Source organism: Dermacentor variabilis, chromosome 6, assembly GCF_050947875.1.
Source record: "Dermacentor variabilis isolate Ectoservices chromosome 6, ASM5094787v1, whole genome shotgun sequence".
Taxonomy (NCBI): domain Eukaryota; kingdom Metazoa; phylum Arthropoda; class Arachnida; order Ixodida; family Ixodidae; genus Dermacentor; species Dermacentor variabilis.
In genome coordinates, this window is record NC_134573.1 from 189,437,695 (window position 1) to 189,581,873 (window position 144,179).

A 144,179-nucleotide genomic window follows, 5' to 3' on the forward strand; every position below is an offset into this window, starting at 1 on the left:
GGGTGTAGGCGAGCCGTATGTCATCATCATCATCATCAGCCTAGTTACGCCCTCTGCAGGGCAAAGGCCTCTCCCATACTTCTCCAACTACCCCGGTCATGTACTAATTGTGGCCATGTTGTTCCTGCAAACGTCTTAATTTCATCCGCCCACCTAACTTTCTGCCGCCCCCTGCTACGCTTCCCTTCCCTTGGAATCCAGTCCGTAACCCTTAATGACCATCGGTTATCTTCCCTCCTCATTACATGTCCTGCCCATGCCCACTTCCTTTTCTTGATTTCAACTAAGATGTCGTTTACCCGCGTTTGTTGCCTCACCCAATCTGCTCTTTTCTTATCCCTTAACGTTACACCCATCATTCTTCTTTCCATAGCTCGTTGCGTCGTCCTCAATTTCAGCAGAACCCTTTTCGTAAGCCTCCAGGTTTCTGCCCCATATGTGAGTACTGGTAACACACAGCTGTTATACACTTTCCCTTTGAGGGATAGTGGCAACCTGCTGTTCATGATTTGAGAATGCCTGCCAAACGCACCCCAGCCCATTCTTATTCTTCTGGTTATTTCAGTCTCATGATCCGGATCCGTGGTCACTACCTGCCCTAAGTAGATGTATTCCCTTACCACTTCCAGTGCTTCGCTACCTATCGTAAACTGCTGTTCTCTTCCGAGACTGTTAAACAATACTTTAGTTTTCTGCACATTAATTTTCAGATCCACCCTTCTGCTTTGCCTCTCCAGGTCAGTGAGCATGCATTGCAATTGGTCTCCTGAGTTACTAAGCAAGGCAATATCATCAGCGAATCGCAAGTTGCTAAGGTATTCTCCATCAACTTTTATCCCCAATTCTTCCCACTCCAGGCCTCTGAATACCTCCTGTAAACATGCTGTGAATAGCATTGGAGATATCGTATCTCCCTGTCTGACGCCTTTCTTTATAGGGATTTTGTTGCTTTCTTTGTGGAGGACTACGGTGGCTGTGGAGCTGCTATAGATATCTTCCAGTATTTTTAAATATGGCTCATCTACACCCTGATTCCGTAATGCCTCCATGACTGCTGAGGTTTCGACTGAATCAAACGCTTTCTCGTAATCAATGAAAGCCATATATAAGGGTTGGTTATATTCCGCACATTTCTCTATCACTTAATTGACAGTGTGAATATGGTCTATTGTTGAGTAGCCTTTACGGAATCCTGCCTGGTCCTTTGGTTGACAGAAGTCTAAGGTGTTCCTGATTCTATTTGCGATTACCTTAGTAAATACTGTGTAGGCACGGACAGTAAGCTGATCGGTCTATAATTTTTCAAGTCTTTGGCGTCCCCTTTCTTATGGATTACGATTATGTTAGCGTTCTTCCAAGATTCCGGTACGCTCGAGGTTATGAGGCATTGCGTATACAGGGTGGCCAGTTTCTCTAGAACAATCTGACCACCATCCTTCAACAAATCTGCTGTTACCTGATCCTCCCCAGCTGCCTTCCCCCTTTGCATAGCTCCTAAGGCTTTCTTTACTTCTTCTGGCGTTACCTGTGGGATTTCGAATTCCTCTAGGCTATTCTGTCTTCCACTATCGTCGTGGGTGCCACTGGTACTGTATAAATCTCTATAGAACTCCTCAGCCACTTGAACTATCTCATCCATATTAGTAACGATATTGCCGGCTTTGTCTCTTAACGCACACATCTGATTCTTGCCTATTCCTAGTTTCTTCTTCGCTGTTTTTAGGCTTCCTCCGTTCCTGAGAGCCTGTTCAATTCGATCCATATTATAGTTTCTGATGTCCGCTGTCTTACGCTTGTTGATTAACTTAGAAAGCTCTGCCAGTTCTATTCTAGCTGTAGGGTTAGAGGCTTTCATACATTGGCGTTTTTTGATCAGATCTTTCGTCTCCTGCGATAGCTTACTGGTTTCCTGTATAACGGCGTTACCACCGACTTCTATTGCGCACTCCTTAATGATGCCCATGAGATTGTCGTTCATTGCTGCAACACTAAGGTCCTCTTCCTGAGTTACAGCCGAGTACCTGTTCTGTAGCTTGATCTGGAATTCCTCTAGTTTCCCTCTTACCGCTAACTCATTGATTGGCTTCTTGTGTACCAGTTTCTTCCGTTCCCTCCTCAAGTCTAGGCTAATTCGAGTTCTTACCATTCTATGGTCACTGCAGCGTACCTTGCCGAGCACGTCTACATCTTGTATGATGCCAGGGTTCGCGCAGAGTATGAAGTCTATTTCATTTCTAGTCTCACCATTCGGGCTCCTCCACGTCCACTTTCGACTAACCCGCTTGCGGAAAAAGGTGCTCATTATCCGCATATTATTCTGTTCTGCAAACTCCACTAATAATTCTCCTCTGCTATTCCTAGAGCCTATGCCATATTCCCCCACTTACTTGTCTCCAGCCTGCTTCTTGCCTACCCTGGCATTGAAGTCGCCCATCAGTATATTGTATTTTGTTTTGACTTTACCCATCGCCGATTCCACGTCTTCATAAAAGCTTTCGACTTCCTGGTCATCATGACTGCATGTAGGGGCATAGACTTGTACCACCTTCAATTTGTACCTCTTATTAAGCTTCACAACAAGACCTGCCACCCGCTCGTTAATGCTATAGAATTCCTGTATGTTACCAGCTATTTCCTTATTAATCAGGAATCCGACTCCTAGTTCTCGTCTCTCTGCTAAGCCCCGGTAACACAGTACATGCCCGCTTTTTAGCACTGTATATGCTTCTTTTGTCCTCCTAACCTCACTGAGCCCTATTATATCCCATTTACTACCCTCTAATTCCTCCAATAACACTGCTAGACTCGCCTCACTAGATAGCGTTCTAACGTTAAACGTTGCCAGGTTCAGATTCCATTGGCGGCCTGTCCGGAGCCGTATGTACAAATACTTAAAGATATGTATAGCGGCTCCACAGCCACCGTTGTGCTCCATAAAGAAAGCAACAAAATCTCAATAAAGAAAGGCGTCAGGCAGGGAGATACAATCTCTCTCATGCTATTCACAGCGTGTTTACAGGAGGTATTCAGAGACCTGGATTGGGAAGAATTGGGGATAAGAACTAATGGAGAATACCTTAGTAACTTGCGATTCGCTGATGATATGGCTTTGATTAGTAACTCAGGGAACCAATTGCAATGCATGCGCAATGACGAGGAGAGGCAAAGCAGAAGGGTGGGTCTAAAAATTAATCTGCAGAAAACTAAAGTAATCTTTAACAGTCTCGGAAGAGAACAGCAGTTTACGATAGGTAGCGAGGCACTAGAAGTGGTAAGGGAATGCATCTACTTAGGACAGGCAGTGACCGCGGATCCGGATCGCGAGACTAAAATAATCAGAAGAATAAGAATGGGCTGGGGTGCATTTGGCAGGCATTCTCAGATGATGAACAGCAGGTTACCATTATCCCTCAAGAGAAAAGTGTATAACAGCTGTCTTACCACTGCTCACGCACGGGAGGAGAAACCTGGCGGCTTACGAAAAGGGTTCTGCTCAAATTGAGGACGACGCGACGAGCTATGGAAAAAAGGATCGTGGGTGTAACTTTCAGGGATAATAGAGCAGATTGGGTGAGGGGACAAACGCGGGTCAGTGACCTCTTAGTTTAAATCAAGAAAAAGAAATGGGGGGCATGGGCAGGACATGTAATAAGGAGAGAAGATAACCGATTGTCATTAAGGGTTACGGACTGGATACCAAGGGAAGGGAAGCGTAGCAGGGGGCGGCAGAAAGTTAGGTGGGCGGATGAGATTAAGAAGTTTGCAGGGACAACATGGCCACAATTAGTGGCCATGTTGACCGGGGTAGTTGGAGACCAGGGTAGTTGGAGACCCGGGGTAGTTGGAGAAGTATGGGAGAGGCCTTTGCCCAGCAGTGGGCGTAACCAGGCTGATGATGATGATGATGATTTTGCTAAATGCTCATTTTCTGCCTCTTAAGGGCGTCATACGAAGCGCGTACTTTGTTTGCCCAAGGTCGTGGCAGAATGGTAGTAGTAGCAGCGGCAGTGGTCGTGGTGGCGTCTGTTGTTTTCCCAGTGTCGTGGGACAACTCAACGTAGTTGTAGCAGTAGTAGTTAGTAGATTAAGAATAGTTGCTCGGGCCGTACGCCACGTAGTGCGGAAGGCAGCGTTGCCAATTATTTCTCGATTGTGTCGCTAAACTGAGGCAGTGAAGTCGCAAAAGTTCCGCTAAAATATGCCCCGAAATCGCTATAATTTTCTCTAAACTGCCTAGTGAATTTTGTATAACAGGCGATTTCGAGGGGAACAGCATCAAATAAGGGCTAACATTTCATAACGCATCTACCGAAACATTTCTCATTCGTCTAATAGTATCCGCGCAAATGAGAAATAAACAGAGAACTTACTAGGGTGTAGAGAACTTTTACTTTACTGGTGTACTTAATAAATAGTTCATGATGACGGCTGACACCCTTCGTTTACCTGCAGATTTTAGGATGTGCAAATCCAGCGCGGTTCAAAAGAAAGCGGGACACAGTTTTCCTTTCGCACGGACGCAGTTGGTTCGCATCACATCTGCAAGTTTCTAGTTTTCGGCGCCCGAGACAGAACTATATTATGTGACATTATCTTTAACGACGCAATTACAATTGCCTCGCCTTTATACAGGTAAACTTCTATACGTTACCACACCTTGATTCACCTGAAAGCTTTGCGCAGTACACATTTATCCGAAAGGCGTCAGAAACGGTTGCATTGCATTCGAATTCGTGGAAATGAGCCCAGCCGTTCCGTTATGCACGCATTTTTTATGGAATTGATCAGTACTGTTACAAATCTGCTGAGTTCTAAACCTCCTTATAAATGTTATTGTAATAAGTTGTGGCATCTAGCAAAGGGGAGCGCAGAAGTGGTACGGAAAGAAAATGATAGTACAGGAGAGCGGCAAGAAAGCTGTGGTAACTTAATTTACTGCTACCCTTGGAAACGGTCAGCAATCGGGCCAACAACCGCGCAGCGTTCAGACCTATTGTAATGGGCGTTATAAGCAGTTTTTAAGAAAGTATACCTTGTGAGCGTGCACGTTTTCATTGGCGCAATTTACCGCAGCGTATGGCCTCCGTGTGCTTAGATTGTTTCTCCGTGTGCTTAGAATGCTTCTTAATGCAACTAAGTGTGTCTTTCTCCCCATAACGCGCAAAAAAGTCCCCTTAGACTACACTTACAATTTAGCTGCATCACCTTTACTGAAAGTAACATGCTATAAATATTTAGGCTTAACATTAATGAGTGACTTATCATGGAACTTGCACATAAATAGCATCTGCTCTGCCGCTTTCCGGAAACTATGCCTTCTGCGCCACAAACTCAAGTCTGCTCCGTCTAGTGTTAAACTACTCTCTTACTTTTCCTTAATTAGGCCAAAACTTGAGTATGCCTCCATAGTTTGGGACCCTCACACAAAAATTAACATTAAGAACCTAGAAAGAATTCAAAGAAAAGCAGTACGATTTATTTACAGTAAATTTAAGGCTACTGACTCCCCCACTGCATTACTAACCGATAACGGTATTGAACTACTACAAATTTGAAGAAAGAAAAGTCGGCTAGAGTTTCTTTCAAACTTAATTAATCATAGGATTGCCTTAGACACCGCAAAATACGTATCCCCCTTGACAAGCAGACCCACTCGGCACCACTACCCTCATTCTCTAACACCTATTTTCGCAAGGACTGACACTTTCCGGTACTCTTTTTTTCCACAAACAATAGATGACTGGAATAAACTAACTGAAGCATACCCCCAGCGCCCGTGAGCTGTATATAAATTGTGTAAATCTTGTTATTTCGTGTATTATTATAGTTATATTGTAATCAAGTTAAAATTTTTCTTAATCGTCTACCTTGCGACCAAACAATTTGTGTGAAAAACGTGTTACACACTTGCTTCATCTTGTTCTTCTATGTATATCATCTTTGTTTTTTGCTCACCCTGCTTGGACTTCTTGTCCTCAGTATTGTATAAATAAATAAATAAATAAATAAATAAATAAATAAATAAATAAATTCCGATACACCCGTGTGCTTAGATTTAGATGCACGTTAAAGAACCTCAGGTGGTCCAAATTTCCGGGGACTCCCACTACGACGTGCCTAATAATCACATCGTGGTTTTGGCACGTGAAACCCCCATAATTTTTTTTCTTATTTCGCCCTGCAAGGGGCGGGGAAACGACGGGCCATCATGTATTGAGTCCAAGGCTGCAACCCGTAGGCTCGCACTGGAGTCGATGGGCTCGCCGAGTGGCGCGACGTTCACCTGCGCTCTCTCTGCGCACACGAAGTGGCTGCACGACGGACGTGCAGTTTGGGAGGGGCGCCTCGCTGTTAACCTTCACTGGCAACTCAAAAGTGCTTGGCTTAAGGAGTCGTGCATCTGAGACCCGGCCGTTGACTCTAACAAAACAAAGAAACTGTTATCGCGTACGTATCTTTTAAACGCTACCATTTCGTATGGTTTGCTATAGGGAACGAGACTATCTCACTTCTTAGTGACCTTGTTTCCACCGTATAGGAGCTCAATGTTCTAGATAATGAGCGCCCGGGTGGGGTTATGCTAGGAAGAATTATCGCAATCTGCGATATAACTTCCTACACGTTGCATGGGCTTGCTGCACAGGTGAAGCCGAGCCTACGTGACGAAGCAAACTATTTAGTGACGATCACACTCGAGAGCATCAGCGCACCTTCAGGTGACGTCATTTTCATGTGCACCGAGATGCAGGAATCTTGACGTTTCTGGATTTGTCGGCGTTATGCGTAACATCGCACAGATTCAGGCGGAAGTGAATCTATTCGAGAGAGGGGGCGAAAAAGGAAATACAGGGAGGCCAACCGAGCCCGGCTGGCTGCCCTGTGTACTGCCGCGAGTGGGGAGAGACAGGAAGGCAGGTGAACTCGCATACAGTCGCAAGTGACGCTCCCGCGTTGGTATCGCGCGTAATGGAGGTTGCAGATTCTCCTGCCGACCAAGAGCTTTCGAGGCCACCGAAAGCGAGGGCGACCGCTGGGGCAAGGTGTTTTTTCGTCCACTCTCATTTCCTCTTGGCTTATCATTTCTATACACTTCAGTTAAAAACTACGAATAAATTCGCCTTGGCTTCATTATCTGTTGGCCTCATTGGTTGGGATTAACGAAAATAGGGCCCCTTGGTTTTCACCTCGTTTACTGCGCCCTGAGGAGGCCGCTTTCAGTCGTGCGTGCCCTGCTTGCGCGAGCCATAATTCTCGGCCCAAAGCACTTGTATAGCTTTACCCGCACCAAACCGGCCCGGCGGCTCAAAGCTGGACCCGAGCCCGGCCTGAGCACGAAAAAAAATTTACCGACCCGACCCGGCCGGGCCCGACCCCAGATCAGGGCCGACCGAGACCCGAAAGTGCCGCCGAAAGAAAGGTATTTCAAATAGTAATAATCGATGTGTTTTTGGCGCATGCTTCACTAACAAGTACATTAGCTTTCAGTACTTTATTTTACAAAAGGGCCTCATTTTGGAGAAAGATGACCAGACATACAGGGTATACGAGTAACGTTTATTCAGCTGCGGCATCCAGTGCTTGTTTTCCTGCAAATACCGTCGGTAGCTTTCTTTCTTTTCGTTCTTTCTTTCGTCCGCGACGGAAAGCGTAAGCACGGAAACACTTGCAAGCATATTAGAGAGTTTTAGTTTAGTGGACGCAAGCGACTCGCGTACGCGCAAGAACCAGGGGCGGCGGTACTGCGCATGCGCAGTGCCGTCGCTTGCGTCCACTGAACTAAAGCTCCCGATCTCGCTACACGCCCGCGGGAACGTGCGCACGCAGCCACACACGCGCGCGCGAGTGAGCATCTGTTTACCGCTGTCCGTGATTGGCGTTCACTGAAATTCATCAAGATGTAATCGTTTACTTCTTATTTTATTTTCATGCGATCTCATGCTCCAAGCAATCAAATTGCGCAGAGAGCTTATTTGCAATATACCACGTTAGTGCAGCCCCGTATTATGCTTGCGTGCCATTTCTCTCTCTCTCTGTTTCCCCTTTCATAATGGTGTGTACCTTCCAAACCTGATCATACCGTTGAACGGTGGCTATTGGAGTGCGCGGCCAGGACCGACAGGAGGTGAATGGACAGGTATTTTGGCGTTCATTTCGAAGGAGTTAGATGACAACGGCGACGCTCAGCTTCTCGATGCTACACACCGATTTGGCGCTTATGGTTGGAGGCAAGGGGAGGACATCCCCTTCTACGGAAACCGTAACTGTTTCGTTCAAGCCAGAGATCTGGCTAAGGGAATATACTGTGGCCCACGCCTTGTTTAACTGCGCTATGTTCCTGTACGCCACAAGACTGTTGCGGGCCCGGGTTTTCGGGTAGGCGCGTGCAGTGCCCTCGTCTGCGCGCGCATCGCGCGAAGCTTGAGCTTCGCCTCGCATGCCCGCCATGGTTGGGGGGCGACTCTGCGCTTTCTCGTAATTCGCTTTCGTGCATTTACTACGCAAGGCGCGGAGACGTCTTCCCTCGAGGACGAACGCACACTGTCAATCACTGCCACCTCATTCACGGCGACCACGCATGCACCATGCGGCCCAAGCAGCGTTCTATAGCGCGGTTAGGACGTTTGTGCACAGCTTCCTCTTGATCTATTGACGTATGATTGACGTGCGCGACGCAGCGAGAACGTCAAGTGTAAAGAACAAGCAGCCGCCACGGTAGCTGCTCTACAATGGCAGGCTCCATTTAACGTTAATGTATTGCGCTTCCGATCCACGACGAACAAGGAGCCGCCGAATTTTTCACTGTATATGCGCGTGTTAACGTTTCTATAAAGAAAAGTAGTGAAGGAAATTAAAAATCATGCAGGCCCAAGCTTCATGCAAATACTGCAGGAGAGGGAGAGATTAAGAAGGCCATGCAATGCGGTTAAGTGTTGACAGGTTTAGTTGGCTATGTCCTACACAAGAAGAGGAAAGGGAGAAATACACAAAGGAAGAAGGCGAGTCAGCGTGCGCGCACGGCCAGGTCAATGTTCGCTCCTGTTTGGTTATATTCGCTCGTGTGGCCCAGTTGCCTCTCAGAAGCGTATTAGTGCAATTTGCTGGCCTTGTCTACATATAAGAGTTACTCGGCCAAGGTCCCTGCTGGATCTGCTTCCTACACCGGTCTATTGTCTAAGCGGCGAGGCCGACAATATTGTTGAACGCCGAAGCATGGGCAGTGGAAAACAATGTGCGCTCTATAGTTTCTAGACATCCAGAAAAAGAATGACATGCGGCGATTGTTTCCCTTCCGATGAGGAATATGCAAGCGTTCGTGAATGTAACGTCGAACCCCACGTGGCGGCCCACCGCTAAGGTTGTTTCGGGACGGGAGAGTCCGAGTGGCAACTGGAAGTGCAAGAACTGCAGTGGCGCGTTGGTGGAATCCGGGGAACCTCATCGTCCAAATGTGACGCGCTGTAGACGAGCGAGCAATTGCGTGCCGTGCTGCATCGGTTCTCAACGCGCCCCGATCTTGGTGAGCTGCGCCGCATAGTTGCCGGCAATTGTGCAGTGACTCGACGGCCACTGAAATACGTTCTTGAAAGCTTGATGGTGGGCATGACTAATTACGTACACTATCTGCTCGTAAGAGCAATGAAGCAAGGGAGTTTGCAGGGCGGCCCTGGAGCACATAGTGGATGGCACCTTGAAGAGCCGCAATCTATGCTGCTGTCGATGTCATAACATGCAAAAAATTTAGCTGTATGGACACGGAGCTCGATGGGACAACCACAGCTCCGGTAGAGCTCTTGAAACTGGTAGAACCGTCAGCGTATATAATCTGTAGGTTTGCAGTGAAAGCAGACTCATTTAATTAAGAGAAAAAGAGTCAGCTGCGTCGGAGCTATAGTGGTGACGTCTTTGCGTTCGTGGTTGACGAGCTGCGGTGACTGGAGTATACAACAAAGGCGTATATAGCCCGCGGTCTCGGCCGCGCTAGCAAGCCATGCGGAGCCGCGAGAGGTGTCGCATATGCGCTTCTGATAGGTGTGGCATGTACACGTGGTCACCGGGGGCTTCTGCGTATCATCAATTCCTGATTATATTGCGCTTATTGCACTTTACTAAATGCTACATCAATTGTTCCAGCTGCCTAAGCACTTCGCGGGCCAGGACGTCTCAAGCGTGTGTCGCCGATCTCCGAGCGGCGGTGTGCGCGGGGCGCCTCACATCCCGCGCTACATTCTGCTGCAAGCACTGCTCGCGCTCTTCGTGCACGCCAAGTGGAAGAATGCGTGAAATGCGGGAGACAAGAAAATTCCTGCGATGTTCTCCTCTCGTTGCGGTCAGCAACTCGCCATGTCCGAAAATACACGCTCGGGGTCGTTCTCGCCTGTTTCCGGGGGAGTTCGCCAATTGTTCTGCGCCGTCCGTTGACGGCGGCCTTTTAATGCGCGCCGCCCGCCTCGTCTGCAGCCGGCCGTTTCCTGGTCTTTATTCGCTCCGCGCGTTTCACTCCCTTTCGGATTTCTTTTTTCGCGGGTCCTCGTCGATGAATATTGCGGCGTTTGCAGCGAAACGGGGAACCTGTTCCGGACACTGCGCGCCGACGCTTTGTCCGTGTACAAGGCGTCAGCCAGTCCTCAAACGAGCGTTACACCGGACCACCGTCATAAAATCTCCGTGCGGACAAATAGACGGGGCGGTAAACACCGATAGGGCGGAAGCGGGAATGATTGCAACCGTTTGCGCCGAAATGATGTAAAGAAAGAAATGCACGGAACAAAAGAGCGTGCGGGATTCGCCTGCGATGAACGAACCACGAAATGCCGGCTCCGCGCGGATCGTGCTACACAAAGGCCTCCAGCGACGCTCGGGTACTTGGCGCAGAAAGTGACGCAGGGGACAAGCGAGCGTGCAAGAAGCGAGACGCCATTACGTAATGAAAACGGTAGCGGGCCGTCTTGACAGCTGGTGGAACGCGTCGGCACTGCGTTGTGACTGCGTACGCAAGGCACCATTCTTTCCAGCAGTAAAAGAAGGAATAGGAGTTACATAAAAAAAAACGGTAGCAATCATAAACAGGCAGGAAAGACGCTGGACTTGTTTGCTGAAGCAGAGCAGCCGTGGGTATGAAAGAAGGCAGGAAAAAAAGAAAGGATCTACTACGCGTGCATGTCAACCCAAACTTTGACTGAAGTACCCCGCCTTCTTCGTCAAGACACCAAATTGGTAATGCCGATGCAAGTATTCCCTAGCTCTCTTTTGTATGCAGAGGACTTCACAGGTTAATTCTTCTCGTTTTCAGGTTTGTTGTGGCCGAGGACACGTGCAGCGTTACAAAGTTGAGAACGTTCACAACTTGGGGGTAATGACCGACCAGATGCGCTTGTTTCGCAACCACCTTTGAATTACATCATGCTCCCTCAGTCTGTCGCTCAAGCACCTCCCATTCTTACCGATATAACACTTGCCACACGATAGCCTGTAAGTATAAACCAACTCTCTATAAAGCACATAGCGTGCTTCTTGACATAAGCCGGTATTCTTTCCTGCCATTCGTCTTTTTTTTTCTGTCAAAGAAAAACAAAAAGAACGAGAGAAAGCCACATTTCGCTGCGACCTTCTTCAGACGGCGCGTGGGTCACAAGCACTCGAGAGGTCGTTGACGAGACTGACGTCACCTGCCGTGGCGGAATGCTCGCACAACGACCTCCGCGACTATTTCGTGTGCAGAGGTTGCTGGGCGCTCCAGTTGACTAATTGCCGCCTACACGGCCACCTGAAACTCGCTAGGATTGCTGTGAGCAACCGAACAAACTATTCACACTGATTCGTCGTTTCACCAGTTTGGCCCGAATCGCATACTTATGTATTTCTCACTTGCAACAGATGTACGCTGTACTCAAAAGTATACATACGTCAGGAAAACGTACTTTTTTCTTCTATACCTGCTAAGTGAAATTGAGTAATGGGTCTCAAGTTGACGCACGAGATACCAAAGAGAGGTGTTTGCGGAAATTTTTAATAGCGAGGGCAAAAATCAACGAACTGTTGAAAGCTTCTTTTTCATGCTGGCTCTCAATGTTCTTTTCGCAATAGCCAAATATCGAAAACAAAATTCAGTGAAACCAAACATGAATTTAACAACACTGTAAGTGAACATTGAAAGCAGATATCCCAATACCACGAACTTGACTTATTATACGGCGTCAATAGTGGACATAATATTGTAAAGAGGACCTTTAAAATTCCGCTATAAATTTGTGCACAGTGAGAAAAATCAGCGGATCTGTGGGGCTAATTGTTCTTTAAACTATATAAAGCACAACGGCGTTAGAAAAGGCAGGGTGAAATTATTAGTTTAATTGAAATGCATAATTAATGCGGAAAAGGGGAACGAAAGTGCACGGAAAGATAACTTGCCGGCAACTGGGAGCGGCAGCTGTGTGAAAAGTATTTTTCGAAAACGGGAGCAGAAGCTCTGCAAAAAAAAAAAAAGAAAAGAAAAGAAGAAAACGTTGTATCGTTGCGCTCTGTGCTCCTTGTGCGCGGCTTTTAGATCCAACCAGCAAAAGCGCCGAGTAAACCCGGCCCGAGGCTGGGTGCATGTTGTCGGGATGGACTGCGTTCGTGTTTCTGTCGCTATAGCGCATCGACGGGCTCGCGTCGAGCGGCTTTCTTGTTATCACTTCGTTGTCGATGTCTCCTCTATATTTGCATACTTCATTTGCATACCACTATCGCGTCCAATAGTCGTGCCGGTCGTGCCACTTTGCAGTCGGAATTGCCTCCGAAAAACGATTCTATCGCAAAAAATTTATTCATACACTGATAATTGCGCCGGCATGCTATCTGAAGAGACTGAAAGTTATGTGCACAGCGGAGCGTGTGAATTTTGGTACACATAAGCTATACGTGCGAGGGCCTTCAGGCACATTCAAGCTGTATGCCGCAGCTTCGCCCCTACAATCTTCTTGAACAAAAAAAAAATTAACCGACGATTACGATACTTCTTAATGCGAAATTTGAGCACAGTAGTATACGTGTTTTCATTTCGCGATATACTGGCTGGCGCGGACCATCCGTCTCTTGCGGCACGTCGCAAACGGAGCGAAGTGTGGCGCGACTGTCTGGCTAATAGTGACGCGCGGACGCCATTCACGGCAGCCGCCGCAGACAGGCCTCGCACATGCAGCGCTTTTGTTTCCATACAAACGACGCGCGCTACTCCAGCGCCATCTCATAGCCATCGTCGCCGCAAAAGCCGTCTTGCGCGGCGATGCACGACTTTTCTTCTCATGCTTTCACCACTCCACTTTCCTCCTCGCGCTTTCTTCGCTACCGCTGTCTTTCACCCGCGCTCCGCGTTCGCTCTTTCATCCTTTTGCTGCGCTCGGTTACGTAACCGAGCGACGACGCCGGCGCTCAGAGCCGGAACTGGCGCCCAAGAGCTGCGCTCTAAAACATTCTGTAAAGCAACGCGATAAGCGCATTGTGCGCGACCACACGAGGACACCATTCATAAGTAGTCGTTCCCAACGACGATGTTCATCTGCGGCTCGGAGGAGTGTATGTTCGCTAGGGGCACTGATCGGTTTTTTGGTGCCTGCGAAGTTCTCCACTTTTTTCGTCGTTGCCACCCTATAGCAGCACACGCACGCAGAGGATTTAGCCCGAAAGCCCTGTATGCTGGCCCGAGTCCGTGCAATGTTTGCGCTGCGACCACTGCGGCGGATGAACTCAATAACTGGAGGTTGCACTGTCTACATGAATCGCTTGTTTTCAGCAGTACTCGTTGCAGCTCTGTCCCCATATGATGTTATAAATGAAGTGTCATTTCATTTCTCCTCGGATTTCAAGCGCCCTGACTCTTAATTGCTACATACCCACGTCATCGTCGCATACGATGTTGTGCTGTTGCTAGACTGCTTATCGAAAACCTTGTGAATAAATCCAATACACTTAATAATAGTTGTGAAGGTGCAGTCATTTAGCACGGTTAGATGTCAACAAAATTATTGATCCAAATCTGCACCAAAAAAAAGTGGTCAGCTACAGAAATTACCCACCAAAAAAATTTTGTGGCACTTCATGCGTAAATATACACTCAGTAAAAAATAAAGAAAAAGTGAATTTTCGAGTGCAAAGAAGCAGAAAAAAGTACGCCGAATTTTCTACACTAATCCCGGAAAACGCTGAACCCTATCTCTAAACATCATGCTCCTATTTAACAACGACGTTGAAGATAATACGGGAATGGCCGCGAACAGTACACACTCAATTATATTTATTGTTGACTCACGTAGTTGGAAATCTTGTCAGTGCGGCCAACGCTTAGATGGCTGCGAGATATCGCGTATGCGCCGCACGCGGAACGAAATATTCCGTTGGCAGAAAGAGAATCCAGCAACCGATGCGGACGCGCTAACCGCGTTTCGCGTGCGCTTCTGAAATGTCGCTCCAGTTCCTGCAGCTCATCGCACGAGCTTAGCTCGGCGACGACTGCAACGGCGGTCGCTGGATTTGCTGCACTCGAGAAAGAACGGACGACTGCGAGCAATTACAGAGAACACATTTGCAGGGCGCGCCGCGTAACAGCCTCTGGGACAATGCACGCCAAGCGCAGAAGCGCCATGAAAAGAAGGCGCTACGAAAAGCCAGCGCGATATCACGCAGTCGACAGCTGGGTGGCCAGGGATGGTCCTCCTGCTTCTAAATGCACGCACAGCTCGCCTCGGTGGGTCACGTGACGTCCACAATAAGTGCCGGGAGGAAAACATCGCTGTTCCAGTTTCTCAGCGGAGCGCGGGAAACCTCGTTGACACCATGTCGGTCCACGGGGAAGCAAGGGGAACGTCCGCTTGTGTTAGCAAGCAGCCTACCCTTCTTCGCTTTATTTTTCTATTTCACACCTGTAATTTCAAAGCTGCAGGTCTCTGTAGGCTCCGTGACGCATAATACCGCGGAGGTCGCGCGGGACCCGACAAATTTATGAGGAATCTCGTAACTGGCGGCCTATGAACACGTTCTGCGCGGAAGTGAGTGACTGAGAGAGGCCGCGCTCTAATTGCGCTCCTTAAAAGGCGAGCGTTCGTTCGGTGACGCCGGACGGGGTTACAACAACTCGCAATGCTCGACCCGCGCTGAAGTCTTTCGACAAATTACGCAACGGCGCCGTGCTGGCTCTGGTGAGAATGAGGTTGTCTTCCGGTAGATGACGCTGCCTCCGCCGCATACGAGCCGAACGGAGCGCCGCGCGTGATGCTTTTCGGCCTCCCTTTTGGTCCGGAGTAATCGCGTGACGCAATTAGAAGCAACAGTCGCATAACTTCGCATGCTACAAAGGGCGTCGCTATGCGTAATGTATAGGGAAATGTCCTCTACATGTTTGCTGAAGGTGCACTATACGTTACAGAGGACTACCGAGTCCACGGTATAGGCTAAGCTTCCGCATTGCAAATCGGCCAACATTTATGCCTCGATCGTAAGGCAGGTTTGGTATAAGACGCGAAAAGACTCGATGTCACTGCCACCTCGAAATCCGTGATGTCATAAATTTCGTCAGCGCCCGTTGGATTCAGGTTGGTATACTATTTCGAAACGGGTTACCCAACGAGCGAATCGCAAATTCCATATGTGGATTATATAATTTCGTGCGCGCTTACTGGAGTTTCTAATCATTGCGTTTTTTTAAATGGAGATAAGAATAACCTAGCTAACTACAGGCATATATCAATATTGCCGATATTTTCTAAAATAATAGAAAATATTCTTGATTCCCAATTAGCATAATTCGTTAACAAACACGACCTATTACGTGACTCACAGTACAGCTTTCGGAAAAATCGATCCACCGAACTTCTTCGCCAGAGAGTTTATTCTGAGTAGCATCAAAAATAAACCATTCGTGCTTGTTGTCTTTGTACATTTCAACACGGCTTTCGATTCTCTGAATAGAAATTTTCCACTACAAAAGCTAGAATTATGTGGTATACGCGGTGTGGCCTTAGAAATGTTTGACACGTATTTAATCAAAATAAATAATATGTATGCATAGACAACTTTATTTCGACAGTTGAATCAAACTTTCTCGGTGTTCCCCAAGGCAGCACTTTACGATCTTTTTTTTTTTCACTTTATACATAAATGAAATTGCACACATACATTCTTCAGCAAACTTTATCGTTTATGCTGGTAATACTAGTCTATTTTTGCTCATGGAGATACAAATCAGTTAGTTCAAATACAGAATGATATATTACAGAAGTTATATGATTGGGCTTGCTCGAATGGATTAGAAATTGATGCAGAAAGAACACTAAGGTAGTTAGTTATCTTCGAGCAAAATGAAAACATATGCATCTAACTTCTCTCTATCTTAAACTAACTTTATTCGAATTGTCGATCACGTAGAAACGCTGGGTGTCATATTCTCTGATAACAGGCTATGGGACCCGCATGTAGAACACGTATATATAGCGAAAAAACAGCACGCATACTTAGTGATTTTATTGCACCAATTACCTACTTCTGTTGAAGGCAACACTGATTACTTACCATTGGTTTCTTTTTCTATCTTAGGCTCATTACTTTTTTCAATTATAGGGCAGCACCACGCAACGAAGCATTCATAAGCTTGCTAGACTTCGAAATAGGCTTTTTAAGATTGTTGATTAACGTCGTCTCAGCCTTCTTTAATTATATACAACAAACATATAAATTAACAGGTCTGTAAAATCTTTATAGATCACCGCATTTACAATGCGATAAAAGAATATTTTAAGCAAAGAATAATTATTTATAAACTACCCAACCTAAAGCTCACTGAGCATAAGTATGACTCACGGCACCATAACCTTTGGTTAGTGTTTGGATCACGCACAACTTGTGGCAACCAGATAATGTGCACGTTGTTCCTGAAATCTGTAATTATCTCTATGGCAGTGATGTAAGCATATAAAATATAAAGTCAAACAGATGTCACAATATGTCTTTTTATAATTTTAATGTTTATTTCTGTCATGTGGGTGTGATTTGTCAAATGAGTTCAATTCTGTGTCTTGTATATGCCTGCTTGTTCTTTAAACTTTTACAGCGAAGCAATTAAAGGATACTTTCCCCACTATCCTGTCCGCGTGTAGAAACAAATCCCCAAGATAGTGCCATGCCTGACCGGCTAGCGGCGGAGGTGCAGTTCGCCATTAAGGGGCCCACATATACACAGCTTCGCTGTTCATCCTTCTTCACAGAGTGGAAGGGCACTCAGACTTTTATGCGAAGCATACTAGCCGCACAACCACGCTCTTCCTTGCTGCGCCGCGCGCGGCCGCGTAGCTACCATGTGACGTCATAACAGCTGCAAAAGCGGAGGCTCAACTCGTGCGCTCGCTTGCGGCCGCGTAGCTACATAGCCGGGTCTCAGCTCGTGCGCTCGCCTGCATGAGTTGTTTCTTCGTCTAGCCGAACCAACTATAGCCAAGCAACAGCAGCTCACCAGGCTAAACAGTGGTTCAACAACTAAAATAAAGGCTAGTATGCTTCGCATCCTGGGCTTAACCTTAGCTAAGCCACAGCCATTTTTTGTCCGGTGTTTCTACATTATTGTTACTTCATGATGCCTAATGAATAAATATTGTACCCTGCTAAATTCGTGTCTAGTAATAATGATGTTCGTTTATTATTGTAGCAAGTTCGGTATTTCATGTTTGATTTTCTTCAATATAAGGTGTCACTGCTTTGCAGCCCTTTGTAGGTAGTGGGATCTGGTGAAGCTGCTTCAGAGCATCTGCAACTGCCACCATACTTCATGTACAACACGGAAATAAAGATTCAATTCAATAACACCGGCGCAAACGCAGCCTTCAGTTCTGCGTTAAAAAATCAAGCCGGTTATTGCAAAGGTCTAGTGTTTCCAAAATTAGATCATTCACGAGCTTATATCCCGCGTGCGAGGGCGGACAGCGAGAGCCTGCTTAAGGCACCAGGAAATGGCAAAGGCGGCGAACAAGACGTGGAAGCGGTTAGCCGGGAGCACCGCCATTTGCTCAAGTATGCTCGAGGCGTGTTTCGGACCCGGCTCGGCGAAGCATTACTCAAGGACAGAACTCCTGCCACTCATCAAAGAATCGAAGAACTACACGAAAGCGAACACAACCAGGAGAGATTCTGTGAAGGCCCGCCTGCATCGCGATTTACTCTTCGGCTCCATCCGGGCTCTGGCTGTTGCACTCTTTCGTATCCATTCACTGCAGCGAAGCAGGCGTTTGCTCTGTGCGGCCATCCCTGTCGTGGTCGTCAGGCCACTCTTACCCTGTGCGGCACAGAAACACCAAGCTTTGTCCACCATTGCCACTGCAAATTAAGTTCATGCCCGGCCTGCGGCAATGCGCAATTGGGATCCGCACACGCACACCGTTGCGGAGGATGCAGCAGGCCGGTGCCGTCGCGGATGAGGATGACATCATTTTCTTTTATTTGAGTGATGCCCTCCGTACCAAAGGTATTATGGAGGGGAAGCACAATATACGAATCCATTGTCATTGTGCGCACCGCAAATAAGCTCTTCCGAAAATGTGTGCGTTCGCTTCGACAATTCCTCCTGCGGTCGGAGAAAACGAATTAAGAGTCGAAGGAAGCACTCGAGTCTCACTGACCTATTTCTTTCTTCCTTAGAATCCACGTCTGACATTGCGAAAAACATCGATCCGTCGCGGCACTTGATGACATTACCGTTTTCTCTCTCGCACTCAATCACGCGGCGGGAGGATTGGGTATAAGAACACTTCAAAGCTCGTGCATCGGCTGGCCAAAATTATGCAAGACGCCGGGTAACAACTGCGGTTGTACACATACGGATAAGGCATATCATCGGGTTCAGGCATATCATCGGGTTCATGCACACCCCCACACACTTATTACAGCGAAGCTGTTTGTGGATAGTGCTCCGTGCATTTCTCGTGTCCGTCAACAAATCTGGGTGAGCAAAAACTATCATCAGCAATGGCTCGTGCCACTGCCTGTGCGTTCGTCGTCCTTGCCTTCTTCCACAGCTGGCTCCGTTGCCGCTCATCATGCTAGCGTTCCCATACTGCCCCTCGCTCTGCGAAAGCGTTGACGTCACTGGCCCACTGCCAGTCAGTGCTGTGATTTCAGGCTCAAATTCTTTGCCTCAATATATCGCTCGCGCCTTCGTCGTCGTATTCTTCCACTGCTGGCTGCGGTACCGCTAATCTTGCTAGCGCTCGCATTATTATAAAGCCTGGTGGGGGACTCAACATAGCAAAGGTTGGCGCTGCTGTGGTTGCCGACGCCGGCTTCGGCCCGGCACAACAACACTCGGACACGCTATGCCTCAACAACAAACAGAATATCTTAGCGGCAAGCACTCCGCTCAGAGAAAATGCTAACCGCTACGTGCGAGTAAAGCAAATTTGCATCCAAGGCGTTACCCACGAGATCAGCACCTACGAAGCGGCACCACAGTCCACTTTCAAGGGAGTCATCCGCGGAGTCCCCGTGCAAGACGGGCCGATGGACATCGACTCGAAAATCGTCAATGACAGAAATCCACTGGCATTGGCCGCCAAACGCATAGGCACCACCACCGCAGTAATCGTGGCATTCGACGGCCATCGAGTGCCCAATTTCGGGCGCTACGGATCGGTTCTCATGCACTGCACGCTATACCGCAGGCAGGTCGATATATGTTACGCCTGCGGTCGGCTCGACCACCGTGCGGACGTGTGCCCAAACCCCCGGGACGTTATCTGCCGAGGCTGTGGTGCCCCAAACCCCACTCGGGAGCACTACTGTGCACCCAAATGTAAGCTATGCGGTGGCCCCTATCTCACCGTCGACAAAGCCTGCAAGGAACGCTACCACATTCCATACGTGGTGCGACGACGGCGATAGGAGAGAGCACGTTTGACGAGGAACGGCGGCAACTGTACTACAATGCCCAAGTCCGCCATCGCTACCACCGAAGACGACTACCCGCACCTCCCTGGAGGTGGCCGGGCCGCTGAGGACAACCGATCCCGGAGCCACTCCAGGCGTGCATCTACATCCCGTAACCGACCCCGGGCCCGCTCCCGTGGTGCGCCGCGCGGCGCATCTCGAGACAACTCCGTTTCTCACTCCAAGTCCGGGCCCGGGTCCCGTTCTGGCTCCCGTTCTGGATCCCGCTCCTGGCCCTCCTGTCAACGATTTTCAAGCTCGCCGGCACCACCAACGAGCAACATGACACGAGACATCCTCACCTGGACGGACGTCGTCCGGGGAAGAAGAAACGACACCACATCACAGGTAGGGTCGGGCTCATTCCCAGAGCACGTTACAGACACTAACACATCCGAGACATCCGAGATAGCGTTACTGAAACGCGAAAACGCCACTATGAAAGAGAATCCTCAGACTTACGACGGCGATTGCCGAACCACAAAGCGACAGGAGCGCACGCGCAGCCATGTTGCCCGCCGCCGAGAACGCCGCCAAGGCAGTAGCCCCGTCACCACCGCCGCAACCTGTTAGCGCTGCTAGCGCCGACGCCCAAGAAGCGCGCCCAAGAAGCGCGCCGTTGCTCGCGCCCTATCAGAACTGAAACCCGAGTTAGAAGAGATTAAAAGTACGCTGTCGGCAATTAAAGAGAGCCTCCGCTTTCTCGGAGAGAATATGGTCTGCGTACACTCCACCTTCATGGCTCACGGTAATCGGTTGGGGACAGTAGAACATTATTTCGAAAACGTCGTAGCCCCCGCCATTGCCGCTGGTAAGCCGGTCTCGCCACAACACCCCATGGCCAATCCACCCGCACACGCAGCCCCCTTCCAACCGTCAGGCGCCCGGGATGACCCCCACAAGCATCAAGATGGCCAGGCGAGATGAAGCGTTCCGCATCTGGCAGTGGAACTGCAGGATTTTCACTGCGCGGAAACCCTCCCTGCAGCAATACCTACGCAGCCACGACGCCAAGCCCCACGTAATCCTACTGCAAGAAACTCTAACACACAGCGCCACGTCCATCGGTTACCGGTGGTTACCAGGCCTCGCGGGAAGACCTGGTACCGCCACGCTGGTCTCTAAAAAGCTCACCTGCCTCGCGCATGGCCTCGGCACATCCGAGGTGGACAACGTCATGACGGAGATTCCCCCAAGCGACGCGTCCCGACAAAGTGTGTACATCCTCAACGTGTACAGCAGCCCCAGACAAAAGAGTCAACGTTTCCGACGCCTATTCCAGAGAGCCATCGGTTTTGCAGGTTCAAACCCGCTCGTGATAGCTGGTGACTATAACGCTGCGCATCGCACCTGGAGTTGCGTATATGACACTCCCAAGGGCACCGCGCTGTGGCAGCATGCGAACGAGCTGGATCTCACCCTAGTGACAGACAAGACGTTCCCTACCCGCATCGGCACGTCCACGCACAGAGACACCACCCCGGATCTCTGCTTCGTGAAGAACACAGCCGATGCCCGCTGGTCCAATCTTGCGGAGGATCTTCGCAGCGACCATCTCATACTGGCCGTGCACTTACCCAGTATCGTCAGGAAGCCCAAGTCCTACACGTGGGTCGACTGGGACCTCTTTCGCAAGACTCGCGCCTCCCGACTCCCTCACGACACTGCCCCGAACCTCGAGACGTGGATGGCTCAGCTCAAGGCCGACGTCGGTAAGGCCACAAAAACATTCAGCACGGATATGCCAACCGAGAAGATGGACAGCCGCCTCGCCCACTTGCTCGAGGCCAAACAGTCTCTACTGACACGATGGAAGAGCCAGCGTCTCAACCGCAAGCTTCGCAAACGCATTGCTGAACTGAACAAGACTATAATAGAACACTGTAGCACCCTATCCAAACAGCAATGGGACGAGGTGCGTAACTCGGTCGACGGACAGATCCGCAACGGGAAGACGTGGAACCTCCTCAAACACCTGCTCGACGAGACCAACACCCGCACGAACCAGCGCCACTCGCTCACCAAAGTCCTTCACCAGGCCAAAGGCACCACTTCGCCGGATGACGTCGTCAAGATCCTTGTGCATAAGTACCTGCCGATACCCACAGGTCCGCCGACCCTACATCCCGATTACACAGGTACCGTCGAAGAGGTACGCCGGGCTCTCCACGAACTAAACGGCCGTTCCGCCCCGGGCCCCGATGGCATAACCAACAAGCTCCTGCGAAACTTTGACGACCCCTCGGTCGTGTACCTCACGGGCGCCATAAATGACGTGTGGGGGCGGGGCGAGTTACCTGACGGCTGGAAACTCGCCCAGACGATCGATTCCGAAACCGGGCAAGGCGCCTGGCGTCGATAACCTTCGCCCCATCTCGCTCACGTCGTGCGTGGGTAAGGTGGCCGAGCATGTCGTACTCAACAGAGTCGGCCGGTATCTCGAAGACCAGGACTGTTTTACACACCACATGATCGGCTTCCGACCCGAGCTCTCGACGCAGGATACGATGCTTCTCCTGAAACACCAGATCATAGACGCCGGGGCCACTTTGGGACCCGCGCCATACTCGGCCTCGACCTGGAGAAGGCATTCGACAACATCGAGCACTCGGCAATACTTAAGGTGATCGCGAACCTAGGGCTCGGACGCCGGTTCTACGAGTTCGTCCGCTCCTTCCTAATCCGCCGCAAGGCTGTGCTCCGTGCCGGAGACCTCACGTCCGAAGAAGTCGAGCTCGGACAGCGTGGCACCCCCCAGGCCTCCGTCCTCTCGCCGACGCTGTTTTTACGTTTCGCCTACGACGCGCGGTATAGCCGGCGCGGATGCAACGGACGCCGGGGCTTCGTTCAAAGCGGCAGACATTTTGGCCCGTTCGGCGCCGCCGCTACGCCTCCCCGCCAAGCGCGTCCAGGCATGTTCCAATGCCACGTGTCTTCATGTGCGTGTGTGTGTGTATGTGCATGTTGGTGCCCACGCTTGTCGAAGCGCGGCAGCCGGGGAGAGGAGCTCCCCCAACTGTGAAGCGAGGGGGTCTGACCGGCGCCGACACGACGTATGCGCCACCTTCTCTTCCCATTGTGCCCGAACGGCGCCGGCACGACGGCTGCGCCACCTTCTCATCCCATTGTGCCCGAGCGGCACAGTCACGTGCTCGTCTATAGAGGGGTTCCTTCTTGCCCTCAACTGCGAGAGTATAAAAGCAGCTGCGCCCCCGGACGCCAAAAAAGGCTCCGATTTCTTTTGTTGAGTAACGTGCTCTCCCGTCTCTCTACTTCGGTCGACCTGACCGCCAACTCTTTGCGATGTTAGAATAAACAAGTTGTTTTGTTGTTACCAGTCGACTCATGCTTTGCCGGGACCTTCGGATGCTTCCAGTTGTGCCCCAGGCCGCCAGGCCAACGCTACCCTTGGGGCTTGCGACCCAGGTGCAACAACGGGCGTCAGCGCCGAGTTCCCAACAACTGTCTGCCAGCGGTGAGATCGCGACAACGGAGGCCAGCAGCGAAGATATGCAGTTGACTGTATGCTGAGCAGCTCAACGACCATCCGGGAGCAGTGCAACGAGCCCTGTGTGATGACTGGTTGCCTGCAGCGGAACGACTGCGCTGAATTCTTGGCTGCGAGGTTTGGTGAGTGCGGGACTTTCTTCTTCTGAGCTTTGCCAGGCTTTTGTTAGTGTCAGAAACAGAGCTGGTAATTGTGGTTGTCGTTGCTGCCGGGTTAGTTTGCGGCAAGACAATATTAGGCAGTAGAGAAAGCAGCATTCAGAGCAGCCATGGATTTGAAGTCGTTGCGCAAACCGAAATTGCTGGAGCTTGCAAGAGAGTTGGGTCTGGATGTCTCGGACAAACTCAGAAAACCAGAACTGCTAAGGGCTATTCTTGAGTTAGAAGCTGAGGATGACGAGCTGTCGGAATGCCTTGAGACCATTGAGGAAAGGGAGACTGCAAAAAGACAGGAGCGCGAACTTAAAGAACAAAAAGAGAAAGAAAAAGAAGAGCGCGACCGTCAACACGCTTTGAAAATGAAGCGTCTCGAGGTAGAGATGGAACGCGCTCGTAATGGAAGTCAGGCACACGGTGCAGGAGAACGCGTATTGTTCGAAATGACTGACCTGATGCGGCCGTTTAAGCTTGGAGAGGACATTGGTTTGTTCCTGGTTAACTTTGAGCGAACGTGCGAGAAGCAGGGGTTCTCTCGGGAAACGTGGCCACAGCGCTTGCTCACTTTGTTACCCGGCGAGGCGGCCGACGTAGTCGCTCGCTTGGATAGAGAGGAGGCAGAGGATTTCGACAAAGTGAAATCGAGTCTGCTAAAGAAGTACAGGCTGTCAGCGGAGGCGTTCCGTCGGAAGTTTCGGGAAAATGAGAAAGGCAGAAGTGAGTCATACACAGAGTTTGCGTACAGGCTTATGTCAAACATGCAGGAGTGGCTCAAAGAAGAGAAAGCGTTTGGTGACCACGAGAAAGTTCTGCAGTGTTTCGGGCTAGAACAGTTTTATAGTCGGTTACCTGAGAACGTGCGGTACTGGGTCTTGGATAGGCCAGACGTTTGTACGGTGGCTAAAGCCGCTGAGCTAGCCGAGGAGTTTGTGACGCGTCGGGCTCGCGGAGCTAAAGACGGTCAAAAGGGTGAATTTGGCTCGAAGTTTGAGAGGCCGAAGTTCACACCCATGAGAGCAAAAGGGAACACACGTAGTGCGGATGCGAGTGAAAGCAGTGCGACCGAACCTAAGGAGACGGCGGCAGCCGAAGCCGAACGCAGAAAGCGGTTCGAGACGAGGCAAGCGCGCGTGTGTTATACGTGCCAGAAGCCGGGTCACTTTTCGGCGCAGTGTCCGGAAACAAAACCAAAAGTTGTGTTTTTGTCAATATGCAGCACTGACGAGAACATGAAGCTTCTCGAGCCTTACATGCGAGACCTCCTCGTGAACGGGAAAGAGTGCCGAGTGCTTCGCGATTCCGCAGCTACAATGGATGTAGTTCACCCGTCTTACGTAGAACCCCATATGTTCACGGGCGAGTGCGCATGGATCAAGCAAGCCGTGGAAGCTCATAGCGTGAGTCTGCCCGTAGCAAAAGTGCTTATTGAAGGACCTTTCGGAGCGCTTCAGACGGAGGCGGCAGTGTCATCTATGCTGCCCCCCCAGTACCTGTACCTATTTTCGAACAGGTCCGATCACCTCCTGCGCGAGAAGGGGCTTTTGTTTGGTGAGGCTAGCGTTCAGGCCTTAACCAGATCGAAGGTTCGGGAGCTCGCTGCAAAGGCGGTAGTTGCGGGGCCGACGTTATCAAACAATGAAAAAGGGTCAGAGGCGCAGCAAGCTGATATTCAGAGCACGCCCGAACTGAATAAAATTGAGTCTGTAACGTTAAAGGCACCAGATACTGGAGAGGAAAATCCCGATGCGGGAAAGTTAGAAGAGCTATCTGCAGATTTGCTCATCGCGCCTACGTCAGACGGACTTAATAGGTTGCTAAAAGTCAGCCGGTCGGCTTTGATAGCCGAGCAAAAGAAGGATGGCAGCCTAGAAAACATACGCTGCATTGTCAAGGAAGGTATCGCCAGGAAAAATGCGCGTTTTGTGGAAAGAGGTGGAGTCCTGTACCGGAAGTATCTAGACCGCAGGGGAGTGGAGTACGATCAGCTGATCGTTCCTCAGTGCTACCGTCAGGATCTGTGGCGCTTGTCGCACGGGGGTTCGTGGTCCGGACACCTAGGAGTTAAGAAAACTAAGGACCGTCTCTTGCAAGAGTACTATTGGCCAGGGTGTTTTCGTGACGCAGAACACTTTGTGAGGACCTGTGACACCTGTCAGCGGGTGGGCAAACCAGGGGACAAATCGAGGGCGCCGTTGAGATTGGTACCTATCATTACGGAGCCTTTTAGACGGCTCGTTATTGATACAGTGGGACCTCTGCCGGTAACAGCCACGGGGTACAGACACATTTTCACTGTGATCTGCCCAGCGACAAAGTTCCCTGAAGCAGTACCGCTTAAAGAACTCAGCTCAGTTGAGATAGTCAATGCACTACTGTCCATATTTGCGCGAGTTGGTTTTCCTGCGGAAATCCAATCAGATCAGGGCACAGTGTTTACTAGCGCTTTGACGACAACTTTTCTCGAAAGGTGTGGGGTAAAGCTGTCACACAGCTCAGTGTACCACCCACAGTCGAATTCCGTTGAGAAGCTCCACTCCGTCATGAAGCGCGTGTTGAGAGCATTGTGTTTTGGACATCAAACTGACTGGGAGCTGTGTCTGCCTGGGGTGATGTTTCCATTAAGGACCGCGCCGCATGCGGCTACGGGGTTTTCGCCAGCTGAGCTGGTGTACGGTCGCTCGCTGCGATCTCCGCTTCGCATGCTTCGAGAATCGTGGGAAGGCAGGGGCGACGACCCAGTCGTGGTGGAGTACGTGCTTAAGCTCCTCGAACGCTTAAGAAGGGCACAGGAGTTGTCAGGTGAAGCAATGGCAAAGGCCCAGCAGAGGGCCAAGGTTTATTATGATCGGACAGCCAGGGCCCGTCGTTTTGAGGTGGGCGATGAGGTCATGATATTGCGCACATCGCTAAAAAACAAACTAGACGTGCAGTGGGAGGGCCCAGCACGGATTGTTCAAAAACTGTCGGACGTTAACTACGTGGTGAGTCTGCCAGGAAAGCGGAAAGCCCAGCAAGTTTACCACTGTAATCTGCTCAAACCTTATAGACAAAGGGAAGCAGTGGTGTGCATGATGGTAAACGTTCCTGAAGAGCTTCCGGTCGAGCTTCCGGGACTAGGCTCAGTGACGAACAGGGAAGACACCGGTCAAGTCATTAGTGACCTTATCAGTAAAGCACCGCTGTCGCCTGAGCAGAAAACCGAACTACACCAGCTCTTACAAGAGTTTCAAGGTCTGTTCTCTGAGAGGCCTGGTAGGACTTCTGTCCTTACTCATGATATAGAACTTACCTCCCCAGAGCCAGTACGATCCAAGGCGTATCGGGTGTCACCCCGCCAGAGCGATATTATGGAGGCTGAGGTAAAGAAAATGCTACAGCTCGGTGTTATTGAGGCAGGTGAGAGTGATTATACCTCCCCTTTGATTTTAGTTGAGGTACCGGGCAAGGAACCTCGTCCTTGCGTCGACTACCGCAGGCTTAATTCCATCACTAAGGATCAAATTTATCCGATCCCTAACATCGAGGAGCGCCTTGAGAAAGTTAGTAGCGCTCAGTTTATTTCCACCCTAGATCTTGTCAGGGGTTATTGGCAGGTTCCACTTACAGAAGAGGCTAGTAGGTATGCGGCGTTCATTTCACCAATGGGAACATTCCGTCCTAAAGTGTTGAATTTTGGTTTGAAGAACGCGCCATACTGCTTTTCAAGCCTCATGGATAAAGTGTTGCGGGGACAGCAAGAATTCGCTTTACCGTATCTAGACGACGTAGCGATATTCTCCGCATCCTGGTCTGAGCATATGGCACACTTGCGGGCAGTGCTAACCCGCCTGCGCGAAGCGGGCTTGACAGTCAAGGCTCCCAAGTGCCAGTTAGCACAGGCCGAGGTTGTCTACCTCGGTCACGTGATTGGTCAGGGTCGTCGCCGCCCCTCTGAAATAAAGGTGGCCGCTGTGCGAGACTTCCCGCAACCGCGCACGAAGACCGATATTCGGTCGTTCTTAGGTGTCGCCGGCTACTATCAGAGGTACATCCCCAGGTACTCTGATATCGCGGCTCCCCTAACGGATGCTCTAAGAAAAACAGAGCCCCAAACAGTCGTATGGGACGAGACAAAGGAAAGAGCTTTTAGCGCCCTAAAGAGCGCCCTAACAAGCCAGCCTGTGCTACGATCGCCAGACTATACAAAAGGGTTCGTTGTTCAGTGCGATGCTAGTGAGCGAGGCATGGGCGTTGTACTGTGCCAACGGGAAAATGGAGAAGTAGAACACCCCGTCCTGTATGCTAGTCGTAAGCTGACCAGTCGTGAGCAGGCGTACAGCGTCACCGAGAAAGAGTGTGCGTGTCTCGTGTGGGCCGTTCAGAAATTGTCATGCTATCTAGCCGGCTCGAGGTTTATCATTGAGACGGATCACTGCCCTCTCCAATGGCTGCAGACCATCTCTCCCAAAAAGGGCCGCCTCCTGCGCTGGAGCCTCGCTTTGCAACAATATTCCTTTGAGGTGCGTTACAAAAAGGGAGTCTCAACGGTAACGCCGATGGCTTAAGTCGAAGCCCCTAACGTAGGAATCAGCCTCAAAATTGTTTGTTACTGATGTTTTTCTTCCTGAGGCAGGATCTTTAACATTTTGCTTTTATTTAGTGTTTCAAAGTGATGACATGCTTTCTAGTGCAATTTTCCAATTTGTGGACGCGTTCTGAGTGCTGCTAGACTACTGTAAGGAACTAGGCAGTGGTATAGAAGGGGAAAGAGCCTGGCAGGGCTTAGTGAGGGTTGTGCCGTGCTTGCTGACTGAGCGGTTGAGTTTCAGCGTAGTTCTAACGCTTGCCGGGAACGAGAACAAAAATGTGAACTCTCCCGAAGTCACTTTGCAGTGTCCTGTGCGAACCTGAACGAGAGAACGAGGCCTTCTCTGTGCGCTGCGCTCAAGAAACGTCGAGGGACGCCCGACTTCGGTTATGAGCATCATCGAGCGACATCCCTCCGGACAGCGGATGCAGTCCCCTGACCATCGGGATCTCCTTCCCCCGGCGGGGCGGTCTGTTACGTTTCGCCTACGACGCGCGGTATAGCCGGCGCGGATGCAACGGACGCCGGGGCTTCGTTCAAAGCGGCAGACATTTTGGCCCGTTCGGCGCCGCCGCTACGCCTCCCCGCCAAGCGCGTCCAGGCATGTTCCAATGCCACGTGTCTTCATGTGCGTGTGTGTGTGTATGTGCATGTTGGTGCCCACGCTTGTCGAAGCGCGGCAGCCGGGGAGAGGAGCTCCCCCAACTGTGAAGCGAGGGGTCTGACCGGCGCCGACACGACGTATGCGCCACCTTCTCTTCCCATTGTGCCCGAGCGGCACAGTCACGTGCTCGTCTATAGAGGGGTTCCTTCTTGCCCTCAACTGCGAGAGTATAAAAGCAGCTGCGCCCCCGGACGCCAAAAAAGGCTCCGATTTCTTTTGTTGAGTAACGTGCTCTCCCGTCTCTCTACTTCGGTCGACCTGACCGCCAACTCTTTGCGATGTTAGAATAAACAAGTTGTTTTGTTGTTACCAGTCGACTCATGCTTTGCCGGGACCTTCGGATGCTTCCAGTTGTGCCCCAGGCCGCCAGGCCAACGCTACCCTTGGGGCTTGCGACCCAGGTGCAACAACGGGCGTGAGCACCGAGATCCCAACACTGTTCAACCTGGTGAGGATTGGGCTCTCCGAACGCCTCTCGAAGATACAAGGCCTCAACCATACGGTATACGCGTACGACATCACCATCTGGTGCTCCGCGGGGTCGGACGGCTTTGTCGAATCCGCTCTGCAGGAGGTAGTCGAAACCGCCGATTCCTACCTCGACCACACGGGCCTCAAGTGCTCCTCCGCCAAATCGGAGCTGTTGTACTGCCCAAAACGACAAGGTAAAAGGCCTAAGGGATGGTAACCACCGACTGAGCGTAAAATCACCGTGCGCAGCAGAGACGGTCGCCCAATCCCCAGGGTCGACTCCATCCGAGTACTAGGAGTGATTATCCAGGCGGGCGGATCAAACATCGAACAGTTCACAATCTGACGACAAAGACGGACAATGCAATACGACTCGTACGCAGAGTGGCCAACCATCACCACGGCCTCAAAGAAGACAATCTGCTGCGTCTCGTACACGTGTTCGTCCTATGTCACTTTACATACGTTGCGGCAATGCACAAGTGGAAACAATCGGAACGTGACAAGCTCAATACACTCATCCAAACGGTAGTGAAGCGGGTCCTTGGGTTCCCGATCACCACGCCGACGTATTGACTCCTCGGAGAACGTGACTCAGAGCCGAACGGAGCGGACGCGCTTCACATGGGCTCTGCGCATTTCCTACTTTCATCACCAACTTACCTCTTTATAGTGCCCGAAATTTCTACCTCGGGCCTTCGTGAACACCTAAGAAACCTCTACGACGCCTTCTTTGCCCGTGAGTGCCCCTTGTTTTTGCACAAGCGGCTTACGAAGACCTCCGACGCACGCCCCCGCACTAAGCCAAACGCCGCCTTGGCGGCGCACGGCGGAGCAGCGAAGCACGTCAGCACATCATATGGCCAACGCAGCTGCCTGCCCAGCCGGCCCCAGCGAGTCACACTCGTTGCCCACGGGGACCACGACCACCACCATGGCCACAGGAAGTGCACACGGTGAAGCCGGCACATCCAGCGGTATTTCACATCAAGCGTTCGTGGACGCACCCCTCCCCGAGGACTATGACTCCATGGACGAGACCCCAGAACCTGACGCCGCTAACTATGAAACCTTCATCGAACATGGACACCAGCCATCGACCGAAGACCCTGGGCCGAGCGATCCAGCATGGGAATACGCCATCAGCAAAACCCGGGCGAAGAAGCTCCGTAGAGTGGCCCGCAAACAAGAGAACATCACAGACGTCAACCAACCCATGAGTGGCCAGACTTTTTAACGCGATAGCGTTAAGGAGCTAGTGTCGCAGAAAAGCCGGTGTCGTCGGCGTCGGTGTCGGCGGCGTTGGCCATGAGCGATAAATCCCAGCAGGCACTTCATGAATAAAAAACAACTTGCAAGATGGGCTGGGTGGGAATCTAACCAGGGTCTCCGGAGTGTGAGACGGAGACGTTACCACTGAGCCACGAGTTCGATGCTTCAAAGCGGTACAAAAGCGCCTCTAGTGAACGTGGTGTTGCCTTACAAACTAGCTGTTTCTAAGGCTCAGGCGTGCGTCGCTTGCTCAGGCGCACATTTCGTTGTCGCGCCGAACGCTGCGTTGCTCGACGCTCACCGCGTCCGATGCGGGGCACGTAGTCTCTGCGCCGTAGCCCATTGTCTTACACCCCTTGGTGGGTCGACGGGCTCTCGCGTTCCACTCTTGAAGGCGAAGCTTAAGCGTCCTCCAATTTTTTCAACAACCCCTCGGAGCAAACCCGTAAACAAGGCCCGGCTCGCCGGTCAAGACTCCCTCCTTTGTCTAAAGGAGACATCAAAATCGTCATTCGTCCCACAAGAGGGCTAAACCTAAGACAGTTTCCCAACCACGTCATCGCAGCAGCCGTCACCCACTCCTGCCCACGACCAACCCTCATTGAAGGAAAATACATCATAAGGCCACACCTGGGCTCTAACATTATCGTGGTCAGTACTCAATATGAAGACGTGGCAGCGACACTCCGTCAGCTTACCCACCTAACGCTCGGCAACAAAATTTATCCAGTGCGGGCTTACGTTCCGTTCTCTCCCCAACTGCTACGTGCGGTCATACATGGGCTGGACCCCCGCAACACACGCGAAACTCTGATGCAAGGCGTTTGGACCCGAGATACAAGAATCAAGATCCTTGACGCCAGGATTCTGGGGTCCTCAACGACTGCACTCCTTACGATGGACGGCACGAACCTGCCGAAGCTCGTGTACCACGGCGGTTGCGAGTATCCCTGCTACCAGTACAGGCCTGCATGACCGTTCTGCCAATACTGCATGCAGGCAGGGCACAGACTGGACGTCTGCCCAAATCCAAATTTGTCAATATGCCGAGGTTGCGGAATGCCGAGCCCCCCGGACGACCACACGTGCCAGCCCAAGTGTGGATTCTGCGGAGGCCCGCACGTCACCAGCAGCAGGGAATGCCATCAATGCCTCAAGCCGGCCCGTTCAAACAAGCCACAAGAACAGCAAGAGAGACACGTCTCCCGCAAAGACGCGTCACAAACGAAAAACAGACAACGGTGGTTCAGCTCCGAGGACCAATACGGGTCCACTCAACATCGCAACGTGGCCGACACCCCAAGCGCCAGCAGAAAGCGGGCCGCAAGCACACAACGCAACGAGAGCGCAACGAGGAGTCACGCGCCGAACCAGTCCAAGGCCACGGCCAACACCGGATCGCGGGAGCAGCAACCGCCGCAGCGTCCGATTACACCGCCGCTGCTGACGCAGCAACATGACACGCAGCTGGCGTCGAAGCAGAAGCAAGCCCCCCAGGTGCCGGGAGGCGCCAACCACTCAACGTCGAGCCACAGGTCGCCGCAGCAGGGGCCACGGCCAATGGAGCAAGAACAGGACGAACGGGTGAGCTGGTCAGAGAGGCTTAAGCAACATACCCCACTAGCTGACCCCAGAGTTCCACAACTCCAAGCCATGATTGCCAAACAAAACAAACAGCTTGCAGAACAAAGCGCTACAATAGCACGAATGCGAGCACAGCTCGAACAATTCACGCAAAGCCGCAGCACGAACACCCAAAGTGAACAAATCCCAGTGCCAGAAGCACCGCAGCCAACACAACGGAACGATAACTTTGAGACTACAATCACACCTGAAGTCATTGAGCTTCTTCACCATAAGATTGAACACGCAGTGCAGATTCACAAAGTCCAGATCGTAGCAGAAATGCATCAGGCCGTCCAGGAATCAGAAGAACGGATGATGCAACACATGAAACAACTCATACAGGTGCTCCACTCCCACCGAAACCGTAAAAGGTGCGCCAACACGGAAGCAGGGCCGTCCAAAATGAGGCACGGCACAGGCTCTCTCGGTAGCGAGACCAGCTACGCGAGCACCTCTACATTTGTTTAATGTGGCGAGACACCCCCGTGCAGCCATAAACGAAAACCTCGAAATCTGGCAATGGAACTGTAGAGGATACAAACGAAAACAAGGCCTACTCAAACAGTTCATAGCCAATACACTAATCAAACCGCACGTAATATGCCTGCAAGAGATAGGCGCCGAGAAGACCCCATCCCTATCAGGATATTACACAATCTGTCAACCTCGCACGCCAACGGTGGCCATCCTCGTAGCAAAGAACATTACAGCCATCGAACATACCCTTCCGGACCTGGACATCGAGCACCTCGTTGTTGAGATTGTTCCCAACAGAAGGGGCCGGAAGAGTACATTCATAACGAACATCTATAAACAGCCTAAACCCATGAGGCTAGATTTCACCAACATCATCACAGAAGCCTACAACCTCGCAGAACCAAACCAAAAGGTCATTGTAGGCGACATTAACTGCCCCCACACAGAATGGGGGTACCGTTCAAATTCGCACAGAGGAGATTCCATCCTTAATGCACTCACTGTGCTGGACATGCAACTCTCACCAATCCGCTATACCCAACAAGGGAGGGAAACAGCGTCACCCGCGACACATGCCCCGACCTCACCATAGTCAAAAATGTCAAAGAAGCTACGTGGTCCAACCTGGGGGAGACCCTTGGGAGCGACAATTGCATCATAAGTACCTCTATCTCAACTACAAAAATCAGAAGAAATCTTGGCATAGCAAGAATCACTGATTGGACCCCATTCCGTGCAAGACAAGTGTCAAAAGATCACATCTATCACAGAATAGACTGACGGTATCTGTAAGGCACACGAAGAGACTACGGAGACTATACAACGTACTCCAGAAACTTCAGAAGTCGACACACACCTCATTCAGCTATGGCAGCAACGTCGCCGGTTGATACGAAGGTGGAAACGTCAAAAACTAAACAGGCAACTACGCCTGCGAATCGCAAACATCACGGAAGAGGCGCAAAACTACGCCACTGAATTGGCACACCAAAATTGGCACCAGTTCTGTGAATCTCTCAAAGGGACATTAGGAACCTCAAAAACATGGACCGCATTAAGGAACCTAATTGATCCCGCAAAATCGAAATCCGAAGCAAACAGAACTCTCAAACGCATCGCTCACATCTTCCCAGGCGACGATGGAGCTTTATTAAAAGCATTACAAGATAAATACATTGCTGCAACTGGAACGACTATTCCTCCATGCACACAGCGATACGCAGGCCGCGCCAACAAAGAGCTGGACGCCCCCATAACCGAATCCGAAGTATACGCAGCCGCACGAGCCTGCACCAAGAACACGGCAGCCGGCGCTGACAAAATTAACAACGCCATGATTCGCAACCTTAGCCAGGAGCAAATCGAAAAGCTAGCCCAATATATCAACGACTCTTTGTGGCAAAAGAACATCTTACCACCAGAGTGGAAGCATGCCGAGATCATAGTCATACCCAAACCAGGGAAGCGACGAACAATCGATGCCCTGCGACCCATCTCATTAACATCATGTATGGGCAAACTCTATAAAAGAGTAATACAGAAACGCCTCCAAAATTACATTGAAGACAACAACCTCTTTTACCCATCCATGATGGGCTTCAGATCGGGGTTATCCACACAAGACGCCTTCCTACTCATCCGAGAGGAGGTTTTGACCAACATACCTAGAGGCGGGGAACATCTAATCATGGCACTCGACCTCAAAGGCGCCTTTGATAACGTTATCTAACATCAACTGCGGCGAGCGCATACATGAATACGTCCGAACGTTCCTGTCAAACCGAACGGCCACCATAGGCATGGGAGAAACACGATCTGACCCACAGGCTATGCCTAACAAAGGCACACCGCAGGGGTAAATTATATCACCCCTCCTATTTAACATCGCCACGACCAGAGTCGCTAGGGCATTACAGGCCATACCCAACATAGGGTTCACCTTATACGCCGACGACATCACGCTGTGGACAAGGACAGGCTCCCTCGCGGAGCAGGAGCACTATCTCCAACAAGCCGCCACTTGTGTTGAAACAACAGCACACCAGTGTGGCTTGAAATGCTCTCCGGAGAAATCCCAAGTAATTCGTATCAAGGGGGTACAATTACAAGACCCAAGACCTCACCCACATTAAACTTGAAGGAGAACTCATCCAAGGAGTATCACGCATCCGAATACTCGGCATTTGGCTACAATCTGACCGCAAGGCCACACACGCCATCAAACTACTCAAAATATCGGCCGCACAAGTATCGCGCATGATACGGCGCGTGGCAAGAACCTGTAAAGGCATGAAGGAACAAGACACCATGAAATTGGTTCAAGCGCTTATCATCAGCCTACTGTCCTACGGCCTTCCATATCTCCCACTCCTTAAAGCAGAACAAACCACAATTGATGCCATCATTAGGACAGCTGTTAAAAATGCCCTAGGTCTCCCACCATATACCGCCAACCACAAGCTTGAAGCTCTGGGAGCGCATAACACTTTCGACGAAATCCAAGTAGCAGTTCTCCTATCTCAGCGGGAACGCCTACTCAAGACGGAAACGGGCAGACTAATACTTCAGCGAGTCGGCTACCCAGCGGACTTACGCGTCATACAATCTACCACTAACATTCCAACAGAAGACAGAGCACGCCTGCACGTGCCTCCCATCCCAAAGAACATGTCGTCCCACTCCTGCGAAGGCAGAAGAACAGCAAGAGTGAACTACATAAGACGGACAATGGGAAGAAGCGGCAGGGCCGTCTACGTAGATGGAGCCTTGTACGGACCTCCCCATGGACATTGTGGGAGTTCCTTCGGTCTACCGGGGCGCAGTCGTTGCTGTGCCTAAGGCTCCGGACTTATTCGCCATTGCGAGGAAAACCCCTCCCAAATGCCTGCCCCTCGACCGCGCGCCGTTTTCCCCGGGCGCCGCGACCGCGTCCCGCGACGTCATGCTACGCGGGCCTGCGATTGGGTCGTGGGGGCGTGACGTAGGGAAGAAGCCCCGACTGGGGACGATCGCCGTGCGCGGGGGAGTCGTGCTGCGACAGGGACGAGCGCCGGTCACGAGAGGCAAGCTGCAAGGTACGTGAGCGACCAGCTATTTGTGTCCCCAACGCCCCGGCCTGGGGACGTTCACGTGCTTTGTCAGCTTGCGTAAGTGTGACTGGCTGAGTGGCTCTGCGTTCCGCCCTTGCGGTAGTCGCAGGTGCTCAGTGCGTCACATTTTTGCGTGTCCGAACCGTCGCAGACCATTGTCGGTGACGGGAAGCGCTAGGTAGCGTTTGCGAACGCATTTCGGCCCGCGCGCGCAAACCATTGTTCGACGCGGCGTGTAACCCGCCTTCCTCGCCATCGGGAACCGCGGGCGCCGAGTGTACTCCGTGTGTTTGGGTGCACTCTGGTACATGTTGGCCATTTGTGATCAATAAACGCCTTAACTGTCCTGGACGCCTTGTGTTCCTGGGAGAGCGCCCATGCGTACGGCCAGAGCCGGCCAGGTCTTTCGGCACGGTGCTCGAACCTGCGGTGGGTCTATCGCCGTGCGCCGTCGTGCCGCGTCGTGAGGCTCCACTTCTCGGGGGCCACTTGGGGACGCCGTGCGCGGAGACGTACACTGAGCCCACATTTTGGCGCCCGACGTGGGGCCGTAACTGCCTTTGCATTGCTGCGGTGCGTAACGAGCCGGAGACCCGCTTGATCGGCTGGCCATGCCATGTTTTCCAGCTTCGAGGAGTCGTCATTGTTGACGACTCTCGCGAATGTCGCCCTGTTCGATTACTCAGCCGATGCTGGTGTCGAGCGAGGAGGCACAGCTCAACTCCCAGAGCACGAAACACGGAGTGCAAGCTTAGTTGGCGCAAACCTACTAGATGCGTGTGATATGTCCACGCCGCTCCACGACGGGCGTGGATCTCTCAATGCAGCGATAAGCAACGATGAGCTTGCCGCCATGGAAGAGGGAAGACTGGCGCGAACCCCACCCGCATTGAGGAGCTACGCGGCTGTGGCCTCCACCGCCGACGGCGAGCGCGGAGGGAGTAGGGGGTTACCGCCTGCCGCGAGCACCGTTGTGCGAGGTGGCGAGGTAGCCTCGAGTCGCGTAGGGTCGAGCGAGGTACCGCTAACCGAAATGAGGGGAGGGTTGCAGGTGCCCCAGCCTGCCCAAATCCCGCCTGCAGACGCTCCTGGTGAGACGAGCGCACCAGACGCGGGAGCGTTGCTTAGCGAAGCCACGCGACTAATTCAGTCCCTTTCGAGTGCCCTCCGGACTTCCTTGGAGTCGCCAAGGCACTCGCGGCCGGTGGTTAAGCTGGCAGTGCCCACATATCGCGGTTACGCGGATGCGGTTAGTGTCACAGACTTCCTAGACAGTTTGGCGCACTATCAGGCAGCTGTGGGGCTTGATGACCGCGAAATGCTGGCTCGTGTGGTGCCCGTTGCTCTTACAGAGCGAGCAGCACAGTGGTACAGGCTTTCCGGCAACCGCGCAACGACGCTCAAAGATTTCAAGGCGGCTCTCCGCCAGGAATTTTTGCCTGTCGACTACCATCGTAGAATGCGGCGCGAGCTCGAGTTGCGGACACAGGCCCCGGACGAATCGGTCCTCGAGTATGTGCGAGCGATGGAGGAGCTGTTTCAGATGGCGGAGCCGACGGCCCCCAGCGACGAGAGAGTCGAGAGGGTGATAAGGCAGGCTCACCCAACTTTTGCGGCCTACCTGCGCGGAAGTCGGTTCCGTGATCTGGAGGACATGGCCACCGAGGCCAAGCGTATACAAGGCGACCTGCTGGCCATGCGTGCCTACCGCCCTCCACCGCCTGCAAGCGAGGCACTAGAGCCGCGCTGTGCGTGGACCGGAACTCTTTTTCGTTCACGCCAACAGCAATCGCCCGCGCAGTCCACCTTTGCGGTGGGCTTTGAAAACCGGCAGGCTTGGGGAATCAGCGAACGCGCCTTGGATCCTCATGCGTACGCGCGGCGCGCGGCCAGTGCGGGGCAAAGGCCCAATCCGCCCCCTCGAATACGCCAAGCAATCCGCAGCAGCGCGCGCCCAGCGGATGGCGCATGTCCCGAACGGCCTGAGGGCAGCGCAGCGGGCGGAGGAGGACGACCGGGGCAGAGTGCTTTCAACCGCAGGAATGCGCGCGGCGGAGTCCGCTGTTTTGAGTGCAGTGAGCTGGGCCACATTGCTCGTTACTGCCCCAGACGTACCCTCCGGCAGGGAAACGAGGATGGGGGTCGGGCATGAACGCACGTCCGACCGAAGTGATTGTCGCTCCCTCCGTGTGTCGTGCGGGCTCACCCGCGGATGCATTCGCGCCGTTCGTCACTGTCACTATTACCGGTCGCGAATTTGCCGCGCTCCTCGACACAGGGGCCAGTGCCTCTTTGTTTGGCGACGACGTTTCGACCCTCTTGCAACAGCGCTTTGTTCGCTTGCGCGAATGCCGAGCAACTTTTAACCTAGCCAGCGGCTCCGTTCCTGCAGGCGGGGCAGCGAGGCTGTCTGTTCGTTGGGATGGTCGATCGAGGCGCCATCGCTTCATTCATTTGCCTGGCTTGAGTGTTCCCGTGATTCTGGGTCGTGACTTTCTTCGCAAGACCCATATAGTGGTAGACATTGCGAACGGAGGCTATAGGGTGGGACCGTTGTCCCCTTTGAGGCTTTTCGCTGACCCTCCGGCTCCTGCATGTGTCGCCGCGGAGCGAGTGGCGGGCCCGCACGGCGCGCTAGGTGAGGGAGCTGAGCCCTTTCTGGCGCAGTATTCTGCGTGCACTACCGCTCAGATAGACGTGCCTGCGCGAGGTGGCGCGTTCCACCCTTTGATCGCCCGTGCGGTAGGGCTGGAGCTCAAACAGAAATCTGACATGTCCGAAGTTCTGTTCAGCTATGACGACCTGTTCACAGAAGACCCAGGTTGCACTGACCTTGTACGCCACAGGATCGAGACTGGGGATACGCGTCCTTTGAAGTGCAACCCCAGGCCGGTTAGCCTGTCCAAGAGACAGGCTATCGATGGTGTGCTTAACGAGATGCTGGCGACCGGTGTCATCAAGCGTTCCGATAGCCCCTGGGCATCTCCTGTCGTCCTGGTTCCAAAAAAGGATGGTAGTTTCCGCCTTTGCGTTGATTACCGTCGACTGAACGCACTTACCCGTAAAGATGCCTATCCGTTGCCAACCATCGAGTCAATTGTGGGCAGCCTAGGTTCATCGAAGTATTTCACGACTCTGGACGCTGCTAAGGGTTACTTAGAAGTAGAGGTGGAACCCGAGGACAAAGCAAAGACCGCCTTCACGTGCCATCGTGGGCTTTTTCAATTTGAGCGAATGCCGTTTGGTCTGTGCAACGCCCCAGCCACATTTCAGAGGCTAATGGATCGGGTTCTGGGCAATGCCAAATTGTCCCATGCCATGTGCTACCTCGACGACATCGTGATCTATTCCGAAACGTTTGAGGAGCACATACTTCACGTTGGGGACATACTTGGGAAGCTCAGGTCAGCGGGCATGACGCTAAATCCGGCAAAGGCACAAGTGGCGCAAACTCGAGTCCACTTGCTGGGGTTCACCCTAGGAGGAGGCTCCATTGAGCCGAATTCGGAGAAGCTCCGGGCTCTCCTGGATTTTCCCGCCCCCAAAGATGTACGCGGCCTCCGCCGCTTCCTCGGAATGGCCAATTTCTACCGGTCATTTATTCCATCTTGTGCGAAACTCCAGGCACCGCTGACAAAGTTGTTGGGGAAGTCTGTGGAGTGGCGTTGGGAACCGGAGCAGGAGCAGGCATTCCGCGGCTTGTCCCGAGCCATCGCCGAGACAGCTCGCCTCAGATTGCCTGACCTGACCAAGAAATTCGTCGTTCAAACGGACGCGAGCGATTTGGGATTGGGGGTGGTCCTCCTTCAGGAATTCGATGGTGTCCTGCACCCTCTGGCTTTTGCTAGTCGGGCGCTGCTCCCTGCGGAGAAGAACTACTCCGTGACGGAAAAAGAGTGCTTAGCGATTGTGTTTGCACTGAGGAAATTCGACGTCTATTTAGACGGCACGAAATTCGTCGTGCAGACGGATCACAGCGCGCTCAGCTGGCTCATGAGGCTTCGCGAACCTGCGGGTCGGCTGGCACGTTGGGCACTTCTAATACAGCACTACGACATTTCGGTGCAGTACCGAAAGGGGAGCACGAACGTCGTCGCAGACGCGCTTTCGCGTGCGCCGCTTCCCCACCCGGCTGATGCCGGAGGCGAGCGGCGAAAGACGGAAGCCGCCGACACGCCCGCCTGTGCGAGCGGTGAAGTGGCCGAGGAAGAGAGGGAGACCGTCTTCGGGTCCCCATCTATAGAGGAGACTGCGGTAAAAGAGGTTTTCGGCGTTCTACAGCCGGGCGGTGACGAGAGTTCCCCATCAGTGGGGGAAATAGTTGTAAACGAGCCAAAGGGGAGCGTTGCGAATAGATCGCCCGGCACTGGTGGTAACTTAACCGTTCATGACTGTGCCTTTAATGAACACGATGTCACCGCGCATGATGTTCTCGCACGGGTGCGGGAGGAGTTAGCCGCAGAAAGACAGCCGCGTACCACGACACCGGAGAACGAGGCCTTTGCAGTATCTCCAAAAGGAAGTAATGGAACCGGCTCTCACTCTGGAGGGACCGCGATTATTTTCAGCCGAGAAGAGCTCCTAAAGGCCCAGCAGGAGGATTCATTTTGCAAGGAAATTGCTGGTAGAGTAGCGGAAACGGAGCGCCGTAACGTTGCTGGTGTTGCAACGAGCGCAGAAGTACCCGGGCCAGCTTTTATTGCTGGTACTTCCGAAGATTCCTACCTGCTAGACCACGATGGGCTCGTGCTTAGATATATCGCTACCGAGGACGAATCAATTAACCCGTTTAAGGTGGTGATACCGAAAAGTCTGAGGCGCGCACTTTTGCACTACGCTCATGATGAACCGCTGGCTGGACACCTCAGTGGCTCTAAGGTCTTTGCAAGACTCAGCCACACTGTCACCTGGCCCGGTATGAAGCGCGACGTTTTTCGTTATTGCCGGACTTGTCACGTCTGTCAGACGGTGAAATCTCGCGGTGGCCGTCCGCCGGGTTTAATGAAGCCGATTGACAGTCAGCGGCCTTGGCAGTTTGCTGCCTGCGACTTAATTGGGCCTTTTCCAAAGAGTAAGCAGGGCTTTCAGCACCATTTGGTAGTGGTCGATCACTTTACAAAGTGGGTGGAGCTATTTCCGCTCCGCAAGGTGACGGCTCGGGCAGTGTTGGACAAGCTAATGGAAGTTATCACACGCTTTGGATTTCCGGAGCGTTTGATTACTGACAATGCGTCTTACTTCACTTCTCGGGTGTTTCGTGAGACGTGTACATCCCTTCAGATCGAGCATCGCCTCACATCGCCCTACCACCCCCAGGCCAACCTCACGGAACGCTTTAATCGTACTGTGAAGTCGATGCTCACGGCCTTTGCCAGGAGCCAGAAGGATTGGGCAGACCACGTGAACGAACTCGCGTTCGCCATCCGGACGGCGCAAAACCGCTCAACAAGTTTCTCCCCCGCTTTCCTCATTTTTGGCCGTGAACTGGCGAATCCGCTAACCATCGTTACGCAGCGCCGAGCAGGGGTTGAGAATGCGCCAGGGGACCTTTCCTCGTACGCAGCGCAGCTTCGCTCCCGGCTTGCCCGCGCTTTCTCGAGAGCAAGGGACAGCTTGGGAGCCGCCCGAGCCCAGCAGAAGGCCCAGTATGACAAGAGTCATCGCGACGTCTGTTTTCAGGTCGGTGACTTGGTGCTTAAACGCAACCACGCTCTTAGTGACGCCAGCAAAGGGTTTTCCGCAGCGCTGGCTCCTAAATGGCTGGGGCCTTACCGAATGGAGAAACGACTTTCACCACTTGTGTATGAGCTGACGGATCCTCAGACGGGGAGACCCAGGGGCCGCGTTCACATTGCCGACTTGAAAGCCTACCATTGCAGGGCAGTCGAGCCGGCGCCGGAGCCCAGCGATCTCGAGTGTTCCGGGGAACAGAGCAGGTCTGGTGTTTCCGACCGCTTTCGGCCGTCGCATCGATACCCCCTCAGGCGACGACCACCATTGTGAATTCGCCCTCGCGTTGCCAGACCTTTCTGGTAAAAGAAACGCGTTACTCTTGCTTTCTGCCTCTGCGAGCGAGTGTTTCTTTTCTCTGGGGATTTCCCGCATAGAGGCCAGCGCGCCACGGTTCCAGCCCGCCCTAACTAGATGTCAAAAAGTTTGCCCGTTTGTTCAGTGCTGTATTTCTTCTTGTTTGAATAATAGGTTTAGTCTTCCTCGTGTGCATAGCCTTGTTCTCAAAGTGCCCCGCTTCTTACCCCGCATCGTCATTGTACGTAGCTGTAGAGGGGCGCTTGGTGCCCTCATTCTTTTGTTGTCTCGTCTTTGAGACCCGCCGCGTAAGTGTTCGGAAAGCGGGGCGCGTGCGACCACGGGAGCGTCAGATGAGGGGAAGGTTTGAGACATTGGACGCCTGAGACATTGGTGTTGCCTGCGCCCGAATCCGTTGCAAGCCCTAAGGGCACGTGTCGCGGGTGCCTCGTGTGTGCGCGTGCAAAAAGGGGACGAAAACCACGTCCAGCTGGCTTCGCGACCCTCCATCCTGTGCCCCTCATCACTGCTCGCTCCTTCTTGGAAACGATTGGTGTCAGCATTTACTACTCCTGCTGGCGCTGCTGCTGCCGGTGCCCGGAACTGTCTTCCCGCAGTCATTCTCTCTCGACAGTCGCCTTCGTCGGTAGCTTGGAGTTGCAGCGCACTCGCGCTCAAGATGGGCAAGCCTTCTGCCCTTGTCGCCCCTTCGAGCCGCCGCCGCAGCCGACGCCGGCGCTGGGTTGCACAGCCAGGCGCTCCAGCCGCAAGGATACTCCCTGCTCCAACGACTGTCCTGCCTGCCACAGCTACGGAGACCAGTCCGAAAACACGGAGTGTGGCCACCTGGACGTGCCAGGAGGGTGTATCGGCACCCCTCTGGTACGTGTCGGTGAAGGCATGGCCCGCGCAGCGCAGAGTGGAGAGGTGCCAGCACCCCGTGCCCTATCCTTTTAAGGGGCACACGCTCACTCTAACGGAGGCAGCCGCGGACGGCGCCCACCTGCCCCTCCCTGCTGGTGCTGCTACCTGCGGGAAGTGCTGGACCCTTGTTATTCACCGTAGCCACTACACCGGCCGGATGCACCCGGAGGAGAGGAAGAAGAGTGCGGCGGGAGATCCCCCGGTGCCTTTGGCGCGGCGATGGCGCTGACAGACTGCGAGCTGGCCCGATTGTGCCGGCAGAAGATGCGGGGGAACCCCGGATTCGCAGCGCTCGTTCGGCAGGGAGCTCCAGATGATGAAGAGGCGGCCCACAGAGAGCGACGGATTATGGCGCCGAAACAAACAAATCCGAACGTGGTGGCCGCCGACCAAGTGCCCGCGACGGCCTTGGTATAAGACGTTCGGGACTGAGCGCTGAGGCTCCGGGAACATCTTGCCGTTTATTTTGTAGGTTGGGTTCTTTAACTTCTTTTTTAATGTTTATTGGTGAGTGTGTGTCTCTGTGCGTGTGTGTGTATGTTTCTGTGTTCGTGTAGCAGACAGTACGTTTATTCTGGGGGTATTCTGGGGGTATTCTGGAGCAGTGTGTTGTACAGTTTTCCCTTTGAGTTATATGGTTGTACGCGATTTTCACTAGGTTTGCTGTACGTGTTAAATAATTATGCTATTAGTGTATTTGCCCTGATTGTATCATTCTCGTTTTCTTTAATATGTGTTTAAGGGCTGGAACGGAGGCAGGAGGTTAGCCGTCCTTGCAATATCTAATGCTGGCTGATACAGGGGACTTTTCCTTTGTGTTACATACCGCCGGCTTACTTCTCAGCTGGTAGGGACATTTAAGGGGAGAGGGATGTGGGAGTTCCTTCGGTCTACCGGGGCGCAGTCGTTGCTGTGCCTAAGGCTCCGGACTTATTCGCCATTGCGAGGAAAACCCCTCCCAAATGCCTGCCCCTCGACCGCGCGCTGTTTTCCCCGGGCGCCGCGACCGCGTCCCGCGACGTCATGCTACGCGGGCCTGCGATTGGGTCGTGGGGGCGTGACGTAGGGAAGAAGCCCCGACTGGGGACGATCGCCGTGCGCGGGGGAGTCGTGCTGCGACAGGGACGAGCGCCGGTCACGAGAGGCAAGCTGCAAGGTACGTGAGCGACCAGCTATTTGTGTCCCCAACGCCCCGGCCTGCGGACGTTCACGTGCTTTGTCAGCTTGCGTAAGTGTGACTGGCTGAGTGGCTCTGCGTTCCGCCCTTGCGGTAGTCGCAGGTGCTCAGTGCGTCACATTTTTGCGTGTCCGAACCGTCGCAGTCAATTGTCTGTGACGGGAAGCGCTAGGTAGCGTTTGCGAACGCATTTCGGCCCGCGCGCGCAAACCATTGTTCGACGCGGCGTGTAACCCGCCTTCCTCGCCATCGGGAACCGCGGGCGCCGAGTGTACTCCGTGTGTTTGGGTACAGTCTGGTACATGTTGGCCATTTGTGATCAATAAACGCCTTAACTGTCCTGGACGCCTTGTGTTCCTGGGAGAGCGCCCATGCGTACGGCCAGAGCCGGCCAGGTCTTTCGGCACGGTGCTCGAACCTGCGGTGGGTCTATCGCCGTGCGCCGTCGTGCCGCGTCGTGAGGCTCCACTTCTCGGGGGCCACTTGGGGACGCCGTGCGCGGAGACGTACACTGAGCCCACAACATGCAGCGGTAGCAACTGTGGTGGGATCCAATCACCAAGAAATCACAAGTCTAACCATATCAAACTGCTCCGTCCTGGAAGCAGAAGTGACTGCGATAGCACTCGCCATACAACACGGGAATGCTATCAACCAATCCCTTCATATTATCACCGACTCGCAGGCGGCTTGTCGGCTCCTCCTAGCAGGAAGAATCCATAAAAGGCTGCTCCACCTTGTTAAAAGCAGCCCAGGATCAAACACTCACGTTAAACACCAGATCACTTGGACCCCCGCACACTCTGGGTTGGAAGGGAACGAGATAGCTGACGGTCTATCTCGAGGTTACACTAGCCGAGCGGATCAAAACACAATCTCCCCGACCACTCACTACTTGAACCAATAGGGAGTTTTAGAATAGGGGCCCCAATAGTTTGGGGCCCCAAAGAGCTTTGCGGGTGTTAGCGTTGGGGCACGTAGGAGTGAAGAGTTTTAGAATAGGGTTTGACGTTTGCGGATAGCGTCTTGCGCTGACAGCGCCACTACGGCGTCAAAGAAAAACTATTAGAAATAATTAAATAAAATATACCATTTTATGTTAGGAATAATAATTTTTACTTGCGTGTATTCGCGTTTAAGTACAATTTAGAGGTTATTCTCTGTAAGCAGCAAACAATTAGTTGAGCTTAGTTTTGAGCAAAGCAACTTTACTAGCCTTCACCAGCCAAGCTTAGCCGTGTTAGGCCTACGAGCCATAAAATCCACAATCGAATTCAAAATCAGCGGCGTCTAATGAGTCAATCTTCATAACACACGCAAGTTGAGAGAAAGCGATAACCGCACTCACTTCTCCTAGCTTGCGAACTTCAGGCGTTACCGCGAATCGAACCCAGTTTTGTGCTAGGTTAGAGCCGTCGCTTCGATGGGTGCCGCCATGTTTGCCGACGCAAAGCTTTTGGGGCCGCTATTTGGGCTCCCGCTAAATCGGTGAAATAGCGTTCCCAACGCAAAACCCGAACGGAGTTTGCGTCTTGCGCATGCGCAGTGGCTTCGACGCTATTTCTTTGGGGCCCCAAAATGTTTGGGGCCCCTATTCTAAAACTCTCTAATGTCAACAGTTTATAATATTAGGCTCCATCACCTACGCCTCATGCGCCAGTTCCTACCACCACCACAGACAACTTATTGCGCAGGAAGCCCGCGACTGGAGACAACTCCAGACGGGCACTTTCCCCAACCTGCATAAATATCACATTCTGTTTCCAGAACGCTACAGACCTACCTGCCCATGGTGCGACGGTCACCCCACCGCCTTGCATGTTACGTGGGGGTGCACGGGGGACAAGCCCATACACTTACGAACACTTCAAACGAAGGAGCAGTGGGAGGCCTCTCTGTCCAGCTCGGACCTGACAACCCAGCGCAGCCTGGTACAGCAGGCAAAGGCAGCAGCGCAGGCCACAGGGGCTCTGAAATGAGTTCTCCATCCGCCGCCCAAGTCTTCGACAACTACTTCTTTCCCTTCAAAATAAATATTTCTACTACTACTACTCGACTCCTCGTGCTCGGGGTGCACAATACGCTCGAAGAGATCGCTGAGGCTCAGGAGAGGGCGCAGATGATACGACTGACGATGACCAAGACCGGCCGTCATACCTTGCGCGAGCTCGGCTACTTCCCAGCGAAAACCCAGGATCCACTGGAGTCTACGCCGGTTCCCCGCGAGCTCCGTGACCTGATCACGATCGCACCCATTCCGCGAAACGCACATCCGGAACACAATCGAGGCAGGCGCCTAGCCCGGGCAACCGCATTCCTGAAACGGATAAACAAGAATGCGGACGACGTCGCTTTCCTGGACGCCGCCGCCTACCGATGCAAGAGAGCCTTCGCCGCGGTAGCGGTCTCGTCCTCGCAACGGACTTTAACCGCCGCCTCAGCAATCACACGTGACCCCTAGGTGGCGGAGCAAGTGGTCTTAGCCCTGGAAATGCTCGACGATAAGCGAAAGACAATATTCAGCGACTCGAGACTGGCCATCAAAGCGTTCGAGAGAGGAGTCGTCTCCGACCAGGCGTTACGCGTCCTCCGCGGCGCTGATCCGAACACCCTCAAACACTACACCGTCATCTGGTTTCCCGCCCACCTGGGCCGGATCCCGGGCGCCCCGCCCAACCTCAACGAGGCAGCCCACGATGCTGCGCGCGCGCTTACCGACCGCGCCGTCACCCCTGGGCAACCGCGTCTCGAAGGTTTGGGGGCGAACAGGGACGCCCCAGTAACGAATAATGAAATCACCAAACACTTTTGCTTGGGACGACCTCTCTTTCCGCCCCCGCACCCCAAACTGAAGAGGCCGCAGGCGCTAACGCTACGCTTGTTACAGACACATACTTATCCAAACCCCGCCACCTTACACATCATCTACCCGGACGTCTACCCCGATGATGCGTGCCCTTCGTGCGGGGTCACGGCGACACTCGCACACATGCTCAGGGAGTGCAGAAACGCTACGCCCGACTGTACCTGCGACAAGTGATAGAAGACCATACGAAGCCCCCTCCTACAAGATCAGCAATGGGCCGTCCAGCAGGCTCGCGCAGCGGCCGCCAGGTACTGTTAAGAACGGCCCAGCTGATGTGCAAGTGTTGCCAGCCAGTTGCGACGACGGCGGCGTCAACTTTCAAGGAACGCCACCGTTACGCTCTAGCCTCGTCGCCGTTGTGACTGAATGAGTTCGACGAAGCAGGTTTTGTGCCGCAACGTGACACCGCCAACCGGGTCGGCCGCCAGCGGGGGAGTTGCCGCGGGAACGTCGTCGGGGATCCCTTCCCACGCGCCGACCAAGACGCAGGACAATGGCTACTCGGCCGCGCTGCGAGGGTCAGCTCCGAGTTCTACGAAGTCCGTGTGACGTCGGTTCCGGACCGGACCATGAACCTATGTGTGTGTGTTTGTGTGTGTGTGTAAGCCGTCCCGGAGAGAGGCGGCGTGTTTACAATGACTGGACGAACGTTTCCGTCCCCTTGGAATCAAGGGGGACCGAGTATTTATATATCGCTGTTGTGCAGATGCTCGACACACTTTCTTAAGCAGTCATGTTAGACTGAGACACTCTCTCAAGGAGTCGTGTTAGACTGACGTACTTTCTCTCGCAGTCATACTAGGCTGATGAACTGCATGTAAATACTGTAAATAAATCCATATTCCTCGTTCTCGATGAGAAGCAGTCCTTCCCTTCATCAACGTCCTCAGCGTGGATAAGTTGGACGACGGCATGGGCCAGCTACCTTTGAATTCATGCCGGACTCCAATCTTGACAACGGGTTACGAGCGATGGGATTGAGCCCCCAATCCTGACAGTACCCCCTGTCGGTCCCTGCGTGGGAGACGCGCACTGCGCCCTGACGTGCGTCCTGTAGGTCTTTTATTAAAGTTTTTCCAATCCAATCCCCCCCCCCCCATGTTGCCCCTCGTTCTCTGAAGGCGCTTACGGCACTGGCCCACTGCCAGTCGGTGCGGTGATTTCGGCTTCAAATTCTTTGCCTCAATATATCGCTCGAGCCTTCGTCGTCGTCTTCTTCCACAGCTGTCTGCGATACCGCTCGTCATGCTAGCGTTCCCATATTGCCCCTCGCTCTCCGAAGGCGCTGACGGCACTGGCCCACTGCCAGTCGGTGCGGTGATTTCGGCCTCAAATTCTTTGCCTCAATATATCGCTCGCGCCTTCGTCGTCGTCTTCTTCCACAGCTGGCTGCGATACCGCTCGTCATGCTAGCGTCCCCATATTTCCCCTCGCTCTGCGAAGGCGCTGACGGCACTGGCCCACTGCCAGTCGGTGCGGTGATTTCGGCCTCAAATTCTTTGCCTCAGTATATCGCTCGCGCCTTCGTCGTCGTCTTCTTCCACAGCTGGCTGCGATACCGCTCGTCATGCTAGCGTCCCCATATTGCCCCTCGCTCTCCGAAGGCGCTGACGGCACTGGCCCACTGCCAGTCGGTGCGGTGATTTCGACCTCAAATTCTTTGCCTCAATATATCGCTCGCGCCTTCGTCGTCGTCTTCTTCCACAGATGGCTGCGTTACCGCTCGTCATGCTAGCGTTCCCATATTGCCCCTCACTCTCCGAAGGCGCTGACGGCACTGGCCCACAGCCAGTCGGTGCGGTGATTTCGGCCTCAAATTCTTTGCCTCAATATATCGCTCGCGCCTTCGTCGTCGTCTTCTTCCACAGCTGGCTGCGATACCGCTCGTCATGCTAGCGTTCCCATATTGCCCCTCGCTCTGCTAAGGTGCTGACGGCACTGGCCCACAGCCAGTCGGTGCGGTGATTTCGGCCTCAAATTCTTTGCCTCAATATATCGCTCGCGCCTTCGTCGTCGTCTTCTTCCACAGCTGGCTGCGATACCGCTCGTCATGCTAGCATTCCCATATTGCCCCTCGCTCTGCGAAGGCGCTGACGGCACTGGCCCACTGCCAGTCGGTGCGGTGATTTCGGCCTCAAATTCTTTGCCTCAATATATCGCTCGTGCCTTCGTCGTCGTCTTCTTCCACAGCTGGCTGCGATACCGCTCGTCATGCTAGCGTTCCCATATTGCCCCTCGCTCTGCTAAGGCGCTGACGGCACTGGCCCACAGCCAGTCGGTGCGGTGATTTCGGCCTCAAATTCTTTGCCTCAATATATCGCTCGCGCCTTCGTCGTCGTCTTCTTCCACAGCTGGCTGCGATACCGCTCGTCATGCTAGCGTCCCCATATTGCCCCTCGCTCTGCGAAGGCGCTGACGGCACTGGCCCACTGCCAGTCGGTGCGGTGATTTCGGCCTCAAATTCTTTGCCTCAATATATCGCTCGCGCCTTCGTCGTCGTCTTCTTCCACAGCTGGCTGCGTTACCGCTCGTCATGCTAGCGTTCCCATATTGCCCCTCGCTCTTCGAAGGCGCTGACGGCACTGGCCCACTTCCAGTCGGTGCGGCGATTTCGGTGCAAGATTATGCACCCTAATAAATCGCTCGCGCCTTCCTCGTATTCTGCCACAGCTGGCTCCGTCCGCTCTTCATGCTAGCGTTGCCATGCTGTCCTTTCCTCTGCGATGCTGCTGACGGCACTGGACCACTGCCAGACGGTGCGTGGTTTTCGGTCTGAAATTATTTTCCTCAATTTATCGCGAAATCAAAACACGAATGTATATAATGAATGTATAACACGAATGAATGCGGACGTTTAAAAATAAATATGCGTTCGTACCTTTGGTCACTATGCTACCGATCAAGACCATAAATGTTTTCGTACTTGTTCGAAATTCTGTGTCACCTCTTTGTCTTGTGCTACACAGCTTCGCTGGTCGCTCACCTTTACAGATTAAGATGGCTCATGCTTTTTTTAAATTCCGTGTCCATTTTATGGAACACTGAAGATAGCTGCGCGAACGATTTTAACTAGACGTCGTATGGCGCACAGTCATATTAACGCGCGTTGGGTAGCATGTTGCAGTAAATCCGGCGTCGGCGGAGTTGTCCGTGAGCGAAAGTTTCCGTATATATTTAGGTTATGTATAAGCCACGCCTTGCCATATGACATGCGGTATATGCGGGTGATATTGCCACACGATTCTGTGACTATACTTGCTTATAACTTGCCTTACATTCTTGCCAAGGTTATTGCTCGGAATTTTGAGAATGATAGCCCACAAACAAATGTCATGTAACAAAACACCGACAGCGCATGCCTTTATGTCGCTCTCTTATATATTTCTCTTTTTTATGGTGCTCAGGTGACGGCTCGAAGTTCTTGGACTCGAGTGGCATCTTCGGCTTGCCGGACGGCCCAGAGCTGGTCTGCCAGCTCTGAACTTCTGATAGCCGCCTCCCAGCGGCGATGACGACTCAAGAACTGCGGGACTATTCTTTACTAAGGTTTCTTCTTCTTCTTCTTCTTTATGGTGCTCTCTTTTATGTTGGTCTCTTTATATCTCAAACACGGGGTGGGTCCATTGTCTGCGAAAGACCAATGTCTCGCACGTTTCGGTCATCACGAAACAAGGAGAAATCAAACGGGGCTTTCCGATGGTCGTCCCGCCTGAAGCTGCAGCGCTGCTTCGTGCGGCCCGTCATCAGGAATCGGCAGCAAGAGGCTCGGTTTTCGTGCCCTTCCACGCACCCTCCTAATCGTAACGCGGAACGAACAGGAGCGAGACATAAGCTCTCATTGCACGTACAACTCGGCCACAGCATGTTGCGGGGCGAAATCCTTCTGGCGCAGCAGCCATGGATTGTCGAGGCTTTCGCATGCCTCCATGACTGCGAGCGTGCATGTTTCCACGCTTGCCTCGCTCAACCTTAACGAGGAGGCCCACTCAGCTGCACGAGGCTTAACTGACCGTGCGCCGGGTAACGCGTCCTCTCCTGGGGGACCCGAGCCTCTCTGCTCGTACAACGAGATCAGCAAACATAATTATCTATCAAGAAGGCTCCTGCCTTTGCCGCACTCTTCGCTATGCAGGGCCTAGACAGTCACTCTCAGGCTTCTGCAAACAAGCACTTACCCGAACCCCGCGGTGCTGCACATAATGTACGCCGAACGGTTCCCAAGCCCGGACTGCCCCCTGTGTGGTGGATATGCGGACTTCGAGAGTGTCCTGTGGTTCTGCGGATCTGCCAGTCCCTCTTTCACCCAAGAGGAAATGATGACGCTCTTTGGGGCCCAGGACCAGACCTCTCAAATGCTGGCAGTCCAGAGGGCACGCGAAGGGGCCGTCACGTTTCACCTGATGGTCCCCGAGTGGGCCTAGCCAGGTGACGTTGAGTTTGCTAGCGTCTATTGTGGACCAAATAAAGTTGTCTAGGTCACTCACTCACGCTTGCGCGCCGGCGGCAACCGCGAGGTGCCCCTCTTGACATTGGCGCTGTGGCGGCTTCGACGGGCACAAGTTCGTTTATATACAATGGAAATCGGGAGTTCATTTTCGTCTTGCCTGTCTCCTTCTAAAGAGCGCTTTTATGCGTTGCATATTGCAATCACTCAGTTCAGCCCTTGGGCGCGGCCGGGCAGCCACCATTGACCTTTAGCGGAACCACGTGACGTGACGCCACGACAGCCGGAGGAAAAGGTAGGCCCGAACTCGCGCGGTCGCGCGCGGCCGCAGCCATAGAGTTTCTCACTACATTACCTAGAGGGAAATCTGGCGCTGCTGCGCTGTGGTATGCGTGGGAAGGCCGGTATATTGTGACTTCGGATTGGCATCGTTCTTGGAGAGACAGGACACCTTGAAGACGCGCTTGGCTAGCACCGTTCCGTCTGTCACAATGATTCATTTTCTACTAAAACAGCACATGAAAAGCTGTTTTGGTTTTATTATTACGCAAAAACATGTTTTGTTTAACTATAAGAACTTGTTATTGAGCGTACGATTATATGTTACGTAAAAAGTATCAGCGGGCCGCTAAAGATGGAGGACAGACGACAAGGTTCGCGCTCGCTTTGAAACAGTTTGTCGTCTGTTCTTGCTTTTCTTCCCGTCGTCATGCATTGTAGGTGAGTAAAGATGGAATATGCGTGAATGGAAACATTTCATGAAAATTTTACTTTGAGAACGCGTTATTTGTGTAGCCATATCCACGTTTTAGACGAAGCCTCTTACAACACTAGCCAACGCGAGCCTCGCAGACACATATACCGTCATTCCCATGGCGGCACGGTGCCCCCTTAAGAAACTCCCATAGACGGTGGCGCCAGATTACCCTCTAGGTGTTATAGTGAGAAACTCTATGGCCGCAGCCACCACCTGACTCCCGCTCCTCCCGCTAGGGACGCTGCGCCGGCGCGTGACGTCATGGAGGAAAAGCTGGGCCCCAACTCGCGCGGTCGCGCGTGGCCGCAGCCAACACCTGACTCCCGCTCCTCCCGCTAGGGGCGCTGCGCCGGCGCGTGACGTCACGGAGGAAAAGCTGGGCCCCAACGGGCGCGGTCGCGCGCGGCCGCAGCCACCACCTGACCGCGCAATATGCAGCGCATTCTTGGCTTAACCAAGCTAAGCCTGGCCATTTTTACACTGGGGCTCATCTATTCAAGAAAATACAGATGCGACAATTCCTGTGAAAGGAGTTCGGCCGTAGAACGATCAGAAACGCTTCGTCTCCACGGCACACCCCTGACATCACTAGTCGAATCTTAAACAGAGGAGCACAAACATTTGGAGGACGCTTAAACTTGAACATTAAGAGTGGAACGCTATAGCGTTCAAAGACCCTTTACTGCTTTTCATGGCTCCCGGCAACTGCAGCTTACGCGAAGGTAACGTTTACCGGGAAACGCTGGCTGAGAACGCTATGCACGAAGGCGAGCTTTCTGGCAGGAACGCGGCCTCTTGCGTGGGTCGATCTCCTGTTATTCTTCCCCACTTTTAATATTTCAGTCTGAGAAGAGCTGACATAAAGGACATGCGCTGTCGGTGTGTTTTTCCCTTACGTTTGTTTGTGCGCTTTCGTTCTGAAAATTCCGAGGAATAACTTTGTAAAGGATGAAAGACAAGCTGTGAGCATGTGTGGTGGTAGAGAAGTGGTTGTGTACGCGCGGTTCGGAATTGCGTTGGAAATTCTTTTGCCGAGCCGGCGCCGGAAGCGGGACGCCGGATCTTCTGCGACACGGGCTCCTTTAAGAGGAAGCTTTAGCTCGAGTGCTCCTATCTAAATACATGTAAAAGGAGAATTCGTTTTTCTCGGCAACCACTGCACCAAATTTGACGAGGTTTGTCGCATTTAAAAGACAAACTTAAGATCTGGTGACTGTTGGTTTCGAATTTTTGAATTAGATTGTCAATGTTTTATTAAAAATTGGCAAAAATTGGAAATTTTCAAAAAACGAAACTATCAAGTTTACAACTCTGTAACTTAACCACTAAAAATGATAATACGGTTCTGTGAATTGCATCTAATAGTACATCTAAAGCGGACAAAATTTATATGTTACACATGAATATAAAAAAAATTAATCATAGAGAAATACAACTTTTGCAAAACCGTTGTAACCAACGTAACAAATTCACGTAAGATGTAAAATGACATATTGAATTTGTCCGCTTTGAATGATCTAATGAATGTCGTTTACAGAACCGCGATATCTGTTCTTGGTGCAAAGCTATGAATTTGTAAACTTCGTGATTCTATTTTTTTCTAACGGTCAAACATTTGAAAATCGTTTTAAGAAAATTCAAGCCCTAAATCGAAATTCCGCTTCCAACAGTCACTAGAATTTAACTTTCTCTTTCAAATGCGACAAATTTCATCAAAATCGGTCCAGGGGTTATCTCATGAAAACGTTTTTGCGTTTTACATGTATTTGAATAGGCCGCGTCGGAGTTGGGCCCGAGCTAAAGCTTCCTCTTAACGCTATCGCGTTAGAAGTTGAAGCAAATGTTACAAGCTGGCTAAATTCTTTTGTGCTAATTAATCGTGCAAAACGGAAGAAAAGCGGCCGACAAGCCACAGTGCTGCACCAGCGAAAGCGTTCATTGTCCGAACGCAACAAGCGAGGCAGAAATGACATGACAGCATTTTCGTCCTCTGTCCTTACGCCGCAGCACCGCAGTTCTCGCAGGCGCTTGCCGCGATGCATGATAAGTACGAGAATGTAAAATGAAATAGTGCGTTCCAAAATAGCGGTCGTGTTCTTTTTTGGTTTTATATAACACACTTTTTTTTTTCGCTGAACGCTGCTTGTATAGCGCAGCTTTGTTCTTTCTTGCTTTTCTATTTGTTTATTGAAAAAGCCTTCAGCCTCGCTCAAATTGTCGGGCGACTGGTGACTGTTGCGCATGTACGGCGCGCGTTGCTCGAGGAGCTGCTGCGTGCTATTTGGCGATGACCACTGCAATAAATGCACATTTGCATCGCGTTCTCTTGCGATGAGGAGTTTCTTGCATCACTGCAAAAAGAGAACATTGTTTAATGTGCGCTGACGTAGGAGGGTCGCAATGCAACTGTTAGGCACGTGTCCGCGTTGGCTTTTCTGCGTCGCAATATGAATTCGTTTAGAAAAATGCTTCGCATTAAAAACGGACTATCTCAACTGGCAAAACCTTAACGAAAGTTGTTCGTCTGCTGTGCTTCCCTATCTGTTGCTGCGTCAGTCTTTCTGTTGAGATGCAAGTGAACGATTTTCGCTAGGGAACCTGTTGCGTCATGGCTAATAAGCGCAGCAGCCCGGCGAGCTCGTTCGCGTGCGCCTTGAGGCGACCGCGTTTCCGGTATCGCTTCTCTGTCCCCGCCCTGCAACCGCGCAGCCGCTGCGCCCATCTCTGCATTATTCAAAAAAGTACATCGTGACGGAGCAGCCGTGCGCTGCCGCTCGTTAAGCGCTGACGAGCGCCGCTTGTTGGGGCGCGCACGACGGACGTCCGAGGCGCGGCTGATCGGAACGCGTGATCGACGGCTGACGCCTTTCGGGTCACTCCCGTGCCGGCCGAGCGATTGACGGTCCGCTCCGCGATACGGATGGCCCTGTATGCGGGTCACATAATCCGCGAGAACTTGAAGCGCTCTGCGACACGCTACATAGACGCCGCTGCATGAATCGCAGGCTCGTTAGTAATCAAGCTTAACCGCAGTTCGAACTAGAAGATAAGCTGATCTGTGTTCGCTCGATGGTCGGCGCCTGCACGCCCAGGCTCGTCGCGATCAGACAACCAGACAGCAGACGTTTCCTGCCGCTTGCGGAGTTTTCACCCGGGAAGGTGGCTCTCCGCGAGCTTCAGACTTACGGTTCGCGGTCACTCAGTTTAGGGAGTCAGTCACTGGACTGTGGGATTTGGTACCTTGCTAAGCGTTATGAGGTCCGCCTTTCCCGGACAACAATAAACCGGATTCCACTCAAGACCATTTTCAGAAGCCTTGAACCATGATGCATGTGCGGTCGGCGCGCGCAGAGTGCAACCAAGGAACAGCCAGATTACCTAAAATTGACCTATCTCTGCGACCATTTATAGACTTCGTGCGACTTGGAAGGTGCGCGCGACTACCTTTCTCTCTTGCCCCTACACGCATAGAAGTCCCCTTTCTCGAGTGCAGGGTAGCAGACCGGACATGCGTCTGATCTCTCTACTTGCGTGTCTCTGTGTCCTGGTACGGAGCGGTGCTTTTTCACCCAGAACAACGCTGAACAGCGCTCTGCGTTTCCCAGTACCGAGACCATTGCTGTCCCAGACGGCAATTGCCCGTAGTCATCGCTACATGGACAGCCCGTGCGCCACTGACATAAAGCTCGCTGTGGTCGTAACAGAGTACTTGGTGTAAACGTCACGGGTATATCTATAACCCAATTTTACGGCACCAACGTCGGTGGCGCAGTGCCTCTGGAGAAAACAGGGACGGCCATAATTTGTAACCTTTATTTTCGCTTTATATTATTTTCGTGCTCCGTCATTGACTTGGCCGGACGCCACCCGGGCGCCGCCGTCCGAGCCGGCCACCTCAGCAGCGCAGCACCACTCAGCTACCGCTACGGTTGCTTTACTTGTGAAAATCGACGTTATAATCGCTTTCATACAACGGTTTCCGCAATAAATGGCGCGAGAAAAATTCGTGGAACAAAGCGTTCAACAGAACACTGCTCAGAGTAGTACAGCAAGTTTCGCCTAAGTATGAAGATTGATCGGACGAATCAGCGTTTGTAAGACATTATCGCTCTCGTTGCGCAGGTGAGGGGACGAAATGACCTTGTTGTATATAAAGTACCGGCGAAAGCAGCCCCCCTTGAGCCGTTTATGAGGACTTGTTCATATTGTTACGGTGGAAAAGAGGACAAAGTCGTCGACGGTAAAGACGACGAAGTGGTAACAGTCTCTCGGGTTCTGTGCTGCTGTATATATACGCATCGTGTAAATACATCGTGTAAATAGTTTATACCCGTGACATTTTGGTGGAGGTGCGGGGTAATCGACGCAGAATCTCCATGAACCGTCCTTCTTTTTGACCAGCACGACAGGGAATGCCCAGGGACTTGACGATGGCTCAATGATGTTTTTCGCTAGCATCTTGTCAATTTCCGTTTTGATGGCGTGACGCTCCGAAGCTGACACTCGGTAGGGTCGCGAATGGATGGGTGGATTATCGCCTGTATGTATACGATGTTTGACAAGTGACGTCTGGCCTAAGGGTTGGTTGTTCAGGTCGAATATATCCTTGTAGGAAAGCAATAGACTGCAGAGCTGTTCAGTCTCTGCAGGAGTGAGATCCGGGGCGATCATTTTCCTAATGTCGTTGTCAGTACATTCAGCAGACCGGAAAGGCTCACAGGCAGCGTCGACGGCTAAGGTCTCAACGCAACTAACTTCGTAAGCAGTGATTGTAGCCAGGGTGATATCTTTCGGCAGAATTTGCTTAGGGAGCCCAAAATTCACCACAGGGAGATACGTGCTATTGTCTGTGACCCTCACTATTGTATGCTGAACGGTAACGTTGTGGGTGAGAGCGATGGCAGTTATGGGAGCGGAGATGTAATCACCATCGGGTACTGGCGTAGAAGGCGACATTTCGATGTATGTGAAGACCTGTGGTGGAACGTGAACAAAATCAGTCGGTCTTAGGCGAATTTCGTGAGGTGTCGGAGGAACGTCCAGCAGAGGCAGGTCAAGACGCACAGTACTTGAGGAACAATCGATGAGCGCTGAATGGGCGGAGAGGAAGTCTAGATGAGGTTATGGGGGATTGGTCAAGCACGGTGAAAAGGACGACAGTATGGCAGCCGGAAATGCTCACACGTGCAGTACACATTCCGACCACGGTCACCGTGCTACTGTCGGCGATTCGTGCGAACCGAGTAATGGCATGCGTAACAATTTTCTTTAAATGGCGGCATAGGCGGCTGCTCATAATCGATATGTGTGCTCCGGCATCTATGAGTGCTGTGACGGGTGTGCTTTCAACTTTGACGTCAAGAAGGTTATTTCTCGTAAACAGCGTCAAAGGAGGATTTTGCGGCGAATGCGACATTGCAGCACCACCTCGAGGTGCCGCATTGCCTATAGTCGGATACAACTTTAGAAAAAAGGGGGCGTTTACTCCTCCGAGGCGGAGGCACACGAGCATCCACCAATGGGCGCGCACTCTGGACTGACGTCACGAGCCGGACGGCCGGTGACTCCGCCGACGGAGAAGATGGCCGCCCGCGCTTCGAACTGGGCGAGTTCGCGTCAGCTGTGTGCTTCAGCCCCTCGTCAGAGTGAATTCCAGAACCGTTTGTGATGGTCTATCATGCCGGAAATATTACTACAAGCTTACGATGCGGCATTTGTGCCGCGTGCGTTTATTCTGAGCCGTGATCCGGCAAAGGAACATTGCAGCGAGCATCGCTGGCGCCGCGCTACGCTTTGCCTGAAAATAGGATCCCGCGGCGACCGCTATGAACACATATCCTGCGTGTTTGTTCCATGTTGTTTTATTTCGCTCCCGAGTGACGTTACGACGAGAAAAGTTTTCCAAAAACTGGCGCCTACATTTAGCGGCGGGATGGTTCGTGGTCGCTGCGTTTTTCGTCGGACGGGGTGAAGTGATGGAGCGAAACCATTCTCAGGAGAAATCATAAAAGTGTGCGCGCATGAAACAAACCTACGAGTGTCTCAACAGAAAATCTTTGCAGAAGAAGTCTTCAACGCAAAGATTTGTCGTTGTCAACTTAGCGTGTACGATCATTGTCAGCAGTGAGATAGCCGAGCGCCTAGCGACGGTGTTCGAGCGTTGTGTAGCACCGTCGATTGATTTCTGTCCACCAATGCTCACTGCACGCGCAATCTGTAGAATGCGTGCTGTGAAATTGTGAAAACACAAAACCAAAAAATATAAATTTTTATGCTATTTAAAACCAAGAGTATTTATTTAAAACGATGAATGAAGCATTTTTGTACCTTGTTGTCCCGACCGTATTATCGCCCCAGGTTTGTAATGGTTGCGATAAATGCATTGTTCTATATAAGTACTTTTTCAATAGAAACTGATTCATTTTAAGCTTGGAAAACGAGTAGTAGATACACCGTGTGCATGTAAACAAGCGCAAAAGCCACGCAGAGCTGCTCTTTCTACTTTTGTCACTTGCAATGAAGCTGAAGAGCAGACTAGGGGCAGCGTTGTAGAAGGCACGGGGTTATATTTCGGTCGCTATCCAGCATGTGCTGCAGCACATGAGAGCTCTGCTAAACCAGTCATCAATATACAAAAGTCTTTATTTATACCGAGAATTACGCGTTTCAGGAGTACGATTTTTCGAGCGGGACTATTTTAGTCGCGGAGGCAATCAGCTGTCGCGCTTCGGTCATCTGGGCGGGGCCTCCCCTTTTTTCTAAATTTGTATCCGACTATAGTTTTCCTGCTGGGACGGTCCTGGGTAGGTCGGCGACGGCGAGCGCTGAAGCTGGGGCGGACGTGACTGACGACGTTGAGGCGAGGGCGATCGAGCATAGCGGCGAGAGCTGTTATTCTTCTTCGCCTTCTCCCGCTTATCATGTTAGGTCGCTATATCTTTCAGGGCTCCTATTTTCATAACTCCGGAGATGGCACGGAAGTATATTCGCGAGCGATGCCTTTTCAGCCTTGAATAAACAATGATGCCGTCCTTGTATACATTGCAGAACTTCCCAATGGAGTCTTTGAGTACACATCCATCATCTTCTGAAACCATGCGCTTGAGTATTTCCTTCCGAACGGGAGCCTGTTATACACATACGTCAAAAGGTGTAACGAATGCTGTAAATTTATTTGCATTTTCCTTTAAGGGTACTCGCCAATATCCTTTACACAAGTATATTGCAAACCATGAGCGCCCAGCGGTGTCATCAATTATTTCGTCAATTCTTCGCATTCGAAAGGAAAAGAGATCGGTTTGCCTATTTATAATCCGGTAATCTGTACACAAGCGGAACGATCCATCTTCTTTAGCCATGGTCGCAATCGGGGATGAAAACGATGATGTGGACGGTCTGATGACGTCAGCGTCAATAAGTCTCTTCTTTTTTGCATAATGAATCCTTACCAACTAGCTCAACTTTCTGTCGTTCTAAGCTCCTGTTTCAACCAAGTCTTCTTCTCGTGGTTCATGACGTATATGGCTTCTTTCCAATGACACGTTTCTCTCGCAGTTCAAAGGGCACTTCGATCGTTGTGGTAGCTGATGGATAGGTGCTAACAGAGATGAGGTCCGGACACTTAAACGTCACTTCGTCGGCGCACGTGGCCATTCTGGGTTCTTTTTCTCTAATATGAGATCATTCTTCTATGTTATCAATTGTGTTGATATCATTCCATAGTATGTTCATTTTGAGTGGTTCCATGCCGGGTCGGGATAAAAGGAAATCAAAATCGACGCCAGACATTCACACGGACTACCTTCACACGGCCTACCTGGTCTCCAAAAGTAACTTCTGCTTCGGTCCATCTCGTGAAGTGCCTGCAAGTTCCGTCATAGCTGCAAACCATGATTGGCTTCTCTGGACAGACGTAATTGTTATCGACTATCTTCTCATTGACTAGGCTAATTGAAGCACTAGTGTGAGTCCACGCTGAGACGTTAAAATCGTTTACAATCATGGTAGCGAAGGGTATGTTTGGGCTCACAATACATAGTCTCTTGCTCTTTAATTGTATGCCCCAGCGAATAGTGATGCGACCACTTCTGAGACAATGCGTGTTTGTCACTCGATCGATGTTAAGCTTGATTTGCTACGTAGGGATTCGCATAAGGCAGAAAACCCTTTTTTAATTGCCCTATCTGGTTTCGCTCAGGTTCGACTTCTTGTTTCAACATGACTTCAGCTGTGGGCTCAAACGTTACGTACCTAAAACAATGAAAATGCTCCTCAGAAGTTAAAGGTGCCTTTATCTACATTTGATTCAGGTGGCCCTTGTGCATGCCGTGTACGATTAGAAGCACGGTACCTGATTCTAGAAGCTTTGGTTTCGCATCTTACAGCATCTGTCACTTCTCGAAGAAATAATCAATCGTGTCGTCATCTTTTTGTTTATACATAATCGCTTTGTTCCACTGTTCTACTGGGTTCATTCTGAAAACAATGAGAATGCTGTTATTCCATGACTTCTATGCATCTTCCTTGTGTTGGGTGAAATGCAAGTCGAACTGCTTGTTGGCATTTTCAGACAGGTAGGCTCGCATGTTGAATATTTTGTCGGAGTCTCTGTGCCAATGGTTCTGTTCAAACGCGTAATCAAATACGTTCTACCAACGGTCTACACTGAGCGAACTACCGTCGAGCATCCCCGCAGGGGCGTCTGCGTCAGCAAGCGTTTGGTGTGTTGCGACACCATGGACCCGAGCACACGAGGGTTGGACCCCCCGCGTGTAGCCGTGCGCGGCTATGCCGTGTCTGGGGAAAGGGGGATCCTGGGGGTTGAGCCAATGCTGGGTGTTTGGACCTTTATGGCCCCACGGTGGAGGTAACACACCTCTTTGGCCTCTGCTTCACATAGACGGCCCCTCCAGACTGACCCACCTGGAGGAAAACGGCAGTCGCCTTTTCCTGTCTCTCTCTCTACTCAAATCTTCGTCTTTCTCTCTCACTTTTGACCTTTCCTGTCTTCTTCTCTCTTCCTTTTACTTCCTTTCTTCTTGGCGGCAAGGGGTAACCTAGAGTGGCTATCCTGCCTTAATTCGTCTAAGGCTATCCTGCCTTAGACGAAGCACTTAATAATCACCTTTGGTTCAAGTGTCCTGCGCGAGTCAATCGAGGCCGGGTACATCAAGCTCCGTGTTAGGCCGTGCGTGCCAAATCCGCTTCGATGTTTCAAATGCCAGCGTTTCGGCCACAGTTCGCAGAGCTGTCGGGGCCGCCAAACATGTGCGAAGTGCAGTGCCCATGAACACACCACTGAAACTTGTGAGAACGCTTTGCACTGTGCAAACTGTGATGGGGAGCACACCGCGTACTGGAAAAAAGAAAAAGAAATTGTAGCGATCAAAGTAAAAGAGATTGTATCATTCAATGGAGGCACGCAGGCGTGTTTCATACCTACCTAAGAAAACCTTTGCGGATGTGACGCGTCAGGCGGCAGCGACACAAGGCTTCCGGCAGCTGGCCGACCAACAGGCAGTGAGTCGGCAGTTACGCCATCTGCCCCCGCGGTGGTTGCAGCTAGCGCTGCTACGCCAACCCAGCAGACGGGGCCATCGACCCCGAAGGTGGGCGCAGCCGAGGCTGCCCCAGCCTACCCGGCCCCTTCCAGCTCTGGCAACAGCCGGCGCAGCCAAATCCCTCAGGGAGCCTCATTGACCTCCGGGCTGGTGGGCGCAGGGGTCGTGCCCTCCAAGGCGGAACTCTCTCGGTTAACTTCTCGCTCGCAAGAGCACGTGTCCGGCGCCTCACAAGAGGCAATGGACACTACACCTATCCTCAAGGCGCACCAAGCGCCTAAGGAGCAGCGAGGCTCCCTCGAAAGCTTCAGAAAGGGCAAAACCCGGGTTACAGGGCCTCGAAGGAGCTCGGTAATCTAATCTCTGAAATCTCTGTAATTAATACTTCTGTTTATCTACACGCAGCACCTATTTACTGCCAATATGGATACACAAATAATCGAATGGAACGTCCGAGGACTTCTTAGGAACCTTGATGACGTGCAAGAGCTTATCTACAAACACAATCCAAAAGTGCTGTGTCTACAGGAAACACACCTAAAACCACAACACACAAACTTTCTCCGACCGTGTGTCACGATTCGCAAAGATCGCGATGATGCTGTCGCATCACCGGGCAGTGTTGCCATTTTTATCCATAAAAGCATTTCGTGTCAGCGTTTACAGCTACAAACGCCCCTTGAAGCAGTGGTGGTTCGAGCTGTTCTAAATAAACTCGTCACCATTTGCTCGCTTTACGTACCCTCACACTACAAATTAAACAAACGTGAATTTCAGTCATTTATACACGAACTGCCAGAACCTTATGTTGTTCTTGGGGATTTCAATGCGCGCAGCTGCCTGTGGGGCGACCCTCGTATAGACGCGCGAGGTCGTCTTGTTGAACAGTTCCTTTTTTCTTCAGGTGCGTGCTTGCTGAATAAGAAGGAACCCACATATTCATCATCATCATCATCAGCCTAGTTACGCCCACTGCAGGGCAAAGGCCTCTCCCATACTTCTCCAACTACCCCGGTCATGTACTAATTGTGGCCATGTTGTCCCTGCAAACGTCTTAATGTCATCCGCCCACCTAACTTTCTGCCGCCCCCTGCTACGCATCCCTTCCCTTGGAATCCAGTCCGTAACCCTTAGTGACCATCGGTTATCTTCCCTCCTCATTACATGTCCGGCCCATGCCCATTTCTTTTTCTTGATTTCAACTAAGATGTCGTTTACCCGCGTTTGTTGCCTCACCCAATCTGCTCTTTTCTTATCCCTTAATGTCACACCCATCATTCTTCTTTCCATAGCTCGTTGCGTCGTCCTCAATTTCAGCAGAACCCTTTTCGTAAGTCTCCAGGTTTCTGCCCCATATGTGAGTACTGGTAACACACAGCTGTTATACACTTTCCTTTTGAGGGATAGTGGCATCCTGCTGTTCATGATTTCAGAATGCCTGCCAAACGCACCCCAGCCCATTCTTATTCTTCTGGTTATTTCAGTCTCATGATCCGGATCCGTGGTCACTACCTGCCCTAAGTAGATGTAGTCCCTTACCCCTTCCAGTGCTTCGCTACCTATCGTAAAATGCTGTTCTCTTCCGAGCCTGTTAAACATTACTTTAGTTTTCTGCAGATTAATTTTCAGACCCACCCTTCTGCTTTGCCTCTCCAGGTCAGTGAGCATGCATTGCAATTGGTCTCCTGAGTTACTAAGCAAGGCAATATCATCAGCGAATCGCAAGATGCTAAGGTATTCTCCATCAACTTTTATCCCCAATTCTTCCCACTCCAGGCCTCTGAATACCTCCTGTAAACATGCTGTGAATAGCATTGGAGATATCGTATCTCCCTGTCTGACGCCTTTCTTTATAGGGATTTTGTTGCTTTCTTTGTGGAGGACTACGGTGGCTGTGGAGCCGCTATAGATATCTTCCAGTATCTTTACATATGGCTCATCTACACCCTGATTCCGTAATGCCTCCATGACTGCTGAGGTTTCGACTGAATCAAACGCTTTCTCGTAATCAATGAAAGCTATATATAACGGTTGGTTATATTCTGCACATTTCTCTATCACTTGATTGATAGTGTGAATATGGTCTATTGTTGAGTAGCCTTTACGGAATCCTGCCTGGTCCTTTGGTTGACAGAAGTCTAAGGTGTTCCTGATTCTATTTGCGATTACCTTAGTAAATACTTTGTAGGCAACGGACAGTAAGCTGATCGGTCTATAATTTTTCAAGTCTTTGGCGTCCCCTTTCTTATGGATTAGGATTATGTTAGCGTTCTTCCAAGATTCCGGTACGTTCGAGGTTATGAGGCATTGCGTATACAGGGTGGCCAGTTTCTCTAGAACAATCTGACCACCATCCTTCAACAAATCTGCTGTTACCTGATCCTCCCCAGCTGCCTTCCCCCTTTGCATAGCTCCTAAGGCTTTCTTTACTTCTTCTGGCGTTACCTGTGGGATTTCGAATTCCTCTAGGCTATTCTCTCTTCCACTATCGTCGTGGGTGCCACTGGTACTATATAAATCTCTATAGAACTCCTCAGCCACTTGAACTATCTCATCCATATTAGTAACGATATTGCCGGCTTTGTCTCTTAACGCACACATCTGATTCTTGCCTATTCCTAGTTTCTTCTTCACTGTTTTTAGGCTTCCTCCGTTCCTGAGAGCCTGTTCAATTCTATCCATATTATAGTTCCTGATGTCCGCTGTCTTACGCTTGTTGATTAACTTAGAAAGTTCTGCCAGTTCTATTCTAGCTGTAGGGTTAGAGGCTTTCATACATTGGCGTTTCTTGATCAGATCTTTCGTCTCCTGCGATAGGTTACTGGTTTCCTGTCTAACGGAGTTACCACCGACTTCTATTGCGCACTCCTTAATGGTTCCCATGAGATAGTCGTTCATTGCTTCAACACTAAGGTCCTCTTCCTGAGTTAAAGCCGAATACCTGTTCTGTAGCTTGATCCGGAATTCCTCTAGTTTCCCTCTTACCGCTAACTCATTGATTGGCTTCTTGTGTACCAGTTTCTTCCGTTCCCTCCTCAAGTCTAGGCTAATTCGAGTTCTTACCATCCTATGGTCACTGCAGCGTACCTTGCCGAGTACGTCTACATCTTGTATGATGCCAGGGTTCGCGCAGAGTATGAAGTCGATTTCATTTCTAGTCTCACCATTCGGGCTCCTCCACGTCCACTTTCGACTAACCCGCTTGCGGAAAAAGGTGTTCATTATCCGCATATTATTCTGTTCTGCAAACTCTACTAATAATTCTCCTCTGCTATTCCTAGAGCCTATGCCATATTCCCCCACTGACTTGTCTCCAGCCTGCTTCTTGCCTACCCTGGCATTGAAGTCGCCCATCAGTATAGTGTATTTTGTTTTGACTTTACCCATCGCCGATTCCACGTCTTCATAAAAGCTTTCGACTTCCTGGTCATCATGACTGCATGTAGGGGCATAGACTTGTACCACCTTCAATTTGTACCTCTTATTAAGTTTCACAACAAGACCTGCCACCCTCTCGTTAATGCTATAGAATTCCTGTATGTTCCCAGCTATTTCCTTATTAATCAGGAATCCGACTCCTAGTTCTCGTCTCTCCGCTAAGCCCCTGTAACACAGTACATGCCCGCTTTTTAGCACTGTATATGCTTCTTTTGTCCTCCTAACCTCACTGAGCCCTATTATATCCCATTTACTACCCTCTAATTCCTCCAATAACACTGCTAGACTCGCCTCACTAGATAGCGTTCTAACGTTAAACGTTGCCAGGTTCAGATTCCAATGGCCTGGTGCAGTACTTGGCCACAACCTCCTATATGAATACAACAATCAAACCCCGGACAGGCCGCCACATATTACTCTCTAGCAAACAGAACCTTTTCTTCAATAGATCTTAGTATAGTTTCCCCGTCTATACTGCCCGAACTCGAATCGGAAGTTACGAACAATCCTTGCAGGAGCGACCACTTCCTCATACTGCTAAGAACATCTAAAGAAAACGAATATCCTCCACGAGCTCCTAGCTGGAAGATAGATACAGCCGACTGGGAGAAATTTCGAACTCTCACTAGCATCTCATGGGCTGACATGTCTTCTTTAGAAATTGATGCTGCTGTGGAGTATCTTATAGCATTCATAATAGATGCCGCATCAAAATGCATATCCGAAGTAAGTGGTTTGGCATGCAAACGGCGTGTGTCGTGGTGAAACAGCGAATGTAGGATCGCCCGTAAGAAACAGAACAAGGCGAGGGGGCTGCTACGCGCTTCTCCCGCTGCAGAGAATCTTATCAACTTTAAGAAAGTAAAGTCCCAAGGCAGGCGAACCCGCCGACAGGCCAGAAGAGAAAGTTAGCAGAAGTTTTTATCGAGTATCAACTCGTTTACATGTGAGGCCAAAGTCTGGAACAGGGTTAATAGGATAAGAGGGCGGCAAACATATTCACTCCCTTTGGTAAATACACAGGGCGATACACTGCAAGACCAGGCAGAATAACTTGGGGAGCTTTTTGAGAGCGTGTCAAGTTCAACAAATTATTCACAATCCTTTCTCAAATACAAACAAATAGAAGAATGTAAGCCTTTCATCAGAAAATGTCGTCGGAATGAATCATATAACCGTTCTTTTAGTATTGCCGAGTTGAAAGCTGCCTTGAGCGCATGCAAGAGCTCTGCACCGGGACTGACAGAATAATGTATGAAATGATCAAAAACCTACACAATGACACGCAAGTTACACTACTCGCATTTTTAAACACTATTTGGGCTGTAGGATACCTCCCAACCGCATGAAAAGAAGCCATTGTGGTCCCTGTTTTGAAACAAGGCAAAGAGCCTTCCTCAGTGGCAAGTTACCGCACGATAGCCCTCACAAGTTTCCTTTGTAAGGTATTTGGAAAAAATGATTAATCGGCGACTCATTCATTTCCTTGAACAGAACAAAATGATTTATCCCTATGAGTGTGGCTTCAGAAAGGGACGCTCCACAACTGATCATCTTGTACGTATTGAAGGAAACATCCGTGACGCATTTGTACACAAACAGTTTTTCCTATCCATATTCCTCGATATGGAGAAGGCATACGACACAACGTGGCGCTACGGAATCTTGAGAGACTTGTCAGAAATGAGCATTCATGGTAATATGCTAAACCTAATAGAAAGCTATTTGTCCAATCTTACATTCAGGGTAAAAGTCGGCAATGTACTTCCACGTCCTTTTACACAAGAAACTGGTGTACCCCAGGGAGGCGTGCTTAGCTGCACGCTCTTTATCGTGAAGATGAACACGCTTCGTGATTCATTACCACCGGCCATTTTTTATTCTGTCTATTTGGACGACATTCAAATAGCTTTTAAATCCCGTAACCTCGCAGTGTGCGAGAGACAGGTACAGCATGGCTTGAACAAAGTATCAAAATGGGCAGATACAAATGGATTTAAAATCAATCCTAACAAAAGTTCTTGTGTTCTTTTTACACGAAAGAGAGGCCTGGTCCCGGATCCTTGCTTAGAATTGTGTGGACAACAAATACTTATCAACAAAGCGCACAAATTCCTAGGTATTATATTTGACGATAGACTCACTTTCATTCCACACATCAAATATCTCAAAGAAAGATGGCTAAAAACAATGAACCTAATGAAACTTCTATCTCAGACTACGGGGGTAGTGACAGAAAGTGTCTCATGAATCTCTAGAAGAGCTTAATTCGGTCACGATTGGATTATGGGGCCGTAGTGTACAACTCTGCCGCCCCGAGCGCGCTAAGAATGCTGGATCCTGTCCATCATGTAGGTATCCGCTTAGCCACTGGCGCTTTCAGAACAAGCCCGATTGAAAGCTTATATGCCGAATCGAATGAGTGGCCGCTCCACTTGCAGAGATCATACATCAGTTTTACATATTTCCTTAAAGTGCACTCTAATCCTGAACACCCATGTTTTAATACCGTTACCGATATGACGTGTGCTACAGTTTTCCGCAATCGTCCGTCTATAAGACAGCCTTTCTCGCTGCGTGTGAAGGAGCTTAGCGATGAAATGGATGTCCCACTCCTGGAGCATCGCTTAATGCGCCTAACCAAGCTATTACCTCCTTGGGACTGGCAGGTGATAGAATGTGACGTATCCTTCCTAAAAGTTTCAAAGCATGCTCCAGAGGTCGAAATTCGAATGCATTTCCTACAACTTCAGTACAAGCACTCATGCACAGAGCTCTACACAGACGCTTCCGAGTCACATGCCGGAGTGTCGTATGCAGCCGTTGGACCATCTTTTTCGGAATCCGATGTACTGCATCCAGAAACAAGTATCTTTACGGCACAGGCCTACGCTATATTGTCGGCTGTAAAGCATATAAAGAAATGAGAACTCCAAAAAGCCGTTATATATACAGACTCCCTAAGTATGGTGAAGGCCTTAATATCACCCTACAAACATAAAAATCCTGTACTCACTGAGGTCTATTCCGAGCTGTGCGAAGCTTATCTGTCTAACCAGCATATCCTCATATGCTGGGTACCTGGCCACAGGGGAATCGAAGGTAGCCTTCTGGCAGACCAGATGGCTACGCCAATTGCACCCCCTGCTGTTAATAATACTGCTTTGGTGCCTCTCAGAGATCAGAAACCTTACAAAGGAAAAAAACTGTGAAACCACTGGCAACGCATGTGGGACGCAGAAATAATCAACTGCATTTTATAAAGCCACAGTTAGGTTTTTGGCCCTCCCCAACGAAATCTCGGCGAACAGATGTCCTATCCTGTCGCCTCAGAATAGGACAAACATTTGGGACCCATCATTTTCTACTTACTGGAACTGAACCTTCAACCTGTGGTAGATGCGGTGAGAGGCTGACCGTTGTTGCGTACTCCAGGGTAGCGTACCGTACTGCTGCCGAGAAGTAGCGGCGCCTGCCTATCGAAGCTCGACCGACATCACTTATTGGGTAGCGTGGCGTTGTCGGCGGGCTGCAGGCATCCGGTAGATCATGGCGACCAAGCAGGGGCGAGACGATTTGCTAGTGCGAAACTTACACTGTTTATTCAAAGGTAGTTGAAAGAAAATAAGAAGAGCATGAAGTAAGAAGTATCAAGTATGAAGCATCTCAAAGTACATTTCGGAGCCCCTTAAATAGGCTCTCTACAAGTGTGGGCGGGATCTTGCTTCCGTCGAATGACACCTGACAGGCACGGAGAGAGGGCCCTTCCTCCTGCAATACCGAGGACGGGAAAGAGAAGTCGATCCTCTTTTCGACGAATCCGGGGAGAAGGTCGGGTGAATGACCTCTCCGGCGCTGTGGGGTCCGGCCAAGAGAAGGTGAATAGGATGAGGTAAGCACACACGATGCCACTACCATGAGAGGGGGGGGAAGGGGATGAGGTCGCCTGTGGGCTCCGGCTCAGGGGTAGGGTGAATGACCTGTCGCCACGTGGTGTCAGACGCCAACCCTAACACCGTCCTCCATGTGCTCCTGGAGTGTCGGGAAGCCGAAACCGAGAGAAAGAAACATTTTCCGCTTGCATATCGTTATTACATCCCTCTACACCCGGCTATGTTTCTTGGTAAGGAACCGCTTTTTAACACCAAGGCAGTCCTCAACTTCTTAAATGATGTCGTTCTACATGTTATAAGCCCATTGAATTCGTAGAGCATCCTCGCTCCAGAGGATGCCGCTGCGATAATTGTTTTGCATAGCACATGCCTCCAGGCCCTTGTGTTTCAAGGACTCTAAAGAGGCAGTAGTGCTCTAGTATATCTTATAACCTGATGTGTTTTTACACATCGTGTCATTCTATTTAAATGCATCTTAATGTTCATAGTGCACGTTATACGTCATCGGCGTAATCTTATTACACAGATTTTACGCACTTTAGCGCGACTATTTTTAAGGCCCCTTTACAGCCACGTCACACCAATTTCATAGAACTCATAATTACCCTGCGAACTCATCACCTAGAACATGGCGCTCTTTGGCCATACTTGGCCCTTGCGCCATTAAACATCAAACGTTCATTCATTCATTCATTCACTGTCGAGCATGTCCGGGCTTTCTGCTATGCTATTAGCCCTGTTCGATACAAGTACCGTCAGTAACGCTTGTTGCTGCTCCAGTACTTGCTTTTGCAACTGAGCTAACCGGGTTAACGCGTCTGACAAGCTTGACGTTTCTGCGCTTGCATCATCATATAGTTTGGAACATTCTCCTTATCGAAGTTTTGTTTGTTCCAGGTTTCAAAATCCGAGAGTGGTATGTTGGTCTTCGCAGTGCCTGCAGTGATGACTTCGCTTATCGGCTGTTTGGCATTGGCGGCGATGGCCGAACAAGGTCAGCCACCTCTTTCGAGGCAGCAACGAAGTTCTCACCGGCCAGTTCGCAGCCTGCGATCAGTGGATGGTCATCTCGCCGTGTGAGGTTGAAGGTTGCCCACATCTTCTGGTTGCTGCCACCGACTGCGCCAAATGTAAAGCATACCGGCGAAAGCTGCGCGCCTTCAGCCATTTACGAGACGTAGAGCCCTGGACGTTAGTGGCACGTACCCGCTCTGGCGGATTCGCCAAGAACTGGGCATTAAGTACCATATAACAATAAGAAAAAATAATTATAACATAACTGTAAACGAAATTGGTGAATAGGTGTATGGTAAGTAATAGGTAGATTCTAGCTGATGATTTAAATAGAATGTATAAATAAAAGAAAACAAAGATACAGTTATTATAATGGATTTTGTAGAATTATAACAAAACCTTAAGCTTTGATTTTATAATCCAAATCTTTCTCACCCTGCAATAAAATCCTGGATGGCATCGCCAAACTTCCTGTCGCTGTGCCGATGTGTCGAAGCCCCCAAAGATAGTAAATTTTGAACATTTATATCTAATATAAGAAGCCGGAACGGCATTTCTAATGTTCTTTTTCGCAATTCAGAATACTTTTGACAATCAATGAGAAAATTATCAATGGTTTCATGCTCCCCGCAAGAGGGACAGTTCGGTGAGGGAGCCAGACCAGGTCCGTGTAGGTAAAAATTTAGAAATGAAATTAGGCAGCGTAGTGAGGGAACGCCACGGGGCGCCGAGTAGTGCGGACGCGCAAACATCGGCTCCTGCTTCTCCAAATTATTTTGGTGAATTTCTTGGCCGAATCCTGGATTGTTGTGTATCATTCGACACATTTCGTCGTACGGAACGAGCCCATAAAGGACTATTGTCGATAGGTTAGCCTTTCGAAAATTTGAGAGACTTTGAACTACCGACTACGTTGTTCATCGGCTCACCCTAACGTGCGCAGCCTAGCGTCGGCGAGGCCTCCTTGGTAGGCCATGGCCCAGTCGGCGTCGTGGGGCAACATGCCCGAAGTGAGATGGTGGAAGGGTCGAGATCGACCCCAACGAAGGGAATTGCCCTGGCCGGACCGCGACAGTGGGCAGAAACAAGAAGGCTTGACCGAACACTCCGAAGTCGCCGGCCAGCACGGAGACTTGCAATGCCGGGAAAGGTGGTCGCCGCACAGCAGCCCCACAGAGCGCGATGAAGCAGCTCGTGCACGCCTCAAGACTCCCGAAAATTCCTCGGTAACAAATACGCATCATCGTTGGACCAAGAGGAGGCCTCGACGTTAAGAATGTCAGTACGATTCGACTAGCCCAAGCTTTGGCCATGGCGGTGGCCTCCGCTCTGGACGAAGTAGGTGAAGACATCATCTGCCCCGACGATTCTCAGAATATTCTCGTCGTCTCAGCGCTGGCGAGGAAGAGCGCGTGTGCCTACGCGGCCGTTCAGCAGATACACTTCGGGGATGACAAGTACGACGTGGCAGCTTATTTGGCCGCCTCGGACAACGCATGCAAGGGAGTCGTTCGCGGGGTTGGCGCCGGCTTCGGCGGTGCTCAGCTGCGGACAATCATTCTTAGGCAGCAGAACCCGAAAGCGCTCATGGTGAGACGCATCAATACTACTACAACGGTGGTGGTGCTCTTCAAAGGTATGAGAGTGCCGAACTACGTCATGTGTGGCGCAGGCACGCTGCCCTGCACGCCATACAGAAGTGGAAGTGTGTTACAACTGTGGAGATTTGGGACATCGAGCCGATGTGTGCCCGAACCCGAGCAGGAAGAAATGCAGGGGATGCGGTCTAGCCTACCCTGCCGAAGATCATCACTGCACGCCAAAGTGTGCCATCTGCGGAGGTCCTCACCTCACTGCGGACCGCAAGTGCAAGCAGCGATTTCAGCTGCCCTACATAGTACGACAAAGACGCCGCCGGAGAAGGCGCGACGCCGCCGGCGAAGGCGCGCCAAGAAGTCACAGGCAGCCCAGTAAGTTCGTTCACGTGACTCGAGCGCGGCGAGCGCGCTTGGACGCGCGCGTTCGCGGACGCCAGCGGCTTGTCAATGCAGCCTCTCCAGAGGGCGCCCCCGGTCTCGCTTCAGGGGCCGCTCCCACTCAAGAGGACCTTCCCGTTCCAAGGGGCGCTCCCAATCCCGGGCGCACATCCAGGAAGGACCCTCATGGGCGGACCGAGTCAAACCGAAAAGGGACAAGGCGCCAAAAAAGGTAACACAGGTAACATTGCCAGAGGGTAGGGAAGACCGCAGAGTAACGCAGCTCTTGCAAGGGAACGCTGGCCTCGAGGCAGAAATCGAAAAAATGAGGATCGATTTCGAGGGCTTTCGAAAGCAAGCCTTCAGCAAAGGCAAGAGTCTTCTTCGGGAGACGTAGGAGCGCAGGCGCGTACGGCTAAACGTAGGGTTACGTCCTCGCAGGAGGCAGCCTAAGAGACTGCCACGATGGAGGCAGTGATGCAACGCTCGCTAGAACGTTTACAAAAATCCGTTAATGATTTGATCAAGGGCAATCAAATTCTGCTCTTTAGAGTCCAAGTTCTTAAAAACGTGCAGACTAGGCGCGCTGAACCAGTCAGTATGGAAGTCGCTCCAGCGGCATCTAGAAAACCTACAGGTAGCGTCCTAGAGGCCCTCTCAACGCACAACATTACCAATGGCGAGCCACACCAAAGAATTTATCATGCGGCAGTGGAACTGCGCCAGTTTTCAGAGGCGAAAGGTCCCACTGCAGCAGTTTATCGCGACACAGGCGAACAAACCACGAGTTGTCTTATTACAAGGAACCAGAACTGAAATTCGTCATTTCCAGGTTACCGAGCTATCTTAGCAACCGCAGAGGGCAGTCTCGGCCTCGCGGTCGTAGTAGCAGAACAATGCTCCTTTCAGGAGCATAAATTGCAATTGGGTAACACGAGGGCGGCGGTAATGCTTATGGAAATCATTCCCAGCAGCTGGCTTAAAAACATCGCTTTCCTTATAAACATTTACAGTTCCCCGAGAGACCGTCACCAGGCATTCTTGTCGATTATAGCTAAGGCGGCGGCGAAACCAAAGGATGCTACACTCGTGGTAGCTGGAGACTCTAACGTGCCGCATCAGGCGTTAGGTTATGTTGAGACACTCCCCTAAAGGAATAAATATACTTCAAGCGGTTACGACCTGCTCACTAGAGCTAGTTACGGACCCATAGTTTCCCGTGCGCATCGGTAATTCATTGTCGCGGGACACCACACTGGATCTGGCCTTCGTTAAGAACGCCACCTGTGTTAGTTGGCACAATAAGCAATAAAATCTGAGAAGTGACCACTTTGTTGAGGAAATTTCTCTGGAAGTTAGCTCCACTCCGCTTAGGGCGTTCAGCGTAGTAGACTGAGACGCCTTCCGTAAACACCAGGGAGAGGACTTGGAGGAGTCCTTCGAAGACCTCTAAAGACTCAAATAGAGCGTCAAGGCTGTTACGAAAACAGCCGAAACGGACCTACAAGTCAACAGGATGGATGTGCACTTGCCGCACCTGGCAGAGGCCAAAAACTCCTTACTCGCCAGATGGCAAACGCAGAGGCTCGACCGGAAGCTGCGTAAGAAAGTAGCGATGTTAAATCGTGAAATCGAAGCTTTTTGCCGAGAATTGAGCAAGCAGCAATGGAACGAGGTTTGTTCGGCAGTCGACGGACAGATGCGTACGGGAGGCAAATGGAACCTCTTGAAGCAACTGTTATATGACTCAGGATCGAAAAGCAATCAGTGCCTAACTACTGATAGAATAGTCCACGATCTTAAAAGAGAAGGGGGTAACAGATGCAGACATACTTCAGAGCCTAACAGACAGGCCCCTCGGGGCACGAGGACTACACGGAGTGGTCAGGTGAACCCATCGAGGAGCTCGGCGCCCCGGTCGCTAAAACAGAAGTCAGAAAGGTGCTATACGAGCTAAACGGGTGCTCGGCGCCCCGGTGCAACTCCAACAGACTCCTGCGTAACCTCGATGATAAATCAATCTAGAAGGAGCAGATCAACCGCACGTGGGAAACTGGCTGGGTCCCAGAGGACTGGAAAACGGCCTCTGTGGTTCTTATTTATTTACATCATACTGCGGGCCGTATGGCGCAGGCAGGAGGGGCAAGGTAACACAGAAAATACGCATACAAAAGGCATAATTGCAAAATATAAAACTTAGGAAAGAAAACAAAATAGCACGCAACAGCAATGTCATTTAGTAAATACCAATAATATGAGTTTGAAATAATTCATGGCAGTTCAAATGATGGAAAGGGATGAGGTTCCACTCTTCTATAGTTCGAGGAAAGAAAAAAATTTAAAGAAGTTTGTCCTGGCGACGTAAGGGGAGAGAGCGAGGGGGTGGGAATGACGGGTTTTCCTCGATGCAGAAAGAGTTATGTATGGACTAGGATCTAAAGAAAATTTACGGTTTAGGAAGGAGTAAAGGAACTTCAGGCATATAATTTTTCGCCTTGTTTGAAGGGTGTGAAAACCATTTGTCCGCAATGATTCACTTATAGACTCTTCTCGGCCGTATTTGGTAAAAAATGAAGTGTATGGCTCTTCTCTGTATCCTTTCAAGGGTGTTAATGTTGATTTTGGTAAACGGGTCCCAAATAACGCACGAGTATTCCAATTTGGGTCGAATGAAAGTCGTATAGGCTAATGATTTTACTTCCTGGGATGCATGTTTAAGCTTATGGCGAAGTAGACATAGCTTTCTAAAAGTAGAAGAGGCGGTAGCAGCAATGTGGCTACTCCAATTTAGGTTGTTAGTAATTGTAATTCCAAGATACTTGTACTCGCTCACTTCGGCCAAGCGGTCTTGGCCAATAGATAAAGAAAACTTCAGAGGTAGTTTTTTGTTTGTTATACGTAGAATCACATATTTATCTGAGTCAAGTTTCATTCCCCACTTGTTGCTCCACTCAAGAATGTTGTTTAAGGCTAAATGAAGAGATAGTTGATCATTAACTGTATTAATATTGTTAAAAATGGTACAGCCTCTGCGAACAGATGAATATTGACAGGGACCTCCATTACATCAATTATGTCGTTACAATAAATAAGAAATAGTATTGGACCAAGCGCGCTGCCTTGAGGCAAGCCAGAGGTTACTGAAAGAGAATCGGACTGCTCCACATCAATCACTACGTACTGTTTTCGACGCGTTAAGTAAGCAGAAACCCAGGACAAGTCAGGAAGACCAAGGAATTCTAATTTACAAATCTGTTTGTCATGAACTATATCAAAAGCTATTTTGAAAATTCAAAAATATCACATCTACTGGGCCAACCTTGTCAAGGACAGAAGCAAACGAGAGAATGGCTGTACTTGATTGCGTGACTGTCGAGAGCCCCTTCCTGAAGCCATGTTGGAAAGGATATAAAATGTTACGCTCGTTTAAGAAATCACTAATGTAGTCAGCAACAATGTGCTCAATTAATTTACAAGAAGAGCATAATATGGAAATCCGGACGGTAATTCAAGACTGAACTTGAGTCACCTTTTTTTAATATAAAGACAACACGCGCTACTTTCCAATCGAGCGGAAGTACCGCGGAATGTAGAGAGGCCTGAAAGATTACTACAAGGAATATACTTAAAGGTTCCGCATAACGCCGAAGGAAGGTGTTGGCAATGCAGTCTGGACCAACAGATTATTTTACTTGAAATCGAAGGAGCATGTTGAGTGCACCTTGCTGAGAAAAGTTCAGAAGAGCAGGACTTTGGAAAGAGGGTACAGGGCGGGGAAAAGACACTGTGGAAGTGGTCATTTAAAAGGTTAACAGCCTTGGGATCAGTTATTGGCATGCTATCGTGGATAATGTTCCTTATAGATTTATTTCGTTCCTTGATGAAGTTCCTCAACTTCTGGGGATCTTCCTTAATAAAATTTGGTAAAGTGCTACTGAAATAATTTTTTTTTTGCTTCTGCCATGGCCTCAGAAAGGGCGACACGAATATTGGTTAAATTATCGGTAGCTAGGCCTTTCTTTCTCAGGCGTTTGGCTTTACGTTTTAATTGAATAATGCGCCTGTTCATCCATGATGTACGTTTAGCTGGATTTTTTAAGTTTGTTAGGTATAAATTGATCAATTCAGAATAAACACATTGCTTTAAACTTTTCTCAAAGCTGCAGAACGTCATTGTGGCAAAACTCAGAAAGACAAGGATCAAGGTGATCTGTTATTTGCACACCATCAGCCTGCGCAAAATTTTTCACAATCATAGGCGCATGCGTGCCTTGCGCGCAGGTAACATTCAACGAGAACGATACGAGAATAAGTTCATGGTCAGACAGTCCAGATAGATACATAATAATCGGAAAAGGAGCGTTCAAAAAAGACAAGGTGAAGGAGCGAACCAAGACCGTTTGCAAGTCCGGTAGGCTCACGAACTACTTGTACAAGGTTGTGGTCCAGCATCATATTAAAAAGAACGTCTGCGTTGAGAACAGAACCGGCCCATGACATAATACGATCCCAGTCAATGTCTGGCAAGTTGAAATCACCAACTACTAATAGATTATTTCTGTTGAACTTGGAAATTTGTTCACTTATCCTTAATAAATAATCGGGGGCAGAGTCTGGAGGCCTTTACCCGAAATCAGGTAAAGCACTCACACCCGAGAACCTCAGACCTACCTCGCTGACGTCCTGCGTGGGCAAGGTGGCTGAGCACGTCTTCCATGACAGAGTAGCGATATACATCGAGGAACGAGAACGGTCCCCTATAACATAGTAGGCTTCAGGCCCTCAATATTCGCGCAGGACGTCATGTTTCTCATCAAAAGGCAGATCATCGACGTAGACACCAGGGATGTCAGAGGTATTTTGGCGTTAGATCTCGCCAAAGCCTTTGAAACCATCACACACAGATTCATTTTGGAATCAATCTCGCACCTAGACTTAGGGAAGCGCTTTCACGCTTGCGTCAGCTCTTCTGAAGGGCCGTACAGCCATCATTAAAATCGGTCAACTAAGATCCGACGAGTTCAAGTTAGGGGCTAAGGTCACTCCGCAGGGCGCTGTAGTCTCACACCTCGTTTTCAACATAGCGATGAAAGGCCTCTCGGAAAGGCTGGCAAGGGTCGAGGGTGCCAATCATGCGCTCTAGGGGGACGACATTACCATTTGGTGCGGTAGGGGGTCCGACGGGGCCATGGAGCGTGCCCTTCAGGAGGCCTTGGATGTTACTGAAGAGTACTTAAAAGGGACGGAAATTTGTCACCGTCAAAGTCAGAACTACTGCTTTAGACCAAACCGCAGGGGCAAGAGACACCCTACCCCTCTCCACCGGATTCTCACTAACATATATGCGGAATCTGGTCAGATGATCCCCAGAGTCGAATCGGTCAGGATTCTAGGGAGGGAAAGAGATAAGTAGAAGGCAGGGAGGTTAACCAGAATAACGTCCGGTTGGCTACCCTACACCAGGGGAAACGGAAAGGGGAAAACAAAGATAACAGGGAGAGAGAGGAGGGAAGGAAACAAGGAAATTGCGGTGAGTTCGCTGACGTGTGTGGCCTTACAGAAATTGCATTAACAGTCACAGATGGTCGCACAAGACCGTCGTCCTTAAGAAGCACAATAGCGCCTTCACCGCTTTATGGGTCGACGGGCGATGGGGGCGGTGTTCGAGCAGCACCTGCACGGAAAGCGGCCGACTCTCCAGTTTTTGAAAAGCTTTGGCAAGTTCTTGTCTCTCAGGGGTGTATCGTGGACAATGGCACAACAGGTGATCGATGTTTTCTTCCGTGCCACAGAACTCGCATGCTCCACTGTCAGTCACTCCAATTAATGTAGAGTATGCCTTTGTGAAGGCAACTCCTAACCAAAGGCGACAGAGAAGCGTAGCTTCACGTCGAGGAAGTCCGAGTGCAGGTCGGAGTTGCAGGGAGGGGTTTAGTCGATGCAGTCGTGTAAGTTGTAAGTTTCGCGAGTTCCACTCGGTCAGTATGAGACTGCGTGCCAGGTGTCGAAGCTGCCTTGCGGCGTCTGTCCTCGAAAGCGGAATTGGAACGCTGTGCTCTTCATGATGTGTTGTGCGAGCAGCGTTATCGGCGGAATCATTGCCACTGATTCCACAATGGCCAGGTACCCATTGAAAAACGGCCTCGTGACCTTTTTGTTGGACATGATGGTAAAGTTTCGCGATTTCGTATGTCAATTGGTCATGACATGCGTGTCGGAGAACTGACTGCGTGCACTGTAATGCCGGTTTTGAATCACAGAATACAGCCCATTTTCTAGCTCTTTCAGATTCAATGAATTCCAGTGCTCCACGCAGGGCAGTTAGTTCTGCCGCCGTTGAGGTCGTGACATGCGATGTCTTGAAGCGCAGTGTCATTCCTCGCGTTGGTATAACCACGGCACCACCAGAACTGCACGACGTAGTCGATCCATCTGTATAGATATGCACGTGGTTGCTGTACTTTTCATGCAAAAGAAGTAAGCTCAACTGTTTTAGAGCAGGGGCCGGTAGATTGGTCTTCTTCTGTAGTCCTGGAATCATTAGATGTACTTATGGACGGCTCAAACACGACGGAGGAAACGCTGGCTTGGCCGCAGGTGCGTACCCTGAAGTAAACGACGCACGATGTGCACTGACAATGCCGCTAAATGTCGAGCAGGGCCTTGCAGCAGTGAGGCTCGCCAAGTGGTGGGAAGGGGTCCTAGCATAATGCCCGAGATGCATACGTATTGTCTCAACGGTAATGTGCGTCGTGATTGGGTAATCCTGCGCAAGGGCAATGGTTTCAGCCGTTTATGCACTGCGTGGTAAGCCAAGACATATCTTAAGGGCTTGGGCTTGAATACTCTGAATCGTACGCAGGTTAGCCTTGCAGGTGTTGGATATTGCAGGCATGCTGTATCGCAGGAATCCAACGAACAACGCCATGTACAGCTGTAACATAGCGTGTACAGATACTCCCCAACTTTTTCCTGCAAGGAACCTGAACAGGTGAGAGATAGCAGTCAGCCGCTTTTTCACGTAATTCACGTGCGGAGTCCAAGATAGGTCTCTGTCAATTACGACTCCCAGGAACCTGTGACTTCTGCTGTATGGTATAAGTTGTCCGTTAATAGATACGCCGTGAGCAGACATTCGCTTCCTCGTGAATTCCACCATTGCGCACTTTCCGCATGAAATTTCAAGTTGTTGGTCACGAAGGTAGCAAGATGTCATTCTGGCAGCCTTCTGAAGCCGAGCGCGAAGTTGAAGTAGTGTCACACCTGATGCCCAAATGCAGATGTCGTCCCCATAGATGGAAAGTCGTACGGTGCTTGGCAAGTTGTCAACAAATCCACAGAGGGTGAGATTGAAAAGAGTCGGGCTAAGCACTCCGCCTTGAGGGACTCCTTGGCTACCGTAATGCTCGGATGTCGGGCCATTTTCTGTGTCTACATAGAATGGTCTCCTCTGTAAGTAGCTGCACACCCACATATACATCTTTGACACTAAATGTAAAGGGAAGCAACAATGAAATTGTTGTCCGCGTCAAGGCAAAGACTGAGAACATGCTCCGAGTCTCGAACCGCAGAGGCGGCCTCAGTGAAAGCAATCTCCTTAGCATGGACAGCTGGGCTAGTTGGTTATGATTAACATTATGAAACATAGTTCCAGCGCATGTGCGCTGGAACTAAAAAAAAAATGTGTGCGTTGAAGAAAGCGCAAGTGCGACAGCATGTTGCTCCGAAGCAAGTTACCTGCATCGGTGAGTGTGACTTGACTGAAAGGGTTGCAGCAGTGCTAAGCCATGACCCTAAGTTTTCTATCGAGCCTAAAGAAGAACCGGTACGAATGCTGTCTATAGTCAGAAATGTGGCTGCGGCAGCCAGTTCAGATGAACAAGAGCGATGTATAGCTGAAGGCGTAGAGTCACTGCAACATAGAGGTGCGCCTTTTACTCCAAAATTACCTGTCAGATTCACTGTTAACTACTTGAAGAGCAAAGATCTTAACCTATCAGTTGGGGAGGAGGAGGAGGAGGAGGAGAAACATTTATTAAAAAGAAAGGACAAGCAGGTGTCTTTCTGCTTGTGCGGGAGGCGCCCTTAGTCCAGGGCTCCTGCGGCTCTTGCTGTCTCCCGGGCCCGCCGCACCAGTTGCTGCTGGTTACGAGGGTCCGAACTAGTCAGCACGGCCTCCCACTGCTCGGGTGTGGGGTTTGGTATTTGCGGGGCCGCCTTCACGTTGGGGCACGCCCATGTGGTGTGATATAGGGAGGCGTAATCATTACAAAGGGGACATTTGTATGAATATAGTGTAGGGTGTATTGCGTGTAGTCTGCTTAGATGGGGGTATGTGTTGGTTTGTAGTTGTCGCCATGTTACGGCGTCTTCACGTGAGAGGGTCTTGTGTGGAGGCGGGTATTGTCGTCTGTTCAATCTGTGGTGTTGTAGTATGGCGTTGTATTGTAAAGGTACGGGCTCCATGGAGGCGGCCGTATCCCTCTCTTGTGGCGCCCGGGAGGCATGAGCTCGGGCTACAGCGTGCGCACGCTGATTTCCACGGAGGGACTCGTGTCCTGGAGTCCACACTATTTCAACGTCCGGCAATTGGGAGGCTTGTTTGAGGAGTCGGTGGGCTATTGAAGATATTCTGCCTCTCGCGTAGCTACGGCAAGCTGCCTGGGAGTCAGTAATGATTGTGACGTACTCGTTGGTCGGACTAGAGGTGATGGCCAAGGCGATGGCTGTCTCCTCCGCTACGAGGGCGCTGGCAGTGCGGACCGTCATCGAGACCACCTCTTGTAGGTTACAGTCGACAACGCTGGCCGTCATGGCTGCCTTTTGGGGGTACTGCGCGGCATCTGTGTATAGTGTGGTGGGGAGACTGCCATATTTTGTCTGTAGAGTTTTTGCGCGAGCTTGGCGACGATCGGCATGATGTTCCGGGTGCATGCTTCTGGGGATAGGGGCTACCTTGATGTGTTCCCGGAAGTTGGGGGCCAGATGAATTGCTTGTTCGTGGCCTTTGCCGTGTGTGGGGTAGCCTAGGCGCGCTAGGACTGTCCTTCCTGTTGGTGTGAGGGCTAGTCGTTCTCGTTGGCTTGTGAGGTGGGCGTCTATAATTTCTCTTATAGTATTATGGACTCCTAGGGCTTCAAGCTTGAGTGTCGCTGTTCCTGGTGGTAGGCCGAGCGCTTGCTTGTAGGCTTTCCGAAGAAGTACGTCTAATTGATCAAGTTCCTTGGGAGTGAGGGGCAAGTACGGGGCAGCGTAGGCAATGCGGCTGATTATCAGGGCCCGGACGAGCTGTATTATGTCGTCTTCTTTCAGTCCGTATTGTCTGGTGGTGATACGGCTGACCATTCGCATGATTTGGAAGGTTGAATGGTGTATGCGCCTCCGCCGTCCTGTTGTATGTGGAGTCCTAGAATGCGGACGCGGTTTACTGTGGGTATTTCTTTGTCGTCGAGGGTGAGTGTGATTTGGGGTAGTTCAGTGAGTTTTCTTCGTGATTTCTGTCGAACGACTAATAGTTCTGACTTCTCGGGGGAGCACCGGAGACCACTTGTTTTTGCATATTGCTGGACGGCGTCGGTCGCTTGTTGAAGGGCGTCTTGTTTCTCTCCTTCGGAACCAGTGGTGGTCCAGATAGTGATGTCATCGGCGTATATTGCATGCCTGATTCCTGGTATTGCGTTGAGTTTCTCAGGTAATTTCATCATAGCAATATTGAAAAGGGTGGGTGATAGAACGGCACCTTGTGGGGTTCCTTTGTTGCGAGTAGGTAACGTCGGGGTTCTGAGTGAGCCAATGCCTATTGTGGCCATGCGGTTGCTTAGAAAGGCGCGTATATAATTGTAAGTATTACGACCACAGTTCGTGAGGCTTAGGTTTGTAAGGATGGTATGGTGAGCCACATTGTCAAAAGCGCCTTTGAGATCGAGTGCTAAAATCGCTCCGGTGTTGTGCGGTGAGATGTGTTCAAGGACTTGTTCCTTCAGCTGAAGAAGGATGTCGTGGGTAGAAAGATGGGGCCGGAAACCGAACATTGTGTCGGGAAAGAGGTCGCTGGATTCTAGGTAAGGTTGAAGCCGGTTCAGAATGACATGTTCCAGAAGCTTGCCTAGGCATGAGGTCAGTGAGATTGGTCTCATATTTTCTAAGCTGGAGAGTTTGCCTGGCTTCGGAATGAGTATGATGTCCGCGTGCTTCCAGTCTGCTGGTAGCGTACCCGCTTCCCAGTGATGATTGAAGAGGTCAGTAAGAGATTGAATGGTGCCATCATCCAGATTGCGCAGGAGCTTGTTATTTATTTTGTCCTTGCCTGGGGTGGTGTTTCGTGTGAGTGCATGGAGTGCTTGTTGCACCTCAGTGATCGTGATCGGCTTGTCGAGGTCGTAATTGTCGCTCCCGCTGTAGGTTGGAGGTTGTCCTTGTGCGGGTTCGAAATCGCCTATGTACCGCGCCCGCAACTCCTCCAGGATTTCGTCATCCGAACCCGGATGGTTGTGCAGGATACGTTGAATTGTTTGCTGGCTAATTGCCTTGCTTTGTGTGGGGTCAAGAAGATGGCGTAGCAGCGACCATGTTTTGGCCGTGCTAAGATTACCCTGCAACTTGTTGCATAGTTGTCGCCAGTTGTGACGGGTGAGCTCCTCAGCATAACATTCCGCGGTTGCCGTGAGTTTCGCTATACGTAGTTTCAATTTACGATTATGTTTTTGGCGCTTCCATCTCCTAACAAGGCCTCGACGTGCTTCCCAGAGATGAAGAAGGTGCGGGTCTACGGCCGGTATGTCTGTGGTGAGTGTGATCTGTTTTGAATGTCTGGCTACGTCTTGTTGGAGCTCTCGTACCCACTGCTCGAGATCCGTAATACTGGTTGAGGAGTCATCCGCTCGCTCTTTGCGAAAAGCTGTCCAATCTGTGAGTGTTGTCTTTTTTATCGGGTGTCGTGCATGCGTAACGTTCAATGTGGTGGCAAGTATGCAGTGGTCACTGCCCAGAGTTTCCTCCGTGTTGTGCCAGGAAGCTTGCTGTATCCCTTTAGTGAGGGTGAGGTCAGGGCATGTATCTCGGGAGACGCTGTTTCCTAGACGTGTGGGGTATGCGGGGTCTGTGAGGATGGTGAGACGGTGCTGCTGTATCGTGTACTGGAGTGCAGTGCCTTTTGATGTGGCTGTCGTGTAGCCCCATGCCTGGTGAGCCGCGTTGAAGTCGCCTACAATCAGCAGACTATTATTTTTGGCTATGCCAATCGCTTTAGTCATCAAGTAGTCGAACTTGGCCTGCTTCTGCTTGGGTGGGCTGTATATATTCAGTATGAAAAGGCTCTTTCGGCCTCGTTGGAGCGGCAGGATCTCAATTAGGTTATGATCGACATCACTGCCGTCTATAGTGTGTTGTGTGGTTGTGAGCGTTTTAGCTGTAAGTGTGGCCACGCGGCTGTCAGGCGTGGTGGTATGTGTGTTGTAGCCAGTTTGAGTTGGGTGTGTGCCTGTTTCCTGTAGTGCGATTACGCTTGGTCTCATTTTGGCGTTACTTATGTACTGTCTCAGTGACCCTTGCTTGCGTTTGTAGCTGCGACAATTCCATTGCCAGATTATGAGTGGGTTTTCGTTCCTGTGCTTGGTTTTGCTATTCGTCCTGGCTGACGGGTGGATCGGCAGGGTGTCCCTGCTCTACTTCCTGTTGTACTAGTGTTCTAACTTTCTTGCGTCGCTGATCTTTTGCGAGCCGTGTTTCTTCAATAACACTTGCCAGTTGCTGGATGCTTTGTTGCATTGCTAGGAGCTGCCGTTGCAGTACATCAACTTTCTCCTCGACTTGTGCGATTTCTGTCGGTTTTGCTGACTCCGCGAGAATCATCGGTTCAGAACGTTCCGAAGATGATGGCATTGAGGGTGCGGTCATTAGTGTGGAATGCTGAGTGGCAGTACGAGTGGCGTATAGTTCTGCAATCTGCGTGCGAAGTTTGTTGTTTTCTTCATGAAGGCGTTTGTTTTCTTCTCTGATGGCCTTTAGCTCAGCTAGAATTTGCAGTTGAACGTCAGTATTGTTTATGGGTGAAGAATTGTGTAGGGTGGGTGCTGTGTGTAGACGCGATGACAGGGTGTTGTCTTGGTGGGTTGTGTGAGAGGGGAAAAGCCGTGCTGACCAGCTCACCGCTTGTGATCCCGGTACAGCAGGTCCGTTGAGGTTCCGTGTCCCTCCTTGTTGGTTCCGCGAGCAGGAGCGAGACCTGGAGCGGGAACGCCTCCGTTGCTGGTCTGTACGTGACTGAGACTTCGACCTTGAGTAGTCCCGGCGGCTGGTCCTTCGGGATGCTGAAGATGCCTTCTTCAGTCGATCAGGGCACTCCTTGGAAGCCGTAGGATGAGGCCCCTGGCATAAGGCGCACCGGAGGTGACAGGGGTGGTCCTGAGTTGGGTTTCGTGTACCACACTGGGGGCATACGTTTGCTTCTGGAGTTGGGCATACATCGGTCCGGTGGCCGACTTGGTGGCAGATGCGGCAGAAATGCGTGGTTGGTCGGTATGGTTTGCATCGCACTTCACCGCTGTAGTATCGCACGTAGAAGGGTACAGCCTTGCCAGTGAATGTGATCACTACCGTAGCGGTTTGTCCGAGCATACGGGCATGTAAGATTTCTCGGCCAGGTGCATAGAGTCCGTTAAGGAGGACTTCTGTGGGAGTTCCTGCGGGAATGCCATGAATGACCCCTTTGACGGAGCTGTCGGGTGCCGCTACGTATGCCGTGACTGCGAATTCTCGACCGCCCAGGTGAATTGTAGTGATGCGACGGATGCTCATAGCTAGCTCTTCGTTTGGTGTGCTAGCAATAGCGATGTTTTGTACTGGGTCAATTCTTACAGTAAGGGTCCGTACGTGCTCAGTAGTGGGGTGCTGACATGCCAGCTTGATGCCTTCAGCAACCTGTGGCGTGGTCCAGGTGGCAAGGTTGAGTCCTTCTCGGGGGCGGATGATTACCTTGAGGTCATTTCGGGGTAGCGGTGGGAGTCGGGCTTGTCGGGGAACCGATGGGTGTCGGGGTTGGAGAGGTGGATTGGTGGGAGTCGATGTTTTCTTCCGACCGTACTTAACAGTCAGCCAGTCTCCGCCGGCAGGTTCATCAGGAAGTGGGATTTGCGCGTGCTCGAGATTCATCTCGGTGCAATCATTGGTGGCCATTGGTGCGCCGAACTGGGCCAAGGTCGTCGGCTAGACCGTACCCGTCGTAAGGCTTAGCTGGGCGGGCGCCTCTTGCGAAGTTCAGAGTCCGGTAATTCGTGAAGCAAGCGACTCACAGTATTGCTTTGGGTGTCCACGTGTTCCTCTCGACGTAAGGAGTCGAGTGAGGCTGGTTGTGGCGGCGCTGACGTCAATTATCCAGGGTTTAGCGATGTAAAGGCGGAACCCATGTGCAGTGCAACCGTGCGCAGCCTCTTCTTCTTCCTCTGCCCAGTTGGGGACAAAGAGGGCGGCTTTGTTGTGGTGCCAAAAGGTCTGTTCCTAGAGAAGGCAAATGAGGCTATCGCAAAAAACTTTGTCCCAGTGAATGTATCGTTAGCTAAAGTGAAGAAAAAGACTATTGCTTTATCTGAAGAGCTCAACCTAGAAAAATTAAGAAAGAGCATCAACGCTGCTGACATTGTGTCTTTGAGTGTTTTCTTCACTGCAAAGACCCACAAGGAATCTGTTCCTTTCAGGGCTATTGTCACTGAGAAGGGCTCCTGGCAGGGCATCTTGTCAAGGTATCTGCAGAAGCACCTTAGTACCATTCCGTTAGAAGACCCTTTCCTGGTAAAAAATTCTACAGAGGTTATCGAATATTTTTCTGGCTGTCAAACCCCGTGTCGAAAGAGGTTTGCATTTTCTATCGATGTAGAAGACTTGTTTTACTCATTGCCTCATCCTGAGCTTTTCAGCGCGGTTAGAAGCCACATTGAAGACATGGCACCAGTGGCCTTCCAAAACATGACTGGGTTATCAACCGACAATTTTTTAGAGCTAATTTCCTTTTATCTCTCATCCACCATTATCACTTTTAATGACTGCTGTTTTATCCAAAAAGAAGGAGTGTGCATCGGCTCTTGCCAAGCACCACTTTTAAGGGATATTTTCTTAGCAAGTATTGACAAGCGCATTCAAGCGTCCCTTTACAACGCAGGCGTGTAGAAAGTTTTTAGATATGTCGACGATTACCTCGTGGTAATGAATCCGACTGATGCTCAGGATAAAGGCAATAGTATAAGCAACATTCTCGATATTTTTGCTAGTAACGCCTTTGGAATGAAGTTCACGCACGAACTGCCGCAAGATGGTCGCATCCAGTACCTCGACCTGTGTCTTATTTTTCATGGAGCGCGCGTGTGCTGGCAGTCGAAGCCACGGTCGAAAAAAGAAAAAACAAATTCTGAATTATCAATCGGCCCACTCCAAGCTCGTAAAGAGAGCTATAGCAAAAAACTGCATCCGCTCTGCTCTAGAGAAGTCATGCGAACATCAAGTTCGTGACAGCGTCGACGCCCAGCTAATGCATCTGGAGAAGGCTGGGTTCCACGGAGAAATCGTGGCCTCGGTGGTAGAGAGCCAGATTCGCGAGGCAAAGGCTGGAGGGAGGCGCAGGCTGAAAAAAGACGCACGCCCGCAAAAGCGCCCTGTCGTAGTGCCCTATTGGCACCAGGTTTCCCACCGCCTCAAGAAGGTTGGCGACAGGTGCGGGGTGCGTATTGTGTTCTCAGCACCGGAAAAGCTGGGACGAATGTGTCGCCTAGTAAACGAATCCCAGAAGAAGCCAGCTTGCAAAATAAAGCACACCAAAGCCCTCGTTGAATGTGACGTCGGCGTTGTGTACAGTATTCCCCTCGCCTGTGGGAAATGCTATATTGGCCAAACCGGGCGCTGTCTGAATGAACGCGTGCTAGAGCATCGCAGGAATGCTACATCACTAAGTGGCGCTGGTCATTTAGCTGACCACATTCGCCGTTGCTCGCGCAAGCCAGCATGCAAGGCGTTTTTCGAACGAACACGCGTGTTGCGCAAATATAGCAATCAGAAACACCGGGAAATATTTGAAGCGTTTTGTATCCACAATGAAAAAGATTACTGCGTCAGTGCTCCTTCTGTTGCACTCGGGACAAAAGAAATTGATTATCTCAGGACAAACGGGTGTGTCAAATCAGCTAGGTAGGGCGGGAGATGAACAAGATTGTAATGAGTGATGTAAAAAAGAGAGGGAAAAGTTTATCTTTTTATTTTTGTTTTGACACCTCTGATGACCTTTGCCTAGACCAAGGAAACATTTTTGAGTGGTCCTGCGCACTAGCAGTCCCCCACCCCCTCCCCCTGTGTACATAAAAGTCCTGTTTTCCATGAATAAAATTCAGCTGAAGTCTGGCGTTCGTGTTGTCTTTCTCTCCTCGTCCGTGTCCAAATGTGCGCTGGAACTATGTTTCATAATGCCAATCTCCTTAGCCTGTATCATGCGTTCCTCATGTGCCACATAAACTACGTAGCATCGGCGTTCAACTGGTCCCGCTCGGAGGAGGCAAGAATTGATGCGCTGATGAGAAAAAGCATCAAACGCATACTGGGAATTCCCACTAGCACGGAGCTGCTCCTACAGTTAAGAGTTCACAATACCCTGACGGAGGTAATTGAAGCACAAAGATCGGCACAAACCGTCCGCCTCTCGTCTTCGAAGGCAGGTAGATGCCCGCTATTGTCCGCAGGTTAAGCTGATGCCGGTAGGATTTCAATGACTGAGCCATTCACGGACGCTTTCACCAACGAATCTACCATTTCGTTTTGAATTAGGTCCTGATGTCCTGGTACCCAAACCAATCTAATCAAAGCTAAATGAGGGGCACTAACGATTTGAAAGCTCGCAAAACCTGGGAGTCATCAGAAGCAGTAAGGAAGGAGCACAGAGACAGAGAAACCGTTACGACCACTGTGGAGCGTGTTGCTGTATAAAGTTTACGAAGGGCTAGAATTGCCGCTAAAAATTCTGCTTGAAAAACCGGTACGAAGTCTTGGAGGCGAAGAGAAAACGATCAATCGAGAATAGGAGAAAACATTTCGATCTCACACTTTTCTTCATTTTGGGAAGCGTCAGTGGCAATAACTGTCTTGATCAGTATGCGCAAAAAGTTATCATTTAAGTAGAGCTTAGCATACCGAAAGATAGTGCCTTTGCATCTTTAGAGGAAATATCATGAAACTGAACTTTAATGGAATTGGTGTTGCAACGAAGAGGAATCACCTCGCGAATTTGGGCATTTAGCAGATCTAGGACAGTTCGTATAAAAATCATTTCAGGTGTGTGAAATCGCAGCCAGTACAAGCCAAAAATACAAATCCGGTTGGGAGATAAAAGCTGTTTGTGAACGCCTTATAGGGGATCCATATAGCTTTCAAAATGATCGTACAGCTAATAACGTAAACCGCGTTGCAAGGGAAGGGATCCTAGCTTCCAGATATAAAACTTCATTCGCTACAAATTTAGGCAGTCCTAAACATTAGCGCAAGACATGCCTATCCAGAAGAACAAGGGGGTGAAGTTTATATGCACCTGCTCCATAGTACAACACACACCCAAATTCCAATACTGGACGAATGTACATGCGGTACATTGATAACAGCGTTATTCTTCGTGTTCCTGATCGACTATTGCTATGCCGACGTAGCATACCAACTGCACGAACACACTTTGCTGCAATACAGTCAATGTGCGCCTTCCAAGATAGAGAATAGTCATATCTCGCGCCAAGGTACTTGACAGTTTCTACTTGTGGGATGATAAGAGAAAAAGAAACAGACACGTGAGGAGGGGGGGGGGGGTCCTTTAACGACGGAAATGCGAGCACCGAGCATTTGTTACCGGTGAAACAGAGATCTGCATCGCATTCAAGCCATCTTTCTATAACAGACAAGTATGCCTGTAATATGTTATAAAGATTTTGGATGTCATTTTCCGACGAGAAAAGCGCTGTGATCAGGATGCACGTAAGTATGTGCATCATGATGACATGAAATGGAGCTCATTAGAATATTAAATAAGACTCGAGAAAGTGCTACTCTTTTTGGAACGCCTCTTGTCTGCGTGTACCTAACCGAAGAAATGCCGCTTTGCAAGCAATCAAATTCTCTGTTCCTTAAAAATTCTGCAATCCAGGCTTGATGGTACCTTGGAAAGTTAATGTTCCGAAGCTGATTGAGCAAAACCACACGTTCAACACTATCATGTGCTTTTGAGATATCTAGAGTGACTAATGCCGCATACTGCCTTTGGCGCCGTGCCAATTGAATATGGCTTTCAAGTCGATATGAGCCTGCCATATTGAGCACTGTGATCTGAAACCAATTTGTTTAGGACTCAGGATAGACCGCTCATTAAGAAAATTTATCACACGAATATTTATAGCTTTTTCAATCAATTTTACGAAATTTGAAGTTAACGTGCAATGGACCTGATATTGTGTAACACATAACCGTCACCCAGATTTTTAAGCAAGGGTATGACTTTTTCATATTCCTAGCTCTTCTCCGCCTTCTCCCGCTGATCCTCTTGGATGGCAACATCATTATATTCAGGGTTATGACGAGGACCTTAGCGTTTGGACCGCGGGTTTGACTCGCGGCTTCGTTATTACGAGTGCGAGATGCAAGAACGTTCCTGTTTACTTATCATGACATATTGAGGTGCTCGTATGATTTATTTCGTACTGAGGACAGCACACATTCTTCTTCTACTTGCTCAAAATGCTTGCCTAATTGAAATTGTTTTTCAATCAATTTTTTTTTAAGTAAGCAGATTTTGGTGCAAAATGAACCCCGGGCGGTGAAAGTTAATCCGCCGTCGTCTGCTATATGTCGCCTCTCGCGCAACCCCAGTGCTGCTTTAGGACGTGACGGACTCCAGTCGCCGATATTGGGACCATACATCGGGTCCACCAAACATATAAGTGCGCAAACCTCGGCTGCGTCGTGTGCGGACATGAATATGCGCGCTATCGTATTGTTCATATCATTCTCTTGTGCACAAGTATCCCCCCTTTAAGCGCAGCTTTCCTCATATGAGCGGCCTCGTTGTTTCACAGCTGGGCATTGAGACTCCTTCGACGCGGAAAACCCTTTCCAACTTTATAGTGCAAACCAATTTACACCCAAGGGCGTTTTCGGTCTATAACTCGCGCCCGAACACCTTTACAGGTGTAAAAAAAATTATGGGGTTTTACGTGCCAAAACCACTTTCTGATTATGAGGCACACCTTTACAGTTGTAAGGGTACGAGTTATAGGTCAATTAAAGACCCTTAAAGACCCTGAAGGTGCAAATCGATTTACAGTGCTCAAGTGCACACTTCCGTGCGGTCCTTCGTCACAACGGTATCCCAAGTGTTAGCTGAGCACCGTTCACAGGCTTGCAACGGAAAGTTGTAAAACAATACAGCTACACATAGGCCGGTCTGCTAATGTGTACAAGGCTTCTCAGGAATACGGGAGCGCTCAATTCCGATTAAGGGCGTTTTCTTCAGAAATGTTCATTTGACGCAAGGCCATTGTCTGCATGTCAAACTCCCACACAGTGTTTTTCTGCAAGGGACATCGAGCACCGGGAAGATCTGACAGCTGCTCCGCTCACCGCGCGATGCTCCGATCCCGGGCTTCTGTGCTGGCGGTGTCTTGTGGGTGCATTGATCGCCGGGCGAAACAGGCGTGCGTTTCGGGCCGTCGGTGCCCTGCACTGCCGTAAGACTACACATTACGTGACTGGCGAAGCCACGCGGGCGCGCGGCTTCGGCTCGCAAGTGCGAGCAGCCATCGAAAGGTCCCGTAATAACTTCACGCGTTTAACCGGATAGACTTACCGCTATTTGCTTTTCAGAAACATATAGATAAGCCTATAGGAACCACTGCTATATTTCATATTAAATGATGCTCGTAGAGAAATTAAGGGAAACCTGTGATATTACCCGATTCGATCGCTTATTCTGAAAACCGAAGAGGCTTTTTTTTAATTTCAGCAAAATAGAAAAAAAATTATACACTAAGTTTGCCCTCGTCTAATTTTCGCAGGTTCGTTTACGATGCAGTTTGCAAAATCACGTTATTGTTTTTGTATTGCTACGGTACACAACTGTAAGCCTCATGATTTATTTTATCAAAGCTTTTTGATGTTCGGCAAATAAAAAAGTTGATGGCCTAAATAAAGAATTTCCTTCCAATGGTCGGCAGATTATATAGCTTTTCATTTTATACGAAAACAACGTCGTCAAAATTGGTTGGGTATTTGTTGCGCAAATAGATTGCTCAGTTTTGAGCGCGTCAGACGCTCGCAAAGTGTTCAGCACGTCCCGGAATTAGCCTCAACTAAGTTGGTCTTAACGATGGTCTGCTTACTGTTAACGCAACGGGTAGGCATAATTTTCGGGAAAAGAATTCGTGCATGAACAAGCATCGTATCTAATGCGAAAAAAGAATATATATATATATATATATATATATATATATATATATATATATATATATATATATTGCACGTCATTGTGAAATATATCACTACCTTTTTAATAGGAATTTTGCAACACTCACATAAACAATGTAACTGTTTCATGTAAGCTGTGTAGCCCTGCAGCGTTTCTTGAGGTGCACGATCAGCTGTGATGACGCGAATGAGGAATGCTTCACAGTGCATGCTGTCCCCGTCTGTCCTTCTCGTTCGTCTTTCGGTGCAGCTTTCCGCAGTGAAGAGTGGACAACCACGCTCAGCCTAGTTAACCTCCATGCCTTACTTTTCTTTCTCTCTCTCTCTCTCCTCGTGCAAGCTGTGAATTAATAAATCATAGTTTGCACGCTTTACGCGGATAGAGTTTACAGTACTGTGATACACGTGAACTAAACTGAACGTCTTGTATATACGTGACGGTTCACGGTCATTCAGCAGGATGACCGGAACTAAGCCTCTCTCTCTCTCTTCTTCTTCCCGATAGATTTATGTCATACGGGGGCACAATGCTCATTCATTCATTCATTCATTCATTCATTCATTCATTCATTCATTCATTCATTCGTTAATTCATTCATTACGGGGTGACACTGTGCTCCCCCTATGACATACAGAAGGCACAACTTAGCAGGTGTAGTGGTTGTATCACGAGACCCATCATCATCGTTACCATTGTTATTATTGATGCACTTGCCTCCAAGAATACTTTTTTTTCCACTCCCAAACTGGTTCAGCTCTCGGATGCCTCAATAATGCACGGCGTCGGGTTACACGCGGAAGACGCGTCACGTGCAATTTTTACACAACCGTCGGGACGCTCCATTGCCCAGGGTCGATGAACTCAATGATTTTGGTGCATACTTCGACGAAACGCTAAGCTTCTCTTCGCACGGTAAATATACGAAACAACGTGCCCTTCGCGTTCTTGGAATTGCTTATCGTATGTCACATGACTTCACTCCCCTGTTGCCTTTCTGAAATTGTATTCTACTGCGGACCTTCCACTACTAGTGCATGCCTCTGTATTTCCAAGCATCTCGTTTTGCCGTTCTGGCAATCATAGTCCAGCCCTCCCAAGTATACCTCGACTCACACTTCTAAAATCCGGACGTGTTAAATCAGGCCTTCTGTTCCTCTATAAGGTTGTCCATGGCATTACACATTGTCCAAAGCTTCTTGGTAGTGTGCAATTTTCCGTGCCGCAAAATTATACCAGGCTGCAAGCATTCCACGTTTTCTGCGCGGCCTTGATGCATTAGATACTGCCCTATGGCTCCACTCCAAACAACATGTAGTAAGTATTCTGCCTGCATTGACATATTTCAGAGTTCGTTTCCTTTGTTTTGTATACATGTAGATAACCATGGTGAATGATAACCTCATTTTTACTCCTGCCTCCTCGTTTTCTGTTTCCCTATTTGGTTCCCTTTCTCACATTGTTTTGCCCACCACTTTTACCTTCCCCGTACATTTTGTCTCGCGTATTACTTTTTAAGTGCACCAGTGCGAAGGCTCCGTAGCTGTTCCTTGGCACTATAACAAACATTTGATTATTATTATTATTATTATTATTAGTAGTAGTAGTAGTAGTAGTAGTAGTAGTAGTAGTAGTAGTAGTAGTAGTAGTAGTAGTAGTAGTAGTAGTAGTAGTAGTAGTAGTAAATTCGACATCTCATTTGACGTTATCAACGGCTGGATAAACGGCCACCTTCCGTGCTGCTCTGAATTTCATAATTCAAGAACCGTCACCGGCGCGGTTCATCTTCTCCGACTCCATTGCCTCTCCATACAGTGTCTCATGTCATCGTTTCATCACTGGCCAAATAAACTACAACACGGCATTAGTGGTCCTTCCTACTGTAAAAACTAACTACCCCGTGTATTCATCACTTTTTTTTCATATTCTGGTTATGAAAGCCGCAACAAAGTAAAAGAACACTATCTCATTTAACAAACAAGAAACGACTACAGCAGAAGAAAAGTTACAATTCATGGAGCCGGTGTGTGGAGTAACCTTCCAATGTCGTCTGCAATTCATATCAATGAGTTGCTTGTGTAAGTTTGTAACAAGATTTTTGTTATGCTCTGACTCAGTTTGCTTTGAATTGTTATGCAATTTTCATGTAGGACTTACTGTTTTAGTATGTGATATGCTTTTTTTCTTTTCCTTTACTTGAATGAATTCCAACTACCCTCAGGCTAGGGATTCAGATGCATGAATACGATAAATTTTACTAAACGTTTATTGAGCATAAAGTCGATCAATCAAATCAATCAATCAATCAATCAATGAGTCGCTCAAATAACACGACGGTCGCATTTTGATGAGCGCGAAATGCGAAAACACCCGTGCACTTAGCTTTAGAACCCCAGGTGGTCCAAATTTCCGGAGTCTACCGCTACGGCGTGCCTCATAATGAGATCGTGGTTTTGGCACGTAAAACCCCACAATAAATATTAAAAATTTAAAGTCGCTGACATAAGACTGCTTCATCGCCACGCAATCGACAAAGGACACAGCATAGCATATCAGTGATTACAGGACCATTGCGGCATCTATGTTAACGACCATGCGATCGACGCTGCCTGATCTACCCACGACGGTATTCATTGCATAGCACTAACAGTCAAGAACCGATGCAGCTACAAAGCTTCGCTCGCTAGCACGTGAGCTTTCACTGGTAGAACGGAACGGAACTCGACGAAATGTACAAACATTCGTCTCCATAGCTTGGAATTGCGTCTACAGCTCCGTCTTCCACCTAGAATATCACACGCTAAATAAGCACTTCTGTGCCGCCTGCAACTTGGCATGGCTTTCAGAAACTCCTACCCTTTCCCCACTAGAATGGCCGACAGCATTATACACGCTGACCATGAGGAGTCGATCACGCATCTTTGCTACAGTGCGCCTAGAAATGAACTCTCAACCTCATTAAATGGAGTGGACAATCGGACTTTGTCGGAAGAATTATTCCTCGGAACTTACTCAGAACAGAAGGCGTATATTGAGTGCATTGAGTGCATTGTTGCACTTGACATGCGGGATATGAGAGAATTATTGAGCGCTATACATCTCTATCGAGTGCTGTGCCATGCCCCCGCACCCCCTTCTTTTATTTGTTTTTGCTTTCCGTGCCTCCTTCTACCATCTTTACTTCCCTTTGCCCCCTTGCCCCAGCACACGGTATCCAGCCCGTCTATGCGCTGGCTGACCTTTCTTTCCTTTTACCCGCCGCGGTTGCTCAGTCACTATGGTGTTGGGCTGCTGAGCACGAGGTCGCGGGATCAAATCCCGGCCACGGCGGCCGCATTCCGATGGGGGCGAAAGCACTCGTGTAATTAGATTTAGGTTCACGTTAAAGAACCCCAGGTGGTCAAAATTCGCGGAGTCCTCCACTACGGCGTGCCTCATAATCAGAAAGTGGTTATGGCATGTAAAAACCCCATAATTTTTTTAATTCTTTCCTTTTATTTCTCTCCTCCTGAGCGGCGAGACTTGTCGTGCGAAAGTTTTCTTTTTTTACTAAATCAGAAAGCGACGTCACATCCCGCCACGCGTTTTCGTAGCATCTGCTCGCTCTTGAAAGCACGTGTGCATGTATTTGCATGTGCAGCGTCAGGACACAATGTGTTGACCACGTAAACGCTTGCGCTGTTCATTATTGACTACCTTCGATAAAGCCTATACAGGCTGCGGCCTTTCTTTCCTTTCTTTCTTTCTTTCTTTCTTTACTGTCGTGGAACGCGGAAGCCGCCGCCTCTCCCGGAAGACACTGCCTCGCCCGGGATTGCGTGTTAGAAAAGGCGAGCATCGAAATAGAGCGACGTGTCGACCGCACAATATAAAGCGCGCGCGTTCAATGTGGTCACGTAAAATATACATCCCCCCTCCCCACCCCACCCCGTTTTCGGATGAAACGGGAAGAGGACGGCGCTGTTCACCGCACTTCTTCCTTCCTTGATCTTATCACTGCGCGGGCGCGCAATATGCCCGCGCGTAGGAGATTACGAACATCCCCGTTAAGCAGCTCTGCTGTTATATGTATAAGCAACACGCGCAGAACCTTGTGTAATGTAGTCAGCAGCGAGCATTCATTCCCAGCCGCACAGGTGACCATGTAGTTTGCGCGGATTGCCAGTGTCATGTGGTCCCGGATCTCACGTAGGACAGATTGTCTTGTAAGTGTTTGCTGCTCATAGCTCATACTTTCTCGCGGTATGTGCGAAAAGACGTGGACAGGAAAATGCGGAGAACCGAAATGAAATAGGTGCCATCCAGTTATTTCCATCCCCCTATTTTCAGACATAGCTCAAGTATATACAGACACCCACTAGCCCTTTTCATCACCCTTTTAACTTGGAAAATTGCGTCAATTGGCGTCAATTTCACTGCAATTGACGCCAAGGCTTACCCGCATTTAAGACGCCTACAAAGGTGCATAAAAGCAAGTTTACGGCGCTCCCTTTAAAATTTAATTTCGTTCGCGTTACTGTGCCAGCACATTTGTTTACGTGCACTTGTCCTATTGTCATGGTTATAGCCGACTTGAAGCGCCACAGTGATATCATACTCTCTCTTGTCAATACGGATGGCCCCGGGAACGCTCTCTGCGCATATGTATGCAAGCACCGTCTTTGAATTCAATTACCAGCTGTTGGGTGTTTGTGCCGATATCTCGCATCCCTCGGGGTCAGGGAATGCCGGGGTGCCTGGCGCTTCGGCTGGCGTCGCTCTCGGTGCAGCGCGCATGCCTCGAAGGCACGTCTGGCCACGCGTGGCTCTGGCACTGAAGAGCCTTGCGTCAGCCACAATGGTTCGTTTCGACTAAAACAGGTTGCATAATGCTCCTGTGTGAACTCTCATTATATCAGGTTGGGGGCTCGTATTGAGACAGTTATTAAATGTGGGCATTTCATAAAAGCTCACGGTATACCTTTAAAGTTGGAGAATACGCGGAAGGTCCTGAGCTCCCTGTGCGTCAGTCAATTTCCATCGTGTGTTTTCTTTGTTGTTTTGTTTACTTACTTGTATTATATGTGAGCAAACATAAATACAACATATATGAAAGGTAAACGAAGGCTTTTTGAATACTGAACAAAGAGCGCGGACAACAGGACTACAAGAAGACGACGATGATGCCTGACAACTCGCTGCTCTAATAGTCCATTCGTGTGCGTGCGTGCGTGATTTTGGCTAACTTGCTTGCCTCCAGCCTTTTTCTTGCATATATTTCCGTTCCTCAAATAACGCCACCAGTTGACAGTCAGCGCCCGTGTTGCCGTCTTCTCGTAGTCCTGTTGTCTGCACTGTTTGTTCAATGTGTCGATGTTCTACGAACTGACCGATATGAGCTCGCTTGCAGAATACTTCTGTTAAGGTTTCGTTATGCGATGACTTTGTTTCTTTCTTTTGTTTGTTGGTTTGTTTGTGCGGCCTGTCAACGCGTCCTCGGCCAGGCAGAGCATGCCTCAGGAGAGAAGAGCAATGGTGCGCTCTCAAATGAAGTCTCGTATACCTCACGCTGCAGTTGGCGCCCTTTCGGTTGCCTGTATTTCTCAGCACCCCGGAGCAAACGAAGTTACAACCCTATATTCAAACCCAGTTGGAAGACACACGACGAACTATGACCTCACTAGACAACGGCTTCCCAACAGAGCGAGCAGCAGCCGAAAAAGAAACTGCTGTTTAGCGTGTCATAAACACTGCGATTTGAATATGTGGCACGCCGTAGTGGGGCCTTCGTATCAGTTGTGACCACCTGTGGTTCTTTAGCGTGCACCCAATCGCCCCCATCGAAATGCGGCCGGAATTTGATCCTGTTCTGTAGGATTTCATTTGGTCTGTAGGAAGATATGGCATGAGGTGTTTTGCCAGGCTTCAGAAGCGTTACAATGTGCCTGTTTTTTTTTTCTATTTTTCCGGCACAGAGCCTGAGCTCTACGATGCACTGAAGAGGAAGAAGCCGCTGATGATCGTCGAGATGAAGCCAGCGCAGTGTCTAGTTCTTGCGCCGTGAACATGACGGCAAGACGGTTATATGTGCATCATGGGGTTTGTCGGTCGTTTATTGGATGTGGGCTAGAACCTACCGCCACAATCATTTTGCAGTAGTCCTCTGCAACCTCCACCTCGCTTCTACATTGCACTACTGCCAGAGCTCGGAATGGGTAATTGAGGGGAAAATTGTAAGCTGCGCATTACCTGTCATATTTTACAAAGTTGCCTGCAAAGATAATGGGAAACACAAAATCCTCTCCAACGGTTAGTGCCCAGTTTGTCAAAGTGCCGACAGACGTTGTTGAGCTCGTCGACAGATAGCATGGTCCGAGGTATATTTCGTTTTTCGGTATTAAAGCGAAGCTTTCTACGGTCTAACTGATCCGTCCGTGAGCGCCAAAAACGCACTGCAGAAAGCCAACTTACACATCTGCGTATAGGAAGCTGCAGTTTACATTCGCAGTACCGCGCCAGCGTCGACTGGCCGGCCGGTCAGTGCCTGATAACGGCGCGAAGCGATGAGCTCAGCAAGAGTAGCGCATGCGCACGAAGTTCACTTGAAGCGCAAGTTGCGTCTGCTAGGCATGACACCACCCCTGTCACCATTTACTGAGCCTCCCTGCTTATCGGAGACATCAAGTGCGCGTGAACAGGGGTGTCATCTTAGGATCTGGAAAAAAAGAAATCAAAGCCCCTTTCTTAAAAAAAGATTGTCGAACGCAACGCTATCCAGGCGAACTCTATATATCTGCATTAGATTACGTGTGTCACGCCTCTGAGCGTCTACCACAGTGATAATAATGCAATACTCTGCAAGTGTAGAGTCGTCCGTGAAAGTGTGTGTGCGTGTAATCAAGGGCTACATGATCTAAAATAGAAGCTATGCAACTTAACGAATGTGTCTTCCTTCAACTTCAACGTTAAAAAAGTACAATCCTAAAGAAGCAGTCAAATCACATATGCATAACATCGGATCACTCAGCATTTCTTGGGTTCGTTGCGTGGTCTATGGCTATGGACTTTGATTCAGTTTGCATGGGGAAAACGCTTCGCGTTCAACCATCTTTCTTTAAGAAAGGGGTTTTGACTTTTTCCTCTCGGCGCGGCGACGCACAGCTCCAAGTTTTTCATATTCGATGTCGATGGAGTTTCTAGGTACCGATACGCGTATGAGTTTTGTCGTGTCATGAAGAATTGTGGTAATAATGCGTTCTAGATCAAGCGGCGAAAAGTGGTCTGAGCAAGCGTTGTCCACCAATGCCTGATAATCTCGCCAGTTAGTACAACGAATAAGAGGTGGAGAAGATTGAAGGAACCATTGCAGTGGTACATATGTAGGTATGTAGTCGCTACCATGCGTCTCCAGATCTTGCACCAGATTGTTGAGGGCAGAAGACTTCTGGACACAAATGCAAGGTCTAAGGAGCTATATGTCGGGCCTCAATGAAATGTAGGGAAACCGTCATTAATGGTTGCCAAACCCTCGTTATCTACGAAATTCCTCACCCTGTCTATTCATCGTAACACTTCCCCGTAATGGGTGGTGGGCGTTAAAGTCTCCGATAATTATATGTATGGTATGGTATGAAGAACTTTATTTAGGTCCTGAGGAATCAGTCTTGGACCGATGCGGGCGATCCCACGTCGGAACAGAGAGGCCGAGCCCCTCTGCTGTCACACGGGCCCTCTGGACAGCCCTGAGTTGGTCCGCCAGCACTTCACTGTGCAGCATACGTTGCCACCACTGTTCACCTTGAGAACCATCACCGGCCAAAGCCGAGTAGCGTCAAAGAATGTGTTCTAAATGGAGCAAGCCCCCACACTTACGACAATAGACTGAAACTCCGCAGTCCGGATTAATTTTATTCATGACGACCAGGTTAGGACGGTCCAGGGCACATTTGAACGGCATAACTCAGGTGTATACGATCAAAGCTCTCTTTCGGCGGTATGTAGCCTCCAATGATCGTAAACATGCGCTGCTTGTGTTTTACCGTCACACAGATGTATTCTTTGGAAGCATGTTCCGCGACCATATGTCGGGCGTACACCATGTCTCGACGTATGCAGAACAGAACTTTCCTTCTAGAAGTGTCTTTCCGTGACCACAGTTGTAGATATCCGGCTATTCGGAACGTATATGGAATGTTGGGCTCGCAAACAACCACAAAAGGGAACTGATACTTGAATACGCATTGTCTAGAATTCGAAATGGGTCCACGCAGACTACACGCTTTTCATTGCGTGGTAACAGACCGACGCACGCACTCTTTCAAAGAACAAGTTCTTGCTGATAGCGCCATATTGAGATACTACCGTAGAGCGGCGGCAAGCGGCTGTAGGGTATCCATAATTTGTAACGCAGCCAACAGTCAGGGCGTGCGTAGATTAGAAAGCACATCACGGGTAGTATTCATCAGTTGTCGAAGCATGCTCTGGACCTTGGCTCTATCAAGCTTGCCAGCAGGACGCACCGTAGAACCTTCGTCCGTATGATCTTTGCGAGATACTATCGATGGCAGGGAAGGCCAGGCAACCTCAGCAGCATCTTGTGCTGGGCCAGTCACTGTGGGCGTTCTAGCCGGCCTACTGGCAGCGATCGCTCGCGCTTTCCATACGTTTCCCGATTCTGTGGACGGTTACGCGGACAAGATACGGGGCGCTTGTAGAGCCTTCGGTTCATGTGGTCTGGTTGTACTGCTGGTACGCTTGTGCTTTTGTCGAGAGCGGCGTCACTGTCCGCGCACTGATGCATCTGCCTCTCTGCGAGAATAATTATCTTGCCGTCTTCCTGACTATCCGTGTTTCATGTACGATTTTTGGACACAACATTGAGGTCGCATCATGTGATCCAGCACAGTTGGAACACTTTGGTGCATCCGATTGACAGTCTTCCACTTGGTGACTTTCGCCACATCGTTGACATGTGATGATGTTTTTGCTGACTGCACTCACGTGACCTATCTGCTGGCACCTGTGACACTGTAGAGGCTTCGGCACGTATGGCCGCACAGGATGCGTTACATAAACCACATTTACAAACGCTGGTGAAGAAGCTGAGTCAAAGACTAGCTTAATGCAACGCGACTGTCCAAAGCGATGAACATTCAATATCCGAACTGTTGAGGTCACAAGCTTGGCGGTATTCTCGTTCGTGATTTGAGAGTATACGTCAGAGATCACGCCTATTGAGGTATCTTTCCCATGCATTTTCAAATCACGCACCGGAATACTGCCAAGTGTCTGAAATCCCCTCAGGTTCTCTAGTATGGTTGCATTTGTCGCATCAGCCGTGAGTATGTTCTTGCGGGTGTTGATGCGAACTTCATTTATCTGGTCTGATGCTATGCGATCGAAGAATTCTGTTAAGAATTATATATTAAGAGTGTTCAGGTTGTCACCTGTTGATGTATCCATATACCCTATCATAGAGGACTGGGCGTCCTTAGTCGTCGTCAACTCACACCATGGTGATGTCCGGCGTAGTTTCTTTTTCAAACGACGACCTCTGGAGATCGTGAATCCACCTTCTAATTCCCTTTCCTCTTCTGTGGAGCTATCCGTAGACTCCGGTAGCCCAACGCTTCCATTAGCGATGTCCTCCATCAGGAGCGATGAAGGTGGCCGCTAGCCGACTTCAGGTAGCCTTGGGGGAAAGCCTTCCCCCTTTCTAACGGAACCCTCGTGGACGTGCCAGATGACGAGAAAACACTAAAAAAGCACACAGCGGGACGAAGCGCACAAACGAACGCTGTCACTTCATCTTCCAAATTGCTGGAGCATACAACGGAAGGTTCTCACAAAAGTAAGAACAATAGTACATTCTCACCGCAAGTTTCACTGCGCATACCTCGAAACGCGTGCGATGCTTAGGAGTTATTCCGAGACGATGTGCCTTGCAAACTCGTCGGCTACAGTTCGTAAAGTGCAATATGTGTGGTAATGTAATCAAATAAAAAAATTGTTAATGAAGTTTGTTAATTAGTCCAGTATGCATTTCGATTTCCTAGGCGAGTAATGTCAGCATCTTCGAGTAACCCAGCACTTCGATAAGCTACCTGACACATGCAGGTTTTAAAAATGTTCTATGATCGAAAAAAAAAACATCTGTACAAATATTTTTGTACAACGTTTATTTATTGCAGCATGTTTATCAATTACTTAGTGTAACGTATAGTCAGACATACCGAACATATTAAGACTATTCAAAAAAGTGATTACGACCTATGGCACTCATAATACGCTACCTCTGTTCTAAAGTGTTCAGCACTCGACAGCAAAACTGCACTTATCGTACATGCTAGTGTTAGCACTGGTTACGAAAGTTGTAACAAAAGTAAACGCAACTTCTTCATTCAACAAACAAAAAATTAACCGACGGTTACGATACTATCTAATGCGAAATTTGAGCGTAGCTCAGCACCTGTTTTCATTTCGCGATATATTGACTGGCGCCCACAATCTGCCTCATGCGGTACGTTGCAAAGGTAGCGAAGTGTGGTGCGACTGCCTCGCTAATCGGGAGATCGCGAGAGACAGCGCATGCATGAAGCGTGGGCGCCATTCACAGCAGCCGCCTCAAGAACGACCTCCGCAAATGCAGCTATCGTATGCAGTGTCGTTGGACGCGCTCACCGCATGCCATCGGTGAACAGACGGCGCGCGCTACACTGGCGCCATCTGGTAGTCATCGTCGCCGCACAGCGGCGCTCCACTTTTCTTCTCACGCTTTAGTCATACCCTCCTCCTCCACTTTCCGCCTCGTGCTTTCCTTGTAGCCTCCTCCTCCGCTTTCCTCCTCGCGCTCTCTTCATTTTTCATTCCCCGCTGCGCTTCGCGTTCGCTCTTTCATCCTTTGCTCTGTTTGCTCGCTCGATTACGCCCACGATGCTCAACGCAGGAACGCGCGCTTAAGAGCTGCGCTCGAAAAGAATAAAAGAGAAATGTCAAATAATGGAGTCGTTGTGTGGAATAGCCTTTCACCAGAAATAATACGCAAGAATAACTTCCATTTGGCTTTGAAAAAGACATTTCTTAGCATATATTTAGCCTCTTCGTGTCTGAAAACTTGAAAACTAGAAACAGAACTGACTTTTCCTTTATATAACGATGTTCTACTGACCACCTTATATTTTTTCATCTTACGTCGTTGTCAAGTTCACTTTTGTTTAAACCCTATTTTTTGTAACTTTACTAGCAATATATATTGTCTTTATGTTCATTAAGCAAAAGGAGAACAAGGTGACAACAGGACCCAACCTCTCGACAAGTGGACTTGGCTCTTAATAATAATATTTGGGGTTTTACGTGCCAAAACCACTTTCTGATTATGAGGCACGCCGTAGTGGAGGACTCCGGAAATTTTGACCGCCTGGGGTTGTTTAACGTGCACCTAAATCTAAGCACACGGGTGTTTTTCGCATTTCGCCCCCATCGAAATGCGGCCGCCGTGGCCGGGATTCGATCCCGCGACCTCGTGCTCAGCAGCCCAACACCATAGCCACTGAGCAACCACGGCGGGTCATTGGCTCTTTCAAGGCGACATATGCTCTAAGTGGTGAGGATAAGACGGGTGGGTGAGGCAATGACCGGGCTTGTGTTAGCGGCGAGGGTGTAGAATTGAAAAGAAAGGTGTGTTACTGAACGTCGGTGGAGGAATGTGAGGTGGCGCCGGGTGTCAACCAGTTCACATATCACTGTAGGTTCCTTTTTTCGAGGAAGGAGCCTGGACGATGAGGAGGGGAGGGGGGGATTACCTGCTCCGCTAGAGGTCAGTGAACTATAATAAGAGAATAAAAGTAGTAGCAGAAAATGGTGCTCATGAAAAAAGAAAGAATACATTTATATAAATAAAGAACGAAAGGAATGAGTGAAAGAAAAGGGAGGTTGGAATATTATTGACAACCCAATAACAAAAAAGAGGCAAAAAAAGGACGCTAAGCAACCCAGTGAAAATGACTTAAGTGCTGTTGACTATAGTCTGAATTTTAGCCTAGCCCATAGGATTCTAAAGCTTCCTTTGAAACGTTCATGCCTATTGATTGCAATGTCTTGAACTTAGGGATGAGGTATGATTCTTTGTATTTTCTGTCTCGCGCAGAACAGAAATTTGACTGCAATATGTAAAGTTCATCAAGGTATGTAGAGTTCATCAAAGTTATGACCTGGTTATGACCTGGTTGAAATGCTCCGCTACGGCTTTGGGGAGATCTTTAGCTGTGTCCGCGCGTTGTCCGTTTGACCTGACGTTCATTGATTGTCCCTTTTCGCCGATATATTGTTGCTTACAGAAATAATTTTCAAGCATATAAATCACATCGGAACTAGTGCAAGTAAAGCTAGTTTCCAGTTCGTGTGTGATTTTGCGGTGATTTTAGTTTTTACATCACTTTGAATGTGCTTGCAGGTTTTGCACCTGTGGCGACAACATGCTTTTATTACGGGTGAATGATGTTGGCTTACTTTTGCGTTCACTAACATGTCTTTAAAGTTCCTGTTGCGGCGATAGGTAACCCTTGTTACATCCGCGAGCGCTTTTCTCAGACGCTCGTTACTTGATAATATTGGGTGGTATTTTCGTAGGATGTTGTTTATCTTTCAAAAGATGAAGCGTCAACAGTGAGGGCGCACTAGGAAGGAACAAAGACAGGAAAAGGCGCTTCCTGTCTCTTTTGAAAGCTATGCACCAACTAGCCCCACAATGTGTTTTACTACGTTGTTTATGTTTGGGAGGGCATTATAATATTGTATCATAAAGGCTGGCGGTCTCCCACATTCTGGTGTAGGTTGTTTCTTAGCTAATTCCGACTACCTCTAAACCTTGACGCGACGTCATAAGCCCGGTCGAGAGGAACTTGTGGATAGTTTCTTTCTGCTAGCGTTGCTTTAAAGTCATTAAGGTGTCGGATATAATCATTGTCTTCGCTACAAATTATTCTTATTCGTTTCGCTTGTCCGATAAAAATTCCTCGCTTGCAGTGCCTCGAGTGATGACTGGCGTGGATCAAATACTGCCGGCTATCCGTAGGCTTCCGGTAAAGTGTCGTTCTTGGTTTTCCATTTTCTAGGTAAACTGTCGTGTCGAGGAAGTGATTTGACTAGGAGAGTGGTGAGCAGTAAACATAATACTCGGGTGAAAGTGGTTGAAATGGCCAGTTAGGTTGGTTAGCGCGTTTTGCCATGTTCCCATATTATGAATATGTCGTCAACGTAACGCAGGTAGGTGTGGCATTTTAAAGGGTATCATTTTATCAGGTTCGTTTCAAGCTGCCCCATGAAATTTTTGGCATACGTGGGAGCGAATGAAGTTCCCACGTTTGTGCCGAAAGTTTGTAGATAATGAACCAAATTCGACATAGTTGTGCGTGAGAACTAACTCAAGAAGTCACAAGTAAACTTCAGGAGCGCGCTGGAGGATTAAGTGTGAGGGACTTCGACAGGGCTTCAATTCCTTCATTCAAGAGTATGTTAGTGTAAAGAGCAGAAACATCTGAAGTTACTAGAATAGCGCGATCGGAAAGGATTTGGTTGGTGTTAAACTTGTCGATAATTCGGAGGAAGCGGCGTGTGTCTTGAATGAAAGATGCTAGGGTGGGCGGTATTTTTGACAGATGGGGATTTAAGACTTTAGACAGTGGCTCGGCAAGTGTGTCCTTATTAGACACAATAGGCCTGCCCAGGATTTCTGCTGTAAGTATTTCTTCTAAATATACATAATGTTCCCGTAGAATAAATATTTACAGCAGAAATCGCGGGCAGGCCTATAGTGCCGCATGACAATACACCTACCGAGTCACTGTCTAAATTATTAAATCACCGTCTGTCAAACATCCCGACCACCTAGCCCCTTTTGTCCAGGCCCCTTCCACGAGAAGAGGAACCTACACGTCAACTGGCTGACACACGGCGCTACCTCAAATTCCTCCACCGACGTTCAGCAACGCGCCTTTATTTTCAATTCTACAACTTCGCCGCTAACACACGCTCGGTCATTGCCTCGCCCAACCGTCTTACCCTCTCTCCCCTTTACGAGAACCACACGTATATACCGGGTGTTCAAAAGTAGGCTTTATGTTGTTTTTTTTTAGATTAGGTACCAGGGGGCATCCGAAGACGACCTGTGCAGATATGTGGCCAGGCGTCCACAAAGTGAGATGATAATTAACGCTGTCAGCAGCCCCATTAACTAAAACTTGATAATTAACTTTTTTGTTGACTGCAGTAACTGGGTATGTTTGTATTGAAAAGTTAGAGGCAGTCGTGTTTCTACACATTAGCAGTTGGAAGAATTATCCTAGCGTGTCTGTGCTCCGAGACATCCGACCTCAATTTTATTACGACAGCGGTTCTTCAATTTTTTATTTCGCCAGCCTAGAGGGGAAAGGGGAAAGTTATCATCTTTGCCAGTGCCGCCGCCCCGTCGTCAGACCAAACGCCGCGCTCAACAGCCACGTTACATCAGGGAGAGCTTTGCGCCGATCCTCACTCTCTTGCACGCGTAATCGTGCGAACGACAATTAAAAATTGGAGTTGGATATCTCGGCGCATAGACACGCTAAAACAATTCTTCCAACTGATACTGTTTAGAAACACGACTGCCTCTAACTTTTCCGTAGAAATAGACCCACTTACTGCAGTCAACAAGAAGCTAATTATTCTACTTTAGTTAATTGGACTGCTGACAGCGACAATTATCGTCGCACTTTGTGTCCCCATGGCCACATAACTTATCTGCACAGGTGGCCTTCGGGTGCCTCCCAGTGCCTAAATAAAAAAAAAAACATAAAGCTTACTTTTGGACGCCCTCTATACCGTGCCGAACAGAGCGTATGTCGGCTTGAAAAAGACAGGTCCACTTGTCGAAATGTTGGCTCCTGCTTTCGCCTTGTTCTCGTTTCTTATTTTTTTATTCATTTTTTTTGCTCATTGCCTTGAATTTCCGTCTCCCGTGTTTTTCCCTTTGTGTTCAGTGTGCACTTCACATGAATGCGCTGCTTGTGTAAGTGTAACGAGAGTGTTCTGACTGAGTCTGCTTTGGGTTGTGTTGCGATTTTCGTGCAAACTTATCGTTTTAGTTTTGCGATATGCTCATTTCTTTGCTAGAATGCTAATGCCAACTATCCTCAGGCTGAGAATGTGTTAATACAAGAGAGTTTGCAATGGGTTTATTGTGAATAAAAATGAAATCAACATCGAAATCAATATCCGTCACCAAATTGCGCTGTGAGATTCCCTCTATGAACTTTTACCTACACATATCTGGTTTGAAGCATTCCCCTCTTTGCATTTTGTTTAGCGAGGAGGAAGGAATAGATCACTCCTCTTTGCCGTGCCGCCACTTTACTGTATTGACATACTACTATACTGAGAAAACTATGTTTAGAAGCTATAGTGCAAAATACAATCTTCGGAATTCCCTTTTGCAAAATTGGCCTGGTTCCCATCGTTCTTTCATTTTGAGCGTCCACTAGCAACCATACTCCCATTGGATTGGATTGGAGAAACTTTATTTATGCCTGCAGTTGGGCGCTCGCGCGCCCCGACGAGGGCCTACGTCATCCTCGAAGTTGCCGTTACTCGGCGCCATACTCCCATACTCCCAGGATCTTCGTGGCGCGGTCCAGGAATTCATTACCGATTCCAAGTGATTGCCGAGTTACATCCTTTACACCTTCTTTACGATTACACCTTCCAGATCTAGAAGTTACACCTTCCTTTACGATTATTATTTCTAGTACACTCAGGCTACGTCGTTCATTTCTGTTCTTTTTTTTTTTTTTTTTTGCATCTGTCATATTGAATTTGTGAGTTTTCGTGAATTTGCCAGTAAAATGTACCTTTCATATCCAATAAGTTTTACCGACCTCGGTCGATCCCACGCGTTCAGACAAACCCGGGGAGCCGATCGACTTTTCGACGCTTGCGCGGATGGACCAGTTATGTCCGTCAGGCGTACTTCGGCGCAACTGTCACTGCGGCTAGGTTTAGAAAATTTTCCCTATTCCAAGATTTTACAGAATCCCAACACTGGAATTTAATCTTTTTCTTTTATCACGGGTCAATAAATGGTGTCCTACACGTAAATTAGAAATCTCCCTAACAAAATTAAGCTGCCGTATAGTAGCACCATTAAATTTTTACCTGCATAGGTCCGTTCTGGCAATATCCCCTCTATGCTCTACGTGCCAGGAAGCTGAAAAAAAATTGACCTTTTTCTACTAACATGCCGTATATTTACAAATCAAATTAATAAATTTTAGCTTTCATTTCTAAAATTGGGTATTTCGTTAAATGCTCAAAATATTCTATCCTTCGGGGCTTTTTATGAAACAGGAACATGTGCTTGGCCATTTGCGATTATCTGTGACAGGGACGCTACCACGTTAATTCTCTCAATCAATAATGGGATATCTAGATCACGAAATAGATGATAGCGTGTTCGAAATTAATATAACACGACCAAAATTGCTGTATTTATGAAGTATAATTATTTTATTTCAGCCTCTGTTACGTAAGTCTATCTCTAAGTTACTCTTTTTAATATCTGCCTCAGCCTGACTTACTTTACCGAAGTTTTCTTTCTCCTCCTTCCCTTTAAACTTTAGCCGGCGGCTTCTTGGCCAGTCACCCGCAGTGGGCCAAGCGGCGCACGGGCGGTCGGCTCTCGTGCCCTCGTTCGCTGAGACGAAAAAAAGACAAAGCGCGCAGCTGTTCTGAAACGTCGTGGCACGCACTGCCGCCTTTTCTACTTCTCGACCAAAGAAGCCGTTCCTGAGGCACGCAGGAACACAGCTATGTAACGGTACACAGCCACGGAGGACGCTGCAACATTGTGTCTGCAAACTTAACCTGGGCTCGAGCCTGAGCTGTCTAAATATATATCGTGCCTGACGGCCGGAGCACCAAGGCACAGTCACAATGGAAACCGTGAGGAAACGTTGCATCGCGGGCAGTCGAGTGCATTTTCGCTTGAACGGACACCTTCCGCGTGTCCATGTCGTGTAAAGCGCTCGCGGCTTCTGCCGCGGCACCTCCGACGCGCGCTGTCCCCGGACGCGTGGCCGGAAGCGGTGCGACGCCGGCCGACCACCCGGCAGCGGCGGCCCCGTTACGCAACGAGACCAGCGCGGCGGGTCTGGCGATCTTGATCGCCGCGTCTTTCGGGGCCCGCTCGGATGCGCGCTGGTCACTCGCTACCGGAGCGCGCAGTCAATGCTCTCGGAGCTGTTCGGCTCCGCGGTTGCGCGTTCCCACGAAGCTACCGGAAATTCTCGGGTTGCTCGCGCCACCTCGGTGCGGCCACGTCGCTGAGGGAGAGCGCACCGCGGTGTGCTCGATTGGCGACGTGTGCGCGCGCCCCGCCGCTGCAAGCTGTGCGACAGTCACGTGGGCAGCTGCCGAGCGCCACATTCACAGAACGCGCCAAAGTCGGCAACTGTAGTTCAACTAAGGCCGACTTTGCTCTTTTATACAGCAATGGCATACGTGCCGATCATCTGAAAGGAAACAAGTGCGAAATAAAATGAATGCCACGTTCCCACAGAACGGCAGATAAAATCGTGGAAATAGGGCCAGTAATTCCAATGCACATCTTTTCTGTCACTCGGCAGTCGCATATCAGCGATAGCGCACGGATGTTCTCTTTTCCTCGCTTCCGCTATGGGCACGCCTATCGGTATCTCCCATCTGGCAGCGCACACTGGGGCCGAATCTTATAACGGTTCGGAATACGAACCGTCCGCTTCGCCGCTTACGTCATTAGATGTGCCACTCCCAAGCCGGCGGTGGAAGAAGGGGAGTACGTGACCAATAGATGAGAGGGTGCCACCTCTCAAGTGTACGTCATTATATGACGAGCTAATCGAGGAATTGCAGAATGTTTCTGCTTGCTAAATGAATGTAAAATAAAAATTAAATATTATACGCCAAGTTTTGAAGCACAAACTTGTGGTGTCGGACATTTACGCAATGCAGAAGTAATTTATTAATGTCATTCTTTTTCATTCTCAGCCCACAGGCGGTATCGTAAGCGTAAATGAGTTGGCCACGGAGTTGGCAGAGCGCAGGGCTATGTCGTCTGCTACCAGGAGCTCGCACGATGCATGCAACAGGAACGCACTACCAGCACTTCTCAAGTAGCTAGCACGACAAAACCGTGAACTGGTTCTTAGGGGCACCTTTACTAGCCGACTATATCAATTTTCCTTCTTTTTTCGCCCTTCGTCATCGGCTCGGACATGACTCGCTCGCCGCCGCGCTGCCGCTATCCCTGCGATCTGCCCCACGGCGCGTCGCGTGATAGAAGCAGTGGAACTTAAATCGAACATTACGGTATACGGGCCCTGCATTGCCTGCGCGAAGTCAAATCGAAGAGTGTGGTGCTGACGGTGCGCGCTGTGCCGTGAAAATGAGAAACAAAGTATGGCACTCCCGAACTAGAGAAAAAAGGGCGGCCAAATAAGAGAGCTCCACAATACCTTCCCGTCCTGACTGTATAGTTTTATCAGCCGAACGAAGGAAGCGCTGAACCAGCCTAGGTTGAACCCTTCCGACTGCTGAACGGCGATCTGCGAGCTATTCACACTGGCGATAGCACTGGGAATTCGATCTCACTATGCAAATATCTCCTTGGCATTGACTTTGAAGCTGAAGTCACGGCAAAGCTGACCCAGCCCTTCAACCGGCCAACACAGTAATTGCGAGAGCAACTTTGTGGACAATGCCGCAGGGCGGCGCAACTCATTATCCGTCACTTCTTCGAAAGCGTATCGCATTTCCAGCCGTGGTCGACACCGAAAGAGCAACGCCAAGCAGACGACGAAGGCAAGTAATAGCTTCCGAAGCAACCAACGCACGCGCGCGCGACGCCCGCGCGTCTCCGGGGGTGCGCGACCGGCGCGCGCGGCCAGGGTCACAAGCCAACAGCCAAGCCACAGGAACGGAACCCAAAGCGGGCTACCCCTTCTCCGGTTCCTATGACCGGTTCGCTTTGAAGATGATTGACAGATGCGTGACGTATTCGAAAATTGCGATACCGCCCCGCTGCCTCTGACGACCTGTGACGTAATCAAAATTTTAGCCAATCAGGTGAGGCCAAAAGAACGGTTCCCCAACCAAACCGTTATAAGATTCGGCCCCTGGACACATGTGCGTTGACCGCACGCTGGATCGCTATCAAATGACTCTTACATCGGTGATGTTTCGCGAAGCTGTAAGAAAGTTTGGTCTCCACGCGAGGAAAGTTCCGCGCAAGTATTTTACAGCCATTTCCGGCTGCTCGTAAGCGTGCAGATCCAGCATAGATTTCGATTTAGTCCTGCGTCCTGGTTTCTCGCGCAGTGGTCGACTGATGGCGCCCGTTTGCAGCGCGCTCGTGGCTGGGAACTCGCGTCCACCGAAGCGTTCAAGAGCCTCTGCGAGTGCATCGTTCGAGGACGATTCGCGAACAAGCGTGTGACCGACCTGCACGCCGCCGGTTACAGGCGGAGGCCGATCGGCGCCGCAAGCTCTGACCACGTGCGCGCGCAACGTCGTGTGTTCTCGGGGAACGCGCGCGCTTTCAAAGTATATACCGCGAAATGGTTCTTGAACTGACAGACACGGACCGGAGAGGACGCGCAAACAAGCGCCGGGGCCCTGTGCCTCTTTTATATATGTCTGTCAGCACAGAAGCCACTTGGCGTCACTTACTGGCCCTAACCTACTGGCTCACTTTGGCTTTTAAAGTCATTCAACATCATCATCATCATCATATATTATGTACGAAGGCCTTTTCCTGCGATCTCCAATTACCCCTATCCTGCGCCAACCGATTCCAACTAGCGCCCGCGTATTTCGGAATTTCATCGCTCCACCTTCACTCTATTGGATTGGATTGTAAAACTTTATTTGTCCAACAGATGTAGGGAAGGCTTTAAGTCTTCCCACCTAGACGACGGCCAGGAGTCCTTGGACCCTAGCGGCGATTTCGGCCAGTTGGACGGTCTTCAGTTGAATCTCCGGATCGGAGCTGAGTAATAAGGTCTCCCATTGTTCTAAAGACTTTATTCTTCCCTCAGAGGGAGCCTGTGGGCATTCCCACAGAACGTGATTAAGATTAGCCCTGGCTTTACATAGCTTACACTGGCTGGAGTACTGACCCGGGTAGTAGAGGCTGCACGACACCGGGCTTGGAAACGAGTTGGTTTGCAGGCGACGCCAAGTGGAGGCCTGGCTCTTGTTTAAGGATGCATCAGCCGGAGGATATTTAACCGCTTCACTCTAAAAAATGTTTGCACCCTTTGGAGTGTACCTCTGCCACACAACGATAGTCGTCATCTGCCTTGATGCGTTTCCTTTCTTGAAAACGCCGCGCCTGCTACTTTCCTGTCGGGAACGCTATGTTATGCTGATAACGCGCATGCCATTCATTACTGGAAAGTACCGGGCTCGCAGCGTTAAAGAAAGGAAACGCATCAAGGCAGATGGCGATTATCGTTGTGTGGCAGAAATACGCCCCAAAGGGGGCAAACTTTTTTTAGGGTGTTGTCTTCTGCCGTCTTCGACTGCGCTTCCCTACTCTTGGCACCCATTCTGTAACCCTAATCGTCCACCGGTTATATAACCTGAACATTACATGACCTGCCCAGCTTCATTTTTTTCTCTTAATGTCAATTAGAATGTCGGCTATACCCGCTTGCTCTCTGATCCAAACCACTCTCTTTCTGTCTCTTAACGTTATGCCTAGCATTCTTCGTTCCATCGCTCTTTGCGCGGTCCTTAACTTGTTCTCAAGCTTCTTTGTCAGTCTCCAAGTCTCTACCCGATATGTCAGCACCGGTAGAATGCGCTGGTTGTACACCTTCCTTTTCAACGATAATGGCAAGCTTCCAGTGAGGAGATGACAATGTCTGCCGTATGCGATCCAACCCATTTTTATCCTTCTGTGAATTTCATTCTCATGATTAGGGTTCGCTGTGATTAATTGACCTAGACAAACGCACTCTTTCACACACTCTAGAGGCTGACTAGCGATCGTAAACTTTTGTTCCCTTGCCCGGCTATTCATCATTTTCTTTGTCTTCTGCATATTAATCTTCAACCCCTCTTGCACTCTCTCTGTTAAGGTCCTCACTCATTTGTTGTAACTCGTCTACAGTATTGCTGAACAGAACAATGTCATCACCCGCCGTGGTTGCTCAGTGGCTATGGTGTTGAGCTGCTGAGCACGAGGTCGCGGGATCGAATCCCGGCCACGGCGGCCGCATTTCGATGGGGGCGAAATGCGAAAACACCCGTGTACTTTGATTTAGGTGCACGTTAAAGAATCCCAGGTGGTCAAAATTTCCGGAGCCCTCCACTACGGCGTGCCTCATAATCAGAAAGTGGTTTTGGCACGTAAAGCCCCATAATTTAATTTGACAATGTCATCGGCAAACCGAAGATTGCTGAGATATTCGCCGTCCATCCTTATTCCTAAGCCTTCCCAGTTTAACAAGTTGAATACTTGAACGCCACTTTTTGGGCAGCGGTCGTAAGAACAAGACGCCTACCAAGAATCTGTTCTCTCCGCTACAGACTTGTGCTGCCGAGCAAGTGGTTCTTGTATCGTATCGCATCCGACGCGTGCGCTGAGGGGGCGTAGTCCCACTTCTCTGTATATCGTCGCATGACCATCTAAGAGGCGTTGCCCCATTTTATGGTATAAAATAACTGCTCAATAAATCCCGGGCACTCGTGCTCTGGCAACCGCAAGCATGGGGTCATGCTGATACATGGTGTCAGAAGTTTCTAGCCTCTGCCCACATCCGCTAGTCTGAAGGGTAGCAGTCGCCGAACGAAGGCTGCCAGCATGGATTTCGTAAAGCCACCGGAGCCGCTGTGGTTTGAAGGTGATATGAGCAAGCACTGGGGGCTGTTCAAGCAACGGTTTGAACTATTCCTGACTGCAACGGAACCAGCGGGTAAGGAAAGAGAAGCATCGACAAAAACTGCGTTGCTACTGAGCGTCGCCCGAGAGGAAGCCATCGAGGTCTACAACACCTTCCGCTTCACGGAAGACGAGTCAAAGGACGATTACAACGCAGTAATGAAACAGTTCGACGAATAATACTTCGCTTCTCAAGTCAATGAGGTACATCAGCGCTACCTGTTCCGTAGCCGAATGCAAGAGCCCGGTGAGCCTTTTGAGCATTTCTCGCGAGATCTGAAGACGAAAGCACGAGCGTGTAACCTTGGTGGGCTAGGAGAGTCAGTGATCGGAGACCAAATTGTTTTTGGCACAAACGACGCAAGGATTCGAGAGAAGCTTCTTTCTAACAACCAGGTGACGCTGCAAAAGGCAGAAGAACAGTGCAAGGCACCTGAAGTAGCAGTAGCGAACCAGGCAGTTTGGGTGCGAGAACAAAAGCAAGTCGACGCAATGCACAATAAAAGTCCTGCTTCAGAAGTAAAGCAGCGCAAACGTTACAAATGTCAAAGGTGTGCAAGGGCGCATGCACCACGAAAATGCCCAGCTTACGGACGAAGATGTCGTGCATGCCAAGGAAAAAACCACTTCGCTATATGTTGCAGAGCAAAACTGCAAGTAGGTGAATTGCAAGGTAGTGAAGATCATTTTCAAATTCTCGCTATCGGTAATAATACCAGCCGAGCAGACTGGATGGTGAAAGCGAAGGTGGGAAGTAAACTAATTGATTTTAAAATAGATACTGGATCACAGGCCAACCTGCTACCTTTAGCGCTGTACGCACAGATGAACCCGAAGCCGCAGTTAAAGCCCTGCAGTGCGGTGTTACGATCCTACGGGGGAAGCGCAATCAAGCATTCGGGAACCGTAAGGCAAGAAGTGACGCTGCGCGACCGCACTTTCACTCAGGATTTTTTCGTTGTCCGCAACTGAGCCCAAGCAATTCTCGGTCGGCAGGCGAGACTGGGGCTAGTATCCCGACAAGTACACAGCGTGTCGCAAAGCAGCTCAGAAAAAAGTTGTGACTGAATTTCGCCACCTTTTTTCTTGCATATCCAGCGCCACTATCGCTTGGTCCTGCGCGACGGAGCACTCCCAGTCGTCCAGCCGGCGCATCGAGTACCACTGGCCTTGATAGAGCATCTTCGAGACGAGCTGGAGCGCATGGAGCGGGAAGGCGTGATCACGAAGGTGATTGAGCCTACTGAATGGGTGAGCCCTCTTGGTATTGTGCGCAAGAAAAACGGTCAAATGCGCGTGTGCATGGAACCGCGTAAAATAAACGAGGCCATTAAACGCAATAAACGCGAACACTTCGAAATGCCTAGGCGAGAGGACATTGAATCTGAGCTCGCAGGAGCTAAAGTGTTCACTCGCCTAGATGCGAATTCCGATTTCTACCAGATTCCGCTTCACGACGAAACGTCGAGAATCTGCACTTTCGCGACGCCTTTCGGTCGCTACCATTTTCTCCGTTTGCCTTTCTGCATATCGTCAGCATCGGAAGTGTTCCAAAAGGCCCTAAACGACATTTTTGAGACTGTACCAGGAACAAAGGTATATGTCTATGACATATTAGTTTGGGGCTCATCAAGGCAAGAGCATGATGAACGATTGAGGTTGGTGCTAAAGACTGCAGAAAAAGCAGGGCTAACATTGAACCCTGACAAATGCGTTATTGGAGTCAACGAAATAGAGTTCCTAGGGGACGTAATTTCTGCAGAAGGAATAAGGCCGAGTTCTTCCCTCGTTCAGTCTATGCTCCAAATCCCAGAGCCGCGTGACAAACAAGCCGCGCAGAGAATGCTCGGAGTTGTAAATTATTTCGGCAAGTTTATTCTAACGCTGGCAGAAAGGACGAAGCTTTCGCGCAGCATAATCAAGAAAGACGGGCTGTTTGATTGGACGCCGAATCACGCGGAAGAATGGCATCAGATATGCCACACTTTAAGTAGACAACCGCTGTTTTCGGTGTTCGACTCAGCAAAAGAAACAAAACTCTCGTGTGGCGCATCACGCAGTGGCATAGGCGCCGCACTCTTGCAGAGCTACAACGGCACTTGCAAACCGGTCACGTATGGATCCAGAACACTCTCGGAAGTGGAAAAACGCTATTCGCGAATAGAAAAAGAAACGCTGGCCATTGCATACGGCTGCGAAAAATTTGACCACTTTGTGTACGGCCGAAAGGTCGTCATTGAGACCGGCCATCGCCCTTTGATTGTTACCTGTAAGAAAGCAATCGATGACATGCCACTCCGGCTACAACGTTTCTTTGTGCGATTGCTCAGATATGACTTCGACCTGCAATTCGCTCCAGGAAAACAGCTCGTGCTCGCGGACATGCTGTCTCGAGCACCCAGCAATTGGGACACGGATGCGGCTGGCGCCACTGACGTAGAAGTGCACGCCGTGAGTACGGTATCTTCACCCATCAGCGACGAAACATGGAAGCGCCTCGCAGCAGAAACAGCAAAAGATAGTCATCTGAAAATGGTACTGCAAAACCTAATAACGAATGAGCCAATAGACGGTCCGCTGGAACCATTTTCATCTGAGCTATATCATATTAAAGGTGTCCTATTCAAGGGGTGCAAGGTAGTAATTCCAAGCAGTATGAGGCGAGGGACTTTGCACAGCATTTACGAAGGTCATCTAGGAATCGGCAAATGTAAAGCTAGGGCTCGTAGTCTCGTCTTCTGGCCTGGCATGAACTCGGAAATCGAGGTGTGCGCTCAGAGGTGCGCTGCATGCAAAAAGTATGGGTATAACCAGCCGGAGGAGCCACTTATGATGCGTCCTGTTCCGGACCAGCCTTGGTATCGCGTAGGAATCGACATATTCCACTACGGTGGCAAGTCCTACCTGTGCGTCTATGACGCCTTGTCTAACTTCCCAGAAGTAGAATCCCTCCGAGACGCTACAGCCAGGACCGTCATTGAAGCGACTAGTGCTATATTTGCTCGTTATGGCATTCCAATGGAGGTTCTTTCGGACAATGGTCCCCAATTTTCTAGCAGAGAATTTGCCATGTTTTCGCGCACTTACGACTTCGAACACATTACCTCAAATCCGGGATTCCCACGTTCCCATGGGTTATCGGAAAAGAGGGTACAGGTGGTGAAGAGACTCTTAAAGAAAACGACCGAAGCTAAACGGGATTTCTGGTTGGCACTTTTGGCTTACAGGACTTCTCCCTTGGAGTGTGGCCGGTCGCCAGCAGAGATCCTCCAAGGCCGCCAACTACGAACACTGCTGCCTGCCTTCGAATGTGGACCAGCCCACCAAGTTGTCAAGCACCGTCAGCTTCAAACCTCCGCGCAGCCACTAGCACCGCTCCACGAAGGCGATGTCGTGCGAGTCCAGACCGGCACGTGGGCCACGAGAGCACAGGTTCTGAAACCGTCGACGTACCCCAGGTCGTACCATGTCATCACGCCGGAGGGGTGGTCCTTCCGGCGCAATCGCAAACACTTACTACCGACCGAGTGGACCTTTCAGCGTGACTTAATTCCCAACGGTAGCGACGCGGAACCCGAGTGCTCGACATCTGCTCATCGCACCGACGACGCAGCGACGAGTAATGGTGTTACGACAGCCGCGGACATGTCCCACAGCGCGGTGCCAACGCCAGCCAGTGTTACACCAACTGCAGACATTTCGGACAGGTCGCCGCCTACACCACCACTGAGGAGGTTCCTGAGGCAAGCAAGATTACCCCGACGACTGCAGTATGATCAGAACCTCGAACAGATTTCCTAAGCACGCTGTGTCAATATTTATATGCTTAACTTTCGTTACGATTGTGTAACCTCGGAATCATCGCTATACCACATCTGTAAATAATTGCGCTGTTTATTTTATTTTCTTTCTCGTAACGAAAGAGGATGTATCGTATCGCATCCGACACGTGTGCTATGCATGATAAGCTGAGGGGGCGTAGTCCCACTTCTCAGTATATCGTCCCATGACCATCCGAGGGGCGTTGACCCATTTTACTGCATAAAATAACTGCTCAATAAATCCCGGGCACCCGTGCTCTGGCAACCGCAAGCACGGGGCCATGCTGATACAGCTATGCAGCATTCTACCGTGCGAAGCTGCTACTTGGGGCCTGCACGTGCCACCCTGCCACGCCTGCTCCTCTGCCCAGCTGCGGCTACGTGGCTACCGGTAGACAGGCATCGCAGTCGTCGCCCTGGGTGGTCTTTAGCCTTGTGCTGCTCGCACGTGCTGCATTTCTGCCCTGGGACAGCCAGCCGAGTCGGAGGGAATATAAGGGAGCCATCAACGGATCCGGACAATTTTCGGGCAGCGGTCGTAGGAACTGGACGCCTACTAAGAATCTGTTCTCTCCGCTACAGGTTGGTTTTGATACTATTATTTTCGTCCATGTTGTGTACTCACCTGCGGCTGCTGCCCATAAATGTTGCCTTGTGGTTTGGCTTGCTGAGCAATATCCCTACTAATTTTCACTGCACTGGCCAAGAAAATTGAGCACCTTGAGTCCCTGCTTCATGCGAAACTCGATAACCTTGTTGATGAGCTTGTGTCCAAAAATTTCCAAGAAGCTAGAAGATCCGGGTCTTGGTAATCTTGGTTCACTTCTTGGTCTATTGGATAAATACGGAATCTGATCTTCGCGTTTTCACCTCACGCTGATTTATGCAGTTTACTTTTCCTGTTTTATAATCTTTGTTTTATATCATCATGGCACTGCTTTCACCTGAGGTAACAAAGTCGTTGCTCTCTAATTCTGCCTGTTTGTTACTGCACGTCAACGCGCGTAATTTGTGCGAAAAACCACGACAGCATTGCCGCCTTCTCTGAGTCGCTCTGTCATTCTTTTTCATTTCTGTCTATTACTGAAACGTGGTTAGGCTCTTGCGATGGAAATCTGTATAGTTTTCGCTCGTATACTTCAGAATATTGTCACCGGGATTCTGGTCGCTGCGGCGGCTCGGCTATATTTATATCCTCTGAAATTCAGTACAAGCGTAGGTTTGACGTGTCTTTCAATGTTTTGAACTGTGAATCCGTGTGTATTGAACTTAATGTTTCCCCTTCCTGCAATTTTAACAATTTGTTCATTGCATGCGTCTGCCGTTCCCCATTAAATTATGGGGTTTTACGTGCCAAAACCACTTTCTGATTATGAGGCACACCGTAGTGGAGGACTCCGGAAATTTTGTCCACCTGGGGTTCTTTAACGTGCAGCTAAATCTAAATACACGGGTGTTTTCGCATTTCGCCCCCACCGAAATGCGGCCGCCGTGTTCGGAATGATCCCGCGACCTCGTGCTCAGCAGCCCGACACCGTAGCCACTGAGCAACCGCGGCGGGTAATGCCGCTCCCCATCTACAGCCGTCCCGGATTTTCTACGCAATTTTGCTTCCGTACTCAACGTAATTTCTGCTGAAAACAAGAAAGTTGAGCTGGTCGGTGATATCAACTTATTGGACGCATATAGACCGCTTTATCGGGCGAGAAGGACAGGGCGCGCGGCGTGCGGCGCTGCTTGAAAGTATTGCTGCCGCGTGCTGCGGAACGATTTCGAGATGTTTCAGATCGTACTTTGTGAAATTCACGCTATGTCCGTTCATATTAGGTCGTCTGGGAAGCCTTTCGGTGCATTGGTAACTACAGTAGGCAGAAATATGTCTTGGGGGCGCAAAAATTTGACGCGCTTTATCAGCCGCGGTGTACGCACATTATCAGTCGCGGTGTGTACGTGTTGTGAACTATTTTGCTTATGTCGGTTTTAATTCAACAAAGAAAACCGGTGTCTCTATTACCAGCGTTAAATGATAAATCAGCTGACTGTATGATCGCTTGGCGTAGGGAGTAAAAAGATAAGAGCGCATGCTCCTGCAAGGCCAACCTAAGGCAACCACGAAACATCTAAGCGGCCGGCGCTATCAAATATTTGTGATGCACCTGCATAGTTCTCGCGCATTTCAAGTCTAGTAGGCTTGAAATTACTAAGTCTACGCTAGCCTTCTTGAATGAGGCCGATGGCGCTGCTCAACACAGCGATCATTGCGGCTGGTGAACCAGCACGATACATTTGTAAGCTGTGCGCTTCGGCATTGCCTTTTTGGCCTGCATACAGCCATAATATATGAGAGGGATCGCATAAAAAGAATGCGATGCCTATTTTTGAGGACAAATTTTCGTAATACGTGTGAGTGCACCGTAGAGAACGGAACGAACACAACCGAAAAAAAGATTCGGTTATCATCCTCTTTCTCAAAAAAGCAAGAGAGAACGGGCTAACGCCGCAATACGACCTCGCATAGTCACGCCGCACAACCTTTATAGATATATAACCGCCGATGCCGTATGCTTGGACTATACGGTATAGAGAACAAAGATATCTGTAATCCAGCACCTACCACTGCTTAGGACGCTCGCGCAGTTCGTAAACAGTCCCTTTGCTGGACAAGCTTAATTCAGACTGTAAGGTATACTGTTATTACTTGCAAAAACTATTTTATTCAGGGGCGGAAACCTCATCCATCGAACCAAGTAGTCACGCAATGTAACCTGCAGCGAACAGTTTGAACGCTTGTCAAAGTATAACAGCACAGCGCCTATCATAGCAGAGGTACGATCACCGGGTATGTTTCATGGCTCCTAAACCGCTACTTAGAAATAGAGGATAATACCGCAATAAGGTCACATTAGTCAATGGAACATTCAGAAATACACAATTGATCTCGGAGGCTGATTGTAGGCTCAAATATGCGCGCACACATGGCGCTGCGTGTTCCGTCCACCTCAACGCCAGCAGAAACTCCGGCCATGACGCCTTAAACCACTTCAGCACTTCTTACTGAACCATTTACCACGTAGAAGACGCACGCCATACTAAACAGACCGCACGACCACGAAAACAAACTCCAGGGCCTACCGCTGAGCGTATACCTGCCATGCAAAACCGCTTTCACCCAAGCCAGTATGGCGCTGCTCATAGGCGGCGCCATTGAGTCCCTAAGTTCATCCCCTACGCGATTTTCGCGCACTGGAAGTGGTTCTCTTCTTGACCGCGCACTAAGCAACATCGCACCACGTGCAGGCGGCCTCGATGTGCTCGTCGCCAATCGTCTTCCCGTACTCGTCACTTTCGCCGCAAAACTACCTCGCTATAACACGTGCCATTTTACTTCGAGGTGAAATCGGGACCACTTTATCAATACAATTCATGATACTGACTGGGCGTCCATTGGGAATTTGCGTGATCCTGAAAGACAGAATTTCTGCTTCTTGTTTCTTAAAGCTGTGTATGAAAATGCTATAACTGTCAAATGCAAGAAAATATTTACATTTCCGCATAATCCCTGGTTATCAAAAGGTTTGCTAACTAGCATGCGAAAGAAAGATAATCTACATAGGAAAACTAAAAAACATCCATTCAATGTGGGTCTAACACTTAGGTATAAAAATATAGAAATTTGTTGAATAACCTTCTAAAAAATCTAAGCAACTTTATTATGAAAAATAATTTTACAAGACAAAAAATAACTCCAAGACAAAATGGAAACTTTTCAATTACTTTTTGAATAGACCACAGGTCAGTAGAATAATTGATAAAATAAATTATAAACAACAAATCTACAGTGCGGCATCCATCATTGCTAACTCGTTTAGTGATTACTTCTATGAGATATACAATAATAGGCCAGTAGCTTCATCGTATCCTCCTACATGTTGCAACAATGCATCTTTTTCTTTCCTGTCGCCCCTGATGACGTGTGTTCAATACTGAATCTAAAGAACTCAAGCGTCGGGCTAGATAATATTTCTGCTTGTCACTTAAAGCTCGTTGTTTCATATATTGCTGAAGTATTAAGCAATATAATTATTCTCATATTTAAATGTGGTACCCTTCCGCGCTCACTTAAGATGGTCAACTTAATCCCAGTGAATCATAAAGGTGATATTAGATAGGTCCTAAACTATCGCCCTATCTCTATTCTGTCCTTAATTAGCAAAACTATTGAAAAATTATTTCTGAAACGTATCAACAAGTACCTAGACAAATTTAGGTTGCTAAAGCCTTGCCAATTTGATTTTCGTGCAAGGTAGTTCAACCAATTTAGCTTTACTATCATTATTCGATTTATTAGTCTTCAATCGACAATGGGGACTTCGTCGGTTCTGTATTTCATGATTTTACTAAAGCCTTTGACACCGTTAACCATAATATTTTATTTGCTAAACTAGAATCATTGGTTATAACTGGTCCACCTTTAACTTTTTTATTTGCTTACTTGATCGCGAACAATCAGTCTGCATAGGTGGCGTTTACTCAAATGTTAACGTCATTCATTAATCAAGGGGTACCGCAGGGCTCAATACTTGGGCCTTTATTGTTTTGTATGTAAATTAAGGGTTTGTCTGATTGTCTTAATCTTGCTAACGTTGTCCTTTACACTGATGATACCACCATTTCCACGTGACCCAATTAGTTAACAATGCTAATTACTAAAATCAACAACGAATTGACCAAAGTTATTCAATGGTGTTCTTTAAGCAATGTAATTCTGAATCCGCTTAAAACTCAGTTCATGATTTTTAAATCATCTCAAAAAGTTCTCCCTTATCTACCGCAAATATCCATACGCCATCATTTAATTCCAGCGGCCGATTGTGTAACTTTCCTTGGCATAAAGTTAGACCCTAACTTGAAGTTTAATAATCATATTGCTTATGTTAGGCAAAGAACTGCTTTTGGTATAAGATCTCTCATTAAATCTCGTCAATTTTTTTTCTGTTCACGCCTTAATCATATTGGTTATGTTAAGCGGCTTTTTATATAGGCTTTTGATATAGGCTTTTTGAAATAGGCTTTTGATATAGGAGCTCTCATTAAATGCCGTCCATTTTTTTCTATTGACGCTTTGTTGTCTTTATACTTTGCCCTCATACATAGTCGCTTTACATATGACATTACTTCGTGGAGAAATGCACATAACTGTCACCTTTTGTCCATACAGCACATTCAGAAATAGCCCATTCGCATTATTGCCAACAATTCATTTTATTATAATGCTGCTCCGCTCCTTCAGGCTAACTTCATTCTTCCTATATCTGGCTTGTTTAAATTTCATTTACTTATCGCTCTATTTAAATTACTTCAAACAGCTCGCGTTTCAATTAATAGACTCTAGGTTGCTCACAAATACCAATATCACTAGGTTTGCCAATAATCACAAGTTTCTATTACCTATATGCAACACAAATTGTGGCAAAATGACTTCCTCCTTCTCAGATTCCAACAAACAAAGACACCAAGGACAACACAGGGGAAATTACGTGTGCTTAATAACTGAAATAAGGAAATGATAAATTAGTGGAAATTAAAGTGGATGAAAAAAGAACTTGCTGCAGGTGGGGAACGATCCCACGTCTTTTTTCATCCGATCCACAAACGGCGCCGCGGAAGCTCAACTGATAGAGCATCGCACGCGTAATGCGGAAGACGTTCCCCGCCTGCGGCAAGTTGTTTTTTCATCCACTTTAATTTCCACTAATTTATCATTTCTTTATTTCAGTTATTAAGCACACGTAATTTCCCCTGTGTTGTCCTTGGTGTCTTTGTTTGTTGGCTTATTATGATATTCCTCCTTCTCAGCGATTCAGCGGTGGAATGACTTACCCCATGGGCTCTTAAATCATCATCTGTGTATGCATTAAAATATTATAATACCGAGACCGATCGAGTTGTCCAGCGCTGTTTATTCCACAAAAGGCAACGCCCCCAGCTCACGCGCGAAGAAGTCGAAGAACAGGGACGATGATGATGGCTATGTACAAATGAAAACGACGAAGTACGTTAATAGTGCTTACACTAACTTCCCCCCGTCATGGAAGCGGCCAGCCTGGCCGCAGATTAGAGATTATCTAAACGGGGAGTGAAGGGCTTCATCCGCGAGACGTGAACAATTTCGGCATTCCGGCGGCGCCGGTCAGTGACGGAGTGTACTGGGCGGACGAGATAGTTCACTGCAGATGTTTGCTGCACAACGGTGTATGGGCCAATGTAGCGTGGAAGGAACTTCTCACAGAGGCCTGGGGTGCGGACTGGAGTCCAAAGCAGGACTAGGGCTCCAGGGTGAAAACGTAGGTCACGGCGTTTGTTGTCGCAGTAACGCTTGCGCTCAGCTTGGATAGCTTCTGTGCTTTGCCGGGCGATTTGACGGCAATGTGCAACTCGGGCAGCAAAATCTTCTGGAAGCGACGCGTTGGGCGAAGAAGGTGCGAAAAATAGTTCTCTGTCGAATATGGTGGAAGGAGAACGTCCATACACAAGGAAGAAAGGGCTGTAGCCGGTAGTCCGTTGAATAGCAGTATTATATGCGAATGTCACAAAAGGAAGAATTTTATCCCAGTCAGTGTGGTCAGGACGGATGTACATGGAAATCATGTCAGACAGCGTACGGTGGAAGCGCTCAGTAAGGCCATTGCTTTGCGGATGATAAGTAGAAGTAGATTTGTGGACGGTATTAGTGGCTCGAAGAACTTCCTCGAGAACTTGTGAAATGAACGCCTTGCCACGGTCACTGAGAAGAACGCGAGGAGCCCCATGGCGCAAGACGATGGCGCGCAAGAAAAAGTCGGCGACCTCAGAAGCGGTGCCGGATCGCAGAGGGGCAGTCTCGGCATATCTTGTTAAATGGTCGACCGAAGTGACAATCCAACGGTGACCGGAGGGTGTCAACGGCAAGGGACCATATAAATCAATGCCAACAAATTCAAAAGGTGCCTCCGGGCAAGGGAGAGGTTGTAGTAAACCGGCAGGAGGGGATGTCGAGCGTTTGCGGTGCTGACATGACGCACAAGAGGCAATGTATTTGGCCACCGTTGAGGATAGGCCAGGCCAGAAGCAGCGGGTCTTTATGCGGTCGTAAGTCTTGTGGAAGCCTAAGTGGCCAGCCGATACATCGTCGTGAAGTGCCTCTAATACCCGCAAACGAAGGCAGCGAGGTAGAACTGGGACCCACCGGTGACCTGTTGGGTGGTAAACGTAGCGGTGTAGCACGCCACCTTGAAGGCGGAATTGTCGAAGTTGGCGTCGCAAGCGGCTGTTGGGTGGTTCGGCGAACCCACTAAGGCGATCCATGAGAGCTCGACAGTAGGAGTCGGCCCGCTGAAGCGAGACGAAATCAGAGCGTGATGAAAGCGTTACTTGGTCCAGGGGCGTTATCGAGAGTTGGTGAGAGGCAGGCGTAGCATCGGAACGACGTGGTTGGGAAGACGACTGCGCGTTACCTGGAGAGAGTGAGAGGGACGAAGATGATGAGGAAGAACAGGGACGATGATGATGGCTATGTACAAATGAAAACGACGAAGTACGTTAATAGTGCTTACAATATGTACTTAAAAATTTCACTTTGTATAATTAGTTGGCCTGATTAATTTACTTAGTATATAAAGTGTATACTTCATTTGTTAAATAGGTTATAACCATTTAGATTGGCAATGTGCACATTTTTTTCTTCTTATTTTACATGTAGGACTCCTTGTATAAAGTTTGGATTGCGCAACGTTCTGATGAGATACACAGTTGCGAAACACACGACAGAGCGCTTGTGTGTTTCTCTTCTGTGTGTCTCGTCAAAGTGTTGCGCAATCCAACCTCTAATGTGCTATACCAACACACCCAGTCTTCAACCTTCTATAAAAAGTCATGTTTTCCTTTTCACTACTTCGTTCACTTTTTATTTACTTATATATTGCATTATATTGCACTGCTGTATCAATTAATCATTTTATACCAATATTCTTGTTAATTGAAGGTCCCGCTGCAGTCGTATGACTTTGGGACCCTCGCCTGTATACTATTAACAACCAACTATTTATCTTGAAAGAAAAATAAACTGAAACTTCTTCCAAGCACGCAATGAATAGCATTGGAGGGATCATGTCTCCTTGTCCGACCCCTTTCTTTATAGGTATCTTAGCTGTGGAAACTCTGTAGATATCTTCCAAGATATTTATGTAAGCGGTTTGTACTCCTTGATTACTTAATGCCTCTATGACTGCTGGTATCTCAAATGAATCAAATGCCTTTTCGTGATTTATCAAAGCCATGTAAAGAGGCTTATTGTACTCTGATTTCTCGATAACCTTATTAATAACATGGATGTGACCCATCGTAGAGTATCCCTTCCTGAAGCCAGCCTGTTCCCTTTGTTGACTAAAGTGCAGTGTTTCTATTATTATATTGCAAATTATCTTGGTGAATATTTTATAGAATACTGGGGTGGGGGTAAGCTAATGGGCCTAGAATTTTTGAATTCTTTAACGTCTCCCTTTCTGTGGATTAGTTTCATGTTTGTATTCTTCTAGTTTTCTGGGACCCTTGCAGTCAATAGACACTTCGTATAGACAGACGCCAGTTTTGCAAGTATGATGTCTCCTCCATCTTTGATTAAATGGACCATTATTTCGTACTCTCCCGTGGATCTTCCCCTTTTCATGTCTTGCAAGGCCCTTCTGACCTCATGGCTAGTTATATGAGCAGTTTCTGTATCCTGTTCATTACTGCTTCGAATGGAGGCATCCTGACTCCTCTGGGTACTGTACAAGTCACTATAGAATTCTTCCGCTGCTGTTAGTATACCTTTGAGATTGCTGATGATCTTACCGTGCTTATCTTTCAGTGCATACCTCTTGGTTTGTCCTATTCCAAGTTTCCTTCTCACTGATTTCAGGCTGCGTCCATTTTTTACGGCTTCTTCAGTCTTTCTCACAGTATAGTTTCGAATATCACTTATTTTCGCCTTGTTGATCATTTTTCACAGTTCCGCGAATTCCATCTTATCTCTTGAGTTAGACACTTTCATTTTTTGTCGTTTCTTTATTAGGTACTTTGTTACTTGGGAGAGCTCGCCTGCTGGTTGCCTTGGTGCCTTGCTTCCCACTTCTTGCTTGCCTTGCTTCCTTACTTCCCACTGAAGCCAGCCTCGTTACGGTTTCATTCTCTGTTCTAAGGCTGCATATTTGTTTGCAAGTACCAGACTAAATGTGTCTGCTTTTACCCTTACTGCCTCTAAGTTGACCTGTTTCTTCTTGACCAGTTTTACTCTTTCTCTGTTCAAATTGAGGTGGATGCTAGCCTTCACTAACCTATGATCACTGCACCCCCTTCACCCTACCTAACACTTCTACATCCTACGCTATGCTGAGATCGGCAGAAACTATGAAATCAATTCCATTTCTTGTTTTATCATTAGGGCTTTTCCGAGTCCACATTCTGTAGCTACGCTTCCTGAAAAAGGTGTTCATAATTCGCAGCTTATTCCTTTCTGCGAATTCTACCAGCATCTCTCCTCTAGCGTTCCTAGAATCGACACCGTATTTGCCAATTGCTTGTCCGCCAGCCTGCTCCCCCCCCCCCCCACACACTTTTGCATTGAAGTCGCCCATTACTACAGTATACTGAGTTTGCACTTTTCGCATCGCTAACTCAACATCTTCATATAACTGTTCTATTTCTTCGTCATCGTGACTGGAGGTTGGAGCGTAGTCTTGTACTACCTTTAATCCAATTAAGTTTGATTACGACTACTGCTACCTTCCCATTTGTGCTGTAGAATTCGTCAGTGTTGCCCACTATGTCCTTATGGATTAAGAATCCTACCCCATATTGCTTATCTGTGAGACCTCTACAGCAGAGGACATGGCCGTTTGTCAGCACTGTTTAAGCCTCACTAGCTATAATATCACTAAAGCCAATGATATCCCAAACAATGCCTGATGCCTCAAACATGTTGAGGCATTGTTGATGCCTCAACAATGCCTCAAAGAATTCTGCTAAGCTAGCCTTAATCTACAAAGTTCGGATGTTAAAGGTTGCCAGGGTCAGTTTCCATTGGCGGCCTGTCCCGGTCCAGAGGTTCTTAGCACCCTCTGCTGCGTTACCGGTCCGACCGCCGCCTTGGTCAGGTGTTCCGCAGCTGCTGGGGACTGAGGGCCATGGGTAACTTGTAGGAATCGTGAGGGGAGGGATGGCCGAATACTGCACCAGAGAGGCCAGTTTCTGTTCTGATGAGGGAGTGCCATTGTTGAAGCTTAGCGGGCCTTCCTAATTTGGTTGTATCTGGATTAGTCTAGCCCCACTTGCTATCGGCATCTTTTGCTGGTGTCAGGCGTCACTCCAAGCCTGCAGATGTAGTGCACTGGAGGAGGTGATATTCAAGCTCACCATCGTCAGATAAAAAAAAATAGGATTCGAACTCCCGGCTAAGGCAACCGAGCACCCGACATAGCTCAGTCAGATAATCCCGTAGGCGGCGAGGCTTCCTGATCGCGCAATAGTACAGCCCACAGGACCCTACATGCCTAAGAGATGCGTTGATTTATATGCCCTCTGCGGGTTTTGCTTATCGTCATAGGTTGCACGATATAGTGTCAATTCTCAGTGGTCTTGACATCGTGGTTCCCGAATATCACACACGCATGCGGCCTTGAACGCGCCTAGGTACACGATATATTTTCGGCGCATTTGAACAGCTACAAAAAGTAAGAAAAAGGAAAAAGTTTTCAGCGCTTACCGAGAAGCCCCAAGCCGCCGATCTTGTCGTCGTGTCTTCCTGCCTCTTGTCTTCGTTTGTATAGATACCAAAAATAGCGCCCCCGGGTAAAAACTAAGAGTGGCAGGACAGGCAGCCAGAACGTCACGATTCTGAGCCTGGCGCAAAGCAGACGACCTCGTCAGTTCCTAGGTGTCTTCGGCCTTTCTGCAGCTTTGGACAGCGCTTACACCAGAGCTAATGAGAAGGAAGAAATGGGGGGAACTGGTCCCCGGTCGCACACTTGCTGGTAAGCTTCCTAGTTCTTCTCATCCACTGTGAGTCAATGCGCCTACGCCCGCCTCCACGCGCATGCGCAGATGCTAGCGTCATCTGGTGGTAGTGCAAGGAATCCAACGGCGGGCGCGGCGATCGTAGTCCGTTGAGATTTTTTGGGCTATTCCGCAAGAGAACAATCAAGCCGCAACACCCACGATCACGCAACCCGGCGAGGTTCGCAAGGAAAAGCTTCGCTTTTAAGGACAGCCTCCTATAGCAGCACTACTTTCAAAAGTTACTCGTTCTTCTCCAGAACTTACGGTACTACCGGCGTCAAGTGAAACGCGAACAACGGAGCGCCTGGCGGAAGCATAAATGGCCGTCCAGTCGTCACCATTGACAGGCGACCACATCAGGCTGGACCGCACTACCCGGTGATAGTGCCCCAAGTACTGCGATATTTTCATTTCTGTTCTGGTATCCTCTTATTTCGAAGCGAGAAAAAAAACCTCAAAGCTAAAATACGGTCCTACATCAGGGCTAGTATTATCGCACATTGCGGCGAAACCGAGTATGTGCTCCTATCGGCGCCAAATGAAGCTCGAACAGTGGTGCACGTGGTACAGTTTGAGCTGTCATTATTACCGCGTCGTCAGCTTTCCCAGTTTGACATAAAAGGGAACCAGAACAGAAACGGAATATCGCAGTACAGGGGAAGCATCACCGGGCAGTGCGGTCAAACCGGATGTGCGCGCCTGTCAATGGTGATGGCGCCCACTTTCAGTTATGCTTCGGCCACGCGCTCCGCTGTTCGCGTTTCGTTTGACGCCGATGGTACATGTACGGATCTATAAGCTTGGTGTGGTTCCATTGCGAAACCACTGCGGTTTTATTTTAAATTGTGAGACAGCTATAACTTAGCTTAGGCTGGTGTCCCTTAAGATCTATATTTTCGTTCATTTTAACAATCTAAAATAGCTTGCAACCGGTTGGTTCTTCTGGGTGCAATTATTGTAGTCCTCCTCTGCTTTATTGACTAGACTCGAGTTTACGCTGTAAAAAGCCATGACATCGCGGTGAAACTCTTCTCCTGGTTAGAGTACCCATTTTGCACAAGTATAATTTGCTGAGGTTCGCAATGTTTTCCGGTAGATGACGACACCGTAAGCTGCAGTCACGAGCCCAGAACAGCTATTACATTACGAAATTTAAGACTAGAAGAATGGGGCAGAAGCCATCAAACATTATTTTCAGTCAGTTACAGTTTTGTTGTGTAAACTGCTGCATATCCCCATGCCATATCTTAATCATAAAAACTCGTGGACACGTCACCACGCCGGATATAGTAATCTTACGCCAAACAAGATGCCGAATGGTATCACGGCATAGTATATTGTCAAAAGCGTGTCTTCAGAAAAAGAAAAAGAAAGAACAAGGCATATTTGAGGAATTAAAACAATGCCTGCATTCACCACCAGTACTCGCCCACTTAATTCGATGAAGACACCGATACTGAAATCCGCCCCGACGTAAGCAGCGCAGGCAGCGGCGCCGTCTAGAGGAAGCACGGACTTGAAAGGGCAATGCCTTACGCCAGCCAATCGCTGTCGAAAGTGGAATGCAACTATTCAACGACGGAAGGGGAATGCCTTGCCATAATTTGGGCTACCAGAGAGAAAGGCAGGGAGGTCGACCGAGCAAGCGTCCAGTTTGCTACCCTACACAGCGAGGGGGAAGAGAGCGAGTAATGTGTGCGCTGCGTGCAGCAAGACTCCTTGAAACCAAAGTCGATCCTGCCCCGCCGATACACCGGGCAGCCATTTCTGACGTCAACATCCGGAAATAAGTTGATGTTTGTGGCCACCGACTACCTTACCCGTTCACCTAAACGAAAGCCATACGCAGAGGTAGTGCGGCAGCAGTAGCAAAATTTTTCGTCGCGAACATCCTCCTGCGGCATGGTCAGAAGTCATCATACCACCATAGGAACGGCTTTTACAGCCGTGCTTACTCAAGCCATACTGCAGTGTAGCCAGACAAGCCACAATAGGACAACCGCGCCTACCACCCCCAGACGAATGGTCTAACGTAACGCCTGAACAAAACGCTCGCCCACATATTAGCAATGTACGTCGTGATACGATCTCGATTGAGTGAGGTGGGTTTTCTTTGCAAGAATCAAGAAGTGACCACGAAGCCGGGCATCGTGATGATTAAAAAAAGTAGAAAACATTGTATTCGCTTCATTGGTACATGGTTGTGACTCTTCTCCGAGTGTTGAGCGGTTCTGATTACCACGAGGGCCAGGACGGCCTTAAATAACCCCTTGTGGTCTTGTGGTCGACGACGTCTTCTTGGGGAGCCTGTAGAAGTATCAGTGCTTTCGTCAGGTTCTGCCGTCGATTACTTCCTGCCCTTTAGGTTCTCTACTCTTCGTCCTTCCCTTTGTGTCAGCGCGGGGAATGAAAGGGATGTCGACATGGGGGACGCCCGCTTGAACGCTTCTCACATTTGACAGGTCGATGTCCAGGTTTACCGCAACAGCCTTTTATGGGACAAGGCAAATCATCTTGTCATGGGAGCGTACACCTCAATGTCTCTCACACTTGATAGGTTGATCATGACAGTCGACGTCGAACACAAGAAGTGGGATACCGTCCTTCTGTACGTTTATAACCTTCGCGTACAGCACGACAGTGCGAAAAACAACGCAGATCACGACGTTCAAGCTGCTTTACCGTGTTATGGTTGGCGTCTGTCACCATGTGCAGAAAGGGATTTCACCCGACTTTCTCTCACCATGCCTCGTCGAAATGAAGCGTGACTGCTCCTGCTATGGTTGGCGTCCCGCACCACGTGCAGAAAGGAATTTCTCTGACCCGACCTTCACACACAAGCCCTCGTCGAAATGGAGCTTGACTTCCTAATTCGCCATGACCATTTCGAGTGTCTGCCGGTCTGGCAGAAGCCCCGCAGTGTTTACAAGCCTCCTTTGTATGTGTGTGTGTGCGCGACGTTAGAGGGACCCTTCCCTCGAACGGCCAAAATCTACAGGAGAACTTCCACGAACCAGCAACGCGCAAAGGAGACGGACAAGCGTCTACAATTCCAGGAGGTGGGACGGCCTCCTCCTTGCAGCAGGGTTTCTGTGCCGGTCACGTGACGTCGACGGAAGCAAGAGCCCTCCTCCTTGCAGCAGGCTTTCTGTGCCGGTCACGTGACGTCGACGGAAGCAAGATCCCTCCCACGATTCTAGTGAGCCTATTTAAGGGGCTCCGTAATGTACTTTTTTAGATGACTTTATTCTCTTCATATTTCATCAACCTTTGAATAAACCGTCCAAGTGTCGCACTAGAAATCGTCTCGTCCTCGCTTAGTCACCATGGTCTACCGGATGCCTGCAGCCCGCCGACTACGCCACGCCACCCAATAAGTAATGTCGGTCGAGCTCGATAGGCAGGCGCCGCTACAACTCGGCAGCAGTACGATACGCTACCCTGGAGTACGCAACAACGGTAAGAACCCTTCGAAGACTCACGACGCCATGCTGCCGCATGCCACCGACGAAGAGAGTCTCGATGTCGCCGCCTAGCCCGACAACTCATCCGTCTGCGCATCAAGAACCAGCAGAGGACCGACATAAGATACTGCAACCTTCGACAACGCTACGTCGAACACCACAACCCGGCAACCGTGTTTGGGTTTGGACACCGATACGCCGACGAGGACTTAGTGAGAAACTTTGCGACGCTATTTCGGACCAAGATCATCAGAGGTATTGGCCCACTGGACTATCAGGTAGGGCCAGACGTCATTACGCAATCACAGCGGCGCCGATCGCCACCTGAAGTCCATGCTGTGCGCCTTATGCCCCAACCACTGGCACGCGTCGGCAAGCTTCGGCGCGCGCCGACAAGCGAACGCTTCGCTTCGCGTTGGTCGGAGGAAGAGGGTACGCAACCACTGGACAGAAGCTCTGACGCGCGCCAAAGCTTGCTTCTCGGCTACGTCGTACTGTTGCTGGACTATTTTGTCTTCATCCGTCAAAGCCCGGCCTAAAACAGCCTGCTGTAAACTAAGGTTGAAACAATAAGTTAGTGATCTGTATGCGCTTTTAGGCATAAAAAACAACGAATGTACGCCTGCCGCAACAGTTTGTTTTTATTTTTGAAGTAACAATAGTGCACAAAATATCGACATCAGCGCTCGCGCGTCATCTGTCTGCAAAATCCCTTTGCAAACACCTGCACGACGATGCCATATAATATCAAAAACTGTTGTACGATTTCATTTTTTGGTAGCTCATTGCACAGCCAACTTAGAATTAGGCGTGCGAAGTATCACTGGAGAAATCTGTGTTGGGAATATTGCCACGTAGTAGTGACGGTAAATAAATAGTGCCGACTTAATCGCAACGATAGGGGCGAGCAATCGTCGAAAATCTCATCTGCGGGTTGAGCGCGTCGGTTTGCATACATCAGTCGTCGAAAGTTACAGCCTATTCGCTGGTGCCCGCGTGCCTTCCAGAAATTACTAGACAATTCGTGTCGCGTATGCAATGTTCGTTCGTCGACAACAGACAGAACCATCGATAACATTCGCGAAACTTCCGATACGTTCAGGCGCATCCTGCACCGAGCGATAACGTTTAACATTTTTTAGCCGGTGAAATACGGTAACAGGATACAGATAAAGCATCCGTGTCAATATAATTATGCTTGTTGATGCATGAAAGAAACGTGAAAAAGTGGGTTCTGAGAAAATCAGCAAAAAAACAATTGAAACACCTGTAGCACTCACAAAAAGAAAACTAGAATAGCTAAAATTTATGTAACTCTTAGCTTGTCTCCCCCCGATTCGTGATTCTTTCAAATCTAGCCCATGGAGCACCTCTATTATTCTAGGTTGTTTCGATGCATCAACACCGCGTCCGGAGGCCTTCACTTTAAGGGTATTGCTACAAAACATTTTCAGTGTAAGAGGCATGTTCTATTGTAACTGGTTTCCACATGTCAAGTTTGTCTTTCTTTACATTAATGAAATGACATACCATCAGATAATACAAGCTTGAGAATTGGAGGGCTTTAATAGGGGTCTTTCGTTGCCCTTTGCCAAGTCGTACTATTGAAGCGCTTATTCGAATGTATGGGAGCAGCTCATTTGCATAGTATAAGAAATATATACACAGGTTATTTTCACAATTTATACACTTCGCCACCACAAAAAAAAATTGCAGTTAATTGTTTTCAGCCTGCTATGATGTTTTGACTGAGAAATGGATGGATGGATGCAAAACTTTAATAAGGTCCTGAGGTACGCGACTCAGCGCGCTGCGGGCCGCTCCCACGTTGGAACAGTCAGGCCTTGCCCGACCACCGCATCGTGGGCCCTCTGGACAGCCCATAGTTGCGCCCCGGCATCGGGGCTCTTGATAGCGGAGAGCCACTTGTCCACATTGATTTGTTCCGTGCCTCGTAACGAAGGGCAACGCCAGAGCATATGGTCTAGGCTAGCGATGTCATTGCAGTGCCTGCAAGAACTAGTGGCATAGGTGTCGGGATAAATTTTGTGGAATAAAGCCGGGTTGGGATATGAACCTGTTTGCAATAATCTGAGGGTCAATGCCTGAGCTCTATTTAACTTCTTGTGGGGAAGGGGAAAGTCTCTCCTGCCGAGATAAAAGTGCTGCGCAATTTCGTTGTATGTGGTCGGTTGATCTCTGTTCTCCACCACTGCGGGCCGGCGTTGGAGTTCTCCATGGTCGCGGAAAGCGAGACCTCGCGCCTTGGAGTGGTCCAGCTCGTTGAGGTTTGTGGGGCCTCCCATGATGGATCCCATGTGAGCAGGGAACCACGTGAGAGTGTGGGTGGCGATGCTTTTGCCTTCGAGGATGCGACAGGCTTCCTTACACACGGCGCCAACGCTGAAGGCGCGGATGGCTGCCCTGGAGTCGCTAAAGATATTGGCATGTCCGTCGTCCAGGAGGGCCAAGGCAATGGCCACTTGCTCGGCCGCATGCGACGACGTGCTTCGTACCGAAGCGGCGTTAACGGTCGAACCTCTGTGGTTGATTGAAACTACCGTGAAATTGTTGCTGTTTGCATACTGGGCCGCGTCAACGAAGCAGCTGCCGCCAGGGAGTTCGGTTGCGCGGCGTAGGAGCGCTACCGCTCTGGCCTTCCTTCTTTCCACGTTGCGCTGGGGATGCATATTGCGCGGGGCGGGCGATATGATGATATCTTTCTGCTCTTTCGGAAGGCCCTGGTAGGCATCTTCGACAGTGGCCGGGGGGACGCCCATCTCAGTTAGGAGTCGTCTGCCCGCCCTGGTGCCCGAGAGCCTAAGAATCTGTGCCCTTTCTTGTGCTTCTGCAATCTCTTCCAGGGTATTATGAATACCCAACTGCAGGAGTCGGTCGGTGCGTGTGTAGTTGGGTAGTCCGAGCGCGCTCTTGATGCCCCTCCTTATCATGGCATTTAGCTTGTCTCGCTCGGCCCTCTTCCAGACGTGCATGGCCGCTACGTACGTAAAATGGCACAACAAGAAAGCGTGGACTAGCCTTAACAGATTCTCTTCGCTCAGGCCTCTCCTTCTGTTAGCTACCCGCCTGATTAGACCGATGACGCTGTCCGTCTTTTTTGCTAGTTTTTGAATGGTGATGTTATTCGAGCCCGCCCCTTCGAGTGTCATTCCCAAGATTCGAATGGACGCGACTTTGGGAATGGGATCTCCGCAATTGGTTGACTGAGAAAGATATATTCAATTTGTTCTGCGAGGCACGCAATAATTGCTGTGGCATATTATTTTATTTTACAACACTGGATACAGTAGCCGGCCATTATTAAAACTCAGAAGAAATTAATAGCACAATGCATATGATCAGGCACATAGCATATTATTATTACTTTCTTAATTCATTCACTTTCTTTAATTTCACGAAAGCTACTGCACTGAAATAGTATACTAGTACATACTTAAAAAGCACTATTTTATACTACGATAATAATCAATCATTCAAATTTTTATTGTAGTGCCCAGGAACAGCTACAGAGCCTTTGTACTGGTGCACTTAACGAGCAATATGTGAGACGAAATGTACCGAAAACATGAATGTAGCACACAAAAAAAATGCTAGAGAAACAAATGGGGAAAAAAAGGAAACGAGGAAAAGTAAAAGGGAGTTAATCCTACGTGATTATCTACAGATACACAAAACACAGAAAATGAACTTTGAAGTATGTTTTGGAGACTAGTCTTATTAGCACAATCTTGTAACAAGCCCAGACAACGAATGTGGAATGCTACCTGGTATACTGTTGCGGCACGAACAAATGCATATGATCAAGAAGCTTTAAGGAATGTATAATGTCATGGACCACCTTATACAGGAACAAAAGGTGTGATTAATTAAGTCTTGAATCTAGAGGTGCGAGTTGAAGTATATTTGAGAAGGCTCAACTGTGGTCGCCAGAATGGCAAAAGTGGTGCTTTAAGATATCAATTTATTCTGGATGTGTTCAATGAGGTCTGAATTAGATTTGCTCGTTGCACCCCCTCCTACGAGGCATACTCTAGTAGTTGGAGTTTCAGAAACACATGTGAGTGGAAATCATGCAATATACGGCATGCAATTCCAAGAGTGTGAAGGGCATGTTGTGTAATTATCTATGTGAAGAGAAGCTTAGCATTTTGTCGAAGTACACACCAAGATCTTTAATTTCATCAACCCTAAGGAGTCGAGCATTACGTAGGGTGTATCAAAATTTCACATGGTGCATTTTCTGCATATAAGTTAATACCATAGTATTGGAAGTATATGAGAGTACTTATTGTTTCTGCATCAGTTTTAGAGCGAAAAAATGTCTTTTTGGAAGTCGATGCAGTGGTGAACACTATTGTCTCTCAAATAGTTTTAAGTTGTCGGCACAAAAAGTCATGCTGTTCTTTTATTGAAATGCTCTTGGCACCAACAGAAAGCAAGGGATCCAATATCGATTCAAACACTTTTGACGCACTGCAGAGGATAGATATAGGCCGGCAGTTAGTAACTGCACATCTAGCACTATTTGTGCATGGACAATGTCCATGCTACCTTCCGAGTGCTAGAAAAGGTACTAGACTTTAGGGAACTATTGAAGATGCTTGTGAGAACATGGAACAAGTATGCTTCCATACGTCTTAACCTTTCAGACGCCACTTTATCCAGTTGATTGAAAAGTTGCTTTCACCACATCTCTTGCTTCTTCAGAATCGTAGAAAGTGTACAGCTGCAGAAAATATTAAGAATTTTCAATTGTTTAGCGAGTTTTGTCAAGTTTACAAAATTACGACTCCATGTAAAAACTCGCTACAGGAACACAAAATATGAGCACATGTACTATTTCGTGTTTTGAAAAGCTTGAAAAGCACTTATCCAGCCATTTGAAAATTGTGCCTGGTGCACGACATTGTAAAAAAACAATGAAAGAAGTGCACCCGCTACATACAACATACTGACACAGAGTAAAAACAGTCAGCCGTCTACCTTCCCACTCATTTTGCTAAAATATTCTGCACGTTATTCAAATGTGCAGTACAGTTCCAATAATAAGTGTTTCAAGATGTATGAAAGACATTTTAAATACCATTACTTTCATCAGTCCTTTTGCTATTAATGCCCTCTCCTGCTGTGCACAATTCTGTACACAGCGTCTCAAACGGTTAAGCTCTGCGGAAGAAATACCATCAACACCACAAGAAAGGGAATGTTTGAGACTCTTCATACACTTGAAAACAAGGTTTTCATTGACTGATAGCATACACTGTGCCAGACTGAGAAGGGAGGTTACTTGAAGCATATTTCACACCATATAGCAAGCAGAAATGTTCCGCAAAGGCATCAGCAGTGTTCGAGACAGCACTATTTTCATGAAGAAGACGTACATCTTTGGCACTCTTTTTAGAAGAGTGAGAGCGCACAAAGCTCCAGAAATATTTTGAATTATGTGTCACGCTGGCTTCAACACGATCAATGTGGTCGTAGTGATGATTCTATTAATAATAATAATAACAATAATTATAATAATAATAATAATCATCTCAGTGGTAACTTGGCACTCTAGACTAAAAAGAAAGGCTGATGCCTGTATGTTAGAGCGCCTGATAACCAGCCATCTAGAGCAGGAATTTGCATGCAGAAGACACCTCCTTCCCCTCCATGTGCGCATACATGTACGCACACACACACACACACACACACACAATTGCTCAATAACACAGCACGGCATACACGCACACATTCGACGGGTGCACAACACACAGGAGTGCCAATTCAGTCTGGTTCCAAGAAAGGAGAATCCAAATGTCGAAGGGGGGTGCAGAGAAGGCTCTGTATGCCAGATATCATGGAGTTGTGTTTTCTGGCCATAGAGACGCGATGAGGGCTCAGGCTGTGCTGACCACTTGTACAGATGAACTGAAGAAATATTAGTGCTGTTCAGAGAGCCGTCAAGCACCCTGCAGTATAGACTAGTGCAATGTTGCGCTGGTATTGCAGGGTGTGCTACTTGAGGGGTTTCAGGCAATCGTCGTAGGCTGGCATGAGCTTGCGACAACCGAAAAGACGGAAGTAGAGGGTGCGCGTTGTCCGGCGCTGAACAAGCTTAAGTTCGTTAGCGTCGCGAGTTTGGTACGGGAACTATACTCAAGTGGTGACAGAATGATAGAAGCGTAGAGTGCTCGGAAAAAACCTTGCGTCATCAGGGAAGGGAGACACGGGACACAAACCCAAGAATGGGCCGGTGCTTACATACAGTGCTGGTGACATATGCGGAAAAGTTGAGAGAAGAGCTAAATGTTACACCCAGAATGGGAAGGGCCCGAACAGTTTTTATAGAGGTGCCTCCAAGGAAGAAGGTTGGACGTGCAGCAGCTCTGTTGTGGCTGATACGCATGGCACTACTTTCTTTCAGTGCTACTACAAAGTTTGTTATTGTAAGCCCAGTTGTTCACCTTTACGGTATGTATTTATTGCAAGCACATATGCTGTGCATTGGCATATTGTTGTTGTGGAAGTGTTAACTTGTTAATCAAACAAACACATTCTGTGCGGATGCATTAGTAACCTGGTTTTGAGTAGATCTTTGTCCTGACTACAATTTATAGTATCGCAGCAAGAAACACTTTAGTAGAAGCTGAAGGGATTCCAGCAGTTTAAGCATACTGACTGCACAAAACACTGATGACACCTTTTCACCTTCCCCACAATGCACTCAAGCCATCTACACTTTCCATATACAAAAAGTGAGATAAAAAATCAATTACAGTTTCATTGACTCACTACTTGCTGCTTCTGAAGCGGACATCGAAGCAATCGTGGTATACGCTGCTACATGCATACGTCTTGCATGGTGCAGGTCCTGCTATGCACTGCACACGGGGTACACGTTGCAAACAGATCATTTCTTTTGCAGTGCTCAAGTATAAGGCCACTGACTGAAACATGACTGCGTTGTCACGCATGCTTCAGTGTTCTTGATTGCTACACGAGCGATTTATCCCCAACTAGCCCAAAATACGGATGCACTTGAAAGAAGTGAGTGGAGGACTACAGGGAACTTGTACTGAACTGGATTTACATGCCTAATAGACGAGCGCAGTGTCAGCTGAAACGGGCGGCACGGCTGATTATGTAAGTACTTCCAACAGTTCGGCTACTAGTGTATTTCGCTTTCGGAAGTTATCTTTACCACTGGAAACAGCGCAGAGCTTGCCCGTGAAACTTGAGTCAACCGACAGCACACGAAAGACGCCGCCGTTGACCACCCCAAGTTCCACACGGTTCATTCACCTCATCACACATCACACGAAGTCAGGAGTGCCATATTTTAAATCACTGCAGCACCAAGCGGACCTGAAAATTCATTTCCTTCGACAGTTTCTCAGTTGGGTTCGTTCACTCGCCAGTTGCGAACTCGATGGACGCGCTAGGCCTACGCGTAACGTAAACAACATCGGCGATAGGCGAGTGCTGATTGTCCAGACTTCGGAGCTCCTAAACATGTTTCCATTCGTTTTGAGCACAACAAAATACGCATACAATAAGCACAGACGTTGCGGCAATCGTGATTCGGTTGGATGTTTTAGCAGACGATCGCACTGAGCCCGGCGGAACCCAGTGGGCAGGTTGGATTAGTCGGCGTCGTTCAAAGTCGCTTCGGATCCACGTCGCACTGCCACAACCCACGGTCTCTCGGTCGGTCGGTCGTGTCGTTGTTGGCCTACTATTACAACACTGTCTATCAGGAACACTGTCGCGCGCGTCGTGCGTCCAAAGAACTCGGACGATCGTTGGTGCCAGCGCCTTCGCATGGGCGGCCATTACAGGCACAGCAACCGGAAGCTTCGCAGCCTCTGATTGGTTGACGCCTGCGAGGCGTTGCAGCCTCTTCATGGTGCATGCCGGCGCAGCTTCGCCTCGCATCGCCAAACTTCTAGCATCGGCAGTAGACATAATCGCTGCGCGTCGTCACGCTTCGCCGTGTTCCCGACCGACGCTTTTGACGCTTCGGCGCGTGCCGAAGCTTTCCGACGCGTGCCAGTGGGTGGGGCATTAGGCGTTTTTATCAGCGATAACAAACTCTCGGACATCCTTGCTTTTACAGCGAAGCAGTAAAAGCAAGGATGCTTCACGCGTCACGTCGACACGAAAAATTTTCGTCTCCAGTTTCTCGCGAATGCCCTGTAGCTGTCAATATAATGTAGTTATCATGGAAGACATATACTGAAATTGGCCCCTGAGACGACTATATCATTACACTGCGCTTAATTAGTTTACAGTGAAGTTGTAAACGTTACAAAATTCCCGTCTGCTGTCAATACATGGCCGTCTACGCAGGGAGTATGGTCACAGAAAACGTCTGTAACTCTTGTGTTATCGAAACTATTTTAAAACAAATCATACTGAAATTGGTCGCTAAAACTACTCTATCATTACGCCGTGTTTCATTTACTTGTCATAATTAGCTAGTTCACAGTGAAGTTATAAATATTGTGAAATTCCCGTCTGCTGTCAATACATGGGCTTGATGGGAGGGAAACGAACGTACAGCCCCATGTTCGTAATAATGATGCTGATGATGATGATTCCTATATATACATAGATGCGTCAATTGAGGTAAAATGCACCACAGCTTTGCTGCTAGTCTTTCTTTACTGAGTGGACAAAAATTAAATTAAATTATGGGGTTTTACGTGCCAAAACTACTTTCTCATTATGAGGCAGGCCGTAGTGGAGGACTCCGGAAATTTCGACCACCTGGGGTTCTTTAACGTGCACCTAAATCTAAGTACACGGGTTTTTTCGCATTTCTCCCCCATTGAAATGCGGCCGGCGTGGCTGGGATTCGATCCCGCGACCTTGTGCTCAGCAGCCTAACACCATTGCCACTGAGCAACCACGGCGGGTATTTACAGAGTGGAAGGGCTGATGAATATTTTCTTCTTCCTTTTTCTTATTTTTCTTTACTACGTGTGCTTTTACTGTCATGTTGTGGCGTCGGGACGATGCTTTCTAAGAGGGGGACATTGACACGTGTACTTATTTATCCATTTTCCGGGGATTGCATTTCACCCGCTAACTAAATTGTCGCTCCGAACAAGGTGCGCCTGCATGTTTTGGAACTGACTCGAATGGTGTCTTTGCTTCTATCTGTTGTGTATGTTCTCGCGCAACTTGGTGTAATCGGACTGTATGCGGGACACGAAGTGTAGTGCTTTACTCATTAGTATTTTAACGCACAATCTACGAAAACGCACCCAGAGGCGCGAACATGCGCTAACTTCCGACCAACGTTTAATGCTAGATGTTCTGAATGAGCACAGCAAGACAGCGCGTGACTAATCGCAACTATCGTTGCCGACGGACGGCGCTGCACGGAACACGCGCTGCTCTCTGTGCTTGCGCACAGCGTTCTTCTCGAACTGCGTTATGCCACGGCTGGCCTCTCAATTCATTTTTGACTGCGTCCGAACATAGTTGTACGGCGCGCGCCATCAAGGGCGACAATACGGGCGTCTTGTGGCCAATCGGATGGCAAGAAATAAACTTCAAGTGAGGGCTAGGGGTGTGTGAACAGTGCCATAGTTGAGACCGAATCAAATTTGAATCAAATAGTGCCAGAAACGAATACAATCGGGTGTCGAATAGTTTTCGAATAATTAACGATGTTCCCATCCGCATATTCTTAGAGTTATCAAGTTTCAGTAATTACATAGCACGTAATGAAGCGTTGTTTATTAAAAGCACAAATGGAGCCATTAGGAGTTTCATCGCATTCACAGCACTCCTCAGGGAGTGCGAATGATCGCTGTATAGCCTACAAAGTATGGCTGCCTAAGCCTGCTCCACTACGCAAGTTTTCATGTTCTATGTCTGTACTATGCCCGCGGAAGTGAAAATTTACCGTACGCTTTCTCCAATTTTATGTTTCATTGGGCACAGTTGACATTTTGAAATATCCGAAAAGTATTAAACAAACATTCGCATTAATTATTTGTTACCATTTGATTCGTTATTCCAAACATTTGAATATTCGCACACCCCTAGTAAAGAGCCGTGTGTGTAGGCTTCCTGTAAACTGAGAATGTAGGAGCGCCCTCGCCCCGGCGGACCAGTACATTTAACGAAGGAAATGAAATGTGTTAAAGGGAAGCTGAAAGCTTTTCCAGAAAAAATTAGTGAAGAGCAGTACGTCGTGGTTTTCAACCCTCTGAATTCGAATATCGCATCGAAATTGAGCGAAAGAAAGCGCAAACATATTTTATTTCGACGAAACGTGCAACAGCAGACACGCTCAGCTCGCGCGCCTCGTTTTCACCTGTGATTGGTCGGGCGCCTCGTGACGTCAACAATGGTGTTCGTCCGGATCGACTGCTGCCGCTACACACGAAGCACGGTTCAAGGTAGTTTGGTGGTGTTTTGCTGAGACGGTCATGGAAAATTTCGAGAGCTTGCGTTTCTCTGAAGAGTTCGGAGTTAAGCCCAAACTCCACGAGAGCGATTTTGCGCGTGACTGTGACGGGCGACGGCTTCGAGCGACAAAAGGGGCCGTCGCTTGAACATATCGCTCGATGTTGTCGCTCGATCACTCGTTTCTAGAGCGCTCGACGGGGGGCGGAGCTACAGCGCAATTTTAACCTACGATTGCGTCGCTCCTAAGTGAAAAATCCCCCCAAAATTTTAGCTTCATGGTTTATAAGGTTCCCGCATCCGTATATGAGCGTCTTATTTAATTCGACAGACTCTTCAGCTTCTCTTTAAGTTCCACGCATTGAAGGCGTTCAGGCTGTCCAGGAAGCGTCGGACGTCTTGTTTCTTGGAGACGCTAAAGCACTTGTATCGGAAGAAAGCTTTCGGTGCCGGACTGAAAGTTGTCGATACTTTTCCTTCCAATGCTTCTATTACTGGATTTTCTGCGGTGACCGCAATATACGCGCACCCACCGCCATATCTGGCGATAAATGATGTCACCATAAGAGAAATGCGTCTCGTTATGACAAATCTTGAGCAGCTCGAAAGGAACTGAATGAAAGGAAAAAAAGGAACAAAAAAAAAGAAAACTACAAATCCTGAGCGTCGAAAGGAACACTGGAAAGCACACGGACACCGGCGCTGACACTGGAACGTTCGACAAGTCATGCATAAAAGTCGACTTGCGTGATAAGATTTCGATGATCGCCGACTGTGCTCATCGCTGTCGTTGTGCTTTAAGTGTCATTTGTATTGCTGGGTGCATGTTCGCCCGATAAGGTTAACGTTTCGAAGTCATGCCTTTGAGAGTGTGTTATTCTGCGCCATCATGACACCGTGACAATATCTTGTTATAATCATTCCGCTTCTTAGCAACACTCAGTGTCGACACAAAGGCGGATGAGTTTAATCACCGACACCGTGCTGCACAAGGGGGCGTGGACGGTGGCCGCGTCTGCGATTCTGCACCAGTGTTCCTAATATAAAAACATCGCTTCAAGCCTCAACGTCTTCACTTGGCAGCAGTGACGAGTTTTGTTCACTTCGTTCGAGCCGTTTTCTACATTTCGCGGCAGATCATTCCTGCGCGGCCGGCACGGCGCACCCGATCCTTGCCAGTTGGACACGTCTCGGCCAAATCACCGACAACGTGCAGCACAAGGGAGCGTGGACGGCGGCCGCATCTGTGATTCTACGCCGGTATTTCTGCTATAAAAGCATCGCTTCAAGCCTCAATGTCCTCACTTGGCAGCAGTGATGAGCTTTGTTCACTTCGTCCGAGCCGTTTTTACACTTCGCTGCAGGTTGGTGCTAACAGTTTTTGTCCTAATTTTTAGTTTTTCACGACCGTCACTGCTGACAAGTTTTGTGCTCTGTTATTTTTGCTACTTGATTTTGTGTACTATCCTCGTGACCTGCTTCTTTCATTCATGTCGAAAGATATAGCAAATATTAAGGAAGACGTCAAGAATGATCGCGTGAAACTCAAGGATTACCTTAAACAAGAATTGAAAATGTCGCATGAATCTTTTCAGAGGGAAGTCAGAAATGAAATGCGTGAATTTTGAACTGGGCAACGCAATGTTCCCCAGAGCCTTGAGTTTGCTCACAAAATCATAGACGACCTGAAACGCCAACTCACAGCAGCAGTGGCAAAAAATACTGACTTAACCAAAAAGTAACAAAGAACTGCAGGCAAAATGCCAGAAACTTGAGACTCATACAGAGTATCTAGAGAAGCGGCTGGTTCACATTGAACAATATTCTAGAAACTCTAATATTGAAATCCGAGGCATCCGAAAGGAAGAAAATGAGAACGTTCTGAACGTCACCACAAAGATCTCAGAGGCTATTAACGAGCCTGTTCAAGAATCTGACGTAGAAGCGTGTCTTCGCGTTTCAACCCGCAATCCTGGTCGAAGCAACATTATTGTTCAGTTGAAGTCTAGGGCAAAGCGATATCTGATGCTTAAAAAAGAAGGCAAAGAGGACGCGCATCTGCAACAATCATATCGGACTCTCAGGCGATGCGCAGCTCTACATAAATTAGCATCTCTGCACTGTTCTGAAGCGTTTGCTTGGCAT

The 144,179-nt window shown here is 49.3% G+C and overlaps 1 long non-coding RNA gene across 1 annotated transcript; it reads left to right on the forward strand.

Annotated features, from left to right (window-relative positions):
* Positions 1 to 9,330: 9,330 nt before the first annotated feature.
* On the forward strand, positions 9,331 to 70,323 carry LOC142584470 (uncharacterized). The gene is made up of 3 exons (XR_012828798.1): positions 9,331 to 9,517; positions 50,169 to 50,310; positions 69,754 to 70,323. It is a non-coding gene; the product is annotated as an uncharacterized LOC142584470 (long non-coding RNA).
* The last annotated feature ends 73,856 nt before the right edge of the window (positions 70,324 to 144,179 follow it).